This window comes from Pithys albifrons, chromosome 6 (assembly GCF_047495875.1).
Source record: "Pithys albifrons albifrons isolate INPA30051 chromosome 6, PitAlb_v1, whole genome shotgun sequence".
Lineage (NCBI taxonomy): Eukaryota > Metazoa > Chordata > Aves > Passeriformes > Thamnophilidae > Pithys > Pithys albifrons.
This window is the reverse complement of record NC_092463.1, coordinates 63150164-63294342: the sequence shown is the minus strand read 5'-3', so window position 1 is coordinate 63294342 and position 144179 is coordinate 63150164. Positions and strand designations below refer to the sequence as shown.

Sequence of the window (144179 nt, the reverse complement as noted above, 5' to 3'; positions counted from 1 at the left end):
ATGTTCACCATTTCACCCCAGGATCCCTCAGGAAGAAGCACTTTGTAGGAGCTGTATTTAAACCAAGCACAGGCTGAAAATGTGCCATCACCATTTCATGTAAATCATCTGTAATAATCAGAGAACATAAAGCAAGTAAATATTTATTTATTTATTATTTCTAGCTCTTCTAGGGCCTTTCTTGTTTTTTGTTTTTTGGGGTTTTTTTGGTGTGGAATAGAAGTAGTCTGACCCCATAGCCACGTTTCAACCTACATTTCTCAATGAAAACCTCTTCATAACCTTGAATGCCAATCTGCTTCCTTGTAGTACTCAGATTAATCTGAGTTTCACCTCCTTCATAAGAAACAGAGATAAGATTTCAGTCTTTTTCTCTCTGACAGTGGAGCACCTCTCCTTATACAGAAAAGAGTATATAACAGAGATGCAGAAAAAATGGCAGATATTAAGCTCCAAATTTATGATGATATAACATGCATGGCATCTCCTACTGGGGCTTGCACTCCTCAAACCCATTTTCCCAGATAATATGACTTTGGAATCACAGATTAGGGCCACTGTTTTGTTACACAGCACCAGATGAGGTGTTTTTCTCTTAGTTCTCTTTCCAGTTTCTCAGGTCCTCTGGATATTCAGGAGATATTTTGCTCTGCAACCTCTAGAGATTTTAACCTCAACAATATTACCAACAAACTCAGGTGACAGTGCCATGAAGGACTTCTTTGCCAGCTGGATTCCTCCAGCCAGTGAACTCCTGGTGCAGCTCCTGCAAGGATTTGGTTCTACAAGTGGTATCTCACCCCTGGGCTTTATCAAACCTCAGGTGCAAGACTTCAAAACTTGGATACTCCAAAGCTAAGGAAAAAAGGTCATGTGATGTATAAGTCCCTTTGGAGGAAGGCATTAGCTGAGTAAAGGCTTTCAGAATTAACAGTACTTGACTTTGACTACTGCAACAATTTATATTCCTAATCTGTTTTCTAACCCAGGCCTTAGTGACTTAGAATGAGTGGCAGAGATTAAAATAACCACCTTTGATAATTCTCTAAATTCCTAAATTAAAAGCACTCCTCTGAGACACATAAATGGTTTGCCTGTTTCACACAGACCAGAAAATCAGGACTAAAGTCCAAGCAAAAATGACATATCAAAACAGCAGCTGAAACAGAAGGTTCCAGCTGTTTCAAATGCCACTAAACCACAATGATTATTGCTAACATAAATAAAGCAAAATCTTAATCCACTTTTATCAAGGAGTGACTAACCATATATCTCTTCCTTCTAGTAGTTTTATGAGAATTCATTTTCAGAAGCAAGAAAGATGGGATATTAGGGACCACTTTCTCTTGTGCTGTTAAAGAACCCTCAACAGCTCCAAATGCATCCAGCAAACAAGTGACCTTGGTCAATCCACAGAGAGCAGAAAAGAAAGCTGTCAAACCAATATCTAAATTACATCCTTGCTAAGTGCCTTGACTTGTGGTGGGGTTTTCTTATTGGACAACGTCTCTTCCTTGTGACCACCACAAATGATAACAGTTGCAAGAGCAAACCAAAGGAATGGATGGAATTTTGGAAAAATCTTTACAGCTTCAGCTCAGGCTGACATTTTGGACTTTAAAAGCTATCTTTAAGCAGCTAAATAGGTGACAGAGCATTCCAGAAGCTGGCAAGACAAAGAAAAAAAATATCAAAGCCTGAAAATGCTAAGCCATGATTGTGGTGAAGGGTTTGTGTTGTTTCATTTGCAGGCTCGTGGCTCCCTTCATTCCAGTCAAAAAATGCCAGTAGCATTTTTAAATTAAACCCAGCATCTTGGGCCTTCTATTTAGGACAGCTTTTCCTCTGCCCCACCACATGTCCAAGCACAATACCAGTTCTCTCATACCATCTGTGTAAACTTCCCTCCACAGTTCCCACAGTTCCCTTTTTTCCACTGCTGAGATCCTCCACTCAAGGAGAAAATTTTCAAGATGAGTTCAGTGAGTAATTTTTTTTTTGTTAGCCAATGTAAACTGATCACACAAAGTCTCCCTTTCTTTTTTTCTCAATACCCACCATGATACTCTCCAAAATGTTCTCTGAGAACCCTAATCCTAACTCTTTACAATACATTGTGGGAGGGGGAGGAAGAGCATTGACGTTTGATGCTGTTCTAAGTGTTATTGCAATTCCTCAGCTTTCTAAAAGACTCATTACTAATGACTAAAGGAAAATTATTTTTAAGGACAGCAAAGAGAATGCCTGCAGCAGGACATGACACTATCTGGAGATTAATTCACTCTCATGGGACAAGTGGAACCAGAGGAATGAACTGTTCCCACCCAGCAGTGGATAAGAATGTTCTGCTTTTGGGATCCAGTGTTGCATCTCTCCATGGCAGTTGATTAATTGTGTTTTGAGTCACAGGATTTGGGCTTCTACACCTTTGAGGAGATTTTAATCTCTTGCCTCTGGTTGTTTATCCTGGCATTTCTCTGTAAAGTTTGTACCACTCCAGTAGCTACCAGGAACTCCTGGGAACAGGCATCAGGATAAAGGTAAGAGGGTGCAGAGAGCTGAAAATTAAAAAATGATTTTTTTTTCTGGACTTGCACAGGAATTCAGGATTACATGTTTCTACTTGAGAAGGGAGGATGACAGAGCACAGGGTGTCTAGAGAGGTTGCGGAATCTCCATCCTTAGAGATACTCACAAACTATCTGGACATGGTTCTGGGCAACCTGTTCTAGATGACCCTGCTTGAGCAGAGAGGTTGGATAAAATCACCTCCAGAGGTCCCTTCTAGCCTCAGCACTTTTGTGAATCTGTGCAAAAATCCAAGTTGGACCATTTATTAAAAAAGGCCAAAGAGATTCAGGGGGTGGGATAAGAGACATCAGCTGGGTTCTCTGAAATGAGAGGACCTGCCACTGGGAGTTCCAGATGTAAAAATCAAGGTACTGGTACTTTAGGTACCAGAGGAATGAGCACAACAAGGACTGAGTTAAAATCAAGAAAATGGAGAGGTTCCAATAGCTCTGCCACCATTTGTTCAAAACAAAGTTGTACTTTTGGGCTCCTGTGTTAATCTTTCTTTCCCCTAATACAATCTACCTGGTATATTCACTGTTGCAGTGCATGAACATCGGGGACAACTGTTGGAACACACTATCTCTCTTTCCCCTCTGTAAAATACAGCCTCTTGTCCTTAGTTAATAAGTGTATTTCCCTGTTTTCACATTGTTGTCAGCCTACATATTTATGTTTGAACAATAAAGTAGCTTGGAGAGAAAAATATCTCAAAATAATTGTGCTGCAATTGATATTATCCTTTAGTAGGAACACAACGATGGAGCTGTGTTCATAAACTCACTGTTACCAATATAAATAATTACAAAGCCATAAAGAAAAACAAATACACACAATAGCCAAAAGTCTAAACCCACCACTACTGAATAACACTCCATAACTGTGGCTCTGAATTTTTACTGCCTCACCAACACAGCCACAATATCTGACTTCACAAAATCCTCCCCTCTACAAACTAAAGGAATTGGGTAATTAAGAAAGCCTATGTTTAGTCCATGAAGTGAAACCACCATCACTGTAGCGTAAGGATGAACCCACATTTTAAAAAATGGGACCATTCCTGTTCCCAGGAAAGGAAATGCAACTGAAATACAAGTCATAAAGTGGGCTGCTCACACCACCCATTTTTGTAGGAGGGTGTGTGAGTGTTTACACCCCTGTGGGGTTTGAGCAGAGCTCACACACCTCTGTGGCTGGGCAGAATGGACAGAAAAAGACCCTCCTGTGTTTTCTTTCCATGTTCCAAGAGATATCTGTTATAACTCCTAAAATATGTTGGCTGGACCACATTGCCTGATCACCTTAGTTCTATAAATAAGATAAAAATACACCTATAGAAATTATGTAAGAGAATGAGCCATCTCTGTTTTGTTCTGAATAGCATCTCCAGAGCAGCTGCTGACACCTTTCTAGTTGCATTTTACTTGTAACACTTCAGCATTTGCCAACAAGACTTTTTTGCATGGCCAGGTGTTATTATCACTCCACCCACGTGCCTGAGTCGAGCCACAGTCCTGCTCCTGGCAAAATTCAATCTTTGCTCATTTCTGGATCCATGCTCATCTTTGTATTGTTTTTTAATTATTCCACGGTTAGCTGAAGCTCCTGCCAGAAATCAATGATTTCCTTTCAATTCTTGTTAAAGATTTTTCATGCTCCTAAATTTGCAGCCACTAACAGCACACTTTTCCCTCATTATCAAATTAGAGAGGAATGGGCTCAATGAAGCAAAAGACACAGACCCAGCACTAAGGACCTTCAGGCTTCAAGACCTTTCTATCTGTTCCAGATACAATGCAAATGAAAGCATTGGTCTTTTGCCACCTTCTGTTTTGGGACACAAAGATGTCCTGATTTATACCAGCCTGGTATTTTGCACTTACTCTGCCTACTCTATAGGTGAGGGAACAGATGCCCGTGAAACTGCCCCTCAAAGAGGAATCACTGGAGCTTTCTGTTAATAAATGCAAGTTCTTCACCCCCTTTTTTTTTGGCAATCAGCACGTTGAGGTCTGTACATAGTTCTTCAGCGGACACTCACATTGAGGATGTCTCTTTGTGCCTCCTTGTGCCACTGTGCTCAGCGTCTCATCTCTTAGCTCCATTATTTAATGAAGTTCTAATCATCAGAGGGTTCACTTTACAAGCTATTGGAAAATGGAAAAGAGTCTTAAAATCCCAAGACTTCCTAATAGGCTTTGTTTTAAAAAGCGAAAATGAACAAATTACACAAAAGAGAGTAATGGGATTTTCTGAAGTGGTGTGAGAGGCAAATCACTATTTAGCCAATGAAGGCAAATGCAAGCTGCAGTACATTTTTTTAGGTAGTTTATCAAGGTGAGTGTGTGCTCAGCAGGATCTCTGAACTGCACACACCAGACCTCAGCCCACTTCCAGCATCCTTTATGGCTTAAGCCTGTGCTCACTATACATGTGTATTACATTAAACTTTTAATTTCTTTTCTCCAGTTACTCTCCTGTGAATTTTGGTCTAAATTTTCAGAAAATTGTATGCCCCGTTCCTATGATTATGCATGTAATCAATTAGTTATTTATGTATACAACTACTGTGACCAGGTATGCAAATCTCCAAGCAGCCTTTGCCATTCCTCAATAATTTAGCCCTTTGCCATTTCTACATCCACTTCTGTTCGAAACACCAAGTTCATGGAAATTGAACTCATTTGAAACATATGTGTAGATCCATATGAACTGCCCAAAAGGGAAAGGATAACCTTGTTGTTAAGGCAGGAGAGTGAAATCTGGTTTCCATTCCGAGTTCTGCCACACATTTCCTGTGTAACCTTGGGCAAGTCATGAACTGTAACCCAGCTCAGTCTATCTGACCTCCATGGAAAGCAGACAGAGCCATCCTTCCTTGGCAGGGTTATTGGGACATTTCATTTGTAAGGACACATGGAAAACATGGAAAGAAGGCAGTGAAAGGTGCTATAGGAACATAAGCCATCACTAGTGATATTATATCTAATCACAACATGATAAATGATCTGTGCTCAATCATAAAACCATAAGCGAAGGGGCAAATGTGGCCATTGAGATCCGAGCAAAGGAAACAGCAAATTCAAGCAGGGAGATGAAAGAGAACCAAATGGTAACAGTGAGAATGAGCAGGCATGTGAGTAATTAACCTTTATACTGCAATTTTTACTGTCCTGCTTGGTCTTGGCCTTTTACAAAGGGCCACAGTGTCTGGAGATATTTGAGAAGAACTGAGCTGGTTAATATGGCACTGACCACCTCACAGCCTGTGTGATCACCAAGAATTATTCTTCATTAATCAGGATAATCCTGACAGGGATATTAATGCCAGGTATTGGCCAAAAGCTGGTGGAGAGCACTGTGTTATTGAAGCAATTAATACAGCTGTGTTCAGTTATAGGAAAACATGCCCTCTTTGTTCCCTTATATATCAGAACAGAACTGTAAAGTCAGTTCTGTTGCTGCCATTTCTTTCTCCTTCTTGGATAAAACACAGTTAGACTTGCACATCACCACATGTTGGGGGTACAGCCTTCTGGAAGCCCTATAAATCATAACATATTCTGAGAGAATACATCTCCTTTTAAAAATTACCTAATTTTGTAGTTGACCTAGACAGGGCACTCACACTGACATCATTTAGAAATCTAGAGCAGACTGATTGCAGTATCTGGCCCAGCTTTCTGACTTTATACTGCAAAATGTTCAGTATCCCCAGATGCAATCAGGATAAAATGTTACAGCTTGGGCTCCATGTAGCAAATTTCCATTCTGATTAAGAAAAAGTTTTCCCTCCTGAGAAATGAAAGCAAGTTTTTGAAAATATATTAAAGATTTTGTGTGTCTACCTCTGCACAACACTTTGACGAGTCTTTGGTTTTGCTCATGATCAGCTTTGGGAGGATTTGGAAATCAGGACATAGAGCAAACAAAGAAAATTCTGGTACATTGTGCTTAAGGTTTTCTGAGCATCAGGCTAATTAAACTCAATTAAAAATCTGTGATGATCAGAAAGGGGCTTCACAGGGGTCCTTATCAGTTACAGAGAAGAGCCCAGATTTATTTATTTTTACAGGCCAAATTGCACCTGTGTGACATCACTTCTTTTCTCAATCCCTGACTGCAATACAAAAACACACAGTGTAAGAACCTGGCCAGCAGAATAATTAGAAGAATTGCTGTTCACTTTCAGATCTTGTGAGGTGTTTAAAGGTAATTTGAAAAAATGGAAATAATAAGCATGTGCTGTGGGATAGTTCCACCACAATTTAGCTGTTCTCCACTCCTCTACCTGAGCTAAAGCCAATGGAAAAAAACAGGCACTTGAACAAGGTGATTCATTTGATCTTAGTTATACACCTACCTCTTGTTTAGAGGCATGAATCACATTTGGAGTATGTGTGGCAGTTAAGGAAATTTGGGCCACAGCCCTCGCTCTGAGCAACCAGCAAAGGGCCAGATGGAAAAGTTCTACCTGGTGCAAAATGCCCTGCAAGACACAGGGTGGAGTGTCTGGGGAGATAATCCAACCCCCAGTGCCTGCTCTGGGGGATCTGCCTGGGTTTCAAACCAGGGTGAAGGTGTTGACTTCAGCTCTACTTTCAGCTGATGTTTCCCTCCAACCTGAGGAACGTGCAGACTTGACTGACCTGCTGGAACCATTTGTTCAGCAAATGTAGGCACTGCAGTCATTTCTCTTTCTACCTCAGTACAGCATTTATGCTTTTCCCCTCTCTGTTTGGGTTTTTATAACTCCAGAGGTCTCACTTTATAATTTGATCTGGAGGGGAATTTCTTCCAGCACTAATAGAGTTAACTCTGGGAATGACATTCCTTAAACTGCAAGTTTGAGAGCTCCAGCTTTCAATTTTTCTGTATTGTGCTCACCTACAGGCTCTATAGAGTTAATAACAACAATGCAGAGTTCCACAGGTGGAAACTTAAAACAAGAGGTTGGATGGGAAACACGGCTTTCATCAGTGCTTGGGGTCGTCACTGGAATGCAGAGATCATTTCATTTATAGAAGACACAGTAATTGTAGGAGGAATATTGTCTACCCCCTTCTCCACTCTCCAAAGAAACTACCTAATAGTTTCCAATTGAGATGGCTTTTAAAAGAATTTGCGTTTGATTCAGCCGTCATTTTTGAATAAGGAAAAGTATTTTACTCTTAAATTGTAATTTTCATTAGTTGCCTAATGCCAATTGAAACTCACAGCATTCCTCAACCAACACATGCTTCTTAAATTTTCACTTTCTTTGCTATATAACTAATAGAATACATAGGTGAAAATAATAATCTGTTGTACCTCTAACCCAATATCCAAATAATTCCTTAAAAAAACTGGATTTAATTTCCAGACAGGGAAGATGAGACAGAGGGAGCTTTAGGGCTCCACCAATTGACCTGGGAATAAAATCTAGGTGTACTGTTTCACTTCCATATGCCATCCTCTAACCAATACCTTCTCTAACCAATACTTCACAATCCCAATTTCTTTTCTCTACAGCTATGTCTGATTTCCAGCAGTGTTGACAAAGTGTTATTTTTGTGCGAGGTTCTGAGGAAAAGCAAGTTTGTCTTACCTGAACCTGTCAAATTTTAAAATGCTGCAATAATTTGCTTTTGTGGACAGGAAAACATCCATTCCACCTGCCAGTTCCTGTGACTGAAATGATACTCTGCTAAATCTCAGTGCTCATGCCTGCTATTAAAAAATAGGGTCACTGAAAGGATGAAAAACGTGGCTTACAATGGAAAAATAATCAGCTATATAATGACAAATACAACCAAGGGAAATTCTCTTCCTGAGTCCTCAATTAGGCTTTTTAAATCATATTTTTTAATTAGAAAGGGTCCTGAAAAATAGTACTCAGAGTACGTGTCTGACCTAAGTAGGAAGGGGCTGTTTGAGGAGGGCAAGGCCCAGCTACAAAGAAGTGATAAAGGGGATGCCATTGAGGATAAGGATGTCTGCAGAATCCAGGACCCTCCTTTTGTCTCCAAACAGACCACAAGGACCAGGATTCTTTCACACACAGAACCAAACAACTGTTGGGGGCTTGAAGGAAATTCAGCTGAACCCCAGAAAGTGTAAACTACAAGTCATTTTTTCCTATAGAACACAAATATGATGGTTGCAAGTCTATCAATAGCAAATTGTTTTTAAACAATTAGGCAAAAGCTTTCCCTGCTTCCTCCCACCAAATGCCTTGGGAACTTACTGCAGATCTCAGCTGTCAAGGAGTTGCCTTTTTTTATATACATCTATATTCTTCTCCTCCCCAATTCAATAATCTTTATTTTTTTCATTCCCCTCAGGTCTGGCTGCACCACTTTGACCTCTCTGTGGGGCCTGGTTAAATCCTGAAGATGCTGGGCCACAATTCTTCAGAAGGAAACTTCAAGTTCTTTCCGCTCCGCTTGCTCTTCACATGTGGGAGGCAGTGAACGTTGCTGCCCCATGGTCTGCGTGGCAGGGGCTGTGTGCTGGCTGTGCCACCCATTGTCTGCATTTTTCCTCTCGTTAGTCTCCTTGACCTTTCATTGTCTTCCTCCTGAAGTGTCAGGTCAGACTTAGTGTAGGTCTCCCTTCACCAAGGACCCCTTTGCTTTCGTGGATCACTAAGCAGGACAATTGCTCTATCCATCTTTTCAGGGTCTATTGTCGAGCCCCCCCTGAGCTGAGAAAGGTTTGATTCACTGGGAAACCATTTTGGTCAAAGGGAAACCTGACTATGTGTCCTTTTAGGAACTCTGTCTTAATCACTGACTTTTTTATCTGGGATATGAAGAGGATTCAGGAGATCAAAAGGTTTGGGAGTACATGGGTTTGACCACATTTTTCCTGGAAATAATGGGAAACCTCCACTGAAAAATGAGCTCTGTTACAATGGGCAAACAAGAAGGAAAGCCACATAGTGTTCCCAGAGCATTCTGAATCATCAGACCTTCAATAGCTTCCATAGAGAAAGAAAAAAGTAAACAGAAAATGTAAATGGAATGTAATAATTAATGGACCTAAAGAACCAGACTCATTTGATTTGCGCATAATCGCTGCCTTTAAAAAAAAATAAGTCAAAAGAAATAGAGCAGATGGAGAAGGCTGAAGACTGGAAGTTGAGTATGCAATGGACCTGTGTGTGGTTATTCAGAATTAGCAGCTTGTCTTACCTTTACAAAGAGATTCAACAGTCCCATGAATTTCTCAGGGCTGTGAAATGTTGCCAAAATCTTGCTGGAACATCCCAGTGGAACTGTGTTGTGTTTGGAGGCCCTGACTTTGGCACCAGGTGGTCAGTCCATGAAGATTTATTTCTTTCAATGTGAAAATCCTTACCATTATCAGCCATTAGAAAGCCTTCTCTAAGACAATCATGAAACTTCAACTGACTATCATTCCGAAGAAGTTCACCAGCAGCAACCATTCCCATTCAGGCAGTTTCTTGGAATAGAGATAGAATCATAGAATCAGTTGGGTTGGAAGAGACCTCTGAGATCATCAAGTCCACATGTAGATGTCTCTTTGGGTGCAAGAATTTCAAAGCATTTTGTTCAAGGACTTATGGAGAAACAGGAAGAATGAAAATGCCTGCTTTCCTGCAATGCTGCTGGAATGCTTTTACCTACTGGTGTGCCAAAATGCCTTTCTAAATGAGCATTTCACTCTTCCTCCAACCAGCCATTACCTCTGCATAGCGTCAGCTTGAGGCTTTTCCAAATGCCAAGCTGAAAATCTAAATGTAAGATAAAAGAGAGGGAAGGGACTGGCCTTGGGTAGGCAGGAAAGCAAAAAGGGAGGAACCTGGGCTGAAAGGAGAGCTGGACTCATATTCCTGCTATCAATAAGATGAAAGAAAAAAGTGTAAGCAGAAGCCAGTGAGTCAACTTTTCCCTTTGACCCAGGCAAAGTCAACAGGTTGTTTGTCTTTCTCCAGCCATCTACTTTTCCTGGGTATTATCTGAGCCTTTTCTTACATATTTTTTTCAAATGTTTAACAGGAATAATTTAGGATTTTGCTTCAGAAAGTACCCCAATTCAGGCTAAAGTTTTTGTTTAAATTTCAGCACATGCTGAGATCTTTGCCTGAGTGAAAGAAAATGAGTCATTTGGATAGAAAGCACCTATGCACTGGTTTTTGGATGAGGAGCTACTGCTGACTCCAAGCAAGGTCAGACTTTCAGATTAAACATTTCTTCTCTATTAAGAAAATGAAGGGGGGGGGAAGCTTTTTAAAAAGCCCTAGAGAACTTAGAATAAAATAAAAATATTTTTGGTCCTGAGGAGTAAAAAGTGACAACATCTATATCTCTGGTATTTCAGGGAAAGACAAGTATAAAATTGAATGAGATGTGAACTGTTCTTGTTTTCTACAGTGAGATGGCTGAATCTGGCATTGCTTGAATGAAAAACAGACATAATCCTTGTGATACTTACATTAAGTATGATGAGGAACATTATTTTTTTCTTTACTGGCATATACAGCCATTGAAGGAATGCAAACATCTACAGTAACTTTTGTGCCCCTGCCATTTGACTTCCCAGTGTCAAATGATTACCTAAGGTCACTCTGACAACATTACCAAATAGGAAGCTCCAGGATATTAACTATGCTTGCATTTACATAGAAGAGGAAGGAAAAAAGTGATACAAGCATTTCCTCTACTGTAGGAACACTTGAATATTTGTTTCAGTTGAATTGTGACTGGCTCCACCGAAAGTTCTGCTCCACAAATGTCTTCAGTCCTGATCCTAATGACATTAATGACACTAAGTATCAATTTTCTATTGATGAAGTCCCAAACATAAGAGAGAAAATAAGTGATCAGTGATTAGGTCTAAGGATCTCGCCACCTGTATTTTTGGGGAGTTCTCATATTGCTGACTATCTGAGTTTCAAAACGAGCTGCCACTCTTTGTCACCTGTAAAAGCACCAAGTTGTCACAGGCATCCCCACAACTCAGTCTTTCCTGATGACTTAACCTTGGTAAAATTTATTATGGGCCTCGAGAGAAATTAATTCTCCTAATTAGATGGAGGATTTAACTTAGCATAGCGAATTTGTCCCCTGTAATTTGGCAAATCTCAGATTGGTGGAGGCAGGACCTCCAACACAGTCCTGGTGACAGGAGGTCACCTCTTCCATTTGCACATCTAGATCAGGAGGAGGATGATTTACTATCCCCACCCCAAACGCCTATTGAAAGGAACAATCCCTTTGCTCACAAAGGACCAATGATTCTGCTGCATATTTAACTGGAATATGGGCAGTTGCATAGCTGAAGATGTAAGACTTAGAATATGATTGGGCTAATTGCTTCCAGAGGGAAAGAAACAGAAAAGAACTATAAAAAGGTATCCAATAGTTGAAAATCAGATTTTTTCCCCCTCAACTAATACTGTTTGCAGAGCTTTAAATGTCAGGTGGAACATAAATTAACTACTCTTTCTTGTAAGCATGTGCATTTTCTGTCTTTTGTTAAATCTTTTCTCCACTAGTGGGTCATGCTGATGAATAGCAAAATGCAGCACATACAGGTGGGCAAAACAAATGTGTATTCTGACTAATTAGCTGTAGTAGTAACTAACCATTGACGTTGTATTCAACATTGCAGATTTCTAATCCTGAGAGACTGAGTAAGTGCAAAGTTGTGTTAACTCCTCTTTTGTAACAGCAGGGCCAGGAGCTGGTTAAAGTCAAAGGAAAGATTCCTATTAACTTTAGTGGTCTGTGGATCAAGCTCTTGGTATATATAGAAGGCCCCTGAAACAAAGTTTTATTTTTTAATGTATTGTCTCATTTGTTGAATAGCATGGCTTGCTGCCCAGTGTTATGGCAGTTCACAATGACTATTCTTCCCACCCATTCTCTTCCTCCTTCCATTAATCAGTGATGGGTCGAATTCAAATGTTTGGGAAGTTCTGTCTGGTTTTGATGTGATGGTACATAAAAATATCTACAAAGTAGCTACTAGGGTGCTTGGTGTGGCTTCATTTGTCCTGGGGAAACCTTCCCCTCCTCTCTGAGAGCAGCAGCACATTTTGTGGGAAGGTTGGCAGCTCTACAAGATCTTCTTTGAGGAGAGCTCCACTCCCTCTGCCTCAGTGGCACATCCATCATTTTTGGTTTTCCTTTCCAAAATGCTTTTCACAAAAGTCACTTCCTTGTTTCACATTACTCCACGCTTTGTGAATTCAGACTGAAACATGCTGTGAACCAGATCCCTCTCTGGTGTAAATCAGCATCATCCTGCTGCTCTCAGTGCAGCTACGACATTTTGTACCCATGGAGGATCTTGCCCATGAACTTTCTGCACAAGGAGGCAGCTTTTGTGAAGTGAAAAAGGATTCACGTGTTTTGGGAAGAAGTGTAAGCAGGAACAGCAAATGGAAAATCTTACTAAATAAAAAGGTGTTCAACTTCACAGATTTAACATCTCTGTTCTGCTGAATGAGATAATTCTGGATGGTTTTTTTTTTCCTCTGACAATCCTCATATTGTCCATTTCTGGTTACTAGAAATTGCTGCAGAGGAGAGAAAAAAAAGACCAGACTGATGAGAGCTCAATTATATAAAATAACACTGCATAAGAATAACCTTTGCACTCCCATTGCCTTCTGTAACTCACCACCCCAAGCACCTTTCTAAAAAGTTCCTCAAGGGTTATTCAAGGATGCATTTGGTTAGGTTTACAGTATTTGTCACTTGCTGACCAAAAGTGACAGAGGGGATTTCAATGTGCTGCTTTTAACATGGTGACACTGCCTTTAATTTTGCCTAAGTGATTATATATGTTCAACTGACAAATCACTGTATGTAGCTTTTGTGGTTGGGGGCTTGTTTTATCAAAGAATGCTGCTGAACCTCTTCCAAACCAGAACTCCCATGCGTATAATTATATTGTATTTTCATTATATAAACTTTATTTTTAAGACTGAAAACATCTGAAATGGTTATGGGAATGTGCATTCTACACGACACCACCACGTACTTGTGGGAAGAGAAGTTTATAACACAAACTAAATGTTGTCACTGATGTACAGGTACAGGATGCATCCATGAGACTCATGAAACTAATGGTGGGATAGAGGGATCTGAAAATACAGGCAAATTGAACTTCAGATTGAAAGGAAAGCCTTATTTCACATTACTGCTGTGGAAGCAGATCTCAAGGATTGACAGTTGAACAGTACTTTTATGGCCAATTTAGATGCTTCCAAAATATCTTTTAAATTGACACTTCAAAGGTGTACTACCTCATTAATAGATTTGATTGGTGCAAATACATCTCTGTTAGAGACCTATTTTGTCCTGGGACAACTATTTTGGTGTTTTGCCCCAAAACTGTGCATTTGGGATTATGTCTGTAGTTCGATTTCATTGTTTTCTGTCACAACCCAACGAGGACCCAATTTCAGTTTGAACAGGTGCCACAGAGACCAATATTTGAAAAGATCTACAACAGAATATTGTTTAAAGCAGAAGCCAAAATTCTACCCAACAGTAAGGTCTGGCTGGGAGGGATCAACTGTAAGTTCTGAGTAAGTTGTCATCACCATCATGACCCTGGTCCATATTCATTCATATAGATTCATTGAGATTTTTTTATTAATAAGGCTGTCAAGCATTGCCCTTACATCACAAATGAGCAACTGAGTCACCACGTAGATTAAGCAACTTATCAAGTACATATTAAGCATATCCACATAATTCAGCACTTGAATTCAACTCTCCTGCATCCTCATTCTGATGCCCTAAATGATAAACTGTTCTTCATTTCAAATGTCCTTGGTAGCTCCCTATGTAATCCAGGGTTTTTTAGCTCCCTGTGTAATCCATGTTTTTTTCTGTCTGCCTCAGTAACTTTTGCTTAGTGATTGTCTAAAAAACAACCCTCAAAAGAAATCAATACTCTAAAGGGTGTGCCATGAAAGAAAACCATTTCTTTTATATATATGTGTGTATATATATATATTTATATATTCATATATATTTTTATATATATATGCACATGGAAACATGCACATAGAGAGTGAGAGAGACACACACAGAGCAAACTAAAGGACATATCCATCATCAGAGTAATCTGTGAGCCACCTAAGATAAATGCTAACTCTTTCAAGGCAATCCCATGCAATATCAATAAACAATATCTGCAGTTTCTGGCTAGGAGTTTAAACCCTGTCATTTACAAGCCAAAAATATGGGTCTAAGAATAAAGGTGATAACTTACCTTATCATCAAGCACTGTGTATTGTTGTCATCTGTAAACTGCTGACAAGCACCCTCACATGGGCTCTGACAGAAGTCAATGATGTTACAGTGCTGCAAACCTGAGTGGAAAATCAGGGACAGGGTTTAAAAAAAATCCTCTTATAATTATGCATAACTTGTAAGTCAAGATTTAACAAACTTAAAAGGACAACAAATGCAGAAAAATACCTGACTGGAACACAGGGGCTTCCTAACCACCAGAGAAGTCACCTGTAAGAAGTTTTGCAGCTCAGTGTAGCAAATTGCTGCATTCTCAAAGTCCCCAGACGAGTCACTTCGAGCTCTTGGGCAGGGAGAGTCTGAAAACTGATGTATCACTGTGGAGCAGAACGTCTGTTTTTATCGTCTTCTCTTTGAAGAATGTCCATTCAACATCAGAGCTTAATGACCACTGGCTAAGGGTGCAGATGGAATGTGGTTTCCACATTTGGAAGGACACTGTGAGGAATCTGTTCTTAAAGAGTGTTTATGTTTGAGGGACTTTGCATGCAGGCTGACTCCTCAGTGGCATGTTAAACTCTGCTCTCCAAAGTAAAGAGTGCAAGAGGCAAAGTAGTGGAAGGGGAGGAAAAGAATACAAAAGAATGGAAAAGCTGCAAAATACATTTCTTTAGCAACACTGAAATCGAATTCGCAAGATTTGAAGTGTCTTTCTCATCTAAAGGAAGGAAAACAAACTCTGATAACTCGTCCAAACTCATCACAAATGATTAAGTGGTGAGGGGGTCTGGAGTTGTAAAACGACACTGTGGTTTTTAGTACCCCCACAATGGATAAAATTTCCCAGCACATCATGTGTTCAAACACTGAAATCTCTCAAAACATTTGCAAATGCCTTCTGTAATTTTCAAAGCTTTGCTAATCTTGCACCACCTCCTTCCCTCTTTCCATGTCTCCATGTGCACGCTGACTTAATGCTGTCACTGCTGTCAGTTCAAATTTGCCTTTCACAGCCTCAGCAATCATTTTGGGTACAAGGGAGGAGTTTGCCAGCACACTGTGGCATGGCATTTAGGCTTGGCTTTCACTGGATGTTTATTTCTGTCGAAGACAAACAGTTCACTGCAGGTGTACTGCAGACCCAGCACTGCAGTTTCTTATCATTTCTAGAGAGATCAGAGCTAGAAACTTCACTTATTTGAAAGCAACAGAGAATTATCCTCAGTTTTTCTCCCAAACTCACGCAAACAACTTCCCAAGTCCCAAAATAATTCCCAAACTACCTTTCCCCCTCCTCATATGTATTATGTATTCCTCTGCACTTCCTGATCGTGGCAGGGATAACTCAGAAATAGCCCTTACAATGGTGTTTCCACTCCGAAAGAGGAAACACTGGGTGGGAGGAGTTACGAAAGGAACAGAGGAAGCAAAGCTGTTTTCACACCATCTCAAGCTGCACTTTTACAGCAAATCGGGTGGAAATCTGGGGTGAAGTTTGCTATGAGCCATCAGAGCCCCATCCCAACACAAAGCCAAAGGGAATGTGCACAGCCCGGAGCGTGAGTGGCTCCCGCATCACTCCGCACAGCTGATGCTGACAGGCAGCTCTAAACCGGTGAATAAACGGAATGAATCAAGGTCAGGGCAGAGCCATCAGCGAGAATCCCTCCCTCCCTCCGCGGCTCCCTGGGGCATGGAAGGTGCTGCCTGGATGGCTCCTCGGTGCGGAGCAGCCGGGCAGAAGGAGCCGCTCAGGGCACGCGTTTGGGCAGCGATCCAAGAGTTTAAAGGCGAACATTTCCACGAAACCAAGAGCTGCATTTTTTTCTGGGCTCTGGGAATGCGATGTCAAAGCAGCCTGTCCATGGATTGGGATTGCTTTCATGCGTCTCCACCTGCTGGCTGGCATTTCACTAATTGCAGTCGCCCGCAGGGATGGCACAGGCTTTTTAGGAGTAACGAGCGCAGGTGGGCAACGCAACACAGTTTCACAAGAAGATGAGCAAACGAGCGCGACAGGCGAGATTATTTTCTAATTTGAAGAAGAGCAACATCCTACCCTGCAGGTGACAGGCTGAAGGTCACCTAAGACATTTTGTCTTCAAGCTTTTGAGAAGAAAGATTTTTGGAGGGAATTAATTTCATAAAAAGCAACATCCTGCCCTGCAGGTGACAGGCTGAAGGTCACCTGAGACATTTCAAGCTTTTAAGAAGATAGGCAGTAAGACAGATTTTTTTTTGGAGGGGGGGGAATTAATTTCATAAAGAGCAGCATCCTACCCTGCAGGTGACAGATTTTAGGTCACCTGAGACATTTTTTCTTCAAGCTTTTGAGAAGAAAGATTTTTGGAGGGAATTCATAAAGCATGGAACCCACAGCATTTTCTTTCCCTACCAAAACCAGATGCTAAGAATGTTAACGTGCTTTCATTGACACAGGGAAAAGAGGGAAATTGTTTATTAATATCTGGAAGCATGAGCAGTCTGGGGCCCACAGCTTAGTTGCTGTGTGGTTTGGAAAGCAGTTACTTAGCAAATGCAGGCAGGCAGCTGTTTCAAATGGAAAGGAATAGAAATGATTAATGACTTCTATGCTTTAAAGAAATGAACCCACAGGATTTCTTTCTTCTACTGTGCTGTCCCACTTGGCCATTTCTGTCATGTGCCCTGGGACTTTCTTTGGAAGTTTTCAATGGTCTGTCGTGAACTACTCTTTAGAAACTTAGTGACCAGATCTGGAGCCAGACTGATGCCAGCTGTGGATCTGATCCATTTGGACATACCAATATATGTATAATAACAACACTTGATATTCCATTAACTTTGTCCTGCAACAGCAATAGTATATTTTGCTTTCAGGCACTGCAGTGATGAGCACGGTATTAACTTCTATTTAGAGAGCAGGATCAGTGTCACCCTTTCCCTTTTGCAGCCCTGTTTTATCCAGGCTATATTATACAATGTAGAAGTGGCACTCACAGGAACTGAAACAATACAACTGAAACAATCCTTCCTCTGCTGGTCATGTCAGGTATCAATATGGATTAGAGGTATTTTATCATCTTCTGCACTTCCAGCTCATTTTATCCTCTCCAAACCACTCATTCTATCACCTGTTTCTCAGGTGTGCTTTCACTAAGGTCCCCAGGTCTTTGTGCCCAGCATCAGAAGGTGACAAGGGTTAAAAAGATAATGAGGAAGAGAAAGAGGAATATGAAGAAAAAGGCTATACAGAACACAGACAGTATTTTCACTGAATTGTTCACAGTGAATCATCCAGCCAATTTTATTATATTATTTACCAGAGAAAGTTCTACTCTGACTTGACCTCATGGAATTCATTTGAATTTACTTCTGTTCAAAAGGGTACATAATTTGATCCACTAAAGGGTTTTTTGCCATTCTGTTCATTATGTGTTCAGAACTGCTAAGGCATGAAATGTGAATGTTTGCTCTTCCAAAGTTTTATCCCATTTCAAAAGTGGTGTTCCATATTACCAAGCACTGAGAACAGGATTGTCATTGCAGAAGGTGTGAAAGGTGCCCATTGCATATCAATTAAATGCAGCTAAGCATATTTATTACATACCTATACAAGCCACATTCCTGGCAGGTCAGTATATTCGGGTTTTGGTAGCACTAGAGATCTGACCAAATTAGCAGCTCTGTGAACTCAAAACCAGCAAGTAATTTAGAAGGTGTATGAGTTGAATACAGCCTGAATGTGTCTAATAACTTGGGTAAGAACAGCTAAAGAGACTTCTCACAGATTACTTGAAGACAGAGCAGGACTGGAGGATGATATTTCCTTGTCCATGAGTATATTGCTCTCAATTTGTTGTTTCAGCACAGGAAGTTATCTGCTACCTGGGGCAACCACGTGCACTTGGACACAATTAGCTGCTGTCTGACGAGATTTAAGAATTAGCCTCATAAGGCTTCCTTACAAAGTTGTCAAAGAGGACCAGCTGATTACTTGAACTAAGCCTGTTTAAAATACTCGAATAAACTGATGCAAAATAAAAGGAACTTTTGCTCATGTGAACTTCACACCTCCTTTCCATCCTTTATTTCCACTGTAGGAATAAAGACCAGCTCAAACGAATAGTGTTTCACTTGGAGATCTCTGTCAGGTACCCAGGTGAGTTAGCACTGATGCCATCCAAAGCTCACAGCATAAGGATGAGCTTTGTATGTGTCAGTACAAATCACACATGGAGGGATAAAATCACATCTATGTTCAGTCCAACTTCTTCTTTCACAGGCTATTTTTGAGACTGATAGAACTCAGGCAGGAAGTGTGTGTGTGTATCTCTGTGTGTGTATCTGGGCTGTTGTGCACTGCATGAGGGCCAGATCTGTCAATTCTTACTAATTCTGTTTTGTTGTTGCTTTTTGGGTGTTTTTGTTTGTTTGTTTGTTTGGGGGGGGGGGAGGAATTTGTTGTCGGGGATTTGTTTTGTTTTGTTTTGTTTTTTAACTGCAAAATACTTCCTTAAAACCTCCCCCTGGTAATTCTACATGGTTTTGTAACAAGAACTGAGATCTTACTCCTATCTGGATCATCTAGCTGATGTGCATATGGATAAATTCCTCTCTTGCTTTTCTGACCCCTTTTACCTTTCAGACTAGTGCATCACATGAGTAAGTGCTCTCACTTACCAGTCTCAATTAACATAGGATTTGACTGTCATATTATAAATTCTTTAAAAATAGTGCTCAGTTGATGATCCCTCCATAGTACAGTATTTCTGCTTTGCATATTTTTTTTAAAAAGGCTGCAAATTTTATGTTTTTCCCCAAAGCTTGTTGGTGCTGAGCAGAATGTCAGGCAAGTGAAATGGTCATGTGCATCATTTGCAAACAGATTATACATCTCTATTCTCAGGCCTTAGAGTTGCACTACCTGTGCAGAAATACTGATTTTGAACATTTCACTGTGAATACCCTAATGAGTGTTTTGGTTTTGGTAAGAAAATTATTGCCAGCAAATCCTTTGCTATTCTCTAAGTATAAAATAAAAGTCAGAAGGAAACTGAGAGGTAATTCAGAAGAGCCTGATGGGTTGTGCATGAGCTTGACAGTGACTACATCTTACTGAATGAAAAACTATGAAAACGAAGGAAGAAAATTTGAATAATGTAACAATCTGTGCAGGAAACAAATTCTCAAACTGTTCAATACTTTGTGCATTGCTCTTGATATGAACATAAAGGATTCCTGACTGAAAGACATCTCTGCAAAGCGACTTGGCAGCCCAGTGTAAATGGCTGGGAGGTGGTCCCTGTCTCACATGTGCCCTTTCCCAGGTTAGTGACACCTTCTTTCTGGCACAGACATTTATCCCTCTTCTTTCTGCCCTGCAAGATGAGGCTTGTAAGCACAAGGGGAGGAGAAGTAAGTCTTAGTGTAGCAGCACAAACAGCAGAGTAACTTCCATTCCTGGCTGAAACAAGGAGGAACTGTGGAAGGAATTGCAGCTCTGTGAGTCACACTTCCTCCTTGGAGTTTCTCTTGGAGTGGTGCAGCTCCTCACCATACCTTAGGCTGACACTGGAGTGAAGCTTGTCCATCCTCTTATCCACAAAGTGATAGAGAGAGAAAGAGAAAAGGAAGTCAGGCACTGGATTATCATACCCTCAAATCTCCCAGTTGCAGCTCTAAATATAGCCAAACAAGTGAAAATACGTTTCTGGAAACAGTACAACTATTCAGCTCCCAACCCTTCAAACAATATACATGAAAAAACAAAACCCAACTAAAAACAAAAACCAAAACCCCCCAAAACCCCAAGCAGTTCTCTCCCAACCGAGATCCTGTATGTGAAGCCATGTTAAGCACATTCTGATCTCCAGCCAGCAAGCAAAAAATTCCCAAATGCCACACCTATCCAGGGTGTGACTAGAGACTATCAACTAGTTTATATTTGCACTTTGATATACAGCACATGCTTAACATCATATGGTGTATCCTTGGAAAAAAAAATAGCAACAAGTTTCAACACAGAAATTGTGTTAGATTAGGAGGCCAGAATAAGTAAGAGCCAATGAGTTGCAGAATGACTTGAGGTAGCATATAAGATCTCATCTTAAGAAATAACATGAAGGCAGTCCATTGCAGATGAAACACATAATGAAGAAACATTCCAAACTCCTCATTTGAGAAAAGATTACAAATAAAATAGGTTCAGGCATGCCATGTGTAAAATCTTTGATATGGAAATGTAGTAATGGTTAAATGAAAGGGGCTGAAAATCTATTTATCAACAGTCTGTAATGCCTCCTTGGATCGTCCCATGAGAAAAGCAAATAAGGAGCAGTAGAAGGATATACAGACACTGTTAAAAAGTTTACATATCTCCTGCTTTCATACCTCAAGATACAGCCCTTCACCTTAACCTGAGATTTTGAGAAGTTAAAATGCTAGTATGAAAACACTCCTCAAAGGATACAGGACACATGCCCTGAGACCCAGATTTTCAGAAGTCATCTCCTGAGGTATATTTAAAAGGACTTGGTCTCTAGACAGTGAAAAGGAGCCCTCTGGCATCAGGTCCCCTGTGGGCATCTTGGATTGATATCCCCAAACACCAGCTCTGCTGCTCGTTTCTGAAAGCCTTAACCAGTGCCTGCGAGGAGGCTCCACAAGGTCCTTATTCATGAAAATGAACCAAAAAAACCCGGGAAAGACCACCAAATCGTGCTCCATGTGACACCACCCGACTTCAATCAGCTCCACACATCCCACCCAATACAGGAGCTGGGCTGTTCCTGTTACCTCCACACGGTTCTCCTTTGTATCCACACTGGCCCTCTATTCCATTATTGCCAATGGGCATGTAAGTCATTACAGCGTCCGACATGTGAATCACAAATGTGAGTGCCATGGAAATTAAACTCCTTGACCTGCTGGCATTTTTCTCTTTGATGTCAGCCTGAATAGGCATTTTTTGACTGGAGCATAATTTTAATTTTGAGAGCTGGCAAGACAATCACAACCTTTTCTGCAAGGAGAATTCTTTGTTGTTCTTCCTGAATGACTTTCCTAAAGAAAGAGTCTCAGCAAGCAGCACTGCAGAAGGTCCAGATCAGATTTGCAGGAAGCAGAAAACTGCTACTGTGTTCCTGTTCACACCAGCAAATGCACAGTGTGAACTGCATCAGGCTGAGCAAGTTGCATAATTTCCATTAATGTGTCACAGAACTGGAAATGGAAAATATTTGTCATTTGTTGCTCAGGACCTCTTCACAGTGGCAATGTGGATTTAGGGTTATCATGGCCACAAGCAGCTCCAGGTCTGAGCACCAAATACCCAAACAGTCAGAGGTGTTGGGACCCAAAGCCCTCTTTGAGCTTGGGGAACGTGGAAGAGTAACAGCAAAGTGAATGCTCCTAATTCCAAGGCTGAGAACCAAAGAGATGCCCTGGGAGCCACAGCTCTGGTCTCCTCCATGCTTGGTGCTCACCACTGTAAATCAGGAGGTGCTGCTGTTCCAGAGCCCAAAGGTTGAGCAATTTGCAAGGGATCCAGGGCCAATATTAGATTTCCATGTGAAATCCTGCAGTGTTTTGCTGAAACACCATAGTGGAGTCTGTTTTGAAATTACAGTTTCCCATCTCACTCTTGCTGACCTGTTGAAAATAATAAAAACAGAAAGCTCTCCAAGATGGAGCCGGGGATCAAAACCTCACTTGTGTTTCTAAAGGGTTTTTCCATGGTTGGAAACCTGGTTCTTGCATTCATCAAACACAGAGGACTACTTTTTCTCACTTTCTCAGCCAGGAGACATCAAAAAGGGAGATGTCTAGGCCATCTATTACCCTGCCAGTCTTTTCTTTCAGTTCACAATGCAGTTCTTAAAGCTGCAGGATTTCAGGTAAATAAATATTCCAGAATTAGAAAATTCAAATTATATATCCATGGTATTTAAAGGAAAAAATAAAACATGTGGCTATCTGGGGGAAAAAATATTGTTTGATGCACTGTTCTGTAATTTGTCAATTAAGCCTTTCCTAGAACTTTCAGTTTGGCAAAGAAGAAGAAAATAATTTTACAGCCAGGAAGATGGCACAGACATTGACTTGTTGAAGTTCCAGATGGACTCAATGATTCACATAAAGTCATATTTTATAGCTAAAAAGCTGGAAAAAGAAATCCTCATTACAGAATCATTACAAGTAACTCCATAGTTAAAACTACAAGAAGAGCAGACACTTCATACTGAGCCAATTTTTCAAACCTCCTCAAACCCAAACAATAGGTGACTGACTGCAAAAACATCTATCAAAGCTTGGAACACAAATTTGAGGTTGTTTGGTAAAGACACAGCAATAGTACTTTTGAAACCTCATGATTTTCAGCTTTCTTAACGAGATTTGTTTTCTTCAGAAAAAGGGGGAAAGGAACTTTGAGAATCAAGCACTAGTTGCATCACTGCACTGCTTGGCTGGAGAAGAAGATAAAATTCCACATTAAGTTGAAGGCAGCACCATTTTATCATTGATTTTGAGAGAACCAAGGTCAACAGGCAGTAGAGAGAGAGAAAGGTCAAAGCAAATATCTTGAATTTAAGTCTATAACACTTGAAGATGCCACTACAGGGTCTCTCTTCAAGAAACAGAGTAAAGTCAACACACACTGAATACTCTGTACTTTTTTTCCCAGGAGATAGAAGAAGTCAGTAAGCAGCACAATTTCTGCTTTGTTGAGTTTATGTTCTATAGGTGCAAGTACATAATGAAGAAGAAACTAATTAGGAAAGGCTAATGGTGACAAAAGTATCTTAGCCAAAGTATTTGTTATGTAACTTTGGTTTTGAGACTTATTACTGTCAGTGGCTTTGACTAAGAGAATGGGCTGTTTCTGGATGTACAAGGCACATTAACTCCCCTTACAATGAGATTTGTAAAAGAGTTTTCTCTACAGAACTCATTTCCAAATGGATATGAAAGGGGCAAAACTTGGCTCCAGATTTGAGGCAGAATGTGCAGGAGCTCAAACCAAGTGAAAGCAGTCAAGAGAAATGTGGATGCTCACACATTTGGGCATCTGAAACCTTGAATTTTTCTGGTGAAACATAATTTGTTAATACAGAGTAGTGTTGTGTTTTACACTGCTGAAATGGACAGGACATAAACTCATGGAAAATGTGAGAAATCAAAAGCTTTTGCTAGTATGTACCATGCTAAAAAAGAAAAAATATAAAGAAACAAGAGTCCAGAGCTTGAGAAGTCTTCTGGTAAAAACGGAGTTTGTGCTAGAGAAAGGATGGGCAGTCTCATGAAGTGGATACTGATGTTCTCTATTTGCTACTCAGTCCTGCCAAAAATTCTTGTCATGTTGGGCAAGAAAATTCAATTTTTCTGGGCCAGCTTCTCTGACCTGGAGGCAAAAAAAAGAGAATGATTTCTGTCCCCAGTCCTTTGTTTCTTTTGTCAATAAGAACAGCAAGCTCTTCAAGATTGGTGTTGTATCTCAGTGGATGTATTTGCAGTGCTTACATAGATGTTTCTCAGTCTCAGATGTGTCCTCTAGGCACAATGGTGTTAAAAAACAAATTAACTGAGAATGTGTGTTTAGTTAGTTAATTGTAATAACTTCAATCGGGAGATTGGATCTAATTTTAGCTCAGTGTCAGTCAGTTCATATTCATTGATTGGCCTGTTCTCTCTAAGCCTATTGCCTGTGACAATATTGGTTCACAAGCAGGATGTCAATATGCACATGGAGAGTTCTATTGTTTGGTGGGGTTTTGATTTGGTTTGGTTTTTTTTTTCCTTTTCCTGTGAAATGAGCAGGTGAGGATGCCTGAAAGTTAACTGACTGAGGACATGCTTCACATATACCTGATGCTAATCAATCTGGGAAGATGTACAAGGTTATAATACACCTAAACAACATCAGGAAGAATTCCTTAATTACTAAGAAGTGTGTTGAATGTGTGCTGAATCATCTTCACAGAGGCATCCTCCTATGCCTTATCTCACTGTCACAATATGTATTTTTCTGGTACAAAAATGTATTTTAATTTCTGGGAAAAAATCGTGGCAAAGTGCCAACCAGCAATTCAGCCCCCAGTGAAGCCAAGCAGAACTATTTCTTTGATGACAAGAGGCATAATAAGGGTTTTGAAGCCCCTGCCCGTGGCTGCTGAGCACTTTCTCTCAAGTCCTGTGAGTAATGTCAGATTCAGATGTGGTTTCATCTCTTAAGATGTACTTAGCACCTCACAGTTTTCACTCCTGACACATATATCTTTTATATTTTTTTTGTTTAGTTCAGAAAGATCACTGAAATTTTAATTAGAGAGTGCTTAACACCAGCACAGTTTTCCAGAATGCTGTCTGTTAAACTGAAAGAATATCGAAGCTCATCTTTGAGAGCAATTACCTCAACAACTAACAGACTTATCACGTGGTTCCTCATAGCATCCCAATTTGGTGTTGCATCAAACTTACCTGTTCTTTCTTTTGCTTTTTTGAAAAAATTCAATGTATTTTCCTCTCCAGGAGTGTTCAGCAACCTGCAAGTTACTCAGAGACATCAGAAGGCTTTAATGCAGGTTTTCAGAGTAAATGAAACCTTTCTTTCGGTGTGGTTGCTTTGTAATAACAGTCTTATTTGTTGGATACTTATGTAACTTAAGATGAAAAGACATTTTATAGCCTTCTGGCAAGAAGACTTAAAATTTAACAGCATACCTGTGGCTGCCCTAAGCCAGGGTGGGAGTCATTTGCAGGCCATGGGAAAACTGCAGGTCTGCATCCTTCACTTCTTCTGACTTACAGGTATTCAGTATTTCCATAGACTTGTTTTTCATGAAAGCATCATCAGCATGCACAAAAAGAAAAATTAAGTAATTGATTCTCATGAAAGAACCAAGAGATCAAGGTGGTAAACGGGAATGTCACCCATTAGCATTTGCCCAAAGAATGTGGTGGTTTAAGTTATTCTTTCATTTTGTATTTTAATGCCTGGCTGGGCTCTCCCATCGCACACACTCTCGATGCAAAAGCCATTAACTGTCTGATCACTTCTGGCAGCAAAGGGCATCCAGAGGGAGGAATCTGCAGCATCCCGGTGGCTTTATGGGCCATATCCTGCCAACCATCCGCAGGCAGGAGGACTCCCGTTGAATTTCAAGGATGTTTTACAAAACAATCGATGGGCTTTCACACTGACTCCCTCTCAATATGCAAAAAGGAAAACCACAACAAGATAAGGATCTGCGTTTTGATCTCACCCACAGTGGGCTGACAGGAGGGTAATCCCATTGACTTCAGCTGATTTATTCTGTCAGTCAAATGACTTTCACAGGCTTTGGGCTGGGCCTTTAAACAAATGTAAACTTGATCAGAACCAAGCCCAATTACATTCATGCCCATTCTTGCTTTGAATGTTTGCCATCCGTAGCACGTTTTCACCTAAAATCTGAATGACCTCAGCGCAAAGTTTTATTATTCAACATGAAGTTGACAACTATTTTCAAACAAGGTGATTACTCTCACTATAAACGCAGAACGCTTTTAATCCTTAAAGCAGATACGGTTTCTCGCACATCCTCATTGATTACCAACAAACAGATACGTCAGTGCCCAGAGTAAAGCAGCACATGAAGACATGCTTGAGCTCGTCCTCTCGGGTATTGTTGGCTGCAGCTGGAGCATCATGTGGCCAGCAAAACCACCCCCTGGGGAAACGCTTGGGCTGCTGGTCTGTCCAGAGCACTGGGCTGCCATCAATGCCCGTGGAGGTCTCACAAAGGTTTATCAAGGTGGCTGAATCCGACCTTTGGCTACATCACAAGGGTTTCAGAGCTGGTGGAAGGGCCCAGGAGAAAGGTTGCTGCTGTCCTGGCCCCAGCCACTGGAGGTGAGGGATGAGGCAGCCAGCAGGAAGGATGGACAGCACAGCTCAGAGGAAGGCTTTGTCAGACCCTGAGCTATGATGCTGCCTGGAAAAATAACTCTGCTTTCCCAAAAGCCCTGTGAGATCCATAATGACCCCAGGTGGCCAAGACCCCAATAGCTCAAGGAATTATGCAACTGGTTGCTATATCACATCTCCTGGGGATTAGACAGACTCAGGCTAACCCTCGTGCCTCAGACATGCTAATACTCCTCTCCTCTCCAGCATTTGGGTTGTTTGAACTTTTTCTCTCAGCGGCAACAATTATCCGCAAAATGGGGATGGCAGCGCTATTAGATCAGAAAATGACTCACTGCCGAACTCGCCCTGTCAAGCAAGATAAATACAATTTGGTTGTTAGCTAATCTATTTTTGTTTGTGTTCCCAATTCATCCAAGACACTGATTGCATTGCAGTCTACCACGCTGGCATTGAGTATATGCTGTTACAAAGCCCTTTGCTTTGCAAGGAGGACATTTATGAATACAATAGCTGGATTTGTCTGTCAATATTACACCACTGCTGACGTACAGTGCACCAGCTCTCTGGGTGACACCGTGTGGAGTAATATTTTTTGGTTTTCCAGAAGTTAAATTATGGAAAGGCAACATTTAAATTTAACAGCATTTAAACAACTAGAAGTCTCATATAAGAAACAGTTCTGTTATCTGCTGTTCCTTCCTCCATCTCTCTGTCTAAAATTGTTGTGTCTGCTTTGAAGGGGCTTTGGACTTTGACCTAAGAAGGCAAGGCTCAAAAGAGCTGTTTAGAGGCCTCGTAGGATGCTTTTGCACCTCCATGCAGAACTTTAACAATGGAAGAAGCTCTCAGGGGTGCTCAGCAGCTCCTCCTGAAAGAATCCAGGCTTTGCATTTGAGCCACGTATTCACACCGTACTTCCTCTCACTTTATTTTTAGTTTTGTTTAGCCCTTACTCAGACTTTGGGAAGGCTATTTATGGAAGCAAAATTTTCATGGTAAGGAAAGTGGTTTGCAATTAGAAGGAGAGGAAAGCATTGATCTTAATAACACAGATTGAAACTTTCTAACTTGTATGGTTGGCAAATCTTTGCCAGTCGCCAAACTTGGCAAAACAATAAATAGGCAAAGGTGAAAAACATCATGAAACATATTATCTCTCTCCATGTGAACTTAACATCAAGTAAGTTGACATACCAGATAAGGCATTTATCAACTGTTACATTTCATGAAAAGTCTTTACAGATTCAAGTAAAAGATATTGCTTCAATAACCTCATGATCAAGTCTCTTTCTGACAATCAGGGAGAGATAACTGATTATTTGCGCAGGCTGAGAAAAAATTGTGGCTTTGCAAAGTTTCATCATACATATAATAAGACTGCAATAATCAAGCTTTCTGCTGCCTTTCCTAAACCTGACGACAGTATACGTGGAAAAGACTGAAACAAAATATTAGCAATTAATTTACAGCACTCTGAAACCCAGAGAGCTGTGGATATTTTTGGGGAGAGGCATGAACTGTCCATCACTGTGTTTACCCTCCAGGTCCATCACCGTGTTTGTCCTTTAGGTCTTCTGTTGTATTTTTACTGATTGTGGGAAATTCCTACTAGTTAATCATGAGAGGTTAAACAAGCTGTTAAGTGCTGTGGGAAACCATTGCAAAGATACTTCGCTGAGGCTGTGAGGCTGCACTGTGTGTCTGAACTCTTTCCATCTGATAGAACTATCCCCTTGGTATGGGCTGTGTGGGAGCCTGAGCTGGTGGTTCATACCACACTTCTCACGCAGATGATTCTGTCTCCCAGATCTAACCCCTAGGCTAGACAAGACTCAGAGGATGGGGTGAAAATGAGTGAAGTAACTTGTATTCTCCCTCTCAAGTACATAACCCTGCATTGTACTGCTTGTCAGGTACACTCTGAGACAATAGCTAATTTTTCTCATTTATAGCACAAGATATTATCATTATCATTACTATTATTATGTGATATCATTTAAACTAGTCCAAAATTGCATACCTGGGTGTAATTCCATCTCTCTCTTGATGAGCTGAGCCAGACAGATGAGATAAGTATGCCACAAGTGAAGCTGGTTGGGCTCCATCACCTTGGAAGCAAAGGCAGCAAAGGTTTCTAAACCCTCTTCTGTCAGAAGGGCAGGAAAGAAGATCCAGCTTGAGTTGACAATTTGGCTTTCCTAGTAAGAAGATGCACTGGAGCACAAGAGACTCGGTGTTTCCAGCCAGCCCCACTGGACTGAGGACTGAAATGCCCCAGCCTGAGTCCAGGAGAGTGGCTGGAAACACTGTCCAGTCTTCAGCCTGGAAATTAAAAGATAGTTCTATCTGAAATAGCCCCACAGCAGCCACTGCCAGAGACAAAATGCTGTACTGGACAACTCAAAGTGGTGTAAGGGACTTGTAGCCTGATCCTTACCCTCTTCCAGCTCCTGCCTGCACTTCCTAATGGGTAAATCTCCAGAGGAACTTTCCCTGAGGGTGACTTCTAAAGGGATGGATGCCTGTTAAGCATGCAATGAAAACCAACATCTGGCTTGGGAGGTGTCCTCCTTATCTCCAGGCAGATACCATCAAAAGTCTCAGTCCACTCTGGGCTGTGACTGGTTCTCAGTAGGCAGCGAAAAAATTGTGAAATTGGGTAATGTTTGAATTTTCAGGTGGGTTTAGGCACTGACACGACTTCCAGAGCAGCCAGTCACTGTGCTGAGGGGGTTTGGTCCCGCTTGTTTGCGGCAATTCCTGACCGACCCCAGCCACTAAATCCTCCTCAGGACAAAAGGGGCTGAGGTTTCCTTGCAGAGCTGTTAGAGAGCCCTCCTGAAGCAAAAAACTCTAGCCTTTCCTTTGGTTGTTGATATTTCAAATAATACTTTATTGCTGCTACATTTCTTCTGTAAGGGTAATAACCACCAGTCAAAAAAATATTTGCATAGCACTGAGGGTAGGCCAGGACCAAAGGAAGCTGCACTTGCAAATTCCACACATGGCACTACAATTTTCACTTCTTAGTGCAGGAACTGTGTACTCAGAGTCCTGCTGGGATTTGTGTCAAGGCTGACAAGTGCATTATAAGAATGGGAGAAATCTTCTAGGAGTACAGTACTACACTGCAGTTATCAAAACCAAAAAAGTACCAAAAAATCAGGCATGACTCAGTGAAAATCATCAGCAATAAGGGGTTAAAATGGCTCGTGGTCAGAAAGAATCCAAGACCTCAGTGAGCAAAGTCCTTCAGCCCAGCCATCATAAACCCCTTTTATTTCTGCAGTGAAGTTGTGCTGAGATTTAAAATGTTTTCTTCTCCCAGATACTATGTTCAGAACTAAATTTCTCTTTTCTTTTTTTTTTTTTTCATTTGGCCCTTGATCTTCCCAGGACACTTCTCACCAGAAATGGAATTGGCTCCTGTGGCTTTGGAGAAAACTGTCCTGATCTATGTACTCTGTGCACATATTTTCACCTACATTTTTGTTTCCACTGAAATATTTTCAACTGTGGAAGCATCAGCAAGGAAGAATATGACTTAAATTCCTCTTTGTGGGGTGGGAACTGTTATAGTAGGGGGAAATCAATGCATGACCTTCTGTAACACTTGGACATGAGGAATTTAAAGGTCTTTTCCAACGTAAACAATCCTATGATTCTATAAAATCACACTAGCAGAGCCATGATCAGGAGATAACATAGAAAAAGCACAGCAAAGTCCCAATTCTTTGGCACTTGCAAGCTTAATTAAAGGGTAATGTAATCAAGCCGGTGATTAATCATAAACTTTTTATCAATGGAGAATGATGGATTTTCCCATCAAAGACTCCAGCTCACATTTTACTATCACTATAACTTCATCAAATCCATGCACTCAGTCTTTTCCCACTTGCCTCACATGAGTCTGAAACAGCCTCACAAGAGTCCATGAACTGTACCAGAGTCAAATCAGACCAAGGTAAAATCAGAAAGGTAGTAAGATCCTTCCTTAAACTCCAATACCTACACAGAGCCAAATAAACGGATCTGGATCTATATTCCTGCTGGGAGATAAGACATTTTTTATGGCACATTGCTTTGTAGATAAACTACATGTTCCTTAAGGACAGCAAATTTATAATCCCTGAGGCAAGGGCATGCACTATACTTGTTCCCAGCAGCACATAGGGTGGCATGAAAGACACCGGCAGGGAAAAGTCATCCCCCATGCTGCTGATTAATGCTCTTGCCATAATGGGAGGGAAACAGAGGCGTGGCAGTTTGAAAGATAAAATGGCCAAGAGTTTACACGTTCAGATCCCCAGGAAAGGAAAATAACAGCCTGCTCAGCCCCTTCCTAGAGGATTCCTCGTGCCATTGCAACGAGGTTAAGACAGTCTATACAGGAACATAAACACAGTGAGAACATCACACTTGGCAGCAAACAAAGCCTGGGGTGGGAAATACCTCCAACTTCAAGGATCTGCTGCTGTCAGAGGGTCTCTCTGTAAGAAAATGCCACACTGTAGCCTTAAACCTTAATGGTCTGTGGAAGTTATTATGCAACGCTTTTAGCATTTGATTTCGTTCTGATGGGACTTTATGATCTGTGTTACAGGAGAATACTGGTAAGCTAATCATATTCATAACAAACTTTTGTAATGTAATAGCTCCTAACATTCTGAGCAAGGCACAACTGGACTTTTCATAAATACAGAAAGACAAAACTTTTACCAGAGCTATTTTCCTATTGCTTCCCCAAGTCCATCTGTTAGAGCAGCAAAAGAGCCAACATTTCTTTTCCTCTACAGACTGAATGGTAGAACAGATACTTGGCTTCCCAGGGCCTAATTCTGCACTTTTTGATTCCCAGGGACAGTCTCCTCAGGCATTATCAACTTGCCTTTTCCTTTTTAAGGCATGCCTGGTATAAGTCATGTCTGAAATATAATTCCTTATTTCTGCTACTGATGACAGCTTAAATTATTAAAAGGAATTTTAAAGTTTTTTTAAGGTTTCTCATTTTCATATTATTGTTATTTTCCTTTATGCATTTCATTCAGTTCTGGTAGCACAAGGAGCCTTATTGGAGTCAGTTTTTCCTCCTGTTCATTAAAACTAATTCGACTCTGCTTGCTTTTGATGAGCAGTTAAAAGAAAAGGAAATAAAAACACAGGGAGTAAATACTCTGAAACACAACAGTATGTACTTCAGGAAAAAAACTGAATTTGTGCCATAACATTGTCAAGAAGGGCCCTTTAAGCTTGAAACAGGAGCAGATTCTTTTAGACTTTCCCAGAGAATAGCAGTGACCTTGCAGATCAGATAACCCATGGTCTACAAGAGTTCAAACATGTCATCAAGACTTTATTTTACTGCTTGATGTTCCTTGGTCTAGTTGCTTCAACCAGGCTGATTTCACCCCCACAACCAGAACCAACATCAGCAAAGCAGAACTGGGGACATGGTAAGAACAAGGATAAATGAGACAGGCTGGATTTTTGCTGAGTGACTCTAATCTGATGGGTACAATATATTAAACCCAATGGAAACATTTGATTAAAAACCTCTTTGCACAGGGTCTTATCACAGAGCTGTCACAGGCAGGCAGCCAAGCACTCAGCAGCAGCAAAAATGGCTGTGAAAGGAATCCACAGGCTTTCTTCTTCCACAGAAAACTTCCCAGAAGGATACCTGGGCTCCTCAAGCCTCCACTGCCTTTAAATGTTTGCAGTGAGCTGACATATGCTATCAACACCCCTAAAATTACAGACAACTCTGCAGGATCTTCCCTAAGTCCATGACTTCTTGATGTATTTCCAGTCCATGACTTCTCGATGTATTTCCAGGAAGCCTCAACCTTCCCAAGAGGCCACATGGCTTTGGGTCAGATCCTCCAAACATCCTTCTATCTCTATGGGTTTTATTTCAGAAAAACATCAACCAGTCCTTTCAGGAGACAGTGTAATCCTCCTGGTTGTAGCTAAACCTCCACAGAGGACCGAAGAGAAGTGGTGAAGCCCAAATCCCTCTGGGACTGATGGGCTTTCAGGATCTTCTGCATCCCAGCACCTCAAACCACCCTGTCTCTTCTCAGCCACCTTGACTCCACTGCCACATTTGCTTTGCTGTTCCCTTCCCCACAGTCAGGATGGAAGGATGGAAGAGCCCCTGAATTCTTTCTCTAACAGGCTGTAGCTTGTGAAATCAAATGCTACAAAAACCAACTCCAGCACATCTCTGTTGATTTTAGTGCTAAGAATTTTTCTTTCATTTTTATGAGAAATGAATGCTTTTCAAAGTTGTTGAGGAAGTAGCTGTTACTGTCAACAAAATCCCTTGGTTTTACTCCAGCATGGGCATTTCAGGGAAGTAAACCAGGAGAAGATTCATCACTTTTTAGTCTAGACTAGTTTAGCTTTAACTTTAAACCGTACCCTTAGGCTCCAGTTCAGCAAAGTATTTAACATATCTTTAATTTTTAAGTGTATGTGTAATTCCGGTGTACTTACTTATTTAAGTTTAGGCACATGTTTAAGTCTTTTCCTGAATTAGCTTCTAAATTATTCACAATTTAGCCTCATTTCCATCAATGCAAATCATTGTGCTACATCATTTGGTTACTCAAGAAGTAAGAAAAAATAATATTGACCAAAGTCCCAAGCCAGGAATCAAGAAATCATAAATGATAAAGAGAATTTAGAATGGAATGACATCATATATTTCATTCTGATTATTCTTTAAAAATGAAAATTGATGCTGCTACAAGTTCCAGGCTCTTCATATGCCAAGGTAATGTTAAGACCATAGAAAATGTCACAGTTTGGGAAAAAGAAGCATCTTTGAAGTAGTTGTTAATCAAAACTGACATTCACATTTTGATTTTTTTTGCTTTAATCCCTCTGAAATGTAAAAGACACTCAGAAAGACAATTATTTTTTTTTCTTTTCCCAAGAAGCAGCATCTACAGTTTGAGGCTGAAAATTTGAGCAATTTGGTAAATGATATAAACACAAATTAAATTAGCCAACAAAAGAAATTCAACTGAGTTAAATAGGAGGTTATTATCATACCTTACATTCTCTTCTGTCCTTACCTGTAGCTCCACGAAGAGTGAGTCAGGTAAGAACAAACCAGAGAGGATGAAAGTGCTGACATGGTGCACTATTCCAGACAGAGCAAAAAGAATATAAAATAAATAGTATACACAGATGCAACTCCAGGATCATGTCTTTCCATACTGATTTTTAACTAAATTGAGCTGCACCTCAAGTAAACAAAAAAATAACAGTTGCCACAAGCAGCTCAAGTTAAGTATAAATATTTCAGAAGACTTCGCTAAGACTATAATCTCATATTTCACATTTTCAATTCTTTACTTCCTTTACTGGTTCACGGAAACAAGTAGACCATATTCCCCCAAATCTTGTCAACCTGCATCATTACTTATATTTTTACCAATCCAACAGAACTGCTGCAGATTTGAAATGGCACCACCCTGGATCCACTCCTTTGGCACATACATAAAAGTGCACATATCCACACACAAGGCTAAAGGTGGTAGAAAACCCAGGCAAAGTGAGTTTATTTGATTGTAGTCATTACTGCTATACATTACAGGTTCAATCCTGCTCCCTTTGATGTTGGTGGTATTACTCCCATTGAATTTATGTGCTCTGAAAAATGCATGAGTTTTGCAAATTTATCATTTTGTCATCTATGCTTCAGGTCAAAATTATAATCCAGTGTTTTAGATTTGGTTTTGAGCCAAATTATTTTTTACTGAAGGTTCAAAGAATGCATAGTTGTCCTTCAGAGAGGTGCCAATCCACTTTACAACCAAGGAGTAACATGGTTGAGGTTTTCAGAACAGTCTGAGGGATGCAAACACCTTGCAGGTGACCACAGCAATCCCAACTTCCAGCAAACAGCAAGTGCCTCTTGCTTGGGGCAAGAGCTGGGAAAGACATTTGTGGAACACCAGAAGTGGTGGAGGCTTTCTGGGATTTTTGTGCTGCTGAACCAAAGCTCTTTTAGTGAAATATCCTAAATCCTAAGCATTTACATTATCCCTTCCTCAGCTTTTAAAGGAAGCAGGTTTCTTTCTCTCCCCATCCTCACCTTCTCTCATTCATGGTGGAGAACATTCCATAGTGAGAGGTGTTATGTAGCAAGAGGTAAGTTCTTCTGGTCACCACAGTTGTTCAATCAAATGCATCCAAGAGAGACATTCAAGAAGTTCCAAAACAAGGCAGAGGAGCTTCCCAAAAACGAGACTTCACTTGAGGTCAACAGAAAGGATGAGAGGACATGGAAACAATTTAGGTGGGTGCCAGATGGTAATAGGACTTCGATTTTGAAAGCCTCTCTCTCTGTCCCAAGTTAATGCCCCAAGAACTGGGACCTCAGAGAAGGTGAGGAGATTACAAGGGAGCCAGACACAAGATTTACTGAAGAAATGACTCCCAGAACTGCCACTGACTTTTAAACTGGAGTTAAGAAGTGCAGGGCACCCACAAAAACATGGCTCCAGAGGTTATTTGTACCACGTTTACTCAGAGGGTGTGCTGCAAAGATGCAGTGAACACATTTACCACTTTCAGGCAGGTGGATAAAGAGTGGACAGGGCAGTGGATTGACATGAGAAGTGCAGTGTGTGGCTGCACAGACTTAGTTCTGGGCTCTGGGAGAGCTGGAGAATGGATGGTGGAGATAGAAAAAAACCTGCCAGATCTCATTTGTATTTAGATCATAGAGTCCCAAAATAAGCTTCTGTCATCACATTTTTTCCTGCATGGAAAAGAGCAGAGGGACCTGTGGGGTTGTTTTGGTTTGCAATATAGAAGAAAAGAGTGATGAAAAATAGTAACATTGGGCTTCAAAACCTACTACCAATAGGAAATTGAACAATAAACTTCTAACAGTATTTATAATGTGCCTTTAAATTGCCTTACCATATAAGACAGAGCAAATGTCAGAGTGGGGAATGGAGAACATGTTCCTTTGCTACCTTTTAAATCAAGTTAAGACCCTCTATGTGGCTAAGATGTGCTTTTTCATAGCTCACAAATCCATATCAAACACCAGTGCAGTGTATGTGTCAGTCATTTTCACGCTGATGTATTACCAAAACATACTGTCAGCTGAGCAAAACAGAAACTGTAGCTGCTGCTTTCAAAATCAAAATATTTTCCACTGAAACACTTTCACTTTGAGGATGTTGCTGCTTAAGGACATTGTTTATTCACCTTGTTACTGTCTGCCAGGCTTCCTCTGGTGCCTCTCCTTCCACTGGCTCACTTCTGGCATGGCCAAACAGGTTGCTCTTGAAGAAAGAAATAAAACCTTGTTTCCCTACTTTTAGTTACCCTATCCTTAGCCTTTTTGCCTCTCTCCTCCACTTTCTCTCCTCCAGTATCCAGGTTATACTTGGGCTAAATTCCATTAGCTCCTGGTCTGTCACTGCCTGTCTGGTCCCATCAGTGACACCTCCTCACCTTGGGACACCCTGACCATTTTCACCCTCCCTGCTTCTCCCAAATGTGGTGATGGTACTCCCACAGAAATCTTCTGTTCAAATTTCTCATTCCACAGCCCTCACATGGCTGCCCTGTGGTTATGGCCATGGCTGTGGTAACCACTGGATGGAGGAAAGGATGAGCTGCTCCGTGGTCCTGCCAGAGCTCTGTAGCCACTTCTCCAGTGATGCCCTCGACGAGCATCTCATCCATAGGAACTGTCTGTGCCAGGGAGAGGGTCTGGGGACCTCTCAGATCCATGGCCTTGCAGAACACATCCCAAGGATGGGAAGCCATGCTACCACTGCAGGGGCCAGGCTGTCCTCAGGCTGCTCCCCTCAACTGAGGCCCCCCCAGAGCCCTTCCTGCTTCATCCCACTGGAGCCAGGGCACCACCAGGGATGGGGAGGAAGAGCAGGTGCCAGGTAGGAAAGCTGGAGCTGATGTGCCCTGTTTGAAGACACGGCCAGGATAAACTTGGGCTAAATTCCATTAGATGGGAGCTGCTGCCCCTGCCCATCTGTACCAGTTCCATTCGCTCAGGGCCATTCTCAGGGTTGGAAGGGACCTCTGGATATCATCCAGTCCAATCCCCCTGCCAGGGCACAGTCACCTGAGCAGGCAACATAGGAATGCATTCCAGGTGGGTTTTGGAATGTCTCCAGAGAGGGAGACTCCACAATCTCCCTAGGCAGCTGTTCCAGTGCTCTGCCACCGTCAGCAAAGAAGTTCTTCCTCATGTTTAGGTGAAACTTCCTGTGTTTTAGTTTATGGCCATTGCTCCTCATCCTGTCTCTGGGCATCACCAAAGAGTCTGGCACCACACTCTTGGCACCCGTCCTGGAGATATTTATATGCATTACTGAGATCCCCTCCCAGTTTTCTCTTGTCCAGACCAAACAGGCAGTCTCTCCTCATCAGAGAGATGCTCCACACCCCTGATCATCTTCGAGGCCTCTGCTGGACCTTCTCCAGCATCTCCATGTCCTTCTTGCACCGAGGAGCGCAGAACCGAACAGAGCACTAGAGACACACAGCAGGGGGATGACGGTGGGTGTTAGCCGAGGGGGGGGATGTGTCGCTTCCCCGACGGCGCCCCGGAGCTGCGCGGCTCTTCGCAACATTACGGCGGGCGGGCGGGCGGGCGGCACGCCAGGAATGCGCGCTCCCGGCCGCGGGGCCGCGCACCGGCGGGGGCGGGATGACATCATGAGAAAGTGGCGGCGTCCCCGGCAGCGGGCGGGCGCCGCGGGGAGGGGAGCGGCGGGCGGGCAGGGAGGAAGGGAGAGCGGGCAGGAAGGAAGCGCCGTCGGAAGCCCCCGGGGCGAGAGCGGCGGCCGCAGCGCGCATCCCGCGGGCTGGGCGCCTTAGAAGGCGTCGCGCCCGTCGAGCTCGCACCGCGGGGCGGGCAGCAGTGCCAGAACTGCGGGCACTGGGCGGGCAGCGGGCGCTGCGGGAGCCCCGTCGGGCCGCGCAGCTCGCAGGTAGCGGCGGGGGCGGGCGGCACCGCCCCCCCGGCCCCGGGCAGGTGTGGAGGTGGGAGAGCGCGGCGGTGCCGCCCCTGCTCGTCCCCTTTGTGTCGGCGGGACCCGGGCGAGCCCCGTCCGAGATCTGCCCGTCCCGCCCGGTAACAGACCCGGCGGCCCCATTGGCTCCTGCGGCCGCACCGCCCCCGCGGGGGCTCCGCGGGCTCCGCGCCAGCCCCGCCCGCCGCCGGCACCGCCCGCCCGGCGCGCAGCCCCGCGGCCCGGCCGCGCCGCTTTTATGAATGAAACGCCGGCCGCGTGCTCCGAGAGGGGGAAACCACCCCCCACCCCGGCAAGCCTTTTCCCGACCGGAGGGAACCGGGAGCAATCGGGAGCAGAGGATGCCCAGGCATGGGTGCAACGCCTGGGTAGGGCTGGACAACGTGGCCAGGGGCACATGCTTGGAGGCAAAGAGCTGGTACACCCAGGGGGCTGACCCAGAGGCACCCTCAAAACAGCTGCCCCCCGGAAAGATGTTGGGAGCGCCGGGAAGTCAATTAAACAGGGCGCTGGGTTGCGCATGGCAGGGAGGTCCAGTTCCAGCCCCGGAGTGCAGAGTCGTGGCGTGTTTCTCCATTAAATATTGAAACCTTCCCGGCCGACTGAAGTTGTGAAAACAGAAGTGCATGTCCTGTGTGTGAAGCACAATTAGACAGGCGGAGGGACAGGGCACGGCTTCCTCGCTGAGGAACCCTCCGGGTCGCCCCACGGGATGTGGCGTCCAAGGGGAACTGAGATCCTGGGGCCTCCGACATCCTCCTCCTCCTCCTCCTTCTCCTCCTAACAGATGAAAACAAAATGGAGACAAATGGTCAAGCAAACGAGTAAACTGGAAAAGATGTGCAGACAGTGCGTTCACAGAGATTACGTAAACACACAACTGTGCAACAACATGCCCTGTGATCTTTGGCACTGCTTTCCCTTCAGGTCATGCAGGAGAGATGCTGCATGACTCCATGGCATGTCCTCCCATGGCATGTCCTCCACAATGTGTCCTCCACAGCCAGAAGCCCCTTCTGCTGTCCTGACACCAGCTGGCAATGCTGCCCTGAGCGTGGTACCACCAGAAGGTATTCCAGCTATGGGTGCAGCATGTGGGTGATGCTAAAGCATCGAGGCTGAGGTTAATCCCAGCACTCCAGTTTTGAGGGGCAGGCAGCATGAACCCCAATGTATGGCGTTCCCACTTCTCCCCACTCCACTTCTGTGCAAAACAAGCCATTTCTCCCACGCATTGACTTCACCTCCAGTGTTCTCCAGCAGGCCTCAAACTCCCTTGTCAGCCCCTTGAAAAGTGAGAGTTTAAAAGGTACTGGTTTTTAACAGAAACAGCACAAAGTAAAGCGTTTTCAGGTACAGGCAGCTCGGCTGGGGAACGGGAGTTATTTACGGTGGGGCGACATCCCGCGTGGACAGGCTGTCCTGGCGACGCGGCATGTCGGATGGGGCCCCAGCAGGCTGCTGGCACCTCCCTCCCTCTCACCCCCCCAGCTCATCTCCCTGTAGGTGCTGCAGGAAGCCCTGGCCACCATTTTGCTGCTCTGCTGGGATATTTTTTTTTCTGGGTGGCTGTGAACAGTGGGGGGTTGGGTGCAGAGGGCGACCTTTCTGGTGTGTGCTGCTGCCAGATTAGCTCCTTGCCACCTCTGTGCCCCTTTTGGAGGGCAAAACCTTTAAAGTGAAAGGAGACACGTTAATATCTTAAAAAAAAAAAAAGAAAAAAAGAAAAAAGAAAAAAGGAATATTAGAAAAAGTACCATCTTGGCAGAGGGGTGGGCACCCCAATCCTTCAAAAATTCTGGTGTGCAGCAAAACCATCTAGGCTGGGAAAAAATAGGAGTGAGGAAACGGGAGAAAGCTTTTTCCCTTGGGATCAACTACAAAGAGTAGGCATTCAGGTTGGAGGCGCGCCCTTTGAAAGGACAGAGATGGCAGGTACTCGTCGGTGACTGCAATATTAATAATAATAATAAATTTATAGCAAACAGCAACACACTGGTACTGCTCCATTCTGCAACCCTCCCCGGCGCCCCTGTAAAATAATACCGAGTCTCCTTGTATTTCTCTCCCTGGTGTCTGTGTGTGGCCTTAGCCCCATTCATCATTTGGCTCCCAGTGCAGAACTCGCTCCATTTTTAAAATTATGCATGATCCACCGAAGAGACAATTTGGGTTTCCCCCACCTCTCCCTTGCCCTTGAAGAAAGCGAGCCCTTGTCTCATTTGCATTAAAACCCTGCTCTCTATAAGCTAGGCAAAGGGGAAGGACTTGAAGCCTATGGGATGGCTTTAGGGCTCTGCGCCTTGCTTTTGGCTCTCTCTCTCTCTCTTTCTCATTCTCTCTCGTGCTTTGATCTCTGCTTAACAACAGTAACGTCACGGGGACTATACAGGAGAGTTTTGTTGGAAGTTAGAAAGTTTTGCAGCCTCCAGAGGGCTGTAGCGGCAGTAGCAGAAGCAGCATCCAAGGGACTCCTGGAAGGGGAAGAGAGAGAGCGAGCGAGCGACTGACTCAGTCCTGCTGCAGAGAACTGACTCGAGGCGACGCAGGTAGACATGGAACATCAGCTGCTGTGCTGCGAGGTGGAGACCATCCGACGAGCCTACCTGGATGCCAATCTCCTCAATGACAGGGTGCTGCAGACAATGCTCAAGGCGGAGGAGACCTGCTCGCCCTCCGTCTCCTACTTCAAGTGCGTGCAGAAAGAAATCTTGCCATATATGAGGAAAATAGTTGCCACTTGGATGCTGGAGGTTTGTATCTTTTCGGGGGATTTTCCCTTCGCAAGCCTCGGCACCGAAACGAATTAATGTGGGGAGCTGCTCCGCCATCTCCTGCTCATCCCCCCCCCCGCCCCATCCCGTCCCCCGGGATCGGTTCCCCGGCGCGGGCATACGTTGTCTCGCCCTCGGAGCCGCCCGCGTGTACCGAGGGGAAGCGGCCCGAGGCCACTACGGGCGCTGTCGCCGCTGCCGTGTCCCCGCTGCCGCCGCCGGGTCGTGCCGGCGGACCGACGGACCACCCCGCCAGCCCTGCCCGGTGCCCCCGGCGGGCTGGGGGTGCCCCGGCAGCTTTTCCGGCCGTCGGGGCGAGGCGGTGCCGGCTGCGGCGAGCTCGAGGCAGAGCCGGCTCGGGGCTCCCGGGGAGCGGCCCCGGCCCCAGAGCCCCCGGCGGCGCCAGCCCCTGCCAGCTCGTGTTTTCTGGGGGGGGTGGGTTTATTTTAAATTAATATCCTTGTACACGTATGCAAGCGGCTGCCCGTGCCAGTATTATGCGCCATCTTTGTTCTTTTATTTGCAAAGCAAAAGTGTTTATTAATCGGGAGAAAAAGAGAAGAAAGTCCCGGGGAGCAAAGCCAAGGGTGTGTGTGTGTGTGGCGGGGGGAGCGGAGAAAGGGGCCGCGGGAGGAAGGTCGGGGGGCCGGGGGACCCCGCCGGGGCTGCGGCCGGGGGGACCGGCCCAAGGGGCTCCGGCCTTTTTGGGGGGGAGTCGCAGGGTGAAAGTTTCTTTGTTCAGCGCGAAGAGAGGCTGGAGCTGCGGTCACCCCTCAAAGGCACGCTTGTGCTGCGGCGGCGAGCGACAAGGTCGCCTGGGAAAAGCCGGTTGGAAAGGGCCTCGTCCCTGGCGGGACACGTCCGAGGGGGCTCCCAGCGGGAGCCGCAGGAGCTGGGCTACATTTTCATGCCTTTTCGGAAGCTCTGGGCCCCCGCGATGTATTTTTAATTAATTTTCGAAAGGGCAGCGCCCTGCCTTGCTGTGGGAAATACCGCGCCCGGCTGTGCTGCAGGGCGCGAGAGGGAGGCGGTGGATTTCCTTTCGGGGGACCCCCCTGGAGCCCCGCAGCAGGTCCAGAGGAACGGGGCTCGGTAAAGGACCCCCGCCGCTTCATTTTCAGCTTTTTTTGGGAGCTCCACGAATTTTTTTAATATTTTTAAATATTTTTTGAAAAGATGACGTCTGGGGAAATGAGGCTGGACGCCACCTTTGTGTCTCGAGCAGAGAGGGGAATCGGCAGCACAACGGCGATTTGGATGAAAAAATAAAAGCGAAATAAATAAATCCGGGGCCAAGACCGGCTCTGCACCCCGTTCCCAGCCCCGAGGGTTCGCATTTTCCTCCACTTTCCGTTTTCTTTCCTTTTTAAAAATTTGTTCTAGAGGCTGGAAAACAGGACACAGACCTCCTCTTCGCTTACCCCCCCCCTCCCTTTTTGCCATGAATCGCCTGCGGGTTTCTAACGCAACATTTTCCCCCCACTTTGTCACTCGTGACTTTCATTTTCTTTGATGCCGCTGGTTTTCCTGTATTTATGCATTTTTTCCCCCACTCCGTTTTCCCCTCGTCTCCTTCAACCTTGCCCTGCAAAGCCTGGGGGTGAGGGAGGAGGGAGGGCGAGGGTAGCGGAACAAGCCTGGCTTTCGCCTCTATTCAATTATTCTTCAACGATCTCTGTCCTTCTTGCAGGTTTGCGAGGAGCAGAAATGCGAAGAGGAAGTTTTCCCCTTGGCTATGAATTACTTGGACAGATTTTTGTCGTTTGAACCCCTCAAGAAAAGCCGGTTGCAACTGCTTGGAGCTACCTGCATGTTTGTGGCTTCAAAAATGAAGGAGACTATTCCTCTGACGGCAGAAAAACTGTGCATTTATACAGATAACTCCATTAGACCCGACGAATTACTGGTAATTACACGTTTTAATCACTTCAAGAATAATAATAAAAAAAAATCGAAACAAACTTTATAAAAGGAAAAACAAAACCCACAACAACAAAAAAACCCACCCAAAAACATACAAGGAAGGTATATTGGGAAGCCTCGCTGCTGGCAGCGGGTGCTGCGGAGGCTCGCGAGGGGATAGTGCCGGGATAGGGAGCGGGACAGGGATGGGGCCGGGATAGGGACCGGCCCCCGTCGCGCTCCCCGGGGCCCGTGGGCGGCCCGCGGGCTCCCCCTGGCGGCACCGCGCGGGGGTGCGGCGGCCGGAGCCCCCCGCATGGGGGGACCCCCCAAAGAACATCCGCATCCTTCCCTCCCTCTCCCTGCCCGGGAAAAACTGCTGTCCCAGCCCGACCGCGGTGCCGCCGGTGCGCCCGGTGCGAGCGGCTCTGTAACCACCCTCTCCCCCTCTTCTTCCCCTTCCTCTTTTCTCCTTCCCCCACCACCCTTTCCCCTCCCTCTTTTCTCTTCGCAGCAAATGGAGCTGCTGCTGGTGAATAAGCTGAAATGGAATCTGGCCGCAATGACCCCCCACGATTTCATTGAACATTTCCTCACTAAAATGCCTCTGGCAGAGGACACCAAGCAGATCATCCGTAAACATGCTCAGACTTTTGTGGCTCTGTGCGCTACAGGTATGAGCCCTGCACGTTGCACAAAGCGCGTTTTGCTCCCCGACACGCGGCCACCCCGCGGCTTGTAAAGCTTCCCCGTAGCGGCGGGGGAGGTAGTTTAAGCCCCGATTATTGCCCCTTGTTTGCAGAAGGTGGATTAACTTTACCAGAGGTAAGTTTTTTTTTATTTTGGTTCCAGAAGATATTTTTGCCTTCTGAGTTTGGAGTTGGTTGTCAGGGAGGGAGAAGGACCACCCCCAGCTCAGCGTGGCAGGATTTCTTTGCCTCTGCACATACTGAGTTGATGGGGATGCAAAAGGCTTATGGAATCCCTCCCCATGTGTGGATTCTTGAGACAGTTTTAAAGGCAGAGGGAGATTTTGCCTGAGAATAGGCTCTGCGTGGAGGGGTTTTAAAACTTCCCTCTTCCAGTCACCTCTTGGCCCCCTCCTCGGTGGCTGGTGGGTTGGAGGAGGGCCACGAAGCACAGAGGCTTTCCTGGCACGGGACCCAACACTGCCATCTGCACCCTCCTGCCCACGTGCTGTGCTGAAGCCATGAGCAGGACTGGCATCCAGAGGTTCCAAGGAGTGGCATCCACACTTTGGAAAAGCCCTTGTGGGATATGTGCATGGCCAGTGGTGCAAATTAATGTGGAGTTTGTTTTCCAGACTTGGATTTGGTATTAAAAAAGGTTGAAGAAAGATTGAAAGATTGCAGGCACTCAGTAGACTAAAAAAAAATATTTCACAGAATCAAGGCCTAAAGATAGAACAACCAAGCCATAAAAGAGAAATTTATAAACATTGGCGTTGTTCTTCATCTGGGGCCTAACCTCATTATAACAGGCAGCTCATAGGGTAGATTGTCTGGAATAATGCTGTGTGTTTGGAGTGCCACAACCTTGAAACACCCTTCAAACCAGTGGCAGCAGCATTTTGGGGAAATAAAATGTAGTTGTTCCATGTAACACTCCAGTGTAACTCCCAGGTCCTCCCAGATAAGGCTGCTGGGCCTCTGAATATGGGATTTGCTAAGATTGGAGGTTCCTGGGCTGTTAGCTGGAATGAGCAGCTACCCAGCCTCCCCTTTGGATATGGGGATGTTTAACCTAGGTTGTTGTGTTGGCAATGACAGGGATGAAAACAAGGGTAGTTCAAAGGTTGGAGACTTGCTAAGAGTCCAGTACTTTGATCTACTGTCGGTGTTGTTATGTTTCTTTTAGGAAGCACATCCAGAGCCCTTATTTAACACTGCTACACACCACAGCTGGAGAATGGATCAGTAAATGAGAACCATGTTCTGGGAGTTTTACTTAGATTAAAAAAAAAACAACAAACCAGCACTGAGCTCCCCGGAGTTGAGGCCCTCTTCAGCTCCCTCCTGAAGCTGGGAATATTGCCTGGGGAAGGAGCACTCAGGAAGGCTGCCACCAGGCTCTGTGTTTTTATTGTTATTTTTTTGGATGTCAGGAATTCCTCTTACCTTTTTGCTTTCCTCATGCCTTCTTTGTTGGCTAGTGAAGATCACATGTGGCTTAAGTAGCATCTGGACTTTGCTTTGCTGTTGCTGGGTTGTGTTGTATTTCCCTTTGCCAAAATGAAACCTAGATGGACTGCAAATGCGTTATTGTGCTGCCTGGATGCTGTGGGGCCCAATCCAAAGTCCACTGGAAGCACTGACACTCGCTTAAGTGGCTTCAGGGGCAAGTGAAGTCTATCCTTTGCCTGTGTCCTCTTCTGTAAAGGAGGTTCTCCTATGAAGAGACTGCAGAATAATGCTTGCTTAGAAAATAAAACCATGGCCAGTTGTCTTAACAAAGTGAAGGCTGTGGAAGTGTTTGCAGATGAGTGTGTAAGTGTTTGCTCCAGAAAGAGAAGGTTATGCTGCAAGGTGAAGTTGAGGGGAATTCCTTTTAAGCTCCCTCTGCAGTTGCCTGGTTAGTAGAAGTGGATTTGTTTGATTTGGTTAGGTTTGGAAAAATCCATTTTCACCAAAGGATGTCTTTGTGCTGTGGTAGGTTTGGGAGAAAAAGGAAAAAAAAATTACCAGGGGTTATTTGAAGTTAACACATAATTGAGCTTAATGAATGGGGCTTTGGCATGGCCAAGCAAGACAGGGAGAGCTCAAAAGGAAGCAGGCCTCTTTTGGCCCAAGTTTAAGACCAGTGTTGAGGGAGAACTGCAGCTCTATAGAACCATAACAATGAATAGCAACAAATATTGGAGCTTTAGCATTTCATTATGTTCCTCTGGTTATCAAAACATACCAGGCTCCATTTTATTATGATTATTATTGCTATTATTATTGTTGCTGCTTTGCTCCTCTCTGATGGAGAAAGAAAGATTCCCCCTTTGAAACAAGCACGTTACAAGTCTCCTATTCTCCAGCCTTTATAAAATTGGAAGTCTCAAGGTATGTGACCAGTTGGAACCTGTTGCATCTTGCAGCAAGTGATTTATGTTCACAGTTTTGATTTGCCTCAATGAAAAGATTTTCATTCATAGCCCCCAGCTCTCCAGACGGATGGAATTGCTGCTCCATTTAAAAAGGAAAAGGGGTGACTCGCCTTGTTAGGAATTTTTTTAAAGCGCTGCAGCTCCTATATGCCTGCTTTGTCCTCCCTTCAGGGTGGCTGGCATTCTTCTCTCTCCTCCCCCTCCCCTCTCTCTCTCTCTCTCTCTCTTTTTAACAACGCTGAAGTTGTTTATTCTTTTTGGATGAAGTCTCAGATAGGCTACTGGGGATGTGTGCTTCAATTGATGGGGCCCCCTACCCCATTGTGGCTGTGTCAGGTCTAATTCATCTCACCGAAGCCCCCTTGTTCCTGAGCGCTCAATAGCGCAAGATGAGGCGATGGAGGCTGACAATGATGCCACACTCTTCACTTGGGGGCATCCAATTACAGGCGAGAGGGGCCCCCTGATTAATATGCTGAAATTAGTGGCCTCTGCCACAAATAATTCCTTGTTGAGTTGCAACAAAAAGGCAGTCCATGCTGCTTGTCTGGAGTGGTTATAGGGACAGACTCAAACTGGTCATTTAAACTTCATTATCACTTTTCCACCTTGGAAAGAATGAGGGTGTGACTATGAATTCATGTTCTTGTTTACTGCCCCCTTCAAAAGAAGAACGCAAATATTAATCCCAAACCTGGTCCTGTCAGGACAGACCTCATTAAAGTGACACATTTTGGTCATGTCCTGTTTGTGGAGCTCAGTAAATAGTGTCATGAATGTGCTGCCACTGTACCCCTCCAAGGAACCCCAGGTGGGACTCATTCTTGCCTACTCAACTGCCCCATTTCTGAAGACCACCTGCAGCTGTGTGTCAGTATTTCCAGTTAGGGACTGCCTTTGGGATGTGTGTACTGTCAATAAGCAGCGTGGACTACTTGGGTTTTTGGGCATGACAGCAGCTTGCTAGAAGGTGGTAGGTGTGTTTATATCTGCAGATTAGGAAAAAGAGAATAAACTAAATTTATTTTAAGCACAGTAACATAAATGAGATGACTTTAGATTGAGCTTGCCTTTTTCCTGGCAGTGCATGACTAAAGTCTGGCCAGAATTCATTGTATCAGTTGTAATTTTGAAGGTTCATAGAGCACTGGGCGAAATGCCCTTTTGAAGGTGGGTATTGGCCAGGGCCACAATGCAGTGTTAGAGGTACATGAATAGACTCAGAGCCAGGACTTTATTCATAGAGTCCTGGAGTCTTTAGTTTCACTGATAAAACATTTACACAAAAATTATTTTATCATAATAAAGGAGATGCATGATTTAATACTTAAGCTGTTCCACTGGGCCCTCTAAGCCATCCATTCCTTTGATTTCATTCAAGGGTTTGACAGATGGTTTATATTTTTTCAACCCAGAGGAAGTTGTATTCTGATAAAAGCAGAAGGAATGTATCTCAGGTTCTGGTGTACAGTGTGGCATTTCCCTTTCTTCCTCACAAAATTGGGATGTTTACTTGTGCCACTTCCTTTGTTTCCGATTCTTCTCCAAGGTGTGCACTGTCACAGATCAAACACATTCCTGCATTCAGGAGGGTCTTCACATCAAAATGTGCATTATTATTGTTGTTATTAAAAAAACCCTGAAAAGAAAACAACCCAGCAAAATAAAGCCCATGCTAAATGGCCGAGATAGCCCCTTAAGGAATCCTGGGAGTGGCTTTGTGGAGAGACCTACAGCAATGCAGTCTGGAAGGGGGCCCAGCCTCTTGTCAGCATGGTGTCACATCAGAATGTAACTGATTGTCCGCCAATTCTTGGGACCCCCGTCACTTAGTTATGCCACATTTACATTAAATCCCTGTTGCCAGGATGGATGGCAGCCACTGACAAGAGACTAGCTTGAGACAAAGCATTTTTAAGATGAAACCTTCATTTAAATATGGATTATCTGCCTCCTGACAGGGTTAAGCAGTCTTGCTCTTTCTTCCTTTTTGTTGATGTTGTTGTTCATTAAAGCTATATTCCTTTGAATGTCAGTGCAAAGGTTTCTGCTTTAAAGGGCCTGAGGACTTGTTATTAGAGTGCACCTACAGCCTGATCCTGTGAAACACTTCACCATGTGAACAGGTTTTCTCAGATGTATAATGCCAGTGACCCCAGTGGCATTATGCACATGAGCAAAGTATTTTAACATTTGAAGAATGGGGGCCCTGCTTATGATAAAAATACCTCCAAGTGATGAATGGCCTCCCAGGCTTAGTGCTAGGAAGGGCTACTGCTCACTGCAGCACAGTTGCTCATGTGAGTAAGTGTTCACAGGTTTGGACCTGTAACAGTTTGGAGCAGGAGGCGCCCTTCTGCTCACATGTTCCTGCCTTTTGGGATGCAATAGTTGGCAGCTGAAGCCATGATGGTAGAAAGAGTTTATGTGTATGGACAGGCTTCTCCTAAAGCAATCATTTCAGTCTTTTTTTTTTCTTTTTTTTTTCTCTCCTTTCTTCATACAGATATTAAATTTATTTCAAACCCACCTTCCATGATCGCAGCTGGCAGTGTGGTAGCAGCTGTGCAAGGCCTGCATCTGGGGAACACTAACACTTTCCTCTCCTATCAATGTCTCACACATTTCCTATCACAAGTTATCAAATGTGATCCGGTAAGTGACTTTCTCTTGGTTGATCTGCTGCATTAAGAGTTTGAGAATGAATCCTTGCTCACTGCATAGTAGCTAATCTGACAGTAAATCTTGATAAAAGCCAAACCACAGAGTGGCGTTTTTGACTGCTCTCTTGTGTCCATGCTGGTTATTTGGCTGTCACTGTATCCACTGTGTCTGTGGTTCCAGCTCTGCTGTGTGTGAGGTGTTACCTGATAAGAACCCTGCATCGATTTAGGGCATTGCAGAGGCTGCGTTTTGCTGGGGGTAATTAAACCAGAAGTCTGTGTAAAACAAAACTTGGAGAATAAGATGAGGAAATAGTTACTGAGACCCCATGGTATCTCTGACCTTATCTTTGACCATTCTCTAGGCCTTTTATTGTGCCAAGTGGTGTGAAAAAACCCTTCTTAAAAGAGTTCTAATGATCTAATTTGGTTTATTACCAATTGCTAGACCTGCACAGTAGCTGGTATTGAATTCCTTTTCGGAATAAATGCTTGTCCCACGACTTTGTGACAAGGTAGATGGTCCTCACAGGACTCTGATTCTGCCCTGCAGCTTCCAGGAGATGCACATCAGTAACTAGTGAGCAATAAACCTTTCATGAGTGAATGGGCCAGGAAGGGAGCCTACAAGGAAGACCTAAAGTCAATGATCCATGTCATAATGGTGTGTGAAGTTGGGGCAGAGTTGAGCTTTGTTTTGTAACAATGTGGAAGACCAATAAATAGATGCTTTAAAAAGGTTCTTGTGAGGTCTCCAAGCACCGGACAATGAGTCAAATGAAGACAACTCAGTGGTTAGGGCAAAATCTTTGAGATGCTGTTAAATTATTTTACATGTTAATAATCTAAAATGCATAGAGAACTTTACTAGTCCAGCCACTGTAAAACTGGGTTTGTATAATTGGACTTTGTTGAGAGGATTGAGCGATTGCTGGAAAGATGAGTGCATCATAATTAAACATTCACAACAGAATATTTTGCCTTTGATAGACTGTGTGAAACAATTGCTGAAAAATACAATATCTCAGCTTATTGTTCTGATCACCTTAACAGTACCTCAGCATTGACCATTTTGGTTTTGCCATTTATATTACTGTAGCTAAAGTAATACAGCACTGAAATGTTACCTACTATGAGAACCTGAAATGCTGAAATAATCTGCTGCTCAGTTTGGGATGTACATGTAATGCTCTTAGTGAACAATGTAGAGATTTTCAGAGTTTGGTTGGCCACTCTCGAGTGTGGGATGTTTGAAGCAGGTACTGAGGGAAAATACTTGGCTTGCTATCTGTTCAGACAGTATCTTGCTTCAAACAACATTATTTGATCACTCCTGATACAGAGCATTGAATTCTCTCACATCTTGGAGAGCAGCAGCACGTTCTCATGTGACTCGACTTAGTTGATGACAGAGCTCTTTAAAAAGAAAACAAACTTGTTTTAGCAAGAAAGAGAATTTTTGCTTATTTAATCTTTTATTGTCCAGAGTCAGTGCAAGGCCACAGTCTGACCTGAGCTTAGTTAACAGCTTTAAAAGGCATAACTCCCCTCCATTTTTCAGTGCTAAATATATTCATGTGTTACAGCAGCTAGGGATAGGAGTAAGGATTTTGTATGGGTTGCTGCAGAAAATTGGCATCATATATGTGTGTACAAACACTGTTGTAATGGAATAAGGGAACAGCAGCTTTCACTGAGCAGAGCAATCTGCTGGTTTCATATATAACACGATTCCCCTGCAGAGACTTTCCCATAAGACATGATATCCGTGGTATCAAATGCCATTCCCATTATCCTATTTCACTATGAAGTATGTTCTTCCCCAGGGATGGTTCCCCTTGTCAGGCTTCACAAGGGAATATGCTTTATATTTGATTGCCTGGAAATATTAAGAGCATGGCTGACGTTCTCTCTGATTATCTATTAGCTGGAGCAGCAGGCCTGTTGGATTTCAGGTTACATAATTACACATTTTTACCTTTAGTCTCAGAGAAAGCTGAATCTAAAGTAAAATGAATATCACCTGATTGGAATTCCTTTATGGTTCATGTTTACGTTGGTAGGAGTCCAATTTCCCATTTTGCCTTTGATCAGGGGTAATTAGAACTCAGATAATCACAATTAGAAGTCTTGGGCTGTCTTCCATCATTCTATTCTTGACCCCATCATCCAAACAGATGGAATTTTACCTGACATTCATTTCCAGGCCAGAAATTTGCTAAACTAGATTAGATTGGGTCTCCATGCTGTCTGTTATTGCATTGGAATTCCTCTCCTGCCTGTCCCTTCTCAGAGGCACCTTCAAACATGTGCTTGTGATCCAGGACAGGTCAGGCAGTAGAAAGCATTTCCAAGCAGTTTCTTTTTTGTTGTTGTTTGTTACCTTTCCTATCTGACCTGGAGTCTGATTTGTGTCTTAAAGGTATTTGAACACATCAGTTAAACTAGCAAGTCTTTTTTTAAAAGCTTTTTTTCACTGAGGAGCTTAATTAATCCAGGAAGGGTTTATGACCTTGAACAAACTGTGGGCATTGAAAATTTGGGTAGTGAAGCAGAAAAGGTGTTGGGAGAAGTTATCAGAGTAATGCAGAAGTTTTGTATTTGCTTTTCAGTGTTGAGAAGTGCTGAGAATGAAAACAGCTTTGGTGAGGTTGTTGGTAGTGAATTAAAATTCACTATTTTATATTTATATATTATATATTTATTTTTTAATCTATATTATATATAAAATATATTTATATTTTGGAGATATTATGCTACCTGTAATGTATTTGTGCAGGCAGACTATTTATCTAATAGTCATATGAATGAGAAATGAACAAAATGCCTGAAACATTAAAAAAATAGTTCTTATTCAACTGTAGCTTCAGTCAGTCTGTTCATAATAAATTGTAAAAGTTATGTTTAAAAAAATATAGTTAGAACATGCTGCAATCTTGAGAAACCCAAAGGAAAAGAAATTCTGTGGTCAAAAAGTACCTTTAAATTACATAGTCCTATGCAATTACTCATAACTGGACTCCAGAGGGAGCAGAATAGGTATTTATAGAAATTCTTTTTTGAATGGTTTTAGTTTTCAGAGCTCAAACACGCTGTATGCAAATAGTTAGTATTAAAAAAAACCCCCACAAAATTCCCACCAAAACTCAGCAGACAATACACTCCTCCAACAAAAAAAAAAAAAAAACAACCAAACCAAACCAAACCAAAAAAACAAAAAAAAAAACCCACAAACCCCCCCCCCCCCAAACCCCAAGAGGGTTCATTTTACTCTGAAAATAAATTTGCTTTCAGTTTGGAACATTGAACTTGTCACCTTGTTAAAAGAGAATTATCCTTAAAAAGGCCTGGATTTGTAAAACCTGAAGTACCTAAACCTGCATTTGTGTGCTCCTCTTTAACACATGTAATTCCAAGTGTGACTGAGGGACACGGGACAGGACAAGTAGAAGCTTTACGGTCAGGATTGATCTGTCATATCTGGAGGAGGGGGGAAAGGACTTCATAGAGACCTTATTGTGGAGCCAGAGGTTTGCAGGAGCCAAAGGCATGATGGCTTCAGGATATGAGGCGTTTCTTTTTGTCACTTAAAACGCTGTGTGTCTCTGTCAAGAGGAAATATTACACTAGGGTTTAAACCAGAAGAGGTCATAGGTTATGTGTTTTCAGTGAGCTGTAACTGATGGTCTGATCTGCTTAGAGGTAGGATTAACCTCCCTCTTTCTCAAAAAGGACTTGCAGAGAATTGTTTGCTTGGGTTTCTAATCTTATTTTACCCCAAATGCCATGTGCCCTTATTGGTGGCAGAGGAGATTTTTGTGGTAGTGGAATCAGTGAAAAGCTGGTAGATCACACAAGAAGCCTCTGAATGAAGGCAGAATTGAAACTGGGAAATAAAGAAAACAGCAGGCAGGTCACCCTCTCAGGAAAACAACATTCATTCTCAGTCATGCACATCCTAACACTTTTGACGGCAATTTATCATGGAAGACTGGGTTCACCACAAGGGCTAACACATGTCATAGGTTAAATAAGAAAAGGCAATCCTGAAAGGAAACTTCAAAGTCCTTAATACACAGAGTTAAAGATGTTGAGGGGAGGGGAAAGCCTACAATGTTTGTTATGAAGGTATGAGTAAACACTTGGCTGGAGGAGTTTGGGCAAAATGTATGGTTGTTTTGCCTGTGTAAGGCACCATTCCTGTGTCATTGCAGAGGATGTACATGGCTCCATAACCTGCAGAAACAGGCCTGCCCCAGTTCTAATTGCTGTGATATAGATATATCTACTCCTGGTATGGTTTAATGCCTGGGGGAAGTTACCTTTCCCCACCATAGACATGATCCTCCTTGGTGCTTTGCTTTTAATTCACAGTGAAGTTTGTGAAAGCAGTGAAGGCTTAGGAGGACTGTGTGCACATTCAGCTCTGAGAAAATGCTTTGGAAAGGAGGGAAAAAAGATCTCAGCCTGCCTGAGATTTTAAGGTGAATGGGGGAGCCAACAGAAAGCTTGGCTGCAGCTGGTAATGCAAGGTTATGGAGGTGGCTAGTGGTGCTCCTGGAAGATCTCTCCATTTTGGGGTCATACAGTCCAGTACATTGTTCTGGATATACAGATGCTTTTGGAGTTAGAAAAGGATTAGCTCAGTTGAGCTGCCCACTGCTGGACATAGCAACAGTTGGCAGGCAGCTTTGGGCATGTATATCTAAATACATGTATGGCACTTTTATCAAAGAGCTTGTTATTAATGGAACTTAGCCTGGGAAAATAATCACTGTTTGTGATCATCACTTCTAGTAAAGGGGTAAAGGTAGAAATCACAGTTACAGTACCAGTGGACTTTCAGAGAACAGCTGTGTTAAGAACACAGGCAGAAAAGCAGGAGTGCAAGACACATCATCTTCCTGTGTTGTGATCCTGCCCAGGTTAGTTAACAGCTGTGTCAGTAGTGGAGCATCCACCACACTCACTTGTAGGTCTGTATGCTGAGACTAAAAACAACCCTTCAGCAGTGATGGTGTGTCCCTGGGGATGCTTCCCCAGGCTATTCCATAGCAGACAGCAAGAATGAGTTGCTGAAGTCTCGGTCTAGATTTGCATCCTGCAGAAAATTGGGTGGCTCGTCCAATCCTTGCACTGTTTGGGGTTTCCCTTGCTCTTCCCACCCTCCTCTCCCAAATAACTTGATTACATTTCTCTTGCTTTTTCAAGAAATGCTGTTCAGTTTGTGACCTTACTGTGTTTCTAAAGGACTCTTGGGTCTTTCTCTTCTTCCATTCAACCTTCTCTAGGATTGTTTACGAGCCTGCCAAGAACAGATTGAATCCCTCCTGGAATCCAGTCTACGTCAGGCACAGCAGCACAATGTGTCTTCAGAAACAAAGACTGTAGAGGACGAGGCAGACCTTTCCTGCACACCTACTGATGTGCGAGATGTGAACATTTAAGAGGACTTCTAATGGATTTGCTCGGCAAGAAAAGCAGACAAAAGAAAGGGCATCTGAGAAGGAATCAGCATCAGGATCTCCCCCCCAGAAACCCTTTTTCTCCAGGACATTTTTATACCAGAAGGGAAAACCAGTCTTGTTATATTTTTTCTTGCTCTGTCTCCCTTCCATCTGTGACTTCAAACAAACAAATAAACAAAAAATACCCCAAAAACTGTCTTAAAAAAAGAAAAAAATAGTATTTGCATTACCCCCAGGGGTTTGTGCTACAAAAATAGAGGATTTTATACAATAATAATCAACTAGTTTTTATATTAAAGTGTTCTTGTCTGTATGTTGTAAAAATAGGCATTAACACACAAAATGTCTCCAGGGGAGGTATTAGATTTGATTTCTTACATATAAAACAAACCAACCATTTTTAAAGTAGAAGAGGGTTGTTTTTTTTTTTTTTAGGTAGTAAATGAAATATTTTTTTCTTTAAAAAGCATAGCTTTAATGCAGTTCTAGGCTTTTCTGTATCTTGCTTGCTTATGCATTTAGTCACTTTATAATTCATCTGTAAATGTTTATTTCCTTTAGGGTTTTTTTATCCTCTTCACCTTATAAATGGTTAACGTAACCCATAAGTTAGTGTATGGTAGTATGCAGCATTATTATATGTTAATCTTTTGTTGTGCCTGTGGATTGCCTGTGCATAAGGCATTTGTAGGGTTCCAGCTGAGCATTGTTGGGAAAGGCCAATGTACTACTCATACATATTATAAAAAGAAACCGAAATCGTGACATAATATATTATATTTTTGTAATCTTCCTATTTTTGTAGTTACCTGTGTAAAAATGCTGGTCTGACCCCACAGATATTCAGCCTAATTATGGTCAGGTTCAATCCACAGTTCAGTTGTTTGTTTTGTTTTGTTTTGGTTTTTTTTTTTTGTTTGTAATATTCTAAAACCATTCCATTCAAAGCACTTTCAGTCCATTAGATATAGGAAATGCATTCTTTTATTGTGTGGGAATTTTTTTTTAAATGGAATGGTTTGGAAATATATAAGTGCTTGTTGCAAACTTGGAATTGCAAAGCAAGTGCATTTAACTATGGTGTTAGAGGAGAGGTGATTTTCTTTTCCGAAGGTTGTGTTCCAGTGAGAGAAATTGCATTCACAAATTGCCAGGATATCTTCCTATCCTTTTCTATAGAAAAGTTGAAGTTTAGACTCCTTTGGTGCCAACTCATCTTTATAAATTAGGGGCCTTAAAGGTTCACATATAGGACACATAGTTTAAGGATTGTTGCTAGATGTTTTACAACTGAAGGTTTTTAAACACTAAAATATATAATTTATAGTTGAGGCTAAAAAGAATATTTATTGCAGAGGATGCTCGTAAAGGCCAGTATGATTTGTAAATTAATGCAATTGCCCCTTTTTTAAAAAGAAAATCTTTCTACCCTTGATGTTGCAGTTTTAACACAGCTTATTATTAAAGCAAAAAGGACACGCTTCAAAGAACAAACCCAAAACCAGGCAGTCTATTTGGCCCCTTCTTTACATTTTCAAAAGCAGTCTAACCATGAAAAAACGCCATAGTTAATAGATATGAAAATTGGAGTACTTGAAAGAAGTTTTTATACCAGTATATGCCCCATTTTTTTATTTAGCTACAACTAGAAAATTTGCACATCTTGGCTATGTATCTTGTTATTATTATTATAGAAAGTAGCTGAAGGGACGTGGACATAGCTGTTGAAGTCGATGCTCGAGGAGAATGTGATGGTGAAATGTATGTGAGAAAACTGCCGCTAAGGTGTTGATTGTAAAAAAAAGAAAACAACAACAAAAAAAAGAACAAAAAAATGAAAAAAGGAAAAAACCCTAAAATTAAAAAAAAAAAGAAAAAGAGAAAGAGAAAGAAAAGGAGTGGATGCTCCATTTTTATTGAGCTGCTATGGATAAATTCCCAGCATGGTTTGAAAAAAATTAACATTGCTTTTCTGTATCTTTGTCATTGTGTTTTGCTGCTATTTTGTGGATCAGTTTTTTTTTTGTTATACAATGTCATATACTGCCATGTTATAGGTTTTAATTTTCTCATAGAAAATTATATTATTGACATTTTTTTTGGTAGATTTTTTTTTATGTGATCAATTTTTACTTAATGTGATTACTGCTCTATTCCAAAAAAAAAGGTTCCTGTTTCACAATACCTCATACTTCAGTTTTAACCATGTCTAGACCAGGTTTTAATGTTCTTACAGTGCCTCATAGTTCTACTGCAAACGGAAATGCATCGAACGTTGCTCTGAATGGGTCTCGCGATTCGCAACTAGGTTGCATTAATTTAAAAAAAAAACCAGACATTTCAGAAGATCAAGTCATGTCAATGGTTTGGTTTTGTTTTGTTACACATTTTATAAAGCTGGATTCCTTGTCTGATCTGGGGTTTATTATCATAGTAGTTTTAAGCTGTGTTATTAGCCACACTGATATACGAAAGGTGCATTATAATATAACTCTTGTGTGCCACCTGATGTGGTTTGCCCTCAGCTGGGACACATCATTTGGTATGATAGGTTATCTTCTGGAACTCTAAGTATTTTGTGTGTTTAATCTGTTATGATATACTAGTTTCTTTGGTGTTTTTTTTTTTTTGTTTTTGTTTTTTTTAATTATAGCAGAATGCTAATTTAAAAAGCCTGTAAATCTCCTAAATAAGCCAGCTAACAGAGTTGTATGCTGAAGAATAATCTAGCTGTTGCCTGTATGCTGCTAAACCAAAACAGAATTAGAACTCACTTTGAGGCAAATGCAGTCAAGATCCTTTGTAGAGCATCAATAAAGCATTGCAATGCTACCAGCAGTCGCAGGACCCAGGAGGACTGGATACATTCTGTCCAAATTTCAGGAACATTTCTTACTGCTTACCTCATAAAACACTTCTGTTCGTGGCATCTCTGTGTCCCTGAACCAAACATGATAATATTGAGTTAGTGCTTGTGGGTTACATTATGTGTCTCACTGAGTGGCAGTGGTGTACTGCAAATTTCTTTAAAATATTCTATGTACTAAAAGGCCAAATCCAGATAAGTGGGTTCACGTGCCAACAGAGATGCTTTATTTGTCACATTATTATAACAATCTGTAGTAAGCAAAGCAATTCAGATTTGTACATTTTTATATTGTACTTATTGGCATCACTGGTCTGAAATGCACATTTTCACCAACAGACCTGTAACAGACAAGTTTCCAGCAAAAAAAACCTAAAGTCTAGAAATAAAATTGGTAAAACCCAGTCTCTGCTTGTTGTCTTTTAATTTTCTTCCTTTTTTTGGTTTTGTTTTGTTTTTGTTTGTTTGTTTTTGTGGGTTTTATTTGTTGTTTTTTGTTTGTTTTTTAATAGCCTTTAAAATGCTGAATGGTTGTAACAACCCACTGCAGTGAGTAAACCACATGACATTTTCTGGGTTTGATTCTGTACTTTAATAGTTTCAGTGCTGAAAACCTTTTGCTGTTATTTTAGGAAGCTGTGGGAGTTCTGGGCAGTGAGTAGGTGACTGCCTCTCACAGCAGTGTCTTTTTAAAGAAGCAAAGTAATTTTTTTTTGGCTGAAGACTTTCTTTTAAAGATCAAAGGAAATTAGTAAAATACTGCTTGGTGGTTCTTGTCAATAAAGGGTAAAATGAAGTAGGTGTTAGATGGTACAGAATAATTGCATTTTTTTGGTCATTCTAAGGTTTTGTGTGCTGGAGCACTTTTTCAGAAGGCACTTTTGTTTTAAAAGCAGTAGGTTAACCTGCCTTCTTCTCTGTCCCTTCCCCTCATACACAGCTTTTGCATCTAAGACAATATGGAATAAACCTGAAAAACATAAAAGCCGACTAAAAGTATATAAAAAATAACTGCACCTAGAAGGACAAGAAGGAAATATATTATTATAAAGTAAAATGATCAGAAATTATAACCTTTCTCCAATTCACATTCTGAGATATCTGAAAACAGGATGCACATTATCAATTATTACCAGAGCTGAACACAGCAGAAACAGCTTATTTTTACTGCAGATTATCAAGCTTATAACCTAGGTATTCAACTATTTACCCTATGAAATTGTTTCTGTCTAAAAAGTCATATAAAAAATCAAGCTCTTGTTTCTCCTGTCACAAATTAGAAATTTTGTGCCTGCCTCCTGAGTTTCCCGTTGACTAAACTTCATGTTACAACTGATTATCTATGCAGTGTGTGCAGCACAGGAAATGAAAAATGAAACTGCAGAGCTCAGATCTAACATGTTAGTCATTGTCTAATGCAAAATAAGTTATCTCAGAACAAGATGGGAAACCTTCTGCCTGGGAGAATCCCAGCTTGGCTTGTATGATCTCGGTGGTTTCCCAGTCACTTCAGACAGAAACCAGAACCTGCTGTGAAATCACAGATCAGGCAGGTAAAGTCATACCAGTACAAGTGTGATCTGGGTTGCTCCACTGGAAATGGGCAGCTCCTGAAAGATGATCTGAACTAGATTCATGGGGATTCAGATCAAGCCAAAGCTTAAATTGGACTGGGTCAAAAAGGATTCATTTTCTTCAGCATATTAAAAAACAATCCACAAATACCCCAAAATCCCTTGCTTTTGAGGGGCTGGTGGCTCACCCTTCTGATCTTAAATGTTTTAAAATTCAGTGAAGACACACTTAGGGGATCTTGATTTCTGACAAAAATCTTCTGCTGATAAAAAAATAAAAATGATTCAGTGAGAAATGTAAACCTGCATTTGGTTGAACATGTTAAGTACATTTTGCCATTCCTATCTGTTTTATAAACTCTACTAAAGTACTGTGACTTAAGTAGGCTTGAGCCCACATAGTCAGCTCTATTATTTACATTTCCTTCTCCTGAACATCATCTCTAAATGCAACTACTGAATTTGAATGTTGGGTGAACTATGCCAGTATTACTCACATTGCAAAGGGCAGAAAGACAAGAATGTAGCAAGAAAAACAATTTACTATAGGCTGTAAAAAAATATGCATGTTCAGCTAGGCTATGCTGTAGCTTAGTAAAGGGAAAAAGATTGTATTTTTTGCATCAAATTTAGATGTGTACACAGAAAAACCTCCAACAGACCTCCCCAAAACCTCCACAATTCCATTGCTGAATTCACATGCTCTTTATTAAAGAATAAACAAGATCTATTAAACATAAAAACTCATAATTCACTTACATTCAGGTACATCTGGCATTTTAAGTGACAGAAAACTCAATATAGAGGAGAAAGTGAAGGTTGGAGTTGTTGTTTTAAGAGTGCCAGGAGTGACCCATAAATGTGGGCTACACATTCTGGTGACATCATTGGGAGAGTCGCTACCACACACAGACCAAAAAACAACAGCTTTTTACTTGTCTCCAGGTGCCTCTCTGGACACAGGAGGCTGTGGTTAGTGGCTGCTAGAGGTCTTCCTCTCATGCAGAAGTTAAAAAATATAAAATTCATCGGCGTGGATTTCATCTCTCTTCTTAATTATAGTTTATGTCATTTTTCTTATTTATGATAATATCCTTGAAGAAATACAGTGATTTGTGTTTATTTTGGAAAAAAACTCACATAGTGATCTGATCCATCTCAAAACCAGAATACCAGTCTGCCCACTCACTTGCAGACTGGAGTAGAAAATTATTTCCTGTAATATTCCAATTACATGCTCATGGCCAGTCAGAGCACAATCTTCCCTGGTAAGATGTCTGTCAAGGGATGAAGCCCACCTGAAAGCCAAAAACTGCTCAGCCAGATGTGACCTTTACATCTGCTCAGCTCTGACCGATCCGGCATGGAATGGGATACAAAGAAGCAAAATAAGAACTTCATTAGGGAACAGTTGGCTGAATTCACACTTTGTAAAATGTTTGGGGTGAGTGAGCAGAGGAACCTCCACCCCACCACCAACTGGGCTTCGATACGGAAAAAGGCAGGAAATGGCCTGGGGCTGCTTGTGCTGACAAATAGAGAAAGCAGCAACTGGTTAAGAGGACAACCCCTTGGGGCTGGAGAGAGTTCCAGGTACAGATCCCTCATACATCAAAACCAAAGGAACCTGTGATGTGCCTGGAGCAGGAGTGCCCTTCTGGGTCCTCTGGAGCTTTGAGTTGTGCATGTGCATCACAGGATGGAAGCTGCTCCCCAGTCCACTTACTTACTTTACGCCACTTTACTTACTCCCAGTAAGCCAATAAATTCCACATTATATATTGCTGAGGGGTTTTATTTCACCCATGCCACCTGTGACACTTCATCAACCCCCAAGCCATGTTTCTTAGATGCTTGGTCTCCTAGGACAGCTAATACTGGTCCTACTTTTGAGATGTTACTGGTAAAACCTTAGCACCAGCTCCAAGGGGCTGGGCTGAGACGGACAAACCCTTCCCCAGCAACCACTAAAGCTGCACCAGAGCATTACAACTCACCTGAGCCAGCACCACCTCACCTGAGCAGTGACCTGGTGTCCTGAGTCTCTGCTCTGATGGCAAACTGTCTGCCACGGACAATTGAGCTTTTTGATGTTTTATTTCTCCCTTTTATTAGATTTTATCACTTCAGGTTGTTTGAATACTGGGCATTATTTTCACAGCCCTTTTCCTCGTTGAACACCCACAGGCCACAGTTCTTTACATTTGGTTGCTGGTTATTTTAAATACAAAGACTTGATCTTCAGCACACACATATGCTGTTAAATAGCTATTTTTATTAACACAGACATAACACCTCAGGATTTCCAGAAGGCATTATAAGTTATTTACTCAAAAGTATATATTATTTTCTTATAAATGCAATACATTTATTTTGTTGTTTTGATTCAGTATTTCTGTAGCTGTTTCAGTCCTTCACTATGACCATTTTATTCCTTTCAGACAACACATATCATTCAGCTTTCTCTTTCTATAGAGATCCTTGGACTGCAAAGGATCAGAAAGGCTCCTCCACTGTGGATAAAATCTTTCCAGTGTAAGTGAAAGAGTTTCATCTGCCTTCACTTCTGCACGACAGAGTCAAAAAATGCAAAGCCTCCCATGTTTGTGGAAACACAAGTGCTCTTTCATCCTCAAACATCTTTCCAATCACCTAAATAAAGCCCTCTATGTTTTTAAATACCTCTGTAAACCTGCTTAAGGTGTCTTCAAGCATCTCTTTCTCCCATGCTTCTGCTGAAGGAGAATTTCAGGCCAACTCAAAGCTCCTTGAAAAAGCGTCTCCATGTTTTTCTCTGACACCATCTGTTTCTTTCTCATTAGCTTGAGGATTAATGATGCTACTGGATTTTTCTGAAATTTGTCCAGCTCTTACTGCAAAATAGAACTTAAAAGGAGATCAGGACATATATCTTTAAGTCAGATTCTCAACATGTGGTTCTAACAAAGTGCCTATAGTGAAGCGGGGTTATGAATTCCCAAACTGCTCAATTATTCTCCGCCTTATTCAGGTATTCTGGATATGACACATAAAATGATGCCATAACCCACGTGGTTTTAGGTTTACAGTGCACTTGACTACCTGCACCACAACCAAGGTCTCCCCAGGAAGGAAATACACTGCAGATAAAACATCCAGGTGTGCTTAGAAGTGACATTCTATTATACAGATGCCTAGTTTCAGAGAGTAATTTTGTTTTCACTTCTATTTCAGAAACTGTCAAGTGCTTATTAACAATAACTTCTCTATGTGTGTTTTTTCAAGGAGGTAAATGGGGTCTCAAAAATTCACTGTCTGCACATACATCAGAAAAAAAAAAGCCAGTTTAGAGAACAATGTAGGCATGTGTTTTTAAACTACTGTTCGTGCAGTCTGGTCAGGACTGTGTGACACAGTATACAGTGTTTTGTCATCCAAGGAATGTCTTTGATCACGAGTTTATGCAAGAAGAAAAAAAAAGCCATGAAACCCTAATCCGTTCCCACAGTCCAGTAAACGTGAGCTGGACAAACAGTGGACAATGGCAGTAAAGCTTGGGGCTGGGACAATGGCTGCAACTAAAAAAATTAAAGGCTTGCTGACTCACAGTTCCTACAATCAAGAAAGATTCCACACACTGTTGATTATTCCCCAGAACCCTGAAGATGCTGAAGGTTAAAAACTGGGATTACTGTTGCACTGAGATAAAGCAGCAAAGTATGGGGCTAAACAGTCAAAGATTTGAAAGACAAATACTGGTGTTGAGTCTCTCTAATGCAGCCAGGATGCACACACTGAATAATCAATGTTATATTTTGCTAAAGTAAATTCTGTAATTTTGTTATAAACAAATAGCAGTTAAATTCTTTCAGTCAGTAGGCCAATGACATCCACACAAATTCTGCACAACTGTAACAAGGCTTGCCAATTTTTCAGGACAAAAAAGCTTTATGCAATTTCTTATGCCTCTTCAGAAACCTTCTTTAGACAATTATGCAATGCCCAAATCAGCTACACTACTGGGCAACTAGTTTTGTACATAAAATAGTTAAAAATACTGCATCAAGCCACTGAGGAACTAAATGACACAATGCCTGGGGTTTTTTTACCTTTCATATATTTCAGGGATTTGCAAAGTCTCCTGTGTTGTTTCAGATGAGCTCAGGGACCATGTTTCCTTCCACACAGTAGTACATCACTTGATAGAGCTCTGGAAATGGCCAGGTGGTACTAAGTACTTAGAGAATCTTAGGATGAAAAATGCTGCAAATGTTTTATTATTACACTTAGGGGAAAAAAACACTCCAGTGGTGGAGGTGGGAATATTCCCAGTGTGATGCTGAAGAGATACCCACAAACAAATTAACTGTACAAGCTTTCAAAATAGTGCACAAAGCTTTATTTTTTATTTTTATTATCACTAGAGGCCGGGCTGGTCCTGCAGTTCCAAACACTGGGGCACACTGGAGCACTCCAGTAGCAGACTGCTCATTATACACCAACCCTAGACACCAAAACTTGCAACTGGAACCTTCCTGCAGGACTCATTTCACAGCTGCCAAATGCCCATTTTCTCTGGTGATACATACCCTTCTGTGGTAATGTGTGCTGTCACAACTTTATCCATTAGAAAAACAACTCTGGCCGACTGTAAAATGAGAATCTTCATGGTTACTTGCCAAACTATGAAAGCTGGAGATTGAGGCTGTAATTAGACCAGAACCCCTGGCCATAAGAAGGTGCAAAGGACAATACTGAAAAGGCACTAACATTCACAGTGAGTAGCACCTGGAGAGAACTAAAACATTAGCAAAAATATTAAGCCTTTTGTTTCAAACCGAAGCCCTTCTCCTTAAGATCAGGATGAGATACAGTATCACACAGACAAGGCTCTATAACTCTGGAGTGCCCTGAACAAAGGAAATAAAACAGAAATAAAGATTTTCATCCAGAAGGACTTCAGGTAGTTCTACTATTCCAGCAGATCTCAAACTTTATCCATAACACCATCTGGCACTTTCTCAAAAATGCTGCTCACTGCAGAAATTCAGAAAGCAACTCCCCTGACAAGGAGCCTTATCCTCATCTTGCTTGTCCATGCCTTTATCTCCAGAAAATGACATTCATTATTACCATCAGCATTCCAGCATGCAGCACCTTTTATTATTATTAGTATTATTAGTAGTAGCAGTAGTAGTAGTATTATTAGTATTAGTATTATTTTATTACTGCCCTGTCTTGTTTATTGTTACTGTCCTGTAATGATAGGACAATATTTAAAACCCTACAAATGTTCAAACAAGCCACCCAGAGACACAGCACCCACTTTTATTTGAGAACAACACTAGAAAAGAATCTCAGATTATTAAATCAGATCTTGAAATAAAAGGCTGTATCTCATAAAATGTACAGCTTTGACAGCTTGTGAATAAATAAATATTAGATCCAGGCCTGTAGTGGCATTATTACAGTAAGTGAAAGAGTCCATTTTAATGCCTTTTTTAATAATACCTTTATGTGGAAATAGGCATTAAAGCTTTCTATTTAGAAAGGGATGTAAATACATACAGAAAAGAGAAGAACATGATTTATGGACTTAAACCCTCAAAAATTCAGATTTTTTGATCTCTTTCTGTCTCATGAAAGGGTATCAGCTCTTACTGTAAAGCACTGTGGAATATTAGCTCAGCCAATCGATGTTGGTGTTGAAATACAGTTGGGAAGAAGCAAATTCTGAACTATTTAAATCCTCTAAAAGGCAAAATTGTTTGCAATGTCACATCAGACATCTCACATTGGTTAAGGCAAATCAGTATTCTTGTAACTTCATGTAACTCCTTAGCTGTAACTAAGGTAGAAAAATACCTGTACAATATGTTGTGAATGTTTCACTGTCACAGCCTTGAACATCAAAGAAACCCCCCCAACTCTGCTGCAAAAAACCAGTTTAAAAAATTGGCTTTTGACAGACAGATCTCCCTTAATTTGAATACAGGAAATTGTACTTCCAGTCAAAGTGTAAATATGCATTCATAAATACATCAGAGGTTTAGGCTGTCTCTTGCACCTCTTCAAAAATCAAAACCTAAGTAAACTTGACCTACTGGAAAATTAAAACTCCTAATTTCATCTATTTAAAAAATGACCAATAAAAATGTGCTATCTTTCCAGAAATCCTGAAGACACCAAAATGTGTACTTCATTCACCAAAAATAATCCTACAAACCTGGAACATTTAAACCAGCCTTGACTTCTCTTTGATGGATTTTTTTCCCCTGCTAACAGTGTAGTTGGCTTAAGCACACACCTTTGCCAGGTGTTTGTTGACTGCAATATTCCTCATTTTCCACGTGACTGATTTGAGAAACACAGGGAAAAAACACAAACATGTTAACAGGCTGGGTGCTCAGCCACTCAGGTTGGCAAGAAGCAAACTCTGAACTATTTAAATCCTCAAAAAGGCAAAATTATTTGCAGCATTTCACATCAGACATCTCACACTGGTTAAGGCAAATCAATATTCTTGATGTAACCTGGGCTTTAATTCTTTAGGTATAAAAACACCTGTACAGTATGTTTGGAATGTTTCACTACCACAGTTCCAAAGAAAGCCCCCAGAACTCTGTGGCAAAAAACAGTTTAAAAAATTGTCACAGAAGAAAACACACAACTACATATCCAACAGAATTTTTAACTGTATCTCATTTAATAAATCAAATCAGGCCCATACAAGATGTGAAATAGAAGATATTTAGAAAAATACAGGTTCGTGGAATAAGAGACTCCACCAATATGTCCACACATATGAAACTGAATTAAAGACCCAACAGACAACCCTAAACCTGCTGCATCCCAGTTTGAAATCCTGGTTGATGCAATACTTATAGTTAAATATGTGTAGATACACATATATTTATATAATTATTTATTATAATAATATTATTTGGTTATAAATAAAATTAAAGCAACAAGAAAATCAGCCACCCAACCAATTTTCAAAATAACAGTCACTGGCCACTGGATGGCCAAAGATTCTTCTCCTCCTGAGCTGAACAAGAACAACTTTGATACAATTTCTGGAGCAGCTCTTTGGATGTCACTCAGGTATCACACACCAAATGCTTCACAGGTACTCTGAGCTCTCACCACCTTTGCCTTGCTTTCACATACATTTTTGCAAACCAAGTATGACTCCAAAAAGACTTGCATTTTAAAACATGAATATTTAGTGTTCTCCTCTCTTCCCACTATCATTCAGAATAACAAATCTGCGTTTTTTTAGACCAATTGCAGGGGGACTTTTATTCAAAGCATAATTCGTGGTTTTCAACAGAAGGTGTCTTGAGTCACAGTTAATCACAGATGAACAACTGGCACCTTTTGTTAATTTGAAGTAAACAGGTAAAATACTTCATTTTGTAAAAATTAACTTGTTTGTGGATGCAGAGACGACTTTTTCAAATCTGGATTTCTCTGAAGTGATTATAAAGTTAAATTAGCTCTCTCCTCTCTAGGGATGTGATCCTTTTGGTTTGTGCCCATCTCTTTACTGAGATTACAGGGCATTCTATTTTATTTTGCTTCTATTTTCAGGTGTTTGCAGTTTGGTGCTTGTTCTGGTTCCCAGTGGCTTGGCTGCTTAGAAATCAAAAGCCAACTGTAATTAAACTGCCCTAAAGGAAGAGCTCATCCATGTTGTCATGTCCCTTCCAAGGTCCCAAATGAGGAAACAAGCAACCAATGAATCCTACCTTTATATCACTTCATTTCAGGGAAATCCACCACATATTTAGAGAGCTGTATCAGAAGTGCATGTGTTCTCTACTTGCTGTTTTAACAACTTCACCTACATATTTGTCAGCTGCTATAATCTATTTTTGGTGCAATACAACTCCTTCCTCCACTAGATGGCCCTGACACTCCCTGTGTGTACCAGAGATGTTTAAAACACGAGTAAAACAATTAAAGTCCATCTGTCTTCAGGAAGCTACACCACACCATGTGCACAAAGCCAGACATGCACATGGTATGCTGATAAAAGGTCTTTAAAGTATCTTTCAGGTGCAATAATTGACTGTATTTCTCTTCATCTAACACAGTTAAATACATTTGACTGACAGCACCCATTTTTTGGAATGAGACTAAAGGGTTCATTTTCAAGACTGGAAAACAAAAAGCTGCTCTGTGACAAAAGGTACTAATAAATACAGTAAATTAGATCCACAGCTCTTCTGATAGTCGTGCTTTTCTCACCCATCACTTAAATTGGTGGGGTTTTGGGTTTACATTTTAGGAGGTTTGGGATTCCTCCCTTCCTCCCATCAGTCTGCAAAGCTATTGGAAAACACGAGTGCAAAGTCTGTGTTCTGAACTGCAGCTTCTTTATGACCAGGTGTCTTAATCCTCCTTCTTTGCCTTTGACTTCATTTGTCATTTTATCCCTTACCCACAAAAATGTTTCCAACTGCCAAGTCTGCAGGCAACTGATAATATTTTACTTCACCTCCAGCACCTACACATTGTGTAAACTCCATCATCTGCACCACAGATCCTTAAATAACAATAACATACATCCTTTAAATAAGGAAACTTTGCAAATGCATATGTTTTCCTTCTGAGGAATTAATTTATCAGTGAAAGACTGTCAAGAAATTAAAGCAAATATTTCTATTTAACAGGTTTACACACCAGTGTTTCAGTGATCCTAAATAAAACTTGGAGATAATAAATGTTAAATGACATATTGCAAGTCCAGTGGTTTTCCCTTTAATATTTAGCACCTCTTCAATATTTTGATTTCTTTTTTAACAGAAGTAGATAAACATTTTTCCAGTTCTGTTCTTTTAATGTTTTTTCTTTGGTCAGCCACGTTTGTCTTCATCTGTTGTATTCAAAATGTTAGTGAAGATCTTTCAGTGCCAATTCTAAAATCAGACTGAATATTTAGCATTGAACAAACCTAAAAAAAGAACACACAAAAGTGTTTCAAAGTGTCTATTTTCCACAAAAAACGTTCAACAAAACTCCCAATTGCTCCATTTCTCTTCTTCTGGTCTCACTTATTCCAATGGGATGAAGTTCAACAAGGCCAAGTGCAGGTCCTGCACTTTGGCCAAAACAACCCCCTGCAGCGCTCCAGGCTGGGCACAGAGTGGCTGGAGAGCAGCCAGGCAGAGGGACCTGGGGGGACTGAGGGACAGGAAGCTCAACAGGAGCCAACAGTGTGCCCAGGTGGCCAAGAAGGCCAATGGGATCCTGGCCTGGATCAAACATAGCATGGCCAGCAGGGCCAGGGCAGTGACCCTTCCCCTGGACTCTGCCTTGGGGAGGCCACACCTTGAGTGTTGTGTTCAGTTCTGGGCCCCTCAGTTCAGGAAAGATATTGAGGGGCTGGAGCGGGGCCAGAGAAGAGCAACGAGGCTGGAGAAGGGACTGGAGCACAAGTGCTGTGGGGAGAGGCTGAGGGAGCTGGGGGTGTTCAGCCTGGAGAAGAGGAGGCTCAGAGGTGACCTCATCACTGTCTATAACTACCTGAAGGGAAGTTCTGGCCAGGTGGGGGCTGGTCTCTTCTCCCAGGCACTCAGCAATAGGACAAGGGGGCTCAAGCTCTGCCAGGGGAAATTTAAGTTGGATATCAGAAAAAAATTCTTTCCAGAGAGAGTGCTCAGGCATTGGAATGGCCTGCCCAGAGAGGTGGTGGATTCACCATCCCTGGAGATTTTTAAACTGAGATTGGACGTGGCGCTGAGTGCCGTGATCTGGTAAAGGGACTGGAGTTGGACCAAGGGTTGGACTCGATGATCTTGGAGGTCTTTTCCAACCCAATCGATTCTATGATTCTGTGATTCTATAATTCATTGTCAAAGAATGTTTTCAACTTGCCTTTTAAAGAATTTTTTTTGTTGCGTTATTTTTCATTTGCTCTTGGTTGAGGAATTTTCAACTATCAAGTATTTTCACTTAATTCACTTAATTTCAAGTATTTTGCAATGATTGCAGCAGGGGAACAATAACTGCTCAACGAAAAGATGTGTTTTGGAGTAGGTTTAGAAACTAAATATTTTCAGAAATTAATTAATGTGCTAAAATAACAACTCAATCCTACAAACCTGCTTAAATTTTCCTCTGATTTTTTCCAGATCTTCCTGCAGCTTATCGTAAGTGGGGTCTTCATATGGGAATTTCTGAATCATCCTTAATAATGAATCCAGAGCCTTTATCTTTTTGCTAGAAAAACAAATAAAAATAAATCAAAACAGAAAAACCAACTACAGAAGTTTTTTTAATCCATCAATATGAAAATTATACCAACATATCCTAATCCAGAGCACAGAATCCAGCCCTCCATCCTTCCTTAATTCAACTTGTCCCATTTAGCTCACTGATAGATGTGTTTTGACACATATTAAAAAAATACTCAAACATTATCAGGAATTAAGCAGAACTGACAAAGCTTGGGTTCCCCTTTTAACTTACCTGCCCAAAGTTTCTACAATCAGGTGACCCACCTGGTGGATGAGGGAAGGCTGTGGATGTGTCTATCTGGACTTCAGCAAGGCCTTTGACACTGTCTCCCATAATATACTCCTGAAAAAGCTGGTAGCCCATGGCCTGGACAAGTGTACCCTCTCCTGGATTAGGAGCTGGCTGGAGGGTCAAGCCCAGAGAGTGCTGGTGAACGGAGCTGCATCCAGCCGGTCACCAGTGGTGTTCCCCAGGGGTCTGTGTTGGGTCCAGTCCTGTTTAACATCTTTATTGATGATTCAGATGAGGGGATTGAGTCCATCAGCAGCAAATTTGCTGATGACACCAAGTTGGGAGGGAGTGTCGACCTGCTGGAAGGCAGGAGGGCTCTGCAGAGGGATCTGGAGAGACTTGAGAGATGGGCTGAGTCCAATGGGATGAAGTTCAACAAGGCCAAGTGCAGGTCCTGCCCTTTGGCCAAAACAACCCCCTGCAGTGCTCCAGGCTGGGCACAGAGTGGCTGGAGAGCAGCCAGGCAGAGGGACCTGGGGGGACTGAGGGACAGGAAGCTCAACAGGAGCCAACAGTGTGCCCAGGTGGCCAAGAAGGCCAATGGGATCCTGGCCTGGATCAAAAATAGCGTGGCCAGCAGGCCCAGGGCAGTGACCCTTCCCCTGGACTCTGCCTTGGGGAGGCCACACCTTGAGTGTTGTGTTCAGTTCTGGGCCCCTCAGTTCAGGAAAGAGATTGAGGGGCTGGAGCGGGGCCAGAGAAGAGCAACAAGGCTGGAGAAGGGACTGGAGCACAAGTGCTGTGGGGAGAGGCTGAGGGAGCTGGGGTTGTTTAGCCTGGAGAAAAGGAGGCTCAGAGGTGACCTCAGCACTGTCTGGAACTACCTGAAGGGAAGTTCTGGCCAGGTGGGGGTTGGTCTCTTCTCCCAGGCACTCAGCAATAGGACAAGGGGGCACAATGGGCTCAAGCTCTGCCAGGGGAAACTGAAGTTGGAGATCAGAAAAAAATTCTTTCCAGAGAGAGTGCTCAGGCATTGGAATGGGCTGCCCAGAGAGGGGGTGGATTCCCCATCCCTGGAGATTTTTAAACTGAGATTGGACGTGGCACTGAGTGACATGATCTGGTAAAGGGACTGGAGTTGGACCAAGGGTTGGACTTGATGATCTCAGAGGTCTTTTCCAACCCAATCAATTCTGTGATTCTATGATTCTAAAGTTGAGAAATATTCAAGAATGGCTGACAGTATGGTGGCAATTCTGTCAGACAGATTAATCAAAACTAGACAGAAAAAAAAAAGACACAAGGAAAAGAATGAAAGTCATAGAAAAATTACTTTTAACTTTTTTAACCTCACCTGCTCTTTTCATCTGTGCATTTCTGGAGAAGACAGTGCCATGTCAGTGCAAACCCAAGATAGCAGCCAATCTGTGAATTTGAAAAGAGTGTCATGAGGGGAAAAGCTGCAAACAACAGAAGAGTATAAATGGCCAAATGATAATAAAGCACTACACTGTATCCTGTTCTTTGGGAAAAAACCCTCTGGATACACAAACTGGAATGTTCAGTACATTAGGGAAAGATAAATGAGTCAGAAAACTTCTTGGAACAAGCTGTTCAGCATCAAAGGACTAAATATTTAAAAAGCAATTCTGCAAAACCCAAGCAGTGCTTTCCATGCTTTGAACCCCCAAATTTACTGAAGTGTGGCAGTAGGGAGAAGATAGAGAGAACAAGCCATGTAAGAGGGTTTGGTACTTGCTTTTACAGCACTGGTCAGTTAAAGCAGCCCATGGAGAGCCCTGTGAAAAGGGACAGGGACTGAGGGAGCTCCCAAGTCAAAGAGGAAACCACAAAGGTTTTGGAGTTAATACACAACCAATTTCAGCAGCCCAGTTCCAGAGGGTATAATGGAATCAGAAGGAAGCACAAGGAGCTGACTGAGCCCTGCTGCCAGAACTCTGCATTACAACTCTGGAGACCAAATGAAAGAGGAATGTAAGTTCTTCAATACACCAATTGGACAGTTCTTCAATACATCAATTGGACAGTCCCTTTCAAAAGTGACTCAGCACTCACATAAAAACGACACATCTGAAACTGAAAGTCAGATGACTCTGAGAGATTAAGTCCAAGAACAGACACACTCTGTAACATTTTACTTGAATTCACTATCAAGCTAGGTAAGCATCAGATCAGTAATCATCATAATTCTATGCAAGACACAAAACAGGCTGACAGGTCTAAGATTACCCAAGTCACCCTCTCATTTAACATGACTCACTGTTTATAATCCTACTGCTCTCTGGAGCTTTCCCAGTATAAGAAGATTAGAGCACTTCTCTGTTATTGTCTGTCTGGGACTATTTTGCATAAAACTACCCATCTCTGGAGGCTGCTTTTTAACATTCTTACCTTGGAACTACATCATTGTAGTGCGAATGAGAAGGATATTTCATCACTGTATAACTCTGCATCACACCCAAATGCAACTCAAAATTTTATCATGACCAGAATCTGAGTTTACTTTTTTCATTTCAAAATGGATTAATGCCATTGCCACTGTTCCTTCTGCAGGTAATTAACTTTCTGAAACCTGAAAATACCAAAAGGGCAAATTGCCACATTACCCAAAGGTCTTGAACAGATCTGGTACATTCAGATTTGTGGTGCTGTACTTGGAATAAAGCCTGCCATTAATCCTGCAGCACAGCTTCCCATCAGAGCTGCAAAAATTCAACTCAGCTCCAAAAATCCTGAAACTACAGCACTGAACATACTCAGTGCCATGATAAACTGGAGTGGGATATATGGGACAAGTTGACGTGCCCAAACACCTTGAGCTTGCCAAGCCACTCTCCATCATCTTCCAACAGTCCTGGCTCTCTGGGGAGGTCCCAGATGACTGGATGTTGGCAAATGTCACCCCAATCCACAAAAAGGGCTGCAAGGCTGACCCTGGCAACTCCAGGCCTGTCAGCCTGACCTCAGTGCCTGGCAGGGTTATGGAGCAGTTCATCCTGAGTGCAATCACACAGCACCTTCAGGGTGGACAAGGGATTAGACCCAGCCAGCAGGGGTTTAGGAGGGGCAGGTCCTGTCTGACCAACCTGATCTCTTTTTACCATCAGGTGACCCACCTGGTGGATGAGAGGAAGGCTGTGGATGTGTCTGTCTGGACTTCAGCAAGGCCTTTGATACTGTCTCCCATAATATACTCCTGAAAAAGCTGGTAGCCCATGGCTTGGACAAGTGTACCCTCTCCTGGATTAGGAGCTGGCTGGAGGGCTGGGCCCATAGAGTGCTGGTGAATGGAGCTGCATCCAGCTGGTCACCAGTGGTGTTCCCCAGGGGTCTGTGTTGGGTCCAGTCCTGTTTAACATCTTTATTGATGATTCAGATGAGGAGATTGAGTCCATCAGCAGCAAATTTGCTGATGACACCAAGTTGGGAGGGAGTGTCGACCTGCTGGAAGGCAGGAGGGCTCTGCAGAGAGATCTGGAGAGACTTGAGAGATGGGCTGAGTCCAATGGGATGAAGTTCAACAAGGCCAAGTGCAGGTCCTGCCCTTTGGCCACAACAACCCCCTGCAGCGCTCCAGGCTGGGCACAGAGTGGCTGGAGAGCAGCCAGGCAGAGGGACCTGGGGGGACTGAGGGACAGGAAGCTCAACAGGAGCCAACAGTGTGCCCAGGTGGCCAAGAAGGCCAATGGGATCCTGGCCTGGATCAAAACCAGTGTGGCCAGCAGGCCCAGGGCAGTGACCCTTCCCCTGGACTCTGCCTTGGGGAGGCCACACCTTGAGTGTTATGTTCAGTTCTGGGCCCCTCAGTTCAGGAAAGAGATTGAGGGGCTGGAGCGGGGCAAGAGAAGAGCAACAAGGCTGGAGAAGGGACTGGAGCACAAGTGCTGTGAGGAGAGGCTGAGGGAGCTGGGGGTGTTTAGCCTGGAGAAAAGGAGGCTCAGAGGTGACCTCAGCACTGTCTATAACTCTCTGAAGGGAAGTTCTGGCCAGGTGGGGGCTGGTCTCTTCTCCCAGGCACTCAGCAATAGGACAAGGGGGCATGATGGGCTCAAGCTCTGCCAGGGGAAACTGAAGTTGGAGATCAGAAAAAAATTCTTTCCAGAGAGAGTAATCAGGCATTGGAATGGCCTGCCCAGAGAGGGGGTGGATTCCCCATCCCTGGAGGTTTTTAAACACAGATTGGATGTGGCACTGAGTGCCATGATCTGGTAAATGGACTGGAGTTGGACCAAGGGTTGGACTCGATGATCTTGGAGGTCTTTTCCAACCCAATCGATTCTGTGATTCTATGATTCTATGATTTTCCAGGAATGGTCACTGATTCAGGTGTGCCATTGTGTGAGTGTGCCAGCACACAGAGCTGGCTCCACGTGCCTCAGCCCACAAACTATCACAGAATTGGCAATAACACAGAGTGCAGGAGACACACACAACTGCCCCTTCATAGTTCTCCATCCAAACTGTCTCAAGATTCTAAATTTATTCCTATGTTGAGCCACAGGAGATGGTACAGGAGGGCCTTTAGCCACAATTTTAGGAAACAAAATTAAATGTACAGTTCATAAAGTCTTTCTGAGCAAGCTTGTTTGAATTTGTTTTTTTCTTCTTATAATTTCTGAAGAAACATCTCAACAAGCTCCAAAAAGCAAATAAGCTTAGAAAACTTAAACACATCTACTTAACTCTTCAAATCAAGGTTTAAATCAACCTTTAAACAAGTTTCATGGGTCCTCTTGGACACAGGGAACAGTGTAACCTCTGACTGACAATACTGGGCTTGGCCCAACAGTTTCTGTGTTACAGTAATTTTCTAATGACAAAAACACTGCAATTCTGAAGCATTTTCCCATTTACCTCTGACCCAATCTTGGCACCATGGAGTGATCCATACCTCCTTCCCTCAGCAATTCCAGCTTGGCTGCCTTCAGCAAACCCCTCCTGATACCCCTCCCCGTGAAACCTGCAGAGACAGAAGGACAGGCTTTTAATCTCCTCTTCTCATAGCAAACTCAAACTGGGAAAAAGCAACTCATGGAAGCAAAACCAGGCTGTATCACTTCCCAAAGCCAAAGTACCACTAATGAGAAATATCCCCTAACATTGATGTAAATCACAGAACCACAATCACAGAATCATTTATGTTGGAAAAGACCCCTGAGATCATCAAGTCCAACCTCTGACCTCACACCACCTTGCCAACTAAACCAGACCCCCAAGTGCTACATCCAGGTGTTCCTGGAACACCTCCAGGGACAGTGACTCCACCACTTCCTGGGCAGCCCCTTCCAGTGCCTGACCACCCTCTCCATGAAGAAATTCCTCGTGATGCCCAACCTGAGCCTTCCCTGGCACAGCTTAAGCCCGTTTCCTCCTGTCCTGTCCTGTCCCTTGTTCCCGCTCCCCTCAGCAATCCCTGCCCGCTCCCGACCCCTCAGCTCTCCCATCCCTCTCCCCTCAGCAATCCCTGCCCGCTCCCGACCTCTCAGCTCTCCCATCCCTCTCCCCTCAGCAATCCCTGCCCGCTCCCGACCCCTCAGCTCTCCCATCCCTCTCCCTTCAGCAATCCCTGCCCGCTCCCGACCCCTCAGCTCTCCCATCCCTCTCCCCTCAGCAATCCCTGTCCGCTCCCGACCCCTCAGCTCTCCCATCCCTCTCCCTTCAGCAATCCCTGCCCGCTCCCGACCCCTCACCTCTCCCATCCCTCTTCCCTCAGCAATCCCTGCCCTGTCCCTGCCCGCTCCCGACCCCTCAGCTCTCCCATCCCTCTCCCCTCAGCAATCCCTGCCCGCTCCCGACCCCTCACCTCTCCCATCCCTCTCCCCTCAGCAATCCCTGCCCTGTCCCTGCCCGCTCTCGACCCCTCAGCTCTCCCATCCCTCTCCCCTCAGCAATCCCTGCCCGCTCCCGACCCCTCACCTCTCCCATCCCTCTCCCTTCAGCAATCCCTGCCCGCTCCCGACCCCTCAGCTCTCCCATCCCTCTTCCCTCAGCAATCCCTGCCCTGTCCCTGCCCGCTCCCGACCCCTCAGCTATCCCATCCCTCTCCCCTCAGCAATCCCTGCCCTGTCCCTGCCCGCTCCCGACCCCTCAGCTCTCCCATCCCTCTTCCCTCAGCAATCCCTGCCCTGTCCCTGCCCGCTCCCGACCCCTCAGCTCTCCCATGCCTCTCCCCTCAGCAATCCCTGCCCTGTCCCTGTCCCTGCCCGCTCCCGACCCCTCACCGCTGCTCGGCCATCACGATCCCGTCGAACATGTCAGCCATGGCGCGCGGGGCACGCCGGGAGCGCGCGGGCGCGGGAAGGGGGGGGGGGGGGCCGGGCGGGACGGCGCGCGGCCGCCAGGGGGCGCCCCAAGCCCGGAAACCGCCGGCTCGGCTCCCGCCGGGAATGGCGGGAATGGTGGGAGTGGGAATGGCGGGAATTGCGCCTCTGTTCTTGCCCACCCCCAGTCCCACCGCAAAACTCTCAGGAGCTGTAATAGCGGGAAGGATTTATTAGAAGCACAGAATATTCTGAGTTGAAAGGGACCTATCGGGACCATCCAGACCAAGCCCTGGCCTGGCACAGACACCTCAACAATCCCACTCTGTTCCTCAGAGCATCATCCAAACTCTCCTGGAGCTCTGGCAGCCTCGGGGCTGTGCCCACCACCCTCTGGGGGAAGAACCATCCCCAAAATCCAGCCTAACCCTGCCCTGGCACCACTTGATACAACTCCCTCAGATCCTGTCACTGGGCACAGAGCAGCAGGATCCAGCACTTTGTTATCTCTGATTTTCCAAGTTGCCTGTTTAATTTATACATCTTAATCGAGGTGATGGCAACATCTTATACACAATTCATGTATTATAACATCTCATTACATATTGATGATAGGCGGGGTCTGGGCGGAGTCTTCTCTTGGAATCCGTTTGGGGTGGGTAGTTCTGTTCTTCATCTTCACTTGTAGGGGCTTTTTCTAGGTCTTCCTCAGACAGACCTGACTAATTCCCTTTCATAAGTGACCCAACCTAACTTTGTGCAAAAAATCTGCCTTGTTATCATCTCACCCTATCTCTATGTCTACTTCTACCTGATTTATAGTTTCTAGTGCATGGTAAAGCAAACTTAACCAAGAGGCTACATCCAGGTACAAGAACAGAGCATGCTATGTTTTTTCTAGCAGCAAGAGTTGGGTAATTTTGCCTACATGTTTTCCACAAAACTAAGATTTTAGGGGTCTTTTTGGAAATTCAGGCCTTACTCCTTCTCAGAGGGGAGCTCTGACATCCCCTCACAGTAACACTGCCCATCTTTGGGGAATGCTGGTGATCCAAACCTGGCTCAGAAGCTTCATTTGAGAACATTCTGCTGCCATGGAATTATTGCCCAGAGAAGCTGTGGATACCCCATCCCTGACAGTATTCAGGTTGGACAGGGCTTGGCCCAACCTGGTCATTTGGCAGATGCCCCTGCCCGTGAAAGGGGGTTGAAACTAGAAGATCTTTAAGGTCCCTTCCAACCCAAACCATTCTACAATTCTAAAATGTAAATATTTCTGATGTAAATACCCAACTCAAAATGTAGTGTGTCACTTTAGGTGGCTGTGTTACATCACTTATTTATTACTACAGATCAACACTGATCAAAGCAAACACACCTATGTATAAGTATCTATTTTTATGCTGCCTTACGTTATTGCTTTCTAAATATGTAATGAAAATGTGGCTCTGGGTACACCACAGAGCTCTGCCAGTCTGGGGTCTGTTCTCCAAATCAGACACAGGAGGGCAGAAGACTTGAGAAGTTAACTTCCAAATCCAGAGATCAGTCTAAAAAAAAACACCAAAACCTGCATTAGAGTGAAAATAAAGTCATGATACGAAGGGTTTAGCTAAGCAGGTGCAGAAATTGCAGTTGATTAAAAATTCTTGATCACAGCAGGTGATACTAATTTATAAAGAGCAGCTGTCCAGCTTGTTTTTGGCATTAATTTAAAGTGTAGATATCAGTGGATCTCACCTGAAATCACTGTAGGTTTGCCAGGTGTGAATAACTAGCTGCTCTACAACCAGATATTCACACACCAGTCACTGATTTCAGTGGAAATATAAAGTGTCTCTGAGGGTTTCCTCTAAGCCAAATGCTACGATTTAAATGTTGCTGTGGAAATGAATGAAAAAACAGGTCTTTGATCTCAGTACATTGTGGGATTGATGAAAAACACTGAAAATATAGTCATATCCTGTCAAGAAAATCACAAAAGACCAGCCTCATTTATGGGCATCCTTACATGCCTTCAGGAATCAGTCTCTGATATGGTTCCTGATAAACTTGCTCTGTCCCTGAACTACCACAAATTCACTCTGAAATCATAATCCTAATTATGTCCTTTTTGCACTCCCATTTGCTTTCAGGGGAAATCTCTCTCTGCTTTCTTTGCTGCCCAGGGAGGGCTGGCTTGTGTATGTCTTTGAAGAAAATAAGTACATTTATTTCATTTCTCGTACTGTTCTCCCTTCACATACAAAGTCCACTGGCAGAGTGGAAAGAGTGGTCCCGAATTTTCCATGAACAGGGTTTCAGTGCTTTGAGCAGAGGTAAAGTGGACATTACAACTCTTGAATAAAGGATTTAGAGGTTTTTACACTTCCTCCAAGTGGAAATGAAGATACCCAGTACCCCCTTTGCTGCAGCCTTCGCACTGCTCTAGCAACTCGTATTTGCACATCACAGCTCCTAACTGAGACTTCACAAGGAGTCATTTGACACCTGACCTTTAAAAAACCCCTTGGGGCTGTAAAATGTCCTACTGCAAATGAAAGCCCCACAATTGTCCTACTGTCTTTGGGAAATTCTGATTGACCAGGACCTGTGTTGGAGTGGTGGTGGTGGTGTTTACATTCCCACAGAACCAAAAGCAATGGTGTTTGGAGGTTTTGCACACCAAGTTCCTGACCAAGACAGGTGTCAGATGGTAGCGAAAGCACTTTCCAGTAATCCCTCCACCTCAAGCTGTGATCTCATGTCTCAGATTTTAGAAACAAAACAACCAGGCTTGGTCAGAGCTTGGATGGGAAAACTCCAAGGAAAACTCAAGCGCTCCAGGAAGTGGTGTGGGTAATTTAGCTCTTGGCGTTCTTCCATCTGTCTGAATAAATATTGGAGCAACCTCTAACCATGCTGTTGTAGTAAGTAACACTTTGCTGCTGGTGGGAGATGTTAATCCAAAGGTGTCAGCAAATAGTCACCAGAGAGCTCAAGATGCTGTTTGCAAATGTAAGGTTGCTTGTCTTTGCACCCTTGAGCAACACTCACCATGTTAGTATCTGCTTAGAAAGACCTCTCACTGGTGAAATTAAACAGTATACCCTCTGAATTCCATTATTTCCCATCAAATGCTTGCATTTTTTTAGCAGAAAAGTAAAAGTGCAGGATTTTTTCCCACTGAACTTTAAATTTTCATTTATACTTTATTTTGTTTTCTGAGTTATTTTTCTTTTTTTTTTTTTTTAACAAAAAAAAGGTCTAGAAACGTATCTAATCTTCAATCAAAACTGGAAATGAAACACACAGATACCATGGTTGGCTAAAGCTCCCTGAAGTCTCTAGACTAAGAGAGTGACAAAAAAGTCAGCAAGATTTCACTGTTGAAGATGATTTTCTTTTTTTTTTAATTGCAAATATACACATTACACTACTGATAATGCACAGAAATTTTAAAAGCTATAATCAGCTAAAATTTCATGATTACAAAATTTCACAAGATTTGTTACAACTAAAAAACCCACTTTCAGGCATATATAAATAGAATTTTGAGCATAAATAACAGTAACAAAATAAACAGATGTATGTATTAAATAAATTAATTATAAATATTGCATTGGCAATGAAGTGCTAGGTCAGAAGAACACCAGTATTTCCAGTTGAGCTTTTTTTTTTTTTTTTTTGCTTTTTGGGGGGGTACAGAAATCTTTTACAAATGAACCTCTGTGAAGAAGTAGAATCTTTCTTTGGTTTCACCCTGGTCATTCCTTCATCTCAAAGGGAGAACAGAACTGAAGACCTCAGTCATCTGTGTCTTGGCCATGAGATAGTCATAATTCCTTCCTGCAAGGAGAATGGATTCCTGTGGATGCTGAATCAAGCCTGGAAGTGACTTGAAAGAATTGCTGGTGGTCAAAGGTTAAGCACAAAAACTTACTTTGCAGTTGATTTGACCTATACATCATCCTTTTCTCAGTGTTTTTCTCCATTTGCTCATGACACACATGCTTATATACAACAGAATCTTAATTTAAACACTAATTTGGACTGCTCATTCCCCACCTGATGAACATAAATGCTCATTCTGTGCACTCTTCCAACCAACCACACATTGAATTCTCATTAATTTTAATGAGAACACTCTGCAGGATGATGCTGATGCCACAGAGAACATAAATTAGCCTGCAAAAGAAATCAAAGATCAAGTTTTCCAAAGTACCCCTTAGCAATAAGGGAAGGAAGAATTTTTTCCCCTTTCTTCCCTTATTTCCTAAGGGAAGAAAAAGCACTATATACAAGCAGATTTCTTTTTTCAGTAGTATGCTCTCAATAGAAAGTTTTTTTCCCAGAATGTTGTCAGCAGTCTTTCAAGAAACAGCATTAATTATAGTTTATGTAATTGCATCTGTTAGGTTTTCCTTAACTGTACTTTGTTCCAAATGTTTGTCTTTAAGGTCTCTGAGGAAAAGGTTTTTTGCATTTGATCCTGTAAGCAGAAATAAGAGGTGAACATATGTGGACATGAAGTTGCTGTAGAAAAACTATAGTTATTTTATCATCACCGTGTTAATGGAGGAACTCTGATGAAGCTGCTCATTTTCTCATTTAATCCTTTTCCAAACAAAACTATGGATAGGCAACTCTTTAGACTATGCAATAGCCTCTTGGCACTCATCTCTTACACGTAAAACACACTGCAAGGAAAAGGCTGGCTCCATACTGAAACATCCAAAAAAGTTCCAAATATTACTACATGAACAGCTAAAAAAAAGTACTCTGCAATATTTCTGTCAAAACATGTGTGTGATCAGAGTCATTTCTGAAAGCTGGGGCTCTTCACAGGTGACAGTTTGGAGGTGATGCCAAAGGGGTCCATGCTATCCGTTTCCAGAGGGGAGGAATACGCCTCTGGCTCAACAGCCTGGCTGTAATCACCATATTCCCCAAAGTCTGCGGACTCCACGGGCACAGTGTTGATCATTGGTAAGAAGTGAGATAGTGGAAGGAAATCTCTTCCTTTGAACTGTTGTCTTTGCTTGGCACTACTCAAAGACACCGATATTCCATATTTTTTGGATTTATACACATTGTAGCCATCTGGGCGAATCTCCTCCTCAAAGGAACAATCCTCAGTGGAGTACCTGAGCTGAACAGCAAGGAGTAAAGAGAGTTACAAATACACCCACTGCAACTCACTGTATTCAACCACAATATAAACCTTCTGCTGTCAATTGGGGGTGTCCCTCTTGTCACGAGTGTCACAACCTGGTGCCCCTTGCAGACCCCACTGATTTGGTGCCCTTTGCAGGCCCCACTTGATCCATGCTGTGAGCTAAGATCTGCATGGCCCTTTCAACTATCCTATCCTATCCTATCCTATCCTATCCTATCCTATCCTATCCTATCCTATCCTATCCTATCCTATCCTAATTGTATCCTAATCCTATCCCATCCCATCCCATCCTACTAGAGCTCCCCACTTTGCACATACATTGCATTTTGAGCAACAAGACCAATTGAAAGGCCCAATCCAGAACCCCTGACGTTATTTCATGTCCATCACATTAAATAAGCTGTGAATCCTGGTTGTGTTCTCCATAGCTACCACATTTAGCCTGTCCTGAGCACTGTGAAAAAGAATCTTGGATTAACTGATCTCTAGATTAACTGTCCTTAATTGCTGACAGTACTTAACTGCAATCAGAGACCCAATCCAACAATCCTCAGGTACAGAACTCCAGCTCTGTTAGAGATTTGCCTGTGTAAGGGCTTCAGGATCAGGTCTGCAGAAAGGCAGCGTGGCCAGTCAATAAGACAATGCTTAAAGGTAATTGCCTTTTTTTTCCCCCTTCAGAATTTACTGCAATTATAAAGGACCCATTTACAAAGTGTTATTTTCACACTACATGTGAGAACTGTCACATTAACACCAGCACAAGTTAAGATTTTGTACAGAAGAATGTAGTTTCTTAAGGATAAACTTACAGAATTACATTTGCAATAGCCTGTGTAGATATTATATATCTGTAATACATATATAAAAATAATAATTAATAAATGTACATTAGAATTTTGTATCAGCAGGTCAGACCTCCCAGATTCTTACACAAGCACTACATTTTTTATAACTCTGGTGCTATTTCAGGCTCAGCCACTGCAGGTGATTGAACTTGTGGTCAATAAAAGAGAATTGCTGATTATGTGTCAGTCTACAGTGATAGAAATGTCCTTAGATGAATGTTCTGCCTGTCTGAATACAGACCATATTTGATACTTTCAAGCCTTTCTCAAACAGTCTCAGTAATATGGAGTACAAGTAAGCATGTGAACTCAGGTGTCTTTTAAAAGCACTTATTTAAGTAAATGTAAAAACTGTGTATTCTCCTAACAAAATTATGCAATATTTTCCCTTCTACACACATTATATCTCAGAAAAATGTGTGTATATGACACAAATTTATGACTGAATTGTTAGCTGCCTTTGTTTCTGTGAGTACTTAGCCTCACTAACAAAGATGATGAAATAAAAGGGCTTCTTGCTCAAGAAGTGCACATTACAATGAGCAAGTGCACATTACAAAAAGCAGATATTGACTGAGCCCCTTGTGTCCTAACTATACCATTCCATCCTCATTTAACTGGCATTGTCTCTAGTGTGTTTTGTAAACAAGTACCAAACGCACATTAAGTAATTCCAGATTTTTTTTCCCACAGGAGGAATTTATAGTGTGTCATTATGTTCAGCAGCTACACCATTTCCCCTAAACTACTGACTACAGCACAAAGCCCATTCAAAAATCAACCCTAGTCATCAGTTTTCCAGTGTTAAAAAAGGGCACGTTTCAGGAGTGCAGGTTCAGTTCCCCAGACACTGTGTTTGCCCTTTTGTTCTTCCGCTCCTGAGCCGATAAGGTAAAGAATTGCCTGCAGAGCTGCCTGGCAGGGCTGTGAGCACAGAGGTGACAGCAGGTGTCCCCAGCATAGAGATGGGACAGCATGGCTACACGATGAGGGAGAAAAAAAAAAGAAAAAAAAAAGAACACCCACCTGTATTTAATACTCTACACCAACAAAAGCACTTTCAGTCAAGGTAAAAAAGGTGTTGTAGGAAAGCTATTTTAAAATTCTATGATTGCTCAAGTCCAGCTGCAGCTCCAAAGGGAGCAGGACCCAGGCTCTGCTTTGTTTTCACTGATCTTTTTGGTTTGGATATACATTAAAACATTAAGCTAATAATTGACCTACCATATCATTTGAACCCATGCACCTTATCACAGCATTGATTGATGCAAGCCCAGAAAAGCAAGCAAATTCAGGAAGAAAGGTTTAATTCTATGTTATATCCACATACAAAACCATCAATATTGCTCTTATTAAAGATACTGTGAGTTTTGAGAATGGGTCAAGTCCTTGCCAACTGAAAGCAGCAGCAATTTTGCTGGAGTAACTAAAGCAAAATCAAGCTGGATCTTTACTATAGCATAATGAAAAGCCATCGCTCTGTGGAACTCTACCTTCTGTACAGTTCAAATGTGAACCATACCCTTCCAATTCTAGAGTTGCCAACCTATCTGTGTGCCTTTAAAAATCAATTTATATCAATATACCTAGTGAAAAAGCATGACCTAATGGTGTCAGTGGGCCACTGAAGTCCTCAGCGTCTCAGAGCCCCACAGGTGTGCTGTTACAGCAGGGCAGAAATGAGGCAGTGACAAAGCATCCCTTTCCCCCTCGAAATCCTGTTTCACTTAGGAACTACCTAAGAGATGGTGAGTCCGTGCTCCTGGGCTAGCTGCCAGAGAAGTAATCTTGGGGGTTTTTGTGAAAATACCTGATCTGAACAGTGAGAAATTATTCCTATTCCATGGCACGACTTCATCTATTTCTGCAGCAGAATCACAGTCTCGTGCTGATGAGGCTATTTAAACGTAAACACAATTTCTCCCTGGACTGTATTTTAGTTATGTATTTTTGGCAGGGGACGTGCAAAACGTACTTCACTTTCTACATGATGTTTCCTTGCTGCTTTTAATAATTCCCCCAGTCTTTCGGGCAATGACAGGGATCACAGGTCCCATGGAGAAAAGATGGGAGCTGGTGACGAACACCTAAAATCCTTGTTAACCCGTTATTAACTGCAGCGGTAAATAAAAATACGCGATATCTCTGGCCTGTTACAGAGTGGAAATGCCCCTCGGGAGAGTTGATTCTCGAGGAAGATGGAGAGTGGGTGCTCACCTGCCCGTGTAGCCGCCCCGCCTCATCCATGCAGAGGTACCGGGAGCTTCGCACGCCCTTGATGGCCACGGTGCGCACGGCCACGGCGCGGATCTCCAGCAGACCTGCGGGCAAAAGGGAGGCAAAGCGGCGTTAACCCCGCGCGGCCCCGTCCCGTCCCGTCCCGTCCCATCCCCGCCACTTACTCTGCGGGCTCTGACTCCCGACCGCATCCACCCTGCCGTCCACGCCGATGCGGAGGAAGCAGCTGAAGAGCCCGTGCTTGCTGGCGGTGTAGAGGTGCCGCAGCCGGATGGGTTCCCCCCAGCCGTAGTTGACGTGCGGGCCGGCGTCGGGCAGCGGCAGCGGCACCGCAGCGGCGGCCGCGGCGAGACCCAGCAGCGCCAGCGCGGCAGGGCGCGGCCCCATCCCGGAGGGGAGCGCGGAACCGAGCGAGGGCACGAGGACGGAGCGACGGGGACGGGCACGAAGCGGCGGTGGCGATGGGCACGGAGCGGCGGTGGCGATGGGCACGGAGCGGCGGCGGTGATGGGCACGAGCACCGGTGGCGATGGGCACCGAGCGGCGGGGATGGCGACGGGGATGGGAGCGGATTCCCGGCGCTGCTGCGCTGTCTGCGCCTCGGGGCTGTAGCACGGACGAAGCCGCCCCCTTCGGCCTTTTATAGCTCTCCCGTTATCAGCCCGATCGATCCGGCCGCGTCCAATATAGAGCCCATTTCATAGCGGATCGGTCACTCCCCCCGAAAATATTGATCGGGTGACATCATGTCGCAGGGGGACACCCTGAAGTCGCTTCGTCCCCACCCGCACCTCCGCGCTTTCCGCTCCTTCGAGTTTCCCCGGCTGCGCATCTCCCCGTCGGGCTGGGACCGGCCCCGCGGTCGCGGCTGCCCCGAGGCGCTGGAAATGCCGCAGCCCTGCCCTGGTGTGGGCTCCGGGAAGGGCACCGGGTCTGGGTGGGCGTGTGTCACATCCCAGCCCACTCAGCGGCGTCGGGGGCCAGCCTGGGGGAGAGGCTGCCCCGCACCCCCGCCGCGGCTCAGTCCCTGCCTTCGCCTTTGCCCGTCCTACAATTTCCAGTTTCAGGAATAAACGAGCTGCTTCCTAAACCTTTCCTAAACGCTTCTCCGGGCGGGGGCCGAGCGTTGGGGGAGCGGGACAGCCGCTCCCGGTTATCCGCAGCCGGCGGGGCACAGCCCGGTACGGCCAGGTACGGCCAGGTACGGGTGTCTCGGGGTGTCCCGGCGCTGCTCCGGACCCTGCTGCCGCCCGGCCATCCCTGGCTGTGTCACTAGATGGAGCCTGGCCCCTGGGATGCGGCTGCCTTGCCTCGGGGGAGCCGCTGCCCGGGGGCCTCTACAGCTCCTATTCGTCCCCACTTCTGCAAAGAGATCGGGTGAAAAAACCCCACTCCTGTGTGCAGTGAAACTGCATCGTCCGATCTAAGCTTCAAATAGATTTTTTTTTCCTGTGCAGGCTCCTCTCAGGGATCTCTCTCAGCAAAGGCACCAGGAGAGATGGATGAAGCAGGCATACACATTTTGAGGTTTTCCACCCTTTCTGCATCTCAGGGAAAGTTAAGGAGATTGCCACTGTTCTTTCTGCTGTCTATCCAAGGACACTAAAAGAATTTTCTCAAATCTCAAAAGAGAGAATGAGTAGTTTCATAAAGAAAAAAAGTCTTACCCCACAGGATACATTAAATAACAATTAAGCAAGACATAGTAACAACAAAGTTTGTCAGTTTCCAGACACTGTTTATATATTTTATTACTTGTGTCTTTTCATCCTTTTGTCTCTACACTTGCATCTCCTGTGAACACTCACACAAACAACTTTTTTTTAATGAGCCATCTCAGCTCAGTGAGGACGTGCACATAGAACAGATCATGCAAAAATGTAGAGTCTTGTAGGATGACATCTTGCACTTAACCATAATATGCAGCTTCAAGATGTATTTAACTGAAGCTAATGCCATTGATCAATCAGAGTTTGAATGATCAGGGTCTTGCGCTGCAAACTCACTGGAACAAGGATTGTGTCTTACTAATCATTTCAGAAGCAACTACTGTGTTCGATAAGCTTTGGGTGGTTTTGATGGTCAGCTTGAGACACCCCAAAGGGACCCCAGTTTTCTCTGCATGATTGGTGAATAATTAATAAAGATCAGGACCACTTCTCATGCAGGTGTTTCCTGCTGCATCCTCCAAGTCATGGGCTTATTTGAGAAGTTCTGGCCTTTCATACACCACAGAAGTTCAAGTTATTATAAGCCCAGTAAATAACACTAAGGCATCCAAGTCCCTAATTCTTGTTTTCCTCTACAGAATCCTGCAATGTTATGACATGACTGCTACAAAAGCAGTTTCTGCCCTGCAGCCCTGGGCCCCACAGCAGTTGTGCATGTAACTCATCCTGGCTACACAGGCATTCTTCAAGGTATCCAACACCCACCACACACACAGAGGTTATGGTCTGAAATGAATCTGAAAGGCTTTTTTAGTTAATTTTGCTGTGCATCTCAGTGAACAGAAGTTATTTCATGATTGCTATAGTGTAGTGTGAATAATAACCAAAAATTTTCATTTTCTTCCTCAAGAAGTTGAAACTTCCTTCAGGCAGTAAGGAATTGATGTTTGCAACTTGTTTATTCATCTCGGTGGAAATCAAAAATTGAGGCAGAAAGGAAAATCACTTGCACTAAATGACATTTCAAATCACTGGAAAAGCTGGCTATAAAGGAGAAATTCCCAATGATTGATGGAGGGCTTTTAAAAATTATTTTCCTTTTGTTGTTGTTGCTGATGTCACATGGACTGATGTTTAAAGGTTCTTGTGTTCCTGATAAAGGTTCATTAAACTGAAAATGGAGCAACTAACCAAACTAATTTTTTTGGAATTGCCTCTCTTGTTAGAGTGACGTTTCATTCAAATAACTTGTCCAAGTTCCTCTGCAGTCCCTGACAGAGGTAAGTGCCTGCAAGCTCTTAACTAGACTGAATAGTACCAATCCTACCTCAAAACAGCTGCTGAAGAGATATGGGGTAAATATGCCCTGAAAGTGTTCATTTCTTTATTGCCTCTGTAAAAAAAAAGCCTAGATGATTAACTCAGATTAACTCAGCTTGTTTTTAGCTAGAGATAAATGAGCTAGTGAATGTCACTCTTTTCAAAAAACAAGAGTTGCACACGTGATTTTCACTTCAGTTCCTGTCTGTGTCACTGAACTTTATCATTTATTGGCACCTTTTACCAAAGTTCAATAGAAGGAGACATGTCTTTTCATGTTCCTACAAGTGTATTTGCAGGGGAAAAGGTATTTGCAGAACAAATGTATTATAGGGTAAATCACACCATCACTTCCAGTGTTGGACCTGCTTCCTACAGGACCTACAACAAGGAAACGTGGTAGTGTAGGACTTTCTGCTTTTATGAAGATATGAAAAACAACCAAAAACCCAGAGGAAAACCTTATAGAACAAAAATACCTCCTGACCAAACAGTACACAATTGCAAAATCATTTTCACCTGTTGTAATGAATCATTTATTTCCACTGCACTTTTCCATGTTCCAATGTAACTTCTGCAGAGCAAGAAGTTCAGCCTTTAGTAACAACAAAGCTGAAGTGAATGTGTTTTGGAAGAACATAATAACCTATATTTAAAAGTCAAACATTCAGAGATCCTGGAATACACCAAAAAGATAACAGAGGGCTTCTGCCTCACTGGTCAACAACATCATCGGAACCAACTGGAACGAAACCAAGGAAGGTGGCCACAAAAAAATAATTAGAAATAGAGCATGACCTATCCATGAGTATAAGGTGGTCATAGCAGGCTACCTTGTGTTGGAAATCAAAGGAAGAGTTATAAAGGTGCATCCCTCAAGACTAAGTGAGGGTCAAAATGTGATAAATTAGATGTGTTTAGGATGGAGAGATATTTTCTCAATTATAGAATATCTTCAGAAGATTATGGTGAAACATTTTGTTGTCTAAGTCATTGCAGAAAGAGGAAAATATTACAGAAACTTTGAAGATTTTCTGCTTCCTTTGGGATATCTTTGGGATCTTCTGCAGATTTAGCAGTAGGGATTACATGAGTGAGATCCAATATTACTTTTTGTAAGTCTTCCCCATTTTTGTCAGAAGTGGGAGAATTACAGAAGCTGTGAATACTCTGAGGGAAGGAAGGTTCCAGGCAGAGCTGGAGATGTAAATGCTAATTCCTTTGATTTCCGATTTCTGCTGTAGCTCCTGCTTGTCATCCCAGAAGTGACAGATAAAAGAAAGGCTTTATTTTACCCATGGCAGGGGGCCAGCAGGACAGTCCAGCCCTTTCTCTTGCTTCTGGTAGAGAAGAGTACGTCAGACAAATGAGGGGAGGCAGAAGTGAAGACACAGCACCCTGTGACACGCAGCTATTCAAGCACAAGGTTGTTCTATAAAGAGCCTTATCAGTGCAGCACAAGTTCAAAAACCTGCCTAAGAAGGAGAGGTTCCTCCACCATATGTCAGGGCCTGCTCTGCTCCCCAGCTGCTCCTGCAATCCAAGAGGCACAGAGGTGACAATATTTCTCCCTGGGCTGTGAATGAGAGCAGAACTGAGATTCCAGAGCTCCTGCTGTGTGTGTCTACTGACAGGATGTCATACAGCAGGAGAAGCATTCATGGAGGCTCTCCCTCATAGCACAAGCAGGACAGTCCTCAGTGAATTTTATAGGATTCAAATGCATCAGATACTTAAAGATTTTGATCAGCTTCCAGAGGGGTTCTGCTTCTAGAACCTCTCTGCTAAGGAATGTCAACATGCTGCAGGGATTGCTGCTACTGCAGTTTGTAGTTTTGTGTGTTGCTGCTGGTTCCTTCCCATGAGCACAGCCAGGCAACTAATTTCAAATATCTCTCACCATTCTGTTATCTAATGCTTTCCTAACTATTGCTATCAGTCAATGCATTCCAGAGAGTCATACTTAGCCTGGAATTGGCTTGAAGCTTTCGCAGGCAAATGATATCTTCTGATTAAGCCTACTCTAAAGCTCACAAAATTCCCATCAGCTTCAAATAGCCTAGATGCATCTTTTTTCATCACTGCATATCCTTATTGCATACTTTGGAAGTACTTTGTCCACCCCATCTTTTCTGTGTGCTGTGAAATCCTTCATAGATCTGGTATAGAAGAAGCCTTATGAATTTTATGGGAACGTATTTGGTAGAGTAGCTCTCCAGCACCTTATTTACTCTAAACCAACAGAAGTTATTTTTTATTGTTTTGAGCAAACTGCAACAGAAATTAATAATCACTGGATTCTTTGCTAACAGATTATATTTTCATTTCCATCTTGACCTAGAGAGTAATGCCCCTGGACTTTGGTTAGGCAATATGTTTGTGGAAACAATGAGGAAAGCTTTTTCAGAAAGGATAATTCTAGATCACCAGCCTCTCAGGCAAACATGGTATCCTTGAAGCATTTACCTGTATTCTTTTCTTGTCAGTGAGGAAATAATGCTGTCTTTATGACAAATTCCAGCTTCACTGGAAATATTTCTCATTTAATAGACAGAGAACAGGCCAGTAGAAGATACACCACCAATGCTTCAAACTTGCAAACATACCCAGAGTTGGGTTCCTTTTCAAATGCACCTGAAGCCCTAGAGAACCAGAATTAATCAGATGGTCCTATTCAGCTTGCTATAGTGACAATTCCCACAAAATCAGTCCTAAAGAGCACGGTAGGATTTGCAAAGACTTCAACAGTGAGACCAATACAGCACATTAAACCCAACTTGACTCTCGAGCAATTTCACTCAGTTATATCTGGCATGAATTTGTTCCATAAATGTCTGACTCTCACTGGAGGTGCACAGTTTTCTTTGTTAAGAAGGACGTTGAGCCAGGGACTCTCAGGTGATGATTTTTTGGAAATGTCAGAAGTGAGAAGGAGAGGGATGAGAGGGGTTTATGTCTCTCTGTTTGCTGAGGCACTGAATCCTCTTTCTCTTGAAGTCAGACCAGTTCTATCTGGGGATGTGATTATAGCTTTGCTTAATGGCAGATGTTTTTTCAAAAGCACCTATGATAACAATTCTGATCTGTTCTGAAATTGATACCACAGGGTTTTTTAGTCATGAAGATGATAATAAATTATATCACTGAAAGTACTAAGTATGCTTGTGACCATGCAAGTGGTAATTTAGGTAGAATCAGTTAGGCTTGACTGAGAAGCTGTAAGAGAATTATTATGGGTTTTGTGATGCCAATAATCTGACCACCCCCTAGGGACAGATCGTCCTCTATAGTTTAGTTCTGGATTGCTCACTCTTGTTAAGACTGAAGGATGTGAAAGGTAAGAATTATGCATGTCTGGGGAACTTCTGTTTATATTCCACTGTAGATAGTTGTGGTTTTCTTTTTTTTTATTTGGGTTTCAAGGACATGATCAAGATCAGATAAAAATGAGTCTGAGGTCTGTGCTGAACACATCATAACAATTTACCATGTTGTGGAGTAAAAGAGGTAGAAAGGGAGTTAAGGAAGTCAGCTAAGACTCACAGTTTTCTTGCTGTTTTTTCATGCTGCTTATCACTACTAGGAATTGCAAGTCACCAACAGAACTGTATAAAATGATAGACAGATGTAAATGATTATCAAATTCAGCCCACAGGTGCTTATTCACCTGTTGTCATCACCTTTGAATATGATGACTTAGGAGGAAGGACTTTTTCTAAAATGATGAAGCCCTTTATGAAACAGTCTGAACAAAAGTAAACTCGAAAATGTGGTGCCAAGCTTCCTAATGATTTAAAGCTGTTAAGAATATTTTGTACACAGACTTCTGGAAAACAAAGTGGTTCATCTGAATCAACACAAGGTCTAATATTTCACTCCAACCCATATCATAGGCCTAAAGCCCTGGAGAAATATCTCAGAAGAAATAAAATTGTTGTGCGGCTCCTCCAAAATCTGTTCAGTACATGGAGTTACTTCACCTGGATTTTAGAAAGTGTGATGTTATCTTGCCTTCCTTTTCAGAAGACACCCAGACAATCCTTAACCCTAGTGACAGCCACACGGAACATGTTTGCAGTTTTGCTTAAGAGGCAAGAGATGAAGGTTTTTATAAGCAGTTCTTCTCCTTGGAGGTCATGGAAAGTAATTTGCAGCTGAAATGAAACCTAAACTCCAGCACGATTTGCCATGAATTGGGAACCTGAGTAACTTCTAATGTTCCTTACAGCAACCAGTCCCATTTGCTGCCACCAAACATGGCTGTGCCACATTTGGGGGTCAAGAATTGCAGGGCAAAGGGTTACTGAGGCATCCTCTCAATGCAGCCAGAAGTGACCTTTACTTGACAAAGCAGAAGTAACTTGGGATCTAAGAGAATGGTATTCAAATACTTAGTCGATTCAAAACATTGCCTTTGGATTGATCCTAATCAGCCATAATTTCCTAGTTTAATGGCCAATTAAAAGGCCATTTGAAAGTAAGAGAAGCAGAACAAATCAGCATGGAAAGAGCCTGGATAGTCTTTAGAAAGTAATTCAAGTTTACTTAGATTTTACACATTTGACTAATAAGAAAAGGAGGTGGTAATGGATGTCTTGCTCCAAAAGTAATACAAATTCATTAAATAACTTGTTTCAGCATAACATAAAGTCTGAAGCATCACTGAAAAGTAAAATGAAATACCTGCATTATAGGAAAGTATTTATCTACCTAATATCTTGGCTAATATTAAACAGCCTGTAAAATCCCCCACTATCTGGCTGTTGTGTGTTATGTACCTTAATATAAGAAGCAAAATTCAACTCAAGATTTTTTAACGTGTATTTACAGTTGTGATCAGACATATATAATGGTCAGAATGATTATATTTTATCATCTTTAAGCAGGAGTTATTTTTATGTTAATGCATCTTTTTTTTTCCTGGAAATTAAATTCCTTAAACATTACAGGCCAAAAGGGAGAACCACATCACCTCTGTTTTTTTCCTGGCTGGAGGTATCAGGAAGATTCTTGTATGACCAGAGGCAGGGACACCTCAGTTTCTCAAGTGAACCAAGCAGACCAAAGTGCTGAGGATTAAAGAGTGGAGTCCTGGTCCCTGTTTCATATGGATCAGCCCACAGTTCATAAACTCTGGAATGTGGATCCAGTGACTTAGACAGTCGTTTTGCAAAGGGAATTGTAAAGACAGTCACACACACCCCACCCCAATTAATTCAGAATGTCACCTGTTTCAGAAGATTTCTTCTCAGAGCCCTTCTCAAAGCTCCATGTGGGGCACCAAGGTTTCAATCAATAGCTAAGGCTCCCTGAGATCTATTGCTCTTTACCAGAGGTCTCTGGCAGATAAAACCTGTCACAAACCAGCTACTGGTCGCTGTCACTGTGGCCTCACTCTGTGGAAAAGCTGCTCTTGCAAGGCAATAGATGCCCTTTTTCCATTCTCTTCACTAACAGGTCACTTTTTTCCATCAGTCTGGTTTATCACTCAGGCAGATGTGTCATTGATGGCATAATATTGCAGAAGGCACTAGCCAATACTAATGGCATAAAGAGCAATAGAACTGTTAATGGGCCCTACACAAACCTTTTCAATGCATAGCTTCAGTGGCAACGTCAGCATCCCATTCACAAAAGACAGTAATCCAAATTTCCTTTTTCCTCAAACAGACACACACACAGAGCAACGACAATCCTTTGCACCATCATGGCAAATAGCATTGATATAAAACCCCACTGAGTATTCACCCCTTACATTAGGAGCTTGCCTTTACTGCATTTTAACTCTCACTTTCCTGAGAAAGGTACAGATTTACCAGCTGCAGCTTTTGCTAGTAATTTATAATCCTTTTTCCCCTGAGTCCCTTCTGCACTGGCATGAGGAGATGGTAAGATTTTCCAGTTGGGATGTTCAGTCACCACTGTGCACTGCAGCAGATCTGAGCTATTTGGTCAATGGTTCATCATGGGTAGCTTGTATTTCAGTCTGACTTCACCATATGAAATATTAATATTATGTATTACTATTTATTAGGAAGTTAATGTTCAAAACAATGTATTTTATTCTTTGTTAAGAAGAGCAGCTAAGGCCCAATTTTGCCTTCCATGGCAAAAATTAATTTACTTCAGTGGGAACGGTTAGACACTTGGCAACAATTGTTGGTAGTAAATTACTAGAGTATATAATACTATATATACTAATAAATATATACTAATAAATATAAACTAATAAATATTAATATATATATACAAATAAATACTAATATTTATATTTCAGTCCCAGTAAGGCTTCTTAAGAGTGAAAGCTCCATTTTGCTTCACACTTATGTGCATGCACAAAGAAGCAGCATTGTCATGTTTTCCCTTTCTAGCACAGCGATGCACAAGGAGCTGATTTTACAGTCCCTCAGCCTAGGCATTTATTCCTAGAGAGTGGTGAACATGCACGGCCACAGCTTTTCCAATTTTAGATCAATGAGCTACGCTGCAAAGAGCGCAGAACTGGCAGGTCCTCCTCATTCAGCAGAAGGAAAATGAAAGGGAGCTCCGTTCTTGGCTCCAGTTTTCTGTCACTCCATTGTCATTCAACAAAACAGACCCAAAGAGAGAAGCGATCAATCCATAAACTCGTGAAGCCTCAGTCTCCAGCTGTCACCGGCTTTGAGCTCCCTCCGCTGATCTTATCTGTTGCAGAGTGATTGAAAGTCATTTGTTTTGGTTGAAAGTAATTTGTTTTGGAGAGTAATTAGATTATCTCTTGGGGGGGCTTCCTACCTGGTGACCCAGTGTTTTCTCCTTGGCTTGCTGCTCATTAACATCAATTACCATAGAAACGTTCTTCAAAGGAAGGCTTGCACTGCCCAGGGTGGGGGACCTATTAAGAAATATGCTGCTTATTCCTGCGAGGAGATAATAAACCTTCTGATGTCAAACAATTATTTGTAGGTCAGACACATATGATCCCACTGGGGCTTAAGCCTTTCATTTGCCATCCAGTGTGAAAGGCTTAGTAAGTAGGAAATAAGCTGGATCTTTCTATAACAGTGTATGCTGAATGGAACAGGCTCAAGCAAACTGCTGCATAATATTTGAGAGCATTTCCTAACACTGCACGCATATTCCACACTTGCGGAGGTACTGAGATGGCAAATAAAGTGCATTCCTGCCGGGGAAAGGGCAGAGAGGCTCAAAAGTTCATACTCTGGTTCTTGTCCCCAGAATCAACTCTTTTTAATTGAGACAATTTGTCTGCTTATGGATATGACACAGCACTGATAAGCATCATAATAAACCCAGTATCTCTTTTTTCTGCAATATGTGAGTGCTGAGTCGTTGCCTGACTGTGACATTTACTGGCAGTGATTACATCATTACTACTGTGTCATCCTACAGACCTACACAAAATAAAGAAAACCCAAAATGATCCACCTTTTGAGCCCCATCTCCCTTCAGACACAGCAAACCTGAATAGTAAATCGCCCTAATTATGCACTCATTTACAAATGTTCAGTCTAAAATTTCCCTGGGTCACATCTGATTTTTGTGCTGCTCAGGCAGTAGAAAAAGGCTACAGAGGGAGCAGAAATTACCTCTAAAGGTAAGGTTTAGTTGCGTAGAAGTTGTGTAGATGTCCTAGTGCCACCAAATGTCCTGGGCTGGCCTGGGCATGCAGGATGAGCTGGGGTTACCCACAGGGAAGCTGGGGGCAAAATATCCTTCAAACATCCTTGTTGTGCTGCTATTCATGTTTACCTGGTCCATAGGGAGAGAGGAGTTTAAGTTGGGACAGGCTGAGTCAGGGTGGAAAGAAATCATCAGTAGTGTAGTCACCAAAACACACCCTGTTAGGTGATTGTGGCTCCCAAGCTTTAAACATATCCTACAAGTGCTTGAAATCTCTTTTCTGAAGAGCTGCTAAATGCAAACATCTGAAGTAAATAACTGCAATTTTTTCCCCCTTTGTCTTGTTTGAGTAATTAGGTCATTATATCTGAAAGTGATTGTTTCAGGCGTGCCAAGAGCGAATAATGAAGACCTTTGATGAATCCAGCGAGCAGCATGTAAATGTGGGGAAGGAATGCAGAGGCAAATGAATGACCTTTCTGAAACAGAATTTCTCCCTGCACCACCATTTCTATCCTAATTAAAGTCAGTTCATGCGTTTATTTTTTCCTGCTGTGTATATTCCAGTTGATTCTTCGGTGCTTCCCTTTTCTAATAAAATTCACATTGTCCAAAGTTTTTGAAATGTTCTCTTAATGTTCTTTAAATAGGCGACTGTGTGCTTGTTTAGGAGCAGTAGCTGCTTGTCAAGAGCTAAATATTTCCTCTTCCCACAGTTTTCTAGGAGTTCTTAGAACTTATATATTTTCTCAGAGTTGAAGGAATAAACTTCCTATCTGGAATATAATAGAGCAAGTAGGAGTTAATTCTGAAATGAATTTCTTCTCTATGGGATTACAGGACAAGAAAATTTCTTAATAGTTGTGTAAAACCTCATGTAGGTTTTGTTAAGGTTCCTGTGGATCTCAAATCTCCTGTCTAGAGAAACCCTTTGTTTCTTCTTGATTCCCTGCTCAGGATGTAAGAGAGAAAAAGGTGGGTAAAGTGACATAGAGGTACCCATTCATATTTTTTATCCACAGAATTATTGACCATTACAAGTATAACCAAAAAATCATTTTTTGTGCACACTATGGGGGGAAAATATTGTTCATGTGGATGGGTAATCAGGAACACTTTAGAAGCAGAACAAGAGGTGGTTTTAAATGTTCAGGTTGCTCAGGAAAGGTGGAAATGCAGGGTATGAACTAGGGATTCACTCATCCATGAGGGTAGGAAATACCATGTATGTGCACATCCTAAATACAGAAACAGCAACTGTTTGTTTATTTGTTTGTTTGTTTGAGACATGTATCAGACACAATCCAGGATTCATATCACAAAGTGTCCTCTGGCTACTGTTTGTACAAGCAATTACAGGTTAATTAATTATTCTAAGTAATCAGCTCTCTGTGGGGACATTACAGTCTGTTTTGTTGCTGTCATGGTACATTCAACCACCCTGAGCTCAGAGGTGACTTCCTAAGCCCCAGAAAGCAAAGTCACTGAAATGCAAAACACGAAAGCCAGTTGGTTTATCAAATGCTCAGTGGTTTAGCAGCTCATGTTTCTCCTCAGTCCAAGCTTTCAGTGCCAGCCTTTTTCCAACATTTCCAATTTACTCCCACAGCTTTGCCCATCATGGTGGCTTTGCTGGTTCTGCTTTTTGCCACTTAATGCTGCTGGATCATCCTGTTCAATTCCCCATAGGAACAGCAGAAGAAAATGAAATGCCAGCACTCTCTTTATTTGGCTCACACAAAGACCTGGATTGGGGGTTTATTAAAGGAGTGTTGCAAGAGGGTGATTACAGGGAAAGTTCAGCTGCTTTCCCTTTGAAATCCATAAAGGTGGTGTTCAGGTAATGGGTTTGAATGTTAGTCCTTTTGATGTCTTACACATCTGGAAGCCTGAACACCTTGCTATGAACAGACATCCCAGCTGGCTTCACAAAAGATCAGCAGGATGCACATCACTCTTCTTCTGTAGCTTTCTTCAAATTGTATGTTGTTGACTCTCTTTGGGGATCATTTAATTCCTTTTCTTTTTATGCACCTTCAAAGAATAAGCAACGTGGCCCCACAGACTTTGTTATGTTGACATTGAAGGGTCAGGGCCCAGCATTTCTCCTTAGAAGCTGATTCAAGCCCCACTGAGGAGCAGGTGAGGGCTTTGCTATGATGCCAAGTGCCACTGTGAAAGAGCTGAGGATATCCTGGCAATCAAAGGAGATGTGGTGGGGTCATTCTGGACATAATTCTTGGTAATTCCAGTCTCTCCAACCCTGTATTTGACTACCTTTTACCCCTAGCTTCAACTTCAGACCATATTAGGAAGGACAAAATGTCATTATAATTCGAAAACTGCTTTATGGAAGCAATGTCTGTGGAAAACTTCTTCTGTCACAGCTCAAAAACAATATGCATGTTCTCACTCAGAAATGGGAGTCATCGTCATTGTTTTTTATGATACTTGGGGAAAAAATACCATTGCATTTGAGATGCTGTTTGATTTAGAGAGTTGCCTGTGTCTTCCTGTATTGGTCACACTACCTACATCAAGAAGTTTGGGGCTTCAAGATTGCTGTGTTAAACATAAGAGTTTACTCCATGGGACACAAGACCAAGGATTGTATAAATTCACAGTTTCCTTCCTTTCCAGTTGGGTCTTATGTTTAGCCATTTGATTTGGGGATCCATTAAACCCAGAACCATGATGATTAACGTCCTTCAGATATTTTGTGACATCTGGAAGTGGATGTCTGAGGAGATTTGCAAGGACATAGGTTTGGCTGGAAGGAGTCAGATTGAAGATGAGTTTAGTCCAGGTTCCTGCCAGTTTGATAGTGGCTGTCTATGGATATCGACAGAACAAGATTAAAAGGAACATTCTTCAACCTCTGACAATATTTCTTAGAGGAACTTCTTGAAACGAAGGTTACAATCGTATTTTCCCATTATGGCTTCAAACAAGGTGAGCCCAGTGCTGATTATTTACTGATTTCTAGTTTTAATGGTCTTCCCTTGAGCCCTTTTGTAAAGAGGCATCACATTTGTTCTCTTTCCTTCCTCAGATAGTAAGGCTGGTTCAACAGTGAGTTTCATGTCCCAGTTATCAGTTCAATGAGCCCATATTTGAGCTCACCTAAACTCTGATACCCTTTGGTCAAAACCACTGTGGTTAATTACACTCTTGGATTTACCCTGGGATAGTAATGGAAAGAAAATACAATGAATGAACATTTACACAATTAAAACATAATTTATAGAGAGCTTTTAGACCAAACTGGCAAAATGTGTAACAGCAATTCATCAGCTGTTCTCTCCATGGTACTCAGTGTGGTCTAAACCCTTCATCTAAGTCATAGTTTTAATAGGTTTTTACTTTTAAAAATAAACATAAATTAAGGAATCTCCCATTTCATCTTCTAATTTCTGAAACGTGAAGTACAAGACAGTGCTGCATTTTAAGACAGGTTTTCAAACAGCCAGTTGCCATCCAAGTCCATTAGTCCGACCCTCCCCTTCTCTTCCCCAGGAACACATTCCTGCAGAACTCCAGCTGAAGTGGCTTTGTTGTTTTCAGGGTGCCCTGCCAGCTCGCAGCCCCTGCCATGACACAGCATTGCTCCTGCTTTGTTTGGGCTGCTCCACTTTGGGGCTGACATTTTACAATTTACATTTTAATGCCTCTGCAAGAAAAGGCTCCTTGTTGAGGGCAGTTTGCTGAAGCTGCAACTTTGAGGCTCAGACACGAGTGGGGTGTGCAGACAAGAACTCCAGGAGGGAGTTTCCTCCTTCCTTGGGGGTTCATGCCCTGTTTTGCCATGGATCTTGGGTTGCACCTCTGAGGCAAAACCATTTCTCCTTGGAGACCAGTAAATGCCATTTACTTTGGCATTTCAGGGGCCAGGCAGAGTGGGGAAGACTTTTCCAAACTCTCCAGACACTCATTGTGTACCCTTGAGAGGCTTGCACAGATTTTTTGGATTGAAATGGGTGAACATATTCAGGACAGATGGGACAGGACACATATTGGTTATATTTCCTTACCAGCACCTGCTTTAGGGCTTGACTTCACTGAAGTCAATAGAAGATTCCCCCCTCACCTCAGCACCCCTGAATCAGAGCTGCAATACAAGGTATACTGCAACTTATACTAAACTCTTCATTATTTAGTCAGTGCTGATATGTCTTTAATTAGCAGCAAATGCTCTTTTAAAGCCATCACAGGGAAAAAAATTTCACAGCAAACCATTCTCTCTCCCAAAGGAGGCAGCTTTTGCTCATACAGGCTTAGAGGTGTTGGCTGGAAAGGAGAATTAAATAGTAAATATTTGCTTTCTACTTAGTGAATGTCTGTCATAGCCATGCTAAGTAGGCAGAAACAAATTATGTGTGAAACTCAACATCCCTCTCTCTCTCTCTCTTTCACCCTTCTGACTGGTATTTGCTTATGCAGCCCAACTCCTTAATTTAATTAACGGGAATATGCTTATTTTACCAATTATAACCTTGTAATCTCCTTATCAGGAAAAAAGGAGCATTTTTACCACAAATTATTCTTTGTTGCATGTCATTTACCACAAGTTATTCTTTTTTGCATGTAATTTCCTCTTTCCACGTCATTGCCCTCTGTTTCCTAAAAACTATCCTACACTTTCTACTTATTTCCATTAACTTAGAAGTGCATTTCATTTACATAAAACTTATGGGAAAGCCTCAAAAATGCCCCGAAGTTGTTTATTATTACATTGACTCCTAGAGAAGCTCAAGTTTTAAGTGCTTGTGTCAAATATAAAATGAACTAGTATTGACTGCTTTTAACTGTGGTTTTAACAAAATAATTGAGTGGATTTGCCTGTAGTTTTGCCACACTGAACAAAATTGTGAACTTCAGTGAAATTTCATAGATCCCCATGAAAGGTAAAAAAATGAATATGTGTTGATAGGTAGCAGAGGTATTTTTAAGTCCATATATCTATGTTTAAATCTCTAGACATATTTATAGAGCTGTGGCTGTTGTGTTTTTTGTGATCCTTCAGCAAAGCATATAAAACACCTGTCCTGGATCTGCCTTAAATGTGGATTTATGATTGCCAGTTCATTCACTCTTCCCTTTTATCTGGAATGTATCCTTTAGTGCACTCCTACCACCAACAGAAAGAAATGTTTTTATTGACGGTCACATGTAAAGGTATTTCTGTTTATGCAGCAACCTGCACAGGTGAGTGCCTGACTGTGTCCCTGGAAAAAACTATAAATCCAGTGGGATTTTCCACAGAAACAAGGGGACAGCAGGTTTGATGCTCCTGTGAACAGAATCAGAACAAATTGGCAAGCAGATGCATATTTGCTTCCATAATTTTCTTAATTAACTTTTGAAGAGTGCAAACAATGAATAAATGCAAATTTGTACTGCATTATCTTCTAAAAATGTAACAGAAAGAAACCTCAGATTTATGTCACCGGGAGAAGGGAATATGATAATTTTCAACCTACAGCTCTGGTAGCCACATGAACACGTACAACTGTTTATTAAATGTATATATAGTCCTTGTTTCTGTATCTGCTCACCCTTCTGTAGGAGTCACAGGGTGATTCTAGCAGAATATTTTCATGAACTACTAATCTGTAATTCAGTGTGGGTCATTCAGTGAGGGCACTGAATCATTACACTTTATTTATTTTCTCTGAAGAGCATTAACTCGTTTAAAAACTGAGCTTTAAACTAATAGTGTGGAATATACTTCCAAGCATTCCCTCATTCTGAGAGGTCACTATTCACTCTCACCTGACTTGGAAGAGGTTTTTGTTGGTTTTTCAGCCTTTATTCACAAATTATTTTAACTATTCTTCTGTTCCTCATTTCGCTGGTTACCTGTGACTAAGAGTAAGCTGAGGCTTAAAGGGTCCAAATTAAATCCTAGTGACACGTGGTGATTGTTCTCTTAGGGTCAACCAGGTATGCATCGGAGGACTTTCTTTAGAAAGGTGGTAATTACAGTCCAATTTCTAGTGTGACTATTGTCACTGTGATACTTATTTGATAATAAAGAGTGTAAAAGCCCAAGACTGAAATGAAATGTTTGAATTTGTAACTTTAGGAAGTACTTTGATAGACTTTCATCACAAAATAATCTTTGTGCTTGTATTTTCTATTTTAATTCATGTTTTAGACTAAGATGTATTCCAAAATTATATCATTTACTGAATAAGCTCCGGTCTAGTACATCACGAGGAATTATCATCTGAGGTACCTGATTGCAAGAAGTCACATTCTTTGCTATTTACTGGCCATTAATCCAAAATATTAACTCCATGAGTTATTTGCCAATGGTATTGTATGGCTACAATACCTATTATATAATTTAAATTTTGTAGATATGTGTATATATATATATATTGTGTGTGTACATATATATATATGTATTTTGTGTACATATATATATATATTTAAGTGAAAAAATACATAGGAAGAATTAACTTAAAACAAATCACTCTCTTGGATGTGACTACTATCACTAGAGTAAAGATTTGTGGAGGATGCCAACTTTCTGATCATCGAGGTCAAACACCTCCAGTTTATCTGAACTATGTCATTTCTTAGGTTTCCATTTATAGGTCTGACTTCAGCAGTGGTCCTGTAATCAAATTCTTTAAAACACAATCACTATTTAACACAAAGCCATGTGAGATGGCCATAGATATCTTTCTGAACGAAAATACCCTTTGCTTTGATTATTCCATCAGGGCAGACCTTCTTTCCATGGCATAGGTCTATCATAGTTATATCAATAACTTGCGTAGCTCTATAAATACTTAAGTGCTTTTCCTTGACCATCCTAAGCATGCTAAAAAAAAAAAATCCTGTGCTGAAGTGCCCACACTATGCTTGCAACAACAGCTACAACCCCGTGAATCATATCTGATAACATATCAGAGAGCATAAAGGACATGGATTTTATGCTTTTCTGGCTGGTAAACAGATACTTGGTGTTCTAATTCTCTTTCCATTATGGTTTGTGACTAGTACACCTTGCTCTTCAGGTGGATGTGTTGAACCCTTTACTGTATGAGTTGCCTGAAAGCTGGTTTGAGCACCTCTGCAACCCTCAGACATGGGGAGAGGAACTGCAGAAGGCTGAGGGAAAGGAGATACGTGGCTCAAGATAAATATAAGCAAGTGAGAAGTTCTGTGCTGAACTGAAAAGGAGATTGAACTCAGTGGATGAAAAAAAGGGCAAATACTGACCAGAGCAGTAAGAGTTTTAAACTTAGAAAGGCTAGATTCAGACTAGATATAAGGAAGATTTTTTTATGATGAAGGTGGTGAAACACTGGCACAAGTTGCCCAGAGAGGCTGTAGATGCCCAGTCCCTGAAAACATTCAGTATCAGGTTGGACAGAGCCTTGAAGAACCTGATCTACTTGAAGATGTCCCTGCTCAGTGAAGAGAGGTTGAACTGGATGACCTCTAAAAGAACTTTCTAATCCAAACCATTCTATGATTCTACGATTTTATGAAAATAAACCCACCCTGACAAGAGCATAGGAGGCAGTCCATGCATGTTAACAGCTGCAGGAACAACTCTGAGTCACAGGGTTGGATATAGGTACGAGTCACTCCCGTGTTGGCAGAGTTTGCGTCCCTGCTCTGTGACCTGTGCCAGCAGGTCCAGCCTTGCTTAAAGTTTGAGTGGCTTTGGCCTTAACATGATGCATGAGCACTCCAGAATAAACTCTAACAAAAGATCTCAAGGGAAAGAAAAAAGAGGATAAAAAATGGGAGAGAAATAAAAGAGCATAAAAAGTGGGAGGAAAGGTAACCACCTGAGAGAGGGCAGAGTTAGATGGGATATTGGGAAGATATCCTTCCCTGTAAGGGTGGGCAGGTCCTGGCACAGGTTTCACAGAGAAGCTGTGGCTGCCTCATCTCTGGAAGTGTCCAAGGCCAGGTTGGACAGGGCTTGGAGCAACCCGGGCTGGTGGAAGGTGACTCTGCCCATGGCAGGGAGGTGGAATGGGATGAGCTTTACAGTCCCTTCCTACCCAAAGCATTCCATGATCCTTTAGAGTGTGCAGAAATCCCTATAATTTGCAGTTTCACCTTAAGGGCTTTCATAACACCATCCTGGTTTTGTGGAATCAACCTTCCTGGTATAAACCTTCCTTGTCAAGGGCTAAGCCAGTGCCAAGAATTGTGTGTTCCCCAGGTGGTTACCTGTATATTGAAGGAAATGCAACTAAAAAGCATCAGAAAAGGTGGTACGAGATCAAAAGTGGAGCATGAAAATGTGTCACAACAGGAAAAGGAAAAAGAGTGCTGGCTTGGAGGGGTATTTTTCTGGGCAGAAGCTGCCTGTGAAGAGGAAGCTGGGCACAGGCAGGGCTTGCAGGGAAGGGCAGTGCCAGTCACCCTGCCCTGGCAGAGGAAGATCAAAATCACGGGGAAAGGCAACGGAGGTAATTTTCCTTAGTAGTTGTGGAAAAGGCGTCATAAATCGCAGCCGAAGTCACGGCTGTTGGCAGGTGGTTCCTGCCCATCCGTGCCGGGCACGGACGATCCCGGGGCAAGCACCGCGGGAGACGCGGGATCATCGCCCGGCAGTGACCCCCGGGATGCAGCGCCCGTGCCCGGGGCAGCTCAGCTTATCTCAGAGCTGGCTGGGGGAAAGGCGCCCGCACAAAGACACTCTGGCACAGCGGAGATAGACAGCTAATTGCCGCGGTTAATGAGTAACCCCGCACGGACCGGCTCCTGAGAGCGGCTCTGCTGCTGCTCACGCTTCCCCAGAGCGCGTTTCGGGATGGAAGGAGAGCTCTACGGAGAATTACGTGCCCTTTCCTCAGCAGGGAAAAAGGAGCCTCTCGGTTGGAGCACAGTGGTGGGCTTCCTCCAGGAGGCAGAGGATAGGGGTGCCCAGGCCTGGCAGAGCAGTGGGACTCACCCCAGGTGGTGCTCAGAGAGGGGGAGGACTTGCTGGAGGGACCGGGACAGGGCTTGCAGATGAGAAATGGTCATTATGCCTAGGCCTGGCAGAGCAGTGGGACTCACCCCAGGTGGTGCTCAGAGGAGAAGCTGGTGGGCATGACCTGCTGGACGGACCAGGACAGGGCTTGCAAATGGGAAATGGTCATTATGCTGCTGGAATGAAGTGCTGATGGTGGGCATGGGGAGGCACTGGAGCAGCCTTGAGGATGAAGGAGCCCCGTGGAGGGCACCCATCCCACTGCACTTCTCGGCCACTAGCTGTTGTGAGCCAGCCTGGGGCAATCCCTGCAATGGTCAGGGATCAGAACGGGGCTTCAGTTACCATCTGGGCAAGAGAAAAAGCTTACAAAATGTTTGTCCAACAAAAAACTCCCAAATGTTCCCCTCATGGCTGAGCTCCCAGGCCTGCTGAGCAGTCAGAGGTGCACAGCTGGATGTTTCTTCTAAATTTCTTTAACAAGATTCCCACAAGGTTGGGGTCTGTCCTGTCTCTAAGGAATGCTCCTCCTGCAGGTGGTACTCCCTTTCTTCTCACAAGCACCTCAGTGACATTAAACAGCTGGATTGGCCCCAGCCAGCATTACAAACACCTTTCTTGAAGCACTGGAAGCAAACAGATGTAGTGGCAGAGATAATGAAAAAGTATGTAAATAGTAGCTCCCCAGAAACCACCGAGTTTCACCAAGTGGCTTTGACACTTGCCAAATACCTTTAAGCTGATAAAGATCTGATTTGTACTTCAGAGGTAACCTGATTAGCAGCCAATTCGAATCTGGAATATGTTAATTGGTACAAACATCACTAAATCACTTTCTTTAACCTGTATGGAGTAGTGTGAATGAACGGTAGTGAAGGTCAACACAGCCTGGGGAGTCATAGAGAGTGAGGTACATCTATATCTACCCACAATAAAAGAGCATGATTAGTAATAAAATGTAATTGCAGGTACACACACAGAATGACACTAGAAGGTACCCAAGGACAACCCAGCACAATGAATTTAAGAAAAACTTAATGAAACCTGCCTTTTGTAACTAAATCTGGTCATGCACCACATTTTTTGTCAGCAGTCTTGCCCCTTTCAGCGCCCAGGAGAGAGGATGTTCAGTAAATGAGACTCAGAATCTGTGTGTCTCAAAATTTTTGAATCTATTAATGCATATATTTTTGAACACTATTTATAACAGCTTGGAAAGAAGCAGGTAGAGCACAGTGATATTAGTGTCACAAAGGTTAATTAATGTGAACTTTCCAGGTTCAAAGCTTCCTGTCGCAATGTTTCACAGTGCTTGTCATTACCTCTCAGCTGCAGCTGAGTCAAGTTTTGGGTGCTCACCATCTTTGCCATGCTTCATGGTGTCTTCTTGGGCATTCAGAAAGGAAGGGCTGGGCCTTGGGGTTGTTCACCCTGGAGAAGAGAAGGCTCCAGAGAGACCTCAGAGCCCCTTCCAGTACCTGAAGGCACTACAGGAAGAGGGACTTTGGACAAGGGCATGTAGTAGTAGAACAAGCAGGAATGGCTTTAAACTGAAAGAGGGCAGGTTTAGATTAGATATTGGGAAGAAATTCCTCCCTGTGAGGGTGGGCAGGCCCTGGCACAGGTTGGGCAGAGAAGCTGTGGCTGCCCCATCCCTGGAAGTGTCCAAGGCCAGGCTGGATGGGGCTTGGAGCAACCTGGGCTGGTGGAAGGTGTTGACCCCAATCTTCCTCAGTTTGCAGAAGCATTTGTTGGAATTTTATAAATTTCAAAGTATCTATAAATAGTCTTTAAACTATGTTCTATAGACAGAATGAACCAGCTTCTTTTTAATGTAGAACCATAGAATCACAGAATGGTTTGGGTTGGAAGGATCTTTAAGCTCATCCAGTTCCACCCCCTACCATGGGCAGGGACACCTTTTACTAGACCAAGCCCTGTCCAACCTGACTTTGAAATTTATGATGAAACTCATGATGAAACTTATAAGAAAAACATCAGTTTTATATTAAGTAATTTTTTGCCTGGAGAGACTGACTGTAGCCATTTCTCGCGTGATATTTTTAAACAGTCAATTTTTAAACCAAACAGTTCAGGGTCACATTTCTCGTCTGAAGTCTGTTAATCATGACTTGTGTGCAGGAAACTGAAATTGTGCTCTGTCCCCCTTTTGCATATTGTATTGCCTGAAAGGAGCTTGGTATTACAATTTTGCACTATCCCATCCATTTTTTAGATTATATAGTAGAAAGAGAACTGGCTGGGGGTGGGGGTGGTGTTTTGGTGGGTTTTTGTTGTTGTTTTATCTTTTAAGCTTCAGACTGGGTTTTCTACATTAAAAATCTGTTCTCATCCATGCTTGGCAAGCAATGTGTCATATAAAGGGAGCTGCAGCCATTCAGGGAATTCTTTTCACTCTCTTGCTGAAGGGCTTGCTAGTCATTATCAAAAGCCTCCTCACCCCTTAAAAGACTGTCTTTAATTGGCCACTTGCTTGGCCAGTTAACATGTTGTGGTGGAAACCAAGTGGCAAAGTGTGAACAGCCGAATCTGGCACTATAAATTCGGTGGCTGCTCTGAAACCTGTGACTACCTATATTCAAGGCAGTGTTTTGTCATGTTGATTTTTATTAGCACAGATCAGACACAGAGAACTTGGGAGATGTCACAGATGAGTCCCAAAATGTTAGGCATGGACCACTTAAAACATGCAAGCCTGCAAATGAGGGGATGGGGCTTGGAGACTTGGCTTTGTGCTTCCTCTGGCAAAGGAGGGCACAGTGCAGGGCCAGGCTGGCACTACCCCTGGTATTCCCATTGGCTGGATCATCACTGGATGGAGGGATGCATAATCTTTCCATCCTTAGGAAAGGGTTTTTTGTTGCTCTGTGTAAAGAATGTTTGGTAGGTGGCAGGAACACAGCATGGCTGGAGCATGGAAATGCTCTCAGTGATCTCAGAAATCTTGCAATCAGAGGCTTTTTTTAAAGGGTTAAAATTAATTTTCACCTTGAATGCACTTATTTTGCTCCCTCAAAAGGCAATGTGAGGAAAATTCATACCTGAAAGTGTTCAAAGAGATGTTGCTTTGAGCAACCTGGTCTAGTGGAAGGTGCTCCTGCCCATGGCAGGGGGTTTGAAACTAGATGGACCTTAAGCCCCCTTCCAGTCTAAACTGTTCTATGATTCTCTGATTCTATGACATCTGTATTAGTAATGAAGCAAAAAATGGGTGATGTGAGAGGTAGAACATTTCTCTCCAGTCCCCTGTGACATCTCAGGCTGCTCCATCTGTGGTGGCAACAGCCCCTAATATTGTCCTTTGGGTAGGACCACATGTGCAGCTTCAGCATTCCAGGTCCTATGAACCTCCAAAGCTACTGGTCTGAAAGCTCACCTTCCTAAGAGCCAAGCCTTAGGATTTATCTCCAGTCTTAAAATTATAATTGTATGTTTTCCCAAGGCTGAAATTAATTTTTTTATCCCTTGCAGCAACTTTTTGTTATAATTTTGGAAGTACCAGCAGGGACAAATTTACATTTGTTCTTTTCACAAGATTGTAAACCAAAAAGTTAATTATGAAAAATTATTATGTCTGCATGCCTATTTATTCTGGTTCTATTCATAGCAGCATTAAATATGCTGCAGCTACAGTCGTGCAATTATAAAACTCCACCTGTGCTACGTATTTATAGTGCCTATACAACTTTAGAGAGAAATTATGCTTGCTCAGAGTGAGGGCACTTGGACATTCCCAGCTCATCTATCGCCTTCCCCTTTCTAGGAATAGAAAAAAAAAAAGCATCACTCAGTGGAAAATGAAGTGGAGAAATCTGTATCTTGGGGTCTGGATTTCTGTTTTGTATGGCCCTTACTTAGCTGGACAAACTCCCTTTGCTAGCAAGGTGTGGAAAACCAAACCTGAATATTTGCATTCCCATCTACTCCTGGGAAAAGAGTAAAACTGGAAGCACAGAGATTAGGTAGTGAGTGCATGTGTGTACAAGTGCACGTGCATAAGTATTTACAAATAAAAGTTATGCCAAAGAATCATAGAATCATTAAGTTTATAAACGACCTCCAAGATCATCGAGTCCAACTTTTGACCACTAAACCGTATCACAAAGTGCTACATCCACTCATTTCTTGAACACTTTCCGGAACAGTGACTCCACCACTTCCCTGGGGAGCCTTAACCACTTTACAGTGAGGAATTTTTTCCTGCTCTTGCCCTGTAGTTGCTACACAGCCCTTCAGATTTCTGTCCACCTGCATTAAGTATAATCACTAATTATAAAAAGAGCCTATCTCAACACTTGACGGAGAGAGCAAGCAGCTCTCAATAACACTAAACCCTGGCCATCAGGTTTGTTTGTCATGTTAGCACCCAGCAACATAAACCCCAGAGCTGCTTTGTGTCCCTGACCATGAATTTCAGATGCTGTGCAAGAAGCTGCTATCATTAATAACCAGGGGAATAATACAAGGAAGAACAGCAGCATGTGGCAGATGCAAGTGTGCATATCTGTTACTGAGCTCCTGGAGCTGAGCTTTCCTGGCCAACTTCCAGCTTTGGCAGGGAGAACTTTAGCTGAGTAAGAAATCCAGGCTGTCAGTCGTGGAGTAGCTGGCAAAGACACAAAGACTCCCCATGCTTTGGGAAAGTGAAATGGCATTTTTCCTGTCTTTCCTTGCAGGATGCATTCCCTTATAAAGAGGTAAAATCAACACCAGGGTGTCAGGAGTTGTAAACGTTTATCATTTATTATGCATTTAAGTGTGCACAGCACATACACCACAGTCTTGAACAGCACCTGTATAAAACTACAGACAGATTCTGGTAAATGGTGAAAGCTCATACCATGTAACATCGTTATCAAGGTTTTATTACAATATTCAAAAGTTACAACAGCTACCTCGGAACATATCTTGTGTGAGGCCATTGGTTGTGGATTTAATTAAGTGGAAAGTGACAAAGAAGAACCATTCCCAGAGAGAATCTTTGTGGTCTGATTTTGCTATCTGAAATCTGGAACAAAATCATCAGTTGTCAGAGGTAGTGGTGATAATTACACAATGATTACTCACATACAGAAAACACAAAGTACAGAAATATCCCAGTTTACAGAAAAAAAAAAGAATTAAAAACATTAGGCATGACATTTCCTTAGTCTTGATTTGGCTTCCTTTTTCCTAACTATTTTATTCCTTGATGGTACCTGCCTTAAGGTCTAGTCCTGGCCGGCTCTGATCTTACTGAACTTTGGTGAGTAGAGTTTGTCTTCAAGGTCATGTGTAAGTAGAGGATACAGGCAAGTCTATACCATTACAAAGGAATAAAGGCTTTTGTGTAGGAATGTAAAGAGGAAAAAAAAAAGAGCTGAACTCAGATTGGTGTGTAGTCAGAAATAATTAGATGGGAAGATGATCTGCAAACATCCTCTAAGTCGTCAAACATTGTGGTTAGTCCTGGTTCCCACTTAACATATTGATGCCTCAAAGATGAAGTATCTTATAAAGAAGGAAAAAAAAGCAAAACCAAACCAAAACAAAAAAAAATAATCCTTTTAGTGATTCCCCCATAACTAAACCTGTCTTTTCCTTCATCACATTAGAGACACGAGTTACACTTGCAAAATATATAAAGAAAAATATAGGGTTACTTGATGACGATATAGTACTGCAGCCTGACAGCTGTCTGAAAATATTTTCACCATGATTATCCTTACTAAAAGTAAACCACTGGGTAAAGATAGCTCAAACGTGACAAGGCTCAAATAGGATGCACCCAACTCTATCCTGAATACTTTTGGCTACATATGGGAAAAAAGGAGATTTAGGATTATGGCTGTTCCCCCAGGCCCTCCTCTAGAACTATAAGCCCAGTAACTTCCTTCCATGCAGAATTTGTTAGGAGACTGGCTTTGAGAGTTAGTGAGGTAGAAAATTAATCAACTTCATCAAGGAATGAGACAGAAAAAAAAGCAGCATATTTCTCCTTCCAAATACTGCAGCAAAAATAATAAATAGTATGAACCAACCTCAATTCCCCATAATCAATCTAAATTCTCTCTGTGGAGCTTGTGTTTGCTACAAACCAGAAAATTCTTTTGCCTTTTAAAAACTTAGGAGTGTTACTTTGAAAATTGAAGGTAGTCTCCAAATAAGAAAGGGAATTTGATTTGAATAAAGTCAAAGTGGTTCACTGTAGATCTACAATATACATTGTTTTTCAGCCTCATGCCAAGCAATTGTATCAAATATAAACTTCCATTAAGGGCCAAAAAAGATGCTCTGCTCCTGTTTGTCTAAATAGATAAACCCAACCCCAATCCTTCGAAGCTGCCAGAGGTGTTTCAGCCTCTCCACTGAGAAGGACTGCAGCAAAGTTCAGAGTTCAGTGCTGGCAGATCTAAAAACAGATTTGTGGGGCAGCTCCCCAGCACCACACCGCTGTAAACCGATCTCACTCCAATTAAAGAGCAACGTGGCACAAAGGGGGTCAGGCATTGTGTGTGGCTCCACACTGGCATCCCACTCTGCCACCGCTCCTTGCTGGAGGCCAAGAGCTTCTCTGGGAGTCATGGGAGGGTTGGAAAACACGAGGAGGAGAACAAAGCCACCATAACAAACACACGGACAAATACACAGGTACAACAACAGACATTGTGCAACACACAAACAGTGCAAAACGTTGTAAGAGAGGAATTGGATGTCACCTGGCGTAGGGCACAGAGTAGCAGCACACCTGTGATAACTTAGAAATGAATTAAATAAACCACAAAGCAGAAGGCTTCTACTAGTTGCACCATGAAATGAAAAAAGACCTTGGGTTGGAGGTTCGCTTTGTTTTCAGAAATTTAAAAAAAACCCAACAAAATCAGAACTATAAATAAATTTTGTGACTATATATACAGATTTAAATAATTAACTTAAATATCTTACACCTACTCTTGCATAAAACTCTCCAGTAAAAGTGCACCATGTTTTTAACCCCGAACGTGTTCTGCATCTTCCCCTGTGCTGAGGTAGGTCTGAAGGGAGAGGTCTCAGATTCTAGGAAGAAAATGTGTCACTGTCATTGTGGGAGACACTTTATTGCCTTTCTTTGTTCTTCCATTTTTGCTCAGGGCTATATACATCCCGGGATAAATCCTGGATTCGTAAGCATTGTAGTTGTTTGGCAGAAGAATCTCTTTGAATTTGCACTCGTCATTGAAATGGGTCTGAAATGAAAAGGAAAGAGTGAGGGGGAAGGAATTTTAAACATCACATGTGGAAATATTTTTCCTACCAGGTGGAGAAGGCGTGCTGTGGGAATATCTGCAGGTGAGCCCCCCCCTCTTAGGAGTCTTTTGAAGTGGTCTCTGAAGCTTCAAACAGGACTCAGGAGTCAGAGGGTCATTAGGGGTGCTGTGCCCAGGCCCAGCACGTACACCTAGAGGTGGGAAGGACACCAAAAGCTCTGTCTGTTGTGGGAGGCACAGGGGTTAACAGAGCTGAGGTGAGGTGACCAAGGCCTAAGCCCGGTTCTGCAGCCCTGCTCATCTAATTGCTCAGTGGTTGTCCCACCAGCAAGAAATTGCCTGAGAGGCTTCAGAAAAGTCTGAATTAGACAAGCACTTTCTCATGTAGCTTCAGAAAAAAAGAGGCATTTTAAAGACACTCAGAGCAAACTGTATTTTTTGCTTCTTTAGGTTTAAAATTGAAGGGAAGGTTTGGATAACTTGTGTTAATGACTCAGGAAAACAGACCTGCAACTTTCAGTGATGAGGTTTCGTTTGCGAGTGCAAAGGGGAACAGGTGTTACAAGTGTGTTATCTGGAGAGGAACAAATGAACTCATCTCTTCCTATTGGGCAAAAGCCAAGGGGTTTGCAAGAGAGGTCTCAGCCTGCCAAGCTGATCACTGGACTGGAGATTATCCAGGAAACCAAAGCAGGAGTATCCCTAAGAAATGATGCAACAGAAGTTCTTGCACTTTGATGACTGATTCTGTCTGGCTTTTATATAAGTTAAAATCCTCTGTAACAGGACTGATGCCCCAAAAAAGAATTCTGGATGCTTCATGTCTTCATGCCCTAGTTATCTCTGACATAGTTTGGCTCTTCCTCAGCCCAAGGTTCTTCAAAGCATACTTTGGAAACATGACATAGAAAACTCACGGGCAAGGATGGAGACCCAGGAATGTGAGTTTGAATTATGCTGATCACAGTAACTTATACAGAAATGGCCTCAGCATGGGCAAGGATATTCCCTGTTATTGTCCAGCTCAAGTATAATTTCTAAGAGATCTCTACCTTTTCCAAAGATTCAATGTAAATAAAGATCTGTGTTGTCTCCTAATAGATCTTCCTTCTTATAAATAGAAGATCAAACCCTAAGGATGCTGAACTGTCATGGGAACTGACTCTCCATTCGCAAGCATTAGCAAAGTGGGATCAATAGGTATGTGAGAGTCACTGATTCATCACATCATAAAGGGTCACTTGTGGGGGCCTGGCTGACCACAAGTTCAAGTGCCCTCTTGAGAGATGGAGTGAGCAACCGCCACACCTGCTTAAGGCTGTTTGCACTTAAATATCGAAGTGAATGGACTGAGGCTACCTTGTGGTGCTGCGACACAAATCACTCCTCTGTTGGTCTGTGTGGCAGGAAAGATGGGTAGCCACAATTGGATGACTGCAGTTTTTATGTGGGAATCAAGGAAGTGTCATGCAAAAAAAAGTGGGTTTCCCTTCAAAATCTCACTAAGCAGCACAACTGGGCAAGACACCTTCTGTTGGCAGGGCAGCTCTGACCCAGGAGGGGCAAGGATGGGGCTTGGGCAGCTTTTAGCACCATGCACACATCTAGCCCAACTGTCCCCTCCCCAGGCACACACTTGGTGCCTACTTACAGATCCATAGAGTTTGCCTTTACTATTCATGGCCACGAAGAGTCCACTTCTAACACCAAATATGCTCACCACTCCTCTTTCCACGGGAGAAATTTCCAGCAGACCTATAGAGGAGACACAGGAATCAGGGGGACAAAGAAGTACACTGTGGAGTGTTTGGTGCCAGTGCTGCACTCATCTCCCCATGCCCCAGCACTGCTGTGGGTGGCCACAGAGCCTCATACCTTCCACGTGCTGCCCTCTGCCCCACGCTGGGACCTCTCTTCTTTTAGCTGAGTATCTATTTTTATTTGGCCCCCAGGCATTCTCTTGTGTAGACAAGGTTAAAATAAGCCAGAGCTTGCTTAGGGCAAATGAAACATTTGTCATCGCGCAGCTTACATCCCCCTCCCCTCGCAGATCTTATTGTTTCAGTTGGATAGCAGAGCCATGGGGCCACAGGGTTAAGTCCCCAGCAGATGCTTTCCAAGTTTTGGGGGAGAGCCCTGATCAGAGCGGGCGGCCCACGGCCCCGCCGATCCGCCAGATGTTGAGGCAGCTCCGACACCTGATGCCTGACGGCGACGAGGGGACAAGGCAGCGCCGGTGGGTGCCACCGAAGCGCCCGGTGGGTTCGGCCGCCGCCGCGCTGCCCGCGCTGCCCGCAGCCCCGCCGTGCCGGGGGTGGCGGCATTTTTCAGGGCAACCAGAGCTCTGCCACGCACCCACCACCCTCCCCTCGGGACACACCACTCTCCCATCGGGACACACCATCCTCCCCTCGGGACACACCACCCTCCCCTCGGGACACACCACCCTCCCCTCGGGATACACCACTCTCCGGGGCGGCTGAGTCGCTCCGCACCCGCGGATCAGCCCTTCGGCCACTCCGCGGGCGCGGCGCGTCTCACCTGCCCGCCACGGCCGGCTTACTGTATCGGTTCTCGCTGTGAACACCATCGATGCGGCCGTCGGGCAGCACCTGGATGTGGAAGCCGATGCCCACGTTGCAGTAGAGGCGCCGCAGGCGTTTGATGCCCAGGAGGTAGTCGCCGTCGCGGGCGGCATCGCGGCGCTCGGCGGGCAGGCGAGCGACGGAGCGGGCGAAAAGAGCCGCGTCCCAGCGGCGCTGGCGGGGCCCGGCGGGGAGGCGACCCGGAGCCGAGCGGCCTCGCACCGCCCCCGGCCACAGCAGCCCCAGCAGCAGCGCCGGCAGCAACGCCGCGGGCAGAGGCATCCCCTGCTCGCTTAGGGACGGGCCGCTCGCTCCGAAAATGCGCTCGCCCTCCCAGCTCCCACTTTATACTGAGGTCTCAAAGACGGGGAGGGAAAAAAAAAAAAGAAAAAACGAAGAAGGCCAACAAAAAGGGAAAAAAAAAAAAGAAAAGAAAAACCAAAAAGCAAAGCGGGGAGACAGGGAGCGTAGTGCTCAGTCCCCCGAGGATCTGCGGTTTCCCTGGGCTGGCTGCATGGAGAGGAAATCCCGAGAGCAAGAGCTTCTGAACTTGATCTCAACTCCAGGAGTCTTGTCTGATCTTCTTCTATAGCTGCTCAGCCATAGCGCTTTAGCCCTGGCCACGATATTTATATATCCATGTGCGTTGGTACCTATTACATCACCACCTACTGCTGTCTGCTGCAGCCCTCCGGTTTAGCTGAAAGTCAAATTATCACCCCTAGATGCTTAACAACTCCGAAGCGTCTTGAAGGGAAAGGGTGAGCAGCACTGGTGCTAAACAAGACGGACAGCACAAACTTTTAAAAAGAAAAGGTCATATTTTACGTTCATCTCAGCAGCTTTTCTTTCTTTCTTTCTTTCTTTCTTTCTTTCTTTCTTTCTTTCTTTCTTTCTTTCTTTCTTTCTTTCTTTCTTTCTTTCTTTCTTTCTTTCTTTCTTTCTTTCTTTCTTTCTTTCTTTCTTTCTTTCTTTCTTTCTTTCTCTTTCTCTCTTTCTCTCTTTCTTTCTCTCTCTCTTTCTTTCTTTCCTTTCTTTCTTTCCTTTCTCTTCCTTTCTTCCTTTCTTTCTTCCTTTCTTTTTCTTTTCTTTCTCTCTTTTTATTTTTCTTTCTTTTTCTTTCTTTTCTTTCTTCTTTTCTCTTTATATAGCTTTTCTTTATATTTTTCTCTTTTGTAAGTGCCTACAAATGCTAATACAAGATACAAAAATCAAAGAATGACCAGCACACGTTCTCCCCAACACAGTGTACGACTTTATGTAAATCTGTGGAATTTCAGCTTTTGCTGTATCCAAGTGACATAGTTTACAGTTTGCTGGATGCAGAAAAATTCCCTTCATTAAAAGCCAAGATAGTTGCTGAATGCGAGGTTTAAGAAATGAAAAATGAAAGAACTTGCAGAAAAAAAAACCAAACAAAAAACCCCAACCAAAACCAAAGGAAAGGAGCAGGCTTTTAATAAAGAGGAAAATATTTAAAGAGGCAACATGTGCTCTAAAACAGTAATAAAGTTTTTGATTCTAAATATCCCTTTAAGAAATCAGAAAGCAGAACATTGCTCTGCAGTACCAGACATGTGGAGCTCCCTCTTGGTCACTGTGCTGACAGAGGCCACAGTGACACAAGTTTATTCCAAAGCTTAGAGGCTGCCCACTCATGCAAGTATTGCTGCACTTTTTAATGGTGTGGTTAGTTTCTAATCTTTCCTTAGTGCTGTTGTGTCTTAATGATGCAGTTGTTCTTAGGTAGTTACTTCATTTGATGTAAGTTCAGGAAAATGAAGTTCAGTATTTGAAAACAGGAGAAGTTTTGACCCCATCAGTCTAGAATTACTTTGCTCGGAGCAAATCCCGTATGGTTTGTCACCTCCCCTGGTTTAAGTCTTGGCCCTCAACAGGGTTTCGATCAAACAGGTGAGGAGACATTAGGACAATTTTGGAAGGTCCTGAATTAATATGAAAGTGTGTTTTGAGGAGGGGGGGAGGGAAGTGGTTTGTGACTCAAGTCCTTTATAGCCTGAAGACAGTTTAGTCTTTCACGCCAGTAAAGCTCTCCTGCTGTTCCAGCAAAGGATGCGAGAGAAAAGAGAATTGCCCTAAGCCAGATGACAGCTCACCTAGGTGTGAAAATCTCTGACCTTCGCTAAACCTGAGCAAACTTAGATGATGTGCTTTTATTTCTTCTTGTGAGGTGCACATACAGTGTGTGTGTGTGTGTGTGTGTTTGCCTGTCCCCACCACACCTCTCAGGATGGAAAGAGGCTCCCAGCGCTTTGGGGGTGATCACAATCTGGTGCCACAGAGGTACAAAACACAGAGGTGTAGTTTTGTCTCACTGTCAAACTGGTTAATTCCTGTGTGTGAGTTTAAACAATGCACAATTTAGGTTTTTCCCTGTGGAGGTAAAAAATGCCCCAACTCTGGAAGTGTCCAAGACCAGGCTGGATGGGGCTTTGAGCAACCTGGTCTAGTGGAAGGTGTCCCTGTCCATGGCAGTGGGTTGGAATGAGATGATTTTTAAGGTCCCTTCCAATCTTAACAATTGTATGATTATGTGAAATCCATTGATGTCAAATACACAGATATTTACTACATTTCCATTCACATCAGGTCCCTTTTACAGCTGGTGAGCCAAGTTCTGGATGTAAAGGCTGTGCATCAGGCAAAGGACAGCTGCTCATGGGTTTGGAAACTGCCCTGCTCTGCAGGGCTCTGCTGGACACCTTCTCCTTCCCCAGGGTCCTTGGAACAGCATGATCCCACCTCACTTCAAAATCTAAATTATTTGCTCTTAGCAAACAGCAGTGGATGAATTTGCGATTAAGTTTATTTGCTTTCTGAAGGATAAGGCTGAGGAGCAGCACTTCTGCTGACACACCTACCCAGCAGCTTCCCTCCTGAAGCAAAGGAGTGGCCAAATGCCCACAGGTGATGGATCAGGGCCAGGACTGCTTGGCCTTACTGCTACTGAGAGCAGCTCTCCCTGACCCAAACCAGTGTGAACTCTGAGACCTTATCCTGTGCATGTGAAAGTCTGTTAGATCTTTAAGTTAGGCATGTGCACTGGAGGCTCAGCAAGAGATGATACTTTCATCCCTTTGGGATGTGTGGAAATGGGTCCTAAAACACCTTGGTGGGCTCTGAGTTCATATGTTTGCACGATCAAGTCCTAAATCATTACACAGAGAATCCTGAACATCAGTACGTTGTCACAATATCACTGATTAATAAAGGATGCTTTTACTGTTTCCTTGAAGGTTTTCAGTGAACCTTCCTGACAGAAAAGCAACAAGTTTCCAACTAAGAATAAAACCATGAGGCTTGGTTTTGCTTTCAAATTTTCTATATTCCTGTGTGTGTGAGCTTGTGCGCAGGCTACCCATGAAACACAAGTCCTGATGCTACAAAGCCCTCTAGTTGTTGTTGTTTGTACCTGTGGAGAATCCATAGGGATGAAAGCAAAGCAGAACTGCACCATTTTCAGTCTGCACCAGGTGTAAATGACAGGTGGAAGCCACTGACCTTCAAGGTCTTTATGCTGTAACTGATATTGTCATCTGGACATTATTGTCCCAGGAAACCATCAAAGGAGCATATTCCCTATGGAAACCAATGGAACTGACCCTCCAATCTGCTGTCAACTGTCACACAGTGAAGGGGAGTTTTCCAGATCATCCCATAATTAATTCTGAATATTCCATATGCTGCCATGTTTCACTGCTATGTGTCCCCTTTTCCTCATGTCCCACACTTCTTCCCAGCAATACTTTAGATACTAGGCTAGGGAAAATGTCTTCATCTGTATTTGCTCTCTTCCCTAAGAAGAAGTGTATGTGGATGTTGCAGTTCAGACAGCTCTGCTTTCCAAATACTTGGAAATCTAGGCTTAAAAAGAAGAAAAGTTTTACAGAATTCAGGTTCAAGCCCCATATCATGGATTCCAAAAGAAAAAGGGAAAAGATAAAGGAATCTGTAATATCTTTACAACATTAGTTTGCAATTGCACTGGCATAGCAGTCATCTGAACTTAGCTCTGTGCCTGCATCTCTGGAGGGGTCTAGATCCATAATTTCAAAATCAATTTACATATTTATTAACTCGAGTAAATAGATGTAAATGACCCTGAAAGCTATTGCTCGTGAGCTTTTCTCCTGAAGGCAAATATTTTACTGAGACCCTTTGGTCTGGAAGGATGGTCTGGAAGGAAAGGGCACAGAGGAATATATTCTTAGGAAAAAAAATCCCTTTCCCCATGTTTGCATGCTATGAAGACATGGTAAAAAAGCAAGCCTGCCCCCCAGGTTCCCCTTTGATAAACGCCCCTTTTAATTAGGATTATTTTGGAAGACAGGAGCCCAGCAGAAGGGACTGGGCTGAGAGAGCTTTCTCACGTTCACATCTGGCTGCCTCTGTGTGTGAGCAGGGCAGTGGTCCCAGGAGAGGAGCCTGCCTGGAATGCTGGGGGGGCCCAAGCCTGGAGTGGCCAAGGTCTCCCAGACCCATGCAGCCCCTGCCTCCTGCATAACACACATACCCACACATGAGTCAGATGCACTTGGGGTGGTTTTTTTCTGTTCGCAGCTGGTCTGTTTGATCTCTGTGTGCTTGGGCTGTTTGCTGTAGGAAGCGTCTTGCCGTGATCAAACCTCATTATCTTGGGCAATGTTGTAGTGTTGCATGTTGGAAAAGGACAGTGGAGTACAACAGCCCTCAGCAGCAACCCTGGGCAGTTTTCTGCCACAGGAACCTCCCTCCAGTGTCCCTCCAGGACTGAACATCACTTTGCTTATGGTGGGGATGGATGTTTTCAGCAGCTACTCCCTCTACTGCTGGTGAGTTTGTGTAGCCCTACTGTAAAGCAGAGATCAGAGAGGATATGGCAGTGGCCATCTGTGTGGCTCCTGGAGGTCTGCAGCAGCTCAGATGTTGCAATTCACACTTCCAGCTCATGTCCATGCTGCTCATACACCCACCGCTGCAGGGGTGGGCACCCAGTACGGCCAGGTGGGAGATCAAGCCACAGGCACTTGACTTTATGTGCACTTCCTTCAGTGCCCCAGCAACCTTTTTCTCAGCTGCTGTGCTTGGTTTGCTTGCTCTGTTGCTTTTGAACTGCAAGACTGATGCTCCTGCAACATCAGTTCAAAGGTGTGAGGTGGTGGTGTGGTGGCAGCGACCCTCTGGGGGACCTGAGGCCACTCACCAAGCAACCTGATCATGGAAAGCCATTTCCTTGTCCTGCTGCTCCTTGTCACTGCCTGACACATGAATAGCTCTCAGGTGAAGAAACAAATCCAGACAATCTATTATACCTTCTGCTTCTCAGCTTGTTTCTCACATTGCAGGTTTGCTCCACGCTTTTCTTTCACTATGCATTGCCCTCAGCAAAAATTCCCAACCCTGGTGTCCCTCCTGCTCTGTATTTCCAACAGTTTGTCTTTGCTTAGTGGCTTTTACTCTTCTTGCTGCATGTGGTTCCTGTTGTCCACTACCCTTTTCCAGGAGCTGTTCTGCTCTCTTCTCCATCTTCAGGACAAGGTGACAGGCTCACAGCAACCAGTGCTCTTCATGGAAGTTACACTCATCATGAAGGATGGTTGGACATCACCCAGACCTTAACTGCGGGCATGAAGGGTGTGTCCTCTCTGCTGGATCTTCTGCAGTCACCAGGATGGTGCCTCTGCTTACCTGAATGCGTAAACTATGGCTGGAACGGAGGTGACATCACTTTGGGCACCAGTGTCATGAAAACCAGGTAAGGGAGGGATTCTTAGCACCCTTAAGTAAGATTTCTCATTGTGATTTGTAGCAGTTCCTGAAGCCTGAGATGTTCTTCTGTGGGGTGGTGGGATAAGTGGAGAGCATGGAGGATTTGAGGACTCCTCAGGAGTATCACTGGACTTTGTATTATTGAAGAGCAGGGCTCGGTGTCATGGGACAGTGGAAATGTCCTGGGAAGTCATCAGTCAAGGCAGACCATTGCAGAGGGCAATCATGTCCTAGGGCTTTGTCAGAGCCCCACAGCCCTCATCCTCATGTAGTTTGAAGCAAATTTTGGAAGGGAAGTCTGAGAAGATGAAGAAATACGTTCAGGGGGCTCCAGTTAATAAAGTTGGTCTTCTTTGGAAAACTTTGTTCCCAGCCAGGCTCATTCTTAGGCTGTAGCTCACACGCTTGTACTTTCATACTCATTGCTGACATTTCTGCATATGCTATTTTGCTCTTCCTTGTCCTGTCTTCTCTTTACCTATTGAAATTATAAACACTTCAAAACTAAAAATACACATTTTTTTCCTTTTGTCAGATTATGGCACACATACTTCTGCTGATACATTACTTGACACTGCCAAGCAAAACTGGTAAAAGGAAACATAATAGAAAATGAGTTTTGAGAATCAGAGTAAGTGTTTGTTAAGCTTATTTTTATTATTATTATTGTGGGAAATAGTAGCTTAAGTTGACTTTTTGTGTGAGAATGTTTTAGCTGACTTTGAACAAAGCATAATTGGTTTACACAAAGCTGTTCAACATGTGGCCTCTCTTGTATGAATCATTTTTTACCGGTGGCTAATGTGAAGAAAACTGGCTGTTGTAAGCAAATGACGTGTATTGCTGAATTTGAAAACTCCCTAGCAAAGCGTCACTTAAAATCTGTCAGAACATATATGGACATAGCTGTCCAATCCATAACCTCTCCAAGCATGTAGGAGACCAGCTTTTCCACTTGACCTTTAGTGTCACAGCTGTGAAACAAACTGATGTCTCCTTTCCTTATTTCCTCTTGGTGTTTTCTGGTGCTCATCACTGCGAGGTTTGAGTCCTCTGACGTGGTGGCCACATCCTCAGAGCACCTCCATGAACTGGGAGCTGGTATCCTCCTTCCCAGTCCATTGCTCACTCTGGCAGTAAGAGGCAGTTATGCTGCCATTCAGGTGCATCTGGGGGTGGCAGAGAGTGAATCAAGACCAGAAGGATTGTGAAAGACCTGTGTGATCTGTTGGGGGTTGAGGAACTACAGTGGTAGAGGTTCTTGAAGCCTGGTCTAGTCAAGTTGCTTCCCTACCATAGCAGAGCATGCAGAGGGCCTGCAATGTTGGCTTTGACCCCAAGGCAGGAAAACTGCACAGACCCAGCAGGACCAAAGCACTCACCTACCCCAGGAGACATAGCTGGGCTCCTTGGATTTGGGATGAGCTCTGCTCCTGATGGGCTGTGTGGGGTCGGGGTCAGAACACAGACATCCCCAAATTTCCCCAAATATTTTGCTTTCCTGGTACCACCAATAGTACTGGCAGGGCAACAAGTTTATCTTTCACTCTGGCACAAAACCCCAAGCATAACACCAGTTCAGCACTATATTTCTCCTGATGGAGTCAGCCAGAAACTTCTGCATGGTTTCCATGGGTGAGTTCTTTCAAAAGTAAACTGCAAGCCATGAAATAAACACAGGTAACAGCTTTAAAGCTCAAAGATCAACCAGCATGGAGGTTCCTCATCAAATTCTGTGTTGTTTGAGGGTAGTGACAGAAGAATACATTAGGTAAAATATATTTTCTTCCCCTTCATTTGGAAAGAGAAGCTAAGAAGCCAGATATGTAGCTGAGAAATGTCTAGCTGCAGTGTGTAAAACAAGTTATCCGTCATCAGACCCATCAGTCATCTGTCATCAGACATGTCTAGAGGATTTGTCAGAGGTTTTGGCACATTGGTTATTCCCTGTCTTTATGCTGTTGAATAACAGGCCTTACAGATTACAATGGGAGCCAGTTCTCACTTCAACTCTGGATCACACAAGGTATGAGTAAATAAGATTTGGATGAATGATCCTTGCCCAGAAAAATCCCCTTGACACCAAGAAACCAGCCGAGATGGCATGGCTTAATTTTTGATTTAATAATTTAATTCCTCTTGCCATTCAAAGCCCGGAGCAACTTTGTTTTAGTCAACCATTTTAATATTAACCGTTTCCCCTCCATCTTTCTCACTTCAGTAGTAAAGCTTTGAGAGCTACAATAATTCAGCACTACAGGAATTAAGACATACAGGTTAAAAAATGACAGGCAAAAGAATATGACAAAGACTCCTTATCTCCTTTTGAATGATTCCTGGTGCTGCTCTAAGAGTACATTTCTTCCAGGGTTTACTTTTGTTCCTGCAGATGAAAGAGGGACCATGCCCAGACTCCCAAGTCAGTGTGCTCAATGAAGCCATGAAGTCCCTTAGCTCTCTGCCATGAACATTATGATTTTTCTTCCATTTCCAATTATGTTTGTGTTTGGACCAAGGGAATGTACAGTTTCCATACTGCTACTGTGGTCTGTGGGAAGAGGCCCCAGGGAATTAGCTCAGATTCTTACCTTGCTTGGGACTGCTTTTTGCTTTCAAGAAGTAGAATGAGTTAAATGCAAACCTAAATGACCATTTTAAAGATTGTCTAGAGAGGAAAACAGTCTTAAACTAGGTAGGCAATGACAGAACAAAGGCCTCGGTAGTTTAATATTTTCCCAGGACCAACCCATGATTCCCTCCATTGGTGGATCGGAAGCCACCTGGAACGCAGCCAAGTATCCTTCCTGAATGTGTGTGTCCTGCAAACATTGAGTGTAACAGTGTGGTCATCTCAACCCTGTCAGTGCAAGCAGAGCATGTCCCACAGCCCCAGGGTTTTCCCTTTGCCACTATCCACCTGGAATAATAGGTAAACTATTGCATTGATGCTTCAGGGATTTTTGATTTGAAAGGTGCTACTGAGCTAAAATCCATGTAACTCATTTCCCCATAACTTCCTGAGATAATGGGATAAACCTAAAGAAGGTGAGTCCACACCAAGTCTGATTCCTATTTTTATGTCTGGGCACACCCATTCAGGATTATTATTTTGATATGAATCTCCATGTACATTATCTATATTAGCAGGAATGGAGGATGTCCATGAGAGCTGTTGGAATCAGGACAGTGGGATGGGAATGACACACAATGAAGGGAAAACTCCCTGCCCAGGGAATTCAGACAGTGCTGTGCAGTCACTGCTCTGCTATTTGCCACATGCTATATACAGTCACAAAATATTCCACTCAGTCAGAGACATGGACAGAAAAAGCCCTGGAACCCCAAAGTCTTACAGTCTTATAATAACCACTGAAGAACACCCTTCACCGCAAAAGGAACACAGCAGAGCTCCTGGTGACCTGCCTGGGACACACTCTATGCAATTTATTCTGTATTTAAAGAATCAGGCACAATCTGATGGGGTGGTTTCAGTGCCTTCATGGCCATTTAGCATAGCCCTGCAATTGGGAAGCAAATATTTTTGGCTACCTTATAGAAATTTCATAATGCTGGAAGGAGGTATTACAAAATTATCAGGAGTTTTCATTTATTTCATTGGTTGAAAACTAAATTTGCGTACCGGTATGGGTTCTGTCATTAAAAAACAAAATCCTTTCAAAATTAATCTTCTTTTCCATGCTCTTTCCACTTTTTAATTTGTAAATTTTTATTCCTCAGAGTTGTTGGACCAGCACACTAAGAGGCTTGTCACTTGAAGTTCAAATGCAGGATTTCAGAAAAAGCATTGGAGTGTTGTGAGTGTTTCTTGGATTGGAAGACATAGGAACATAGTGACGATGGTACACTAATTCTTATTGTAAAATGTCATTTCTACTGTCTACAGCAAAATACATATTATTACTATCATTCCTTTTATTATTTTTCTGAAAGGAAAAAAATCAGTCTAAGACTTCAATTACAATCAAACCACAAACAGGATTAAATAAATAAGATGGACTGGTCCTGAAGATCCTGCTAGGTGATGAATCCCAGGGAAGGTGAGTGTTTGCTGGTGCAGACCATACCTTAGATTAAGAGTGCAGGTGGAAATCTTGGCTCCGTCGCCTTTTTGGGCTTTTTTGCGGCCCCAGTAAAAATCCCACTGGCTGGGGACTGGAAGGTATTGGAAGAAGTAGGAGCCAGGGAGCCCTCAAGGCTCTCCTGTTTGTTTGCCTGGAAGTTCCCACTGAACTGCTGCCAAAATGATTTAATAAGAATGTTATTTTTGGTAGCAGTGGCAGTTTTTACTATCAGTACTGAAGAGGCAGTAACATCCATAACAAACATGTGGGGATGTGTCTCATCCTTTCTTTTCTCTCTGATCTTCCCTGTTCTTTCTCATAATGGCTGGGGCACTGCTGATGAGCTAGGAAGAAGAAGGAGGGGAGGTTAGAACTGTGCTGGCAAGTGTTGTACTCCATTGGATTTTTAAAGAGCTTAGAAAGTTTCTCTCCATCCCTCCCCATCACTATAGCAGGAAAATTACGGAGTGTATACCTAAAAAAACTACCTCAAAACTGCCTCCTGTAGCAGATTTGGTGCACATAATTCAAACCATAGAAACAAACCTCATACACTGATTATTATTATTATTTAACAGCAGCAAATGATCATTATTTTTTACCAAGCATAAGGGATGATTTGCAACACATTCTTGTGCTTCATGGTGCTTTCAAGTCTTACATGGACACAGGCTGAAGAGCCAGCTCCCAAAGACGAGGTACCATGATTTGATGGTGCTGGTCAAGTGGCTTCAGGAACACTTTTGGGATCCCCTTTTGGGGCTGCAATGGTCTGTACCCAGTGCCCTGCCGTGGTGCTACTCCTGCATCACCACCGCCATACTCATTTATAACAAAGTTGCATATTACTATAAGTTAAATATTACTTTAAGTTACATATTACTTAAGTTTCTGTAATGATGAGGGATTTCCATGAGCTGCAGAGGAGAACATGCAGAACATCTCTGCCCATGGACTAAAGCTACAGTGCTGAAGGAGCAGCAATACCTCAACAGAGGGCTGGTAGAAAATCAGCCAGACACATTTAAAGAGCAATTTGGAATCACCAAAGACTTGCCAAATATATCTTGCTGTTGTTGCAGCATAAATATAATAATTGCTATTATTAGCAGCAGCAATAGTCACTATTAAGGTTATTATTAGGCATCATTTTTCCTGTAGTAACACTTAGGAATTCCAGAGTGCCAGTGCAATATGTGTTGTAAGGCTGTTACCATGACAGTTGTGCTCTGTTTGCCAGTGTGTTTTGGCTAGAGAGCCAGCTGCTGAGGAGCTGGGCTCCAAGTTGCCCAGCAATAAATCCCAAACCAAATTCATGACCAGATTTCTGCTCCAAGCCTCAAGCTTGTGACTTTGCCACGGAGGCTGCTCTGCCACTGCAAAAACTTGCCACTTCTACCAAAACCTCATAGCTCCTCAGTCACATTTTCAAAAATATCCTTTGCATACTCCTTTATACAGGTAAGCACAGGAGATGCTGCTGGTGAGACAGACAGGAGAGAGAGTTATTTGTGAAAGGGTTGGAAGGTTCTCACAAGGGAGATGAGAATTACTTCTTTGCAATACAAGCAAATAGAAGCACATTATATAAAGAAAAAGACATTCAACTACGCAGGATGAGACAAACTTTGTAAAATGTCATTTTTTTTTTGCAGGTGAGATTTCCCTGACAGATTGTCAGTCTCAAGATGTCCACAAACTATTGGCATGGCTCTCAGCTTGCTGTTGAATGTACTAATTTTATTAATCTTTACGAGATGGACACGGTCGTTTGTCTTTTCCATCTCGTAGCAAGATGTGAAATTGGTCACTGCATGTGGAGAATGAGTTCCACTGTAGGGATCCCTCGCAGATTATGGTCCCCCTCAAAATGTTCATAACCTTCTGGGCAGAGGTACATGTCAGACACTGAGCAAAAAGAGCATCAGAGGTGTGTGGGATGCCCTTGGGTTTTCACAGACACCAGGAGGTTCATCTGTCCCAGGACCACTGGGGTGTCAAACCCTCTTGTCACCAGGACTGCAACCCATTAGCATGGGAGGGTAAAGCCACAGTATGTGAACTAATGGTCCCAAACCATTACCTATGGAATTGGAATCCTTATCACAAAAGCTCTAAGGTTGTGATTTGCATCTCTCCAAGTGTGGGTCCAGTAATTCCTCCATCTGTCATCACCACTAATCTCTCTTTGTAATCTTCCTAGTACCTCTGTGTCACCAACATCCCCACTATAGGTGTTGTGTTTTCTAATGGTCCACTTAGCACATTCAGAAGTCTCCCATGCTCCCAGTATTGTTTGATTACGTCTTTTAGGGTTAAGATCTGATCAGCGTGTGTACACTCCTCTGAAGCTAAACTGACTTTCCTTAAGCCCACTATTCAGCTGTGCCTGCTTTCTTGTTCACAGGCACTCAAGCAAAGGTATTCTCAAACACAGCAAACATCCTAATGCCTCTTGAGCCTTATATTCCTTCCTGCTACCTCCTTTTCCTTCAGCTTCTTGCGATCACATCTGAATAGCACGGATGAGCCCTTCAGTAGCTCTAAAAAGCCCTGGGAATACCTGACACTGTCCCACGGGTGCCAGTTTGTTGGCAGAGCAGCCAGGAGAATGCCAACTGTCACACAGAGCTGGATCCAAGGAGCAGTGGCAACTGCAGGGCCACTGCACTGTCCTTGATGGCTTTTGGGCTCAACCCATGGCACACATGTTGATTGATTTATTTATTTTTTTTTTTAATTTCCCAGCATATATCAGCAATCCTCTTTTCAACAGGTTTCCCCTTTCACTTCTCACCTCAAGTTCTAACTTTTTCTGTCTCCCTTGCAAAGAAAATCAACTTCTGAGAGATGAACTGTGAGTTTGTGACACACTGCATGTGTCACTCACCTTCTGAAAAATATCTTCTCTGAAAGGACCTATTTAGAAATACTGATGAATTAGAGTACAACTGGAACTTGGTGTTAGCTCCTAATTTAATGCATACCCAGCCCTTACCCAGGCTGATCACAAAATTGATCTGTCTGTTCACACTAAATTCTTTACACTAAAGGGACTTTTACCCTTGATCAGATTTTATCCAACTAAACATTGACAAAGGTGTACCAAGGTATAGGCAGGAAAAATATTGCATTTAAAATATGATGAGCAGTCAGACTTATCTGTTGTAATCAAATGAATATAGCAAGTCTTACTTCCCTTATTTGGACATCTTGGCAACAGCTTTCCAAGGACCCTCTCCATCACTGGCAGAAGATTATCAGAATTCACAGATGTAATGACCAAACTCCTGAGAGAGGCTGAAATTAAATCAGGTCTTCCTGAAACATATGCCCAGAGCCTTCTTGTCAACTAGGCCAGTGACACCAACACTAAAAGAAAAAGATTTTGAGGAAAACAATTGCCTTACATTTCTGTGCTGTTCAAATGAGGCATCACAGAAACATGTTCTGAACAGCTCATGAGTTTGGTTGGTGCTGATGTAGAAGAGCCATTTCATGGATTTATAACAAAGTAGTCCTGCTCGTGATAAAAGTAAATCCATTATAAATAAATAAATACAGAAACTATTTACACCAATCAAAAATAGTCACATATTAAAAAGTATTCATACCTTGCCATTTTAATAGTTAAATCTGTATTTGGGAAAAAAATTAACTAATACATGATTGATATCATATTGAGTAAAAATATCTCAGGACCATAAGGAAAATTTGGATGCTTTATTTCAGCTAGAAATCAGTGTAAGAATTAGGGCTTCCAGCTCAGGTTCCAGTGAGACATCTTTCTTCCATTGCATTTTTCTCTGTCCCTCCTGTGCCAACTCTTATAAAACAAGATACTACAGGATTTAATTCTAAAAATCTAATATTACTGCCTTGTGGTGAAGTGAATGCTACAGATTCCTTCTTGATAATACTGTCTTATGGGATTCCTGTGTGGTAACAGAATCTCCTGGGATTCCTGTCTGGTAACCATATCTCAGTGGACCTTGGGAGTATTTCTCCCATTGGATAACCTCAGCCCCACCAAATAAGCAGCCATAAACCTTATACTCTCTTTATTTTACATGACATTATTTTACTAATGACAGATTCTGCACTGTTTAGATCAGTGGGCTTTTTTACCTTCACTGATTTTTGCTAAGTTAGAATCAGGGCTCCATGAGAATTTAATGCTATGGAATATCTTATATGTTTGACAAGAATGATACTAAGAAATACCTTTAAAGAAGCAAGAATAGAAATGTTTCATGGCTTTGTTGCACTTAGTCTTTAACCATACATGGACTAGAAAGCTTTTTGTTTTTCTGCAAATGAGCTATGGTAATAGTTCTGACTCCAGTGAGGGAAATCACAGCTAAGTAGTTTCAGAAGGAATACACAGAACAGTTTTTAAGGGGGGTTTCAGTTAAAGCCTCTGGTGCAACTGTAAATCTGCAGTAAACCAAGAGCCATAAATCCCCTGAGATTCTGCTTGGGTTTATTATACCCCAAAGATTCATTTAAATATGGGGACTCCACTGCACCCTTTAATAAGGAACCAGCAATCTAGGGCACTCTACCAGTTGTTCATAGCAAATTGACAGGGATGAAATTATTGCAAAAAGCCCCAAAATATGCAAATTTTTGTCCTTATAGTCCTGCATGATATCCCCAGACTCTTTTGCAGCTTCTCACAGGATGAGGGGGGTCACCATGGGAAGTTAATCCACTTGCTGGGGAACTCTGGTTGCACATCTCAGAGGGTTCAGACCTGTTTCATCAACCTGTAAAACTCCAAGTGATTCAGGAAAAGTCTGCTCTGGTTCACCATGTGGCATTTCCAGGCTCAAAAGTTTTGTCTCGAGCTTTCCTTTGATTTATTTAGTGTTTCTAATGGTCCACTTTTGAGAAGATGATGGGACCTCTGTGGTTGGGGGATCAACTCAACAGAGGGATTGCTGCTGAGGTGAGACCCAGTTTTGTTCATGGAAGAACAGACCATTTTCCTGTTGCCATGATCCATCTCCTGGAGTACCCACCCCAACAATGTGGTTCACATAAAACACTGATGGGCCCTGAGAGAATTATTCAGTTAAGTTTTGTGTCATTAAGCCCTTAGATGTACCAACAGACATCAGAGCAGGTCTTGACCATCTGGAATGGGGTGGCTTTAGCAAAGGTCTGACCAGATGAAGCTCTGTCTCAGTAAAAGGAGGAAAGTTTGAAACCCAGAGGTTACTAAGGCTTGGAGCCCAGTGGAAGGACCTGAAGAATACAAATGTTAGGAGATGAAAGAAGGTGAGCAGGCAACACCTTCTATTAAAGCACTGTATCTCCTGCCATGTGTTCAGACAAAAAAATGGACATATGACATTTTTCCTTTTCACAGCTGTCTTTCTGTCCAAATATAACGCTCACAACTCCAGAACTTACAGCTGTTCCAAGCCCTTCTCTGAATCCAGACCATGCTTTAATACCAACTTGTCTCTGGCCTTGCTCAAGTCATCAAATCTCATCACACTTGGAGATTCAAAGAACTGTGATAACAATCCCTGACAACATCACGTTAGTTTTGAGAGGAACAATAAAGGTTGTGAAGCACTTTCTGAAGGTTAAAAAAAAAATACAAACAACACACGTGATACTAGATCTGCCAAGACACCTTTATCCCTAAACCCCTGAATTTCTATGATGTTTCTCTGCCTGAAGTACCACTGAAATTAGAGGTAGGTAAGCAAGTAGAGGCACTCAGGATCTTTGCTGGTGTGGTCCTGGCTGCCACCTTGGGATCCTCTGAAAGACTGTTCTGGCTGTTGCTACAGGCTAGGATAACCAAGAATGGTGTCAGATCAGGATCTGCATCTCTGCTCTGCTGCCTTTTAGGTCACAACCTGCTGCTTGGACAACGAATTGAGTTGGAGACCTGTGGAAATATCCACAGGCATAATTTGTACAACAAAACCAGGAAAAACAAACCACATTTTTACCAGGGGGCTTTTGATGGGTCTCTTAAGGGGGCATTCATGACTGTCTTGTGAGTCACCACCCCAAAAATACTGCAAGTGCTATTCATTCAGCAGTGCAAGCTGGAAACAATGTAGGGAACTCTCCTCTTCAGGTCAGTGTCACTGTGCCTGGGAACGAAGGGCGAGACAAGAAAGAGCACGGCTTCCAAATTGCTCTCGTGCAAGTTCTGCCTGGGGATGGGCACTGCAGGAAGGAAAAAAAGGGTTTCTCTGCTGCCCAGAGCATAGCTGTGGATCCCCTTTTGCAACTTTTGAGAGCTGTGAGAAGTGATTTTTTGCTTGTTGGGAAAAATTTGCGTAAAACTGGAGCAAAAATAAGTGGTGCAGGAGCTTGGGGAAGACATGAAAATTCTTGCCATCCCACACTGTTTGACAGGCTCAGAGAGCAGCTTTGGTGTTTATCCTGTTTATAGCCCTTCTTGGGGCTATAAAAATAGGGGAGAATCCATGAAACCAGCAGCACCTCACATATAGCACAGCCCTTTTCTTCCAAGATAGCTAAAAGCCTTAATTAGAAGCTCACAGAGTTATTTTTTGCATGTTGCAGCCAACAACACAGAACATGGACTCCTGGTGGAATACCAAGGCAGTAAATCAATGGAGGGTCTTTGCCACCGTTCATGAAATGCTCCAGCTGTGCTCTAAGGATTAGAATGTCAACAGAACTCTTGATTTGAATCACAGCCTTGCCTTCACTCAGGGGCCGTATATTAGTCTTGAGAAGCAGACAGAGTTTCATTGCTCAAGTCAAAAAAAAAAAAAAAAGAAAAAAAGAAAAAAGAAAAGAGAGAATTGCTGAGCTGAAAATAAAATGGTGATGTAGGGAAGGAACACTGCAGTGCAGCCAGAGGAGACACATGGTAGCTTTCAGCAAAAACCTCTAGAAATTTGAACGTGAAGATATTTCTCCATGTTTGTTTAGTATAAATTTCACAAGTCAAACTCAGTTTTTCCCAATACATTTAGACAATGGTTAGTCCACCTGATTAAGTGCTCAGTTTCACCAAAGCCATTACAGCAATTCCAGCTGATTTCAGCCAAGGATCTGGTCCTTAGAGTGTGAGATACATCAGGAATCTCAAGAAACAAAAATGGATTATTTTAGACTGTGGTAAATTTGTCTGGGGGGAAAATATGTTTGAATATCACTTGTGGTGATGCTTCTGCTTTAGAGAATGATCAAATAATAGAATACCCTGAATCAATGAAGACTAGAATGGATTTCATCAGGTTGGATTCCCAAAAGCTGTGTAAAAGGTGCACTTTTGGTTTAGAAAACACTGGAAGTTTCCCAGGAATCTTTTGACATTTAGCAGGTGTTCTCTTGCAATGATTGTAATAAATCTTAACAAAAAAAAAAATGCTGAAGACTTTTCTCATGATGACCTTGAAGTTGCTGACGAGGTCACAGCAATGGTGTCATACTGCAGTTTGCACGTTCTTACTTTCTTATTCCTGTAGGAATCAGCTGCTGCCAAAGTACACATGATACAAACTAGAATTCTGATTATCCAAAGCTCAGTCATAGTCTCTGTTTCCTATAATACAGTTCTATCCCTGGTATTTATTGCTTACACTGAAAAGTATCTCAGTTATTCAAAACCTTGGGTACTGAGATTCAGTAAGTGGACCCATTAAATCAATTTGCAATTGATTCAGCTGGCTTAAAACCATTTCCCCTCTCATAACTGTGCCAAAGCTATGCAAAGATTTGCACAAAAAATACTCAGAAAGGGAGAGATCTACCTTTACTTTGAATGCTTTTGTTGAAGGCAAAAAGGAGAAAGAATCTCACAAAGCCCTAATAGTCCTGGAACTTTCAGTAGGTTTATATCTTTGCAGAAGCAAGAAAACCTCCTCTCTGAAATGTAAAATTATTTGGAAATGCTGCTTTTCACTGAACAGTACCTGAAATACAAGGGGGTTGTAGAGCTGAGCCAAGTTCCTGAAATGCAATACCACTTTGTAGTGCACAGTGGGGTTGGCAGCAATCTGGTTGGTTCCTGCCCTGGCATCTTTTTTATTTTGGTTTATTTTGCTTCCCCACCACCACACCTGAAGCCTGTGCAGATCTGTGCCGGCTTGTCCTGCCTCTAACACCTGCAGGGCTGTGCTGGAGGGTCCCTACACCTGCTACCATAATGGGGGACAGACCCTTCTGCATGAGCCTAATCTCATTTCCTGGCATAACATGAACTTCTCTCTCCTCTCCTTGAATCTCCACTCCTCTCCTCTCCTTGAATCTCCACTCCTCTCCTCTCCTTGAATCTCCTGTCCTTGAATCTCCTTGAATCTCCTCTCCTTGAATCTCCTCTCCTTGAATCTCCTCTCCTCGAATCTCCTCTCCTTGAATCTCCTCTCCTCGAATCTTCTCTCCTTGAATCTCCTCTCCTCTCCTTTCCTCTCCTTGAATCTCCTTAATCTCCTCTCCCTCCTTGAATCTCCTCTCCCTCCTTGAATCTCCTCTCCCTCCTTGAATCTCCTCTCCCTCCTTGAATCTCCTCTCCTTGAATCTCCTTGAATCTCCTCTCCCTCCTTGAATCTCCTCTCCCTTCTTGAATCTCCTCTCCTTGAATCTCCTCTCCTCTCCTTGAATCTCCTCTCCTCTCCTCTCCTCTCCTCTCCTCTCCTCTCCTCTCCTCTCCTCTCCTCTCCTCTCCTCTCCTCTCCTCTCCTCTCCTCTCCTCTCCTCTCCTCTCCTCTCCTCTCCTCTCCTCTCCTCTCCTCTCCTCTCCTCTCCTTGAATCTCCTTGAATCTCCTTGAATCTCCTTGAATCTCCTTGAATCTCCTTGAATCTCCTTTCCTCTCCTCTCCTTGAATCTCCTTTCCTCTCCTCTCCTCTCCTCTCCTCTCCTCTCCTCTCCTCTCCTCTCCTCTCCTCTCCTTGAATCTCCTCTCCTTGAATCTCCTCTCCTCTCCTCTCCTCTCCTCTCCTTGAATCTCCTCTCCTCTCCTTGAATCTCCTCTCCTCTCCTCTCCTTGAATCTCCTCTCCTTGAATCTCCTCTCCTTGAATCTCCTCTCCTCTCCTTGAATCTCCTCTCCTCTCCTTGAATCTCCTCTCCTTGAATCTCCTCTCCTTGAATCTCCTCTCCTCTCCTCTCCTTGAATCTCCTCTCCTCTCCTCTCCTTGAATCTCCTTGAATCTCCTCTCCTCTCCTTGAATCTCCTCTCCTCTCCTTGAATTTCCTCTCCTCTCCTTGAATCTCCTCTCCTCTCCTCTCCTTGAATCTCCTCTCCTCTCCTCTCCTTGAATCTCCTCTCCTCTCCTCTCCTCTCCTCTCCTTGAATCTCCACTCCTCTCCTCTCCTTGAATCTCCACTCCTCTCCTCTCCTTGAATCTCCTCTCCTCTCCTTGAATCTCCTTGAATCGCCTCTCCTCTCCTCAAATCTTCTTGAATCTCCTTGAATCTCCTCTCCTTGAATCTCCTCTCTTTGAATCTCCTTGAATCTCCTCTCCTCTCCTCTCCTCGAATCTCCTCTCCTCGAATCTCCTCTCCTCGAATCTCCTTGAATCGCCTCTTCTCTCCTTGAATCACCTCTTCTCTCCTTGAATCTCCTCTCCTCTCCTCCCCCCCCTCCCCTCCCCTCCCCTCCCCTCCCCTCCCCTCCCCTCCCCTCCCCTCCCCTCCCCTCCCCTCCCCTCCCCTCCCCTCCCCTCCCCACCCCTACCCGCCCCTCTTATTTTTTCCTTTTTGGCAGAGAAGCCACCATTTGTTAGAACTTAAAACAAGTATTAAGTTTACATTAATGTAATCTTATCTTTTATTAGAAGTACATCCTCAGCCTTTAGGAAAAGGTGTTAGAAGAAAGCAGGATTGAGATCCTTCTTTTTCCAACAGGAGATATCCAACCTGCTATTAAACCTGAAAAAACTGTCATTCCCTGAAATATCTCTGCACCGCCACAATCTAAACAGGTACAAGACTCAACTTGGGCCCCAAGTTCAAGCAGCAGAAAGGGATGATATAAAACAAGGGAGTGAATTGGAGCTGTGCAATTCAGAGATAAACTTTACACTGGGTTGAGTTCTCTAAGAAAAAGCAAAAGATACATGGGATGGCCCTGCTCCATTTAGATTAGGAAATCTGGAATGTTTAACGAGAAAATGAGGAAAAAATTCTGAAGGGCTTTGTTTTACTGGTTCCCCCTTCTGGAAAAATTTCACAGAATCTCAGTTTTCATGGCTATTTTTGAATGCACTCTCAGGGAAGCACTTGAAATAAATCCCGTTCTTCATTCAGAACTGGGGAAAAAAGGAGTTAATCTGATCCCAAGGGGTTTGTCTCCATAGGCACTGCTGAATATGGGTAACAGACCCTCGGAGCAGACAGACTGTGGGACACAAATAAACCCAGTTTCTGCTGCTGTAGTTTTAGCCCCATGTTGCCACGAAAAAATGTTGAAGGATTTAAGAATAATTTAAGAATAATTTTCACGGTCTGAGCACCAAATGCCTGTGAGACTCCGATGTCTGCAGAGTAAACCAAGCACGTGGGATCATCGTACAACTATGCTGTGCCAAGTGATGTGTGTCACCTCCAGTGACACTGCCTCCCAAATTCCCAGGAGATTTCTGTCAGGCAGCTTCATTTCTGGATCCAGAAAGCAACATTTGTGTGGCTTTTCCTAGCAGGAACATAAAAAGGAGGTGGAGCCTTGATCTGCTGGTGATTCTTTCTTAAAGAAGTATCTAAAGGCGCTGAATTCTGGTCTGGACTGTATGAGCAAGCCCAATTCTGCCCACAAAATTCCTGCAAGTGATAATTTCTAAAGATAAAACATTGATTTAAGGCAAATTATTATCTTTAATGGCCAGTTACCACATATGATGTATTATCTGACAGAATTATCTGACTTCTTAAATGAAGTACTTCCAAAAAAAAAAAGGTTATTTCCAAATGAAAAAGACATTCCAGTGAGGTTTTGACACCATCAGACCTAGTTTTCTTGGTTTCAGGACAAAAAATCTGCAAATCAAGCAGCTGATGCCAGACTTTCCAAGTGAGTAGAACTGCACATCCCACTGGGTTTGGATTCTTCAGGAGAACCTTCAGCCAGAACCACTGGCATGTCTTTCTTACTGATACATTACTAAGTTCCCCCCACAGACATTATTCTTATGACTGTGCTTCAAATCCAGACATTTCTGCTGCAATAAAGGTCCTTTAGAATGGATACTGTGGAAAAAAAAGCATTTTCTTTAACCTGTAAAGTGAAGACCATGAACTTGTGAACAAAAAGGGGATGGACCCTGGATTTGAGAAAGGCTTCTCTTCTGCTATGCAGTGGTGGCATCTGAACTATTGCAGGACTAAAATGGGACAGTTCTCTTTAAGCATCTAAATTTGGAGGTGGCCCCAGAATGTTAACAAAGGAGAACAGTTACCATCAACTGTTCTTTAATTATAGATCTGCTTGTTCACCTTCCCAAATCCTTCAAACCTTCTGAAAAGAAACAGGAGACATTTGAACTTGAGTGTTGCTGCAACTTCAAAGGACTATTTCAGATAGCTTTTAAAAAAAAATAAAGATCAATCAGTTCAATACATTTTCTCCCTATGGGAAAGCATTTTTACGTTTTCTCCCTAGGGAAAGCATTTTTACATCTTCTCCCTCCCCATTGAAAGGATTTTACCACTGAAAATCCAAGGAAGAGAGCAAATCTTTAATAGAAGATGGAGCAGATACATGAACTAATGAAGCTTATCCAAGCTATTCAGTTTTCTTAAATAATCTAGTGCTCATGGGGGTACAGATTTCCTAGATTTCCCTAGGGTTTTGCATGCATTCCCACTCTCTTTTCCCCCTCTGATTTGCTAAGTTATGCCACTGAGATACACTTAGCCAACATCATTTTCTGAACACATCCAAAAAGCAAATAATCTTTTGCTTACAAAAAAAAATTAAAATCATTTGACCTCAAATTGGAGAAAAGTAAGTCAAATTTAAGCTAAAATTTTTACACCCAGTTTCTTATGTGTGTGGTTTAATTCATGTAATATTTTGGGTCCTTTCTGTTTGTATTTTAGAAGCTGGTCACTTCTTTTTGCTGTCATGTTAATATGTGTAAAGTGACATTTGCAGCTGGCAATGTTTTCTTCCTTGGGAAAATTTGTCTCTCAGGGTGAGATGTGGGTAAGAAACATCCACTTCGAATCACAGGTGCCTTTTTATTCTACACATCAACAAGTGAAAAACCTGAAAAACAACCACAAGGGAGGGGACATCCCTCACATTGCTCATCCCCACACTTGCAGCCAGGCTTTTCTTCTGCACAAGTCAAGGAACTCATTCTTTGGAAAAATGGCTTTAGCAGCAGCTGAGAATCCATGATCACTTTTAAAAATTCCATTACCAAAACAAAGAAAAAACAATAATTCTTCTGTCCCTGAAGGCTTGTAGAGCTGTGACGGCATGAGGAGATCAGAAGTAACCAAGCAGTGAACATTGTACATCTACATCTCAAGCTCTAGAAGATACAGGAGTATCTGTCAGGGTCTGCTTCCTCAGCAGATACTCTCCTGGTTTTGATACGTGTGGTAGTTTTGGCAGTTTATAACATCCCTCCCTTGTGACACACAGAATCACAAAATCATAGAAAAATTTGGGTTGGAAATGACCCTTTGAGGTCATCAGTCCAACCCCTGTAGTGATTTGGTTGCTCAGAGTCCAGTCTAACCTGACACTGGCTATTTCCAGGGATGGAGCATCCACAACCTCTCTGGAAGACTGTGACACCCTCATAGCAAAAAATATCTTCTTCATATCTAATCTGCTGAAGGGCTTTGTCCTGGGACTCACTGACTGCAGGACATTTGCAAACCCTGTCAGATACAGCTCATATTTTATAAATGTTAAATGTCTGCTATCATGAGGAATTCTAACAAGGTCCATTTGGGTTGCTGGGTTTTAATTCATTTTATGTTCTTTCACTTGTTTTCTTCTTTGTTGGGGCATTATACTGGTAAAAGAAACTGCTTTAGTGACCAGTAGAAAGATACTGTATTTACTACCAATAAAAATATTTTGCATTCCAAGAAGAGAAAAAGAAGAGCTGTCAATAAGGTCCCTTTTTGCAGAGATGATTATTTTGATAAGACAGATCAGAGCAGTTCCCATCAAAATCTTTTTGGCAGAGTGACATGCTCTCCTTTGGTTCTTAGAAAACAATTCTGCACATCAACAATGCATAAACAGTTGTCCTAACAGAATGCCTCTTATTACAAGGCCTTCAGCAGATGACTATAATTAATAATGAAACATTTCAATTCCAGGAGTGTAAAAATATGGATAATTCTCTTTGCTTTGGCCTCAAAGGTGTAAATGTATTGCTGCATAAACATGACAATCAGTAATTTCATGATGACTAAACTTTGAAAAGTTTAGCTCGATTTGTCTTAATATATTTTGGGAGAGGTACATTGCAAATCACTCTCTTTTAGGGTTCTCCCTCAATTTTTGGGGCCACAAAGAGGATTCCTCATTTTTCATGTTCTTGATTCCACATTTTTTCAGAGAAAAAAAATTCCTTATCACTAGGCAATGTATATAAGTATGAAGAATCTTATGCTTTGTATCAAATACAACCAAGCACTAAGATTCAAAGCTTTCACTGGCATCCTTAACAGCTTTATTTTCTGAGGTTATTATTTAGACCTGAGAGGGAGGTGCTCACTGCAGGGGGCTCAAAGGGGAAGGTTTTTGCTGTAACTCAGAGACTTTTCAATGTGATTTCTCATATTGACCTGCCTGGCTACAATTTTAATATACTTAACTTGTTTTGCTCCTCTGAGTTCATATTTGCAGCTGGGGCTGTGAATCAGATATTTGATTTGATGAATTATGAACATCAGTGTTGTAGCAGTGCTTTTGCTTAGATTTCTGTCAGCCTGACCTGTTCAGGATGGGAATAAACCTTCCGAAAGCTGGAGACAATTAAAAGCAACAGTTAAGCTTGTCTACTGAATAGCTGAACTAATACCAGCCCCATTCCACAACCAGGTCCATGCAATCATCAAAAAAAAAAAAAAAAGGATTTCTTTGCCTATTGTTTTCCAGAGGGTTGTACATCTGTGAAGGAAAGCAAAGAAAGTGGAAACATCAGGAAGCAAAGCAGGAAATCCAAGAGCTCACAAAAGCACTCTCAAGACAGAGGGTTTGGGGATAGGTAATGCTATTAAAAAGTATGAACAAAACCTCCCCTCCAGCATTATTTTCATGCTTGTGGTGACTGAGAAAAACAGATTTCATACATTCTTTGTAGAGAAATGTGACCAGCCTCTTTTCTAAATGCCAAGGGAATAAATGTGAAGCAGTTTCCAAATACAAATGGGGTGCACTGCTGTTCTTGCTGAAGCAAATAGGTAACATTGTAGAAATGAATATCAAACCTCTAGCAAGTGATGAAACCCAGAGGCAGAAATATCACAAAATTACTCAAATATAATCTCAGGATGACAAATTAGTGATGCTCATGGAGAAGGAATATCCATGCTTAGAAAGTGGAGAAAAATGTGGGAGTAAGTTTGGAAAGAATTCCTTCTTTGTAACTTTGGGGGAGCTGTTCATGTTTCATGCACAAGTCTTGCTTTCTATGAACACACAAACAAAAGAAATCACCAGAGAGCAGAATATTTTACAGGAAATTGTTGAACAGAGCTATGATGGGATAAAGAAAGGATTAAAGGGACTAAAAAAAAATCTGTTTCAGATATAAATCAAGAAGTCACAGTCCAGGTTTCTTGTCTTCTGTCTGGAAGCAAGTCAAGGAAAACTTTTCCAAAACCCCTTGATGCACTTTCTCTGCCTCATGCCCTTGAAGGACAACGACATTCAAGTCCAGTTCAAGTAATGTGTCAGTTTTCCCAAAACTGGGAAAGTAACACAATATTTGTACAATTTGTACAATTCCTACAGAACAGTATCTATTTTTCCAAAGTACAAAACTGGAAGGAAATGGTTCTATACAGGGTTAGAAATGGCACCAACAGAACAAGTGTTGTAGTTTGGGATTATTATGTAAATTCTCTCCCCTGCCACTAACTGCCCATGCCAGCAGTTAACAAAAGAAGTAGTTAACTGCTGATCACTTGGATGGGGGCAGGTTTGTCCCTGGTTCCTGCATCTGGGATCCCGGGCCTCTGTTCCAGCCTCACCACCACCTGCACCATCACGGCCTGCCCGCCCCGGCTGGGGCAGTGACCCAGGAGAGAGAGAGGTTTGCAGCTGCTTTTGCAGGACACGTGGTGGTTCCCCACTTTCAGCTTTCTTTTTCCTTCATCTGGGACAAGAGACACAGAGTTCATCTGAGAGCTCATCACTCGTCTGTCTCGCTGGAGAGGGACTGGGAACTACTGGGAACTCACTCCGCAGTCAGCCGGACTGTGACATTTGACATTTTCCCGGAGGAAAAACCTGCTGGGTTTTGTTGTTGTTTGGTTTTTTGGTTTTTTTTTCTCTTGTGGTGTTGGGGAAGCGGTTTGCACTAGTCTGTTTACATATACATATATATATATATATATATATATATATATATATATCCTTCTTATATTAAAATTCCTTTTTTCTTAAATTTGATAAAGAGTGGCGTGATTATTGTGGAGGAGGCCCCCCTCCCCCTCTTGTGGGTAAACATTTTGGTTTTTCCCCTCAAACCTAGACATACTTTTGGTGCCCAACGTTTGAGGCTTGTAAACAAAGAAGGATAACTGTTCTTGTGGCACCACGTGGGTATTGAGTTTAGGGTTCATCAGGACCATCCTGTATAATATATTGGCTTTTTGTTGGTACAAATTTATGCCAAAAGGAGCGGCAGGTTTAAGTCTTATCAGCAAATCAATGAGTAGAACTCAAATAGCTGCAATCATTGTTGAGTTCTTACTCTGGATTTATGGTGCTATGAATTCAATGCCTGTGGGTGTCATTTGGGTGGTGCTGTCAAGGCTGTTTTCCTGCCGTAACCTAAGCTGCTACCTCTGGAGATTTAGTAATAATAGTACTGACCCTTGGGAAGGAACAAAGGGGAATCTTTTCTCCCAACCCTTTGTCCATTCCCCATTCAAGTCTGCTACAACAGCTTTTGAGATGTTTAAATTCTCCCTGGATGCCAGAGATATCTTGCTCTTTATGGTTTTTCTGCAAGGTTGTATCCCTGCAGCTTACAGAATGTTTGAAGGTAGGGCCAGGGTTTTTCGAGAACACATTCAGAAGCCCAGCCCAGTGAAGGGGGAAAAGAAAGGGAGTAAAACCCCTGATGCCACAGTGACTGGGAAAAACAAGAGAATAAAACCCCTGATGCCACAGTGAAGGGGGAAAAGCAAGAGAGTAAAACCCCTGATGTCACAGTGAAGGGGAAATAGGAAGAGAATAAAACCCCTGACGTTACAGTGAAGAGGGAGAAGGAAGAGGGTAAAACCCCTGACGTTACAGTGATGCAGGATGGGGCTAAAAAAAGGGAAGAGGGTAAAGCCTCTGATGTTACAGTGATGCAGGACGAGGCTAAATCAGGAGGACAGTCCAAGCCTATGGAAGTTGCCCCTATCCAGAAAAGGAAATATAAGACCAAACCAGTACATCCAGCGGATGATGAGGGGGCTGCTGCACCTTCACAGCAAGCAGACCCAGAGCCTGAGATCATCACTGAGTCATTGTCGTTTGATAACCTCCGTGGTTTGCGGAAAGACATTGCTCGACACCCGGGTGAGCCCATCCTGACTTGGTTGATCCGAGTTTGGGACCTTATGGGTGAAACCTGACAACTGAAAGGTGCTGAAGGCAGGTTTTTGGGGGCTCTGGCCCAGGATGTGGCTATTGAACAGGTGTTTGTGAGGGAATCAAAGCCCCTTTCACTCTGGGCACGACTTCTAATGAGTGTAAGAGAGAAGTTTGTTTATAGAGAAATCCTGCAGGAACATCACATTAAGAAGACTTGGAAGACGATGAAAGAAGGAATTTTACATTTGAGGGAGATGGCAGTGATGGAAGTGCTTTTTGGAAGGAGAGGGCAAACCAATAATGACCCTGACAAGGTCAGATGCACACCACATATGTGGTGGAACCTCTCACACTCGGGGCCAGCTGAATACACCGATTTTCTGGCATCCATGTATAGGGAAGAGAACCAAGAAACAGTGGGCGCTGTAGCAAATAAGCTGTGGATATATGAAGGCATGACCCACAGCCCAATGCAGGCCCGTATTTCTGCTGTAGAGACATTGGTTGCAGAGGTAAAGAATGAGCAGAGGAAACTTAGAAAGGAGATTAGAGCGGAGATTAGAGACAGTCTCCAAGTGACACCAGTGCGAATGAGAACCTCTGAAATCAGAGCCAGACTTCCCCCAACCAGAGGAAGTGGACAGACCTCACGAACAGAGATGTGGTACTTCCTGGCCAAACATGGAGAAGACATGGGACGGTGGGATGGGAAACCCACCCGTGCCCTTGCAGCCCGAGTACAAGAACTGAAGGAGAGTGGAATAAGGTCAGTGAGAGTAAGTGCAGTCCCAGTTTCCCATGGGCAAGAATCTGACCCACAGGAGGGCACCTCCCAGGTGTACTCATCGAGAAAAGGTTCTGACCGCTATGACCAGGATCAGTGTTAGAGGGGCCCTGCCTCTAGCCAGGTAGAGGCACGGGACAACCGTGTCTATTGGACTGTGTGGATTCGATGGCCTGGTACATCAGACCCACAAAGGTATAAGGCTTTGGTTAATACCAGCGCTCAATGCGCATTGATGCCATCAGGACATGTGGGCTCAGAAACTATTTCTATTTCTGAAGTGACAGGGGGATCTCAAGAGTTGACTGTGCTAGAAGCTGAAGAGAGCTTGACAGAGAGAGATTGGCAGAAACACCCCATTGTGACTGGTCCAGCCGCCCCATGTATCCTGGGCATTGACTACCTCAGGAATGGATATTTTAAGGACCCAAAGGGGCATAGATGGGCTTTTGGAATAGCCACTGTAGAGATAGAAGGGATTGAACAATTGAACTCATTGCCAGGTCTCTCAGAAAGTCCTTCTGCTGTTGGACTGTTGAAAGTTGAGGAACAGCAAGTGCCAATTGCCACCACGACAGTGCACCGTCGGCAATACCGAACGAACCGCGATGCTGTGATCCCCATCCATAAGATGATCCGTGAACTGGAGAGCCAAGGGGTGGTCAGCAAAACCCACTCACCCTTCAACAGCCCCATCTGGCCTGTGCGTAAGTCTGATAGAAAATGGAGATTGACTGTGGACTATCGTGGCTTGAATGAAGTTACCCCACCGCTGAGTGCCGCTGTGCCGGACATGCTGGAGCTCCAGTATGAACTGGAGCCCAGGGCAGCAAAGTGCTATGCCACTATTGACATTGCTAATGCGTTCTTCTCCATTCCTCTGGCACCAGAGTGCAGGCCACAGTTTGCTTTCACCTGGAGAGGCGTGCAGTACACTTAGAACTGATTGCCCCAGGGGTGGAAACACAGTCCCACCATCTGTCATGGACTGCTCCGGACTGCACTGGAGAAGGGTGAGGCTCCAGAACACCTGCAATACATTGATGACATCATTGTGTGGGGGGACACAGCAGAAGAGGTTTTTCAGAAAGGAGAGAAAATCATCCAGATCCTTTTGGGAGCTGGCTTTGCCATCAAGCGGAGTAAGGTTAAGGGACCAGCCCAAAAGATCCAGTTCCTGGGAGTGAAGTGGCAGGATGGACGCCGTCAGATTCCAACAGAAGTCATCAATAAGATCACAGCAATGTCTCCTCCTACCAGCAAAAAGGAAACACAAGCCTTCCTGGGTGCCATAGGGTTCTGGAGGATGCATATCCCAGCATACAGTCAGATCGTAAGCCCTCTCTACTTGGTAACCCGTAAGAAGAATGATTTCCACTGGGGCCCTGAACAGCAACAAGCCTTTGACCAGATCAAGCATGAGATTGCTCAGGCTGTAGCCCTCGGACCAGTCAGGACAGGACCAGACATACAGAACATGCTCTACTCCGCCGCCGGGAATAATGGCCTGTCTTGGAGCCTTTGGCAGAAGGTGCCTGGTGAGACTCGAGGCCGACCACTTGGATTCTGGAGCCGAGGCTACAGAGGATCTGAAGCCAACTATACCCCAACAGAGAAAGAGATCCTAGCCGCCTATGAAGGAGTTCAAGCCGCCTCAGAGGTGATTGGCACAGAAGCACAGCTCTTTCTGGCACCTCGACTACCAGTGCTGAAGTGGATGTTGTCAGGACAGGCTGCCTCTACACATCACGCCACTGATGCCACCTGGAGCAAGTGGATTGCCCTGATTACGCAGCGCGCCCGTATAGGAAAATCAAATCGCCCTGGGATCCTGGAAATCATCACGAACTGGCCTGAAAGTGAAAATTTTGGTTTAGCAGATGAAGAGGAAGAGCAGGTGACACGTGCGGAAGAAGCTCCACCATACAATCAATTGCCAGAAGAAGAAATATGCTACGCCCTCTTCACCGATGGCTCCTGTCGCATTGTAGGGACTAATCGCAAATGGAAAGCAGCTGTATGGAGTCCCACCCGACAAGTTGCAGAAGCTACTGAAGGAGAAGGTGGGTCGAGTCAGTTTGCAGAGCTTAAAGCCGTGCAGTTGGCCCTGGACATTGCTGAACGAGAGAAATGGCCAAAGCTTTACCTCTACACTGACTCATGGATGGTGGCCAATGCTCTCTGGGGATGGTTAGACCGATGGAAGAAAACCAATTGGAAACGCAGAGGGAAACCCATCTGGGCTGCCGATATATGGCAAGATATTGCCACCCGAGTAGAGAAGCTGATTGTGAGAGTCCGCCACGTAGATGCACACGTGCCCAAAAATCGAGCCAATGAGGAACATCTCAACAACCAACAGGCAGACCGAGCTGCGCAAGTGAAAGTATCACAGACAGATCGGGACTGGCAGCACAAGGGAGAGCTGTTCTTGGCTCGATGGGCCCATGATGCCTTGGGCCATCAGGGCAGAGATGCCACTTATAAATGGGCACGAGACCGAGGAGTGAATTTAACCATGGACATTATCTCTCAGGTTATCCATGACTGTGAGACATGTGCTGCCATTAAGCAGGCTAAGAAAGTGAAGCCCCTGTGGTATGGTGGATGCTGGGATAAGTATAAGTACAGGGAGGCCTGGCAGGTTGACTACATCACACTGCCACAGACCCGCCAAGGCAAGCGCTATGTGCTCACCATGGTGGAAGCAACCACAGGGTGGCTGGAGACACACCCAGTGCCTCACGCCACTGCTCGGAACACCATCCTAGGCCTGGAAAAACAAGTGCTGTGGCGACATGGCACCCCAGAGTGAATTGAGTCAGATAATGGAACTCATTTCAAGAACTGCTTAGTTGCTACCTGGGCGAGAGAGCACGGCATTGAGTGGGTGTATCATATCCCCTACCATGCACCAGCTGCCGGGAAAGTTGAGCGGTGTAATGGACTGTTGAAAACCACTTTGAAGGCGTTGGGTGGAGGGACTTTCAAACACTGGGATCAACACTTAGCAAAGGCTACATGGCTAGTCAACACTAGAGGCTCTGTCAATCGAACCGGTCCTGCCCAATCAGAACCCCTTCACACAGTAGATAGAAATAAAGTCCGTGTAATACACCTGAGAAGTATGCTAGAGAAAACAGTCTGGATCAACCCTGCCTCAGGCAAAGGCAAACCCATTCGTGGGGTTGTCTTTGCTCAAAGATCTGGTTCCTCCTGGTGGGTGATGAAGAAAAATGGAGAAACACGATGTGTACCTCAGGGGAACTTATCTCTGGCTAAACGACTCATATTACTGTATTTGTAAACATTTAAATATTTAAAAGAAAATTTAAGTTTAATGTAGAGTATTGGCATGGAAGAGAATTTAGGGGTGGATAATGTTGTAGTTTGGGATTATTATGTAAATTCTCTCCCCTGCCACTAACTGCCCATGCCAGCAGTTAACAAAAGAAGTAGTTAACTGCTGATCACTTGGATGGGGGCAGGTTTGTCTCTTTTGGTTTTGGGGACATCTTTTTTTTAGCTCAGCGGAACGCAGGAGCGGTGGATGCCGAGGAGGGAAGCTGCTCTGCTGGCACTGCTGGGGCTTCTGGCTGAGATGCTGGTTTTCTCCTCACCACGGCTGTTTCTCCTGGTTCCTGCATCTGGGATCCCGGGCCTCTGTTCCAGCCTCACCACCGCCTGCACCGTCACGGCCTGCCCGCCCCGGCTGGGGCAGTGAGCCGGGAGAGAGAGGTGTGCAGCTGCTTTTGCAGGACACGTGGTGGTTCCCCACTTTCAGCTTTCTTTTTCCTTCATCTGGGACAAGAGACACAGAGTTCATCTGGGAGCTCACCACTCGTCTGTCTTGCTGGAGAGGGACTGGGAACTACTGGGAACTCACTGCACAGCCAGCCGGGCTGTGACATTTGACACTGCTTAAGTATAACTTTCCTCCCAGAGGAAAAACCTGCTGGGTTTTGTTGTTGTTTGTTTTTGATTTTTTTTTCTCTTGTAGTGTTGGAGAAGCGGTTTGCACTAGTCTGTTTACATATATATATATATATATATATATATATATATATATATCAGTTAAGAACAGTTATCCTTCTTATATTAAAATTCCTTTTTTCTTAAATTTGATAAAGAGTGGCGTGACTATTGTGGAGGAGGCCCCTCCCCCACTTGTGGGTAAACATTTTGGATTTTCCCCTCAAACCTAAACAAGTTTTACCATGGGGAGGAGGTGAGGGAGAGAAGAAAAGACCTTCTGGAGTTCAGGAAAGACATCAAGCTGAAAAGTTAACTTTTGGAAATACATAACACCAGCTGCTCATTTTTTTTGTTTATATCTGGCATTTGGACAACTCTACTGAGTGTGCAACAAGTGAT

General features: G+C 43.1%; 4 protein-coding genes across 4 annotated transcripts; 1 reads left to right on the top strand and 3 right to left on the bottom strand.

Moving 5' to 3' along the window:
* The first annotated feature begins 39972 nt into the window (after positions 1 to 39972).
* On the top strand, positions 39973 to 56898 carry CCND1 (cyclin D1). Its single transcript, XM_071559253.1, has 5 exons — positions 39973 to 40462; positions 42174 to 42389; positions 42900 to 43059; positions 48004 to 48152; positions 53452 to 56898. Exons 1-5 carry the CDS (start codon positions 40265 to 40267, stop codon positions 53605 to 53607), a joined length of 879 nt encoding a protein of 292 aa, XP_071415354.1. The 5' UTR covers positions 39973 to 40264; the 3' UTR covers positions 53608 to 56898.
* A 7833-nt stretch (positions 56899 to 64731) lies between these two features.
* Positions 64732 to 74843, bottom strand: LTO1 (LTO1 maturation factor of ABCE1). The gene is made up of 5 exons (XM_071559252.1): positions 74766 to 74843; positions 73399 to 73504; positions 69878 to 69948; positions 68157 to 68274; positions 64732 to 67006 (listed from the first exon to the last, which is right to left on the bottom strand). The coding sequence occupies exons 1-5, from the start codon at positions 74804 to 74806 to the stop codon at positions 66938 to 66940; spliced, it is 405 nt and encodes a 134-aa protein (XP_071415353.1). The 5' UTR covers positions 74807 to 74843; the 3' UTR covers positions 64732 to 66937.
* A 3471-nt stretch (positions 74844 to 78314) lies between these two features.
* On the bottom strand, positions 78315 to 83435 carry FGF19 (fibroblast growth factor 19). Its single transcript, XM_071557120.1, has 3 exons — positions 83213 to 83435; positions 83028 to 83131; positions 78315 to 79935 (listed from the first exon to the last, which is right to left on the bottom strand). The coding sequence occupies exons 1-3, from the start codon at positions 83433 to 83435 to the stop codon at positions 79603 to 79605; spliced, it is 660 nt and encodes a 219-aa protein (XP_071413221.1). The 3' UTR covers positions 78315 to 79602.
* Positions 83436 to 109660: 26225 nt separating this feature from the next.
* FGF4 (fibroblast growth factor 4) lies at positions 109661 to 112725 on the bottom strand. Its single transcript, XM_071557119.1, has 3 exons — positions 112422 to 112725; positions 111510 to 111613; positions 109661 to 109837 (listed from the first exon to the last, which is right to left on the bottom strand). The coding sequence occupies exons 1-3, from the start codon at positions 112723 to 112725 to the stop codon at positions 109661 to 109663; spliced, it is 585 nt and encodes a 194-aa protein (XP_071413220.1).
* Positions 112726 to 144179: the final 31454 nt, after the last annotated feature.

Excerpts from the sequence above, each read along its gene's own strand:
- CCND1 (XM_071559253.1), top strand. The coding sequence starts at position 40,265 with ATGGAACATCAGCTGCTGTGCTGCGAGGTGGAGACCATCCGACGAGCC. Across the intron at positions 43,060-48,003 it reads TGTGGCTCTGTGCGCTACAG|ATATTAAATTTATTTCAAAC; the intron begins GTATGAGCCCTG and ends TTCTTCATACAG. Across the intron at positions 48,153-53,451 it reads AAGTTATCAAATGTGATCCG|GATTGTTTACGAGCCTGCCA; the intron begins GTAAGTGACTTT and ends AACCTTCTCTAG.
- LTO1 (XM_071559252.1), bottom strand. The coding sequence starts at position 74,806 with ATGGCTGACATGTTCGACGGGATCGTGATGGCCGAGCAGCG. Across the intron at positions 69,949-73,398 it reads GTGCCAAGATTGGGTCAGAG|ATTGGCTGCTATCTTGGGTT; the intron begins GTAAATGGGAAA and ends TCAAATTCACAG. Across the intron at positions 67,007-68,156 it reads TCAGAGGAAAATTTAAGCAG|GTTTGTTCAATGCTAAATAT; the intron begins GTTTGTAGGATT and ends TTCTTTTTTTAG.
- FGF19 (XM_071557120.1), bottom strand. The coding sequence starts at position 83,435 with ATGGGGCCGCGCCCTGCCGCGCTGGCGCTGCTGGGTCTCGCCGCGGCC. Across the intron at positions 83,132-83,212 it reads CGGGAGTCAGAGCCCGCAGA|GTCTGCTGGAGATCCGCGCC; the intron begins GTAAGTGGCGGG and ends TTTTGCCCGCAG. Across the intron at positions 79,936-83,027 it reads CGGGGCGGCTACACGGGCAG|CTCAGGTACTCCACTGAGGA; the intron begins GTGAGCACCCAC and ends CTTGCTGTTCAG.
- FGF4 (XM_071557119.1), bottom strand. The coding sequence starts at position 112,725 with ATGCCTCTGCCCGCGGCGTTGCTGCCGGCGCTGCTGCTGGGGCTGCTG. Across the intron at positions 111,614-112,421 it reads TCACAGCGAGAACCGATACA|GTCTGCTGGAAATTTCTCCC; the intron begins GTAAGCCGGCCG and ends TCTCCTCTATAG. Across the intron at positions 109,838-111,509 it reads AAGGCAAACTCTATGGATCT|ACCCATTTCAATGACGAGTG; the intron begins GTAAGTAGGCAC and ends TTTTCATTTCAG.